Here is a 144,179-nt window from a genome sequence, read left to right as displayed (position 1 = left end):
TTTCTCAACGAAGTGAAGAAAAGTTCAAGTTCTCTTCTGCATGTTCTCAATAAAAAAGAAATTAGTCATTGATCATTTCTATTTTTCCAAATAAGATAAAAAGTTCCACTTTAGTTCAGATTTGACTCGAAGAGATGAAAAATTTAAAATACTGTTCCAAATTTTTCACTGAAGATAAAAAAAGTTCAAGTTCTCTTCGGAATTTTACCAAAGAACACAACTCAATTCTAATTTCTCCAGAGAAAATAAAAATCTTCCACTTCAGTTGTTTATTTCACAAAGACATAAAGAAATTTAAAGTTCAATTCTAAATTTTTCGGTGGAAGATAGAAAAGTAATACCATACGTGTGAATATTTTCCCGGAAGATAAAAACTTCTTGTTCAACTTAAAATTTTCTCAATGAAGTGAAGAAAAATTCAAGTTCCCTTCTGAACATTACCAAATAACACGCTTCAATTATAATTTCTCCAGAGAAAACATAAATCGTCCACTTCAGTTCTTTATTTCACAAAGACATAAAGAAATTTGAAGTTCAATTCAAATTTTTCGGTGGAAGATAGAAAAAGTAATACCATACTTGCGAATATTTTTACGGAAGATAAAAAGTTCTAGTTCAATTTAAAATTTTCTCAACGAATTCAAGGAAAGTTCAAGTTCTCTTCTGAACTTTACCAAAGAACACAATTATGAAAATTATGATTTGGGATGTGTAGTTTGCTATTTCAGGCTTTCCTGAGCTAAGGTTTCCTAGTATTTCGTTGGTGAATGTTGTCTGAAACCAATAGTTTGGGATGAGTAATTTGCTATTTTTGACCATTCTGATCTAGGTTTCTTAGTCTTTCGTTGCTGTGTGTTGACTGAACACTATGATTTGGGTTATGTATTTTGCCATTTTTGACTTTTCTGAAATTTATTTATTATCCTTTCATAGGTGTGTGTTGAATGAAACCTATGATGTGGATGAGTTGTTTGCTATTTTTTTCATTTCTGAGATAGTTTCCTTAGCCCTTCAAAGGTTTGTGTTGTCGGAAAATTAAGATTTGTGATAGATAGTTTGCTATTTGGACTTTTCAGAGCTATGATTCTTAGTCCATCATAGGCGTTTGTTGTCTGAAACTTCTAGTTTGGGATGAGTAGTTTGCTATTTCAGGCCTTTCTGAGCTAAGGTTTCTTAGTCTTTCATAGGTGAATGTTGTCTGAAACCTATGATTTGGGATATGTTAATTACGATTTAGGGCATTTCTAAGCTCGATGTCTTAGTATTTCGTTGGTTTGTGTTTTCTGAAACCTATGATTTGGTATGTGTGGATTGCTACTTTTGACTTTTCTGAGCTGGATTTCTTAGCCTTTCATAGGTGTTTGTTATCTGAAACCTATAGTTTGAAATGACTAGTTTGCTATTTTTGACTTTTATTAGCTAGGTTTATTAGCCGTTCATAGGTAATTGTTTTCTGAAACCTATACTTTGGGAATATGTAAATTACTATTTCGGGCTTTTCTGAATTGGATTTCTTAGTCTTTCAAAGGTATGTGGTGTCTGAAACCTATGATTTGGGATGTATTGTTTGCTATTTTATTACTTTTCCGAGCTGGATTTCTTAGTCGTTCATAGGTGAGTGCTGTCTGCAACTTAAGATTTGGGTTGGTTAATTTGTTATTTCCGGCTTTCATTAGCTAGGTTTCTTAGCCCTTCATAGGTGAGTGCTGTCAAAATATTATGACTTGGGATGTCTAGTTTTCTATATGGACTTTTCAGAGCTAGGATTCTTAGTCCATCATAGGTGTTTGTTGTCTAAAATCAATAATTTGGGATGAGTAGTTTGCTATTTCAGGTTTTTCGGAGCTAGATGTCTTAGCCTTTCATTGGTGTATGCTTTCAGAAAATTATGATTTGGGAATATGTAAATTACTATTTCGGACTTTTCTGAGTTGGACACTTCTAAATTTTTCCGTAGAAGATAGGAAAAGTTATACTATGATTATGATTATTTTCCATGAGGATCTAAAGTTTCGCTTTAATTCTAAATTTTCTTAAATTTAATTCCAACCTTTCTCAAAGAGATGAAAAAAATTAAAGTTCTATTCCAAATATTTTCCCGGAAGAAGAAAAGTTCAACTTTGATTCTGAATTTTTTCAATAAAAATGAAATAAGTTATTGATCAAATCTATTATTTAAAAATAATATAAAAATTTCCACTTCAGTTCAGCTTTTTTTTCTCAAAGAGATGAAGAAATTCAAAGTTCTGTTCCAAATTTTTCATTGAAGATAGGAAAAGTTATACTTTGGACGTGAATATTCGAGTTCTATTCTGAATTTTACCAAAGAACACATTTTAATTCTAATTTTCCCAATAAAAAATTTAAAGTTCAATTCTAAATTTTCGGTGGAAGATAGAAAAAGTAATACCATACGTGTGAATATTTTCCCGGAAGATAGAAAGTTCTAGTTCAATTTAAAATTTTCTCAACGAAATGAAGAAGAATTCAAGTTCTCTTCTGAATTTTACCAAAGAACACAATTCAATTCTAATTTCACAGAGAAAATAAAAATCTTCCACTTCAGTTCCTTATTTCACAAAGACATAAAGAAATTCAAAGTTCAATTCTAAATTTTTCGTTGGAAGATAGAAAAAGTAATACCATACATGTGAAATATTTTCGTGGAAGATAAGAAGTTCTATCTCAATTTGGAATTTTCTCAATGAAGTGAAGAAAAGTTCAAGTTCTCTTCTGAATTTTCTCAATAAAAAAGAAATTAGTCATTGATCATTTCTGTTTTTCCAAATAAGATAAAAAGTTCCACTTTAGTTCAGATCTGACTCAAAGAGATGAAAAATTTAAATACTGTTCAAAATTTTTCACTGAAGATAAAAAAGTTCAATTTCTCTTCGGAATTTTACCAAAGAACAAAACTCAATTCTAATTTCTCCAGAGATAACAAAAATCTTCCACTTCAGTTCTTTATTTCACAGACATAAAGAAATTTAAAGTTCAATTCTAAATGTTTTGGTGGAAGATAGAAAAGTAATACCATACGTGTGAATATTTTCCCGGAAGAGAAAAAGTTCTTGTTCAATTTAAAATTTTCTCAAAGAAGTGAAGGAAAGTTCATGTTCTCTTTTGAACATTACCAAAGAAAAAACTTCAATTTTAATTTCACCAGAGAAAACAACAATCGTTCACTTCAGCACTTTATTTCACAAAGACATAAAGAAATTTGAAGTTCAATTCAAATTTTTCGGTGGACGACAGAAAACGTAATACCATACTTATGAATATTTTCACGGAAGATAAAAAGTTCTAGTTCAATTTAAAATTTTCTCAACGAATTCAAGTAAAGTTCAAGTTCTCATCTCAACTTTACCACAGAACACAATTCAATTCTAATTCCTCAAAAGAAAACAAAAAGCTTCCAAGTCAGTTAATTATTTCACAAAGACAAAGAAATTTAAAGTTCAATTCTAAACTTTTCGGTGGGAGATAGAAAAATTATTAACATACGTGTGAATATTTTCACTGACGATAGAAATTTTTAGTTCAATTTAAAATTTTCTCAATGGAGTGAAGAAAAATTCAAGTTCTCTACTGAATTTTACCAAAGAAGACAATTCAATTCTAATTTCTACAGAGAAAGTAAAAATCTTCCACTTCAGTTCATTATTTCACAAAAGACAAAAAGAAATTTAAAGTTTATTTCTAAATTTTCGGTGGAAGATAGAAAAAGTAAAACCATACTTGTGAATATTTCCCCGGGAGATAAAAAGTTCTAGTTCAATTTAAAATTTTCTCAACGAAGTTAAGAAAAGTTCAAGTTCTCTTCTGAACTTTACCAAACAACACACTTTAATTCTAATTTCTCCAGAGAAAATAAAAATCTTCCATTTCAGTTTTAAGGTCCCCAAAGAAATAAAGAAATTTAAAGTTCTATTCTAAATTTTTAGATGGAAGATAGAAAAAGTAATACTATGACTGCGATTGTTTTCCATGAAGATCAAAAGTTTCACTTTATTTATAATTTTTCTTAAATTATGTTCTGGTTTTTCTCAAAGAGATGAAAAATTTAAAGTTCTTTTCTAATTTTTTCATAGAAGATAGAACAAATTATACATTGATTGTGAATATTCAACATGAAGATATGGGACTCCACTTTATTCTGAGTTTTCTCGAAGAAGTGCAAATTGTTCAAGTTCTCCTCTGAATTTTCTTAAAGAAGAGAAAAAGTTAACTCAATTCTGAATTTTACCAATGAAAATGAAAAAACCTTCCAGTTCAATTCTAAATTTCTCAAAGACATAAAAAAATTTAAAGTTCACTTCTAAATTTTTCTGTAGAAGATAGGAAACTATGATTGTGATTATTTTCCAGTGAAGATAAAAAGTTTCACTTTAATTCTAATTTTCTTAAGTTCACTACCGATTTTTTGCAAAGAGATGAAAATTTTTAGGTTCTGTTCCAAATTTTTCATAGAAGATAGAAAAAGTTATACATTGATTTGAATATTTGACATGAAGATAAGGAGCATCACTAAATTTTGTATATAATTTATAGCCCCCTCGGTCAGCGAACTTTAAGCTTTACGTCAGGAGTCTTAGGCTTTTAGTCGTTAGAAAAAATTATTCTGGTTCTCTTTAAGTTCCCATTTCCAGATAAACCAATGTTTTTTTTTGTGAATCAGGACTTCTAGAACGTATATAATATTGAAGTACATTTTTGAGTGGGCCAGCTCTCCCAACCTTTTTTTTTTTTTTTCGTTCTTCGGCTTGCACTTGACTCAGAAGCTTGTGTATGTTAATTTCCAACCGTTAAAAAAAACAAAAAAAAAAAATTTTTTTAGTCATTTTTCGGGTCCCATTTTTTGGAGAATCGTTTATTTCTTCCACTTCCTCTGTATTGAGATTCCCTTAGTCTGGAGGACTTCGGAAATAGTTTTTAAGACGATTGACTGCAGAATTTTTCTTTTGCCCTTTTCGGGCCTTTTTGGGTGACACGTATTCCCAGACTAAATTTTTGTTTGCATGCTGGCCAAGGTACTTAAGGTAATAAGTTTCAAGTTGATTAGCAAAAAACTTTTTTCGGTTCTTTTTTGGCTGCATTTTCAGATGAACAAATCTTTTTTTTCTGTTTGCCCTAAGATTTTAAGATACAATTTTCAGGCCAAATAAAAAAAAGAGTTCTCCTCTAGTTTTTGGATTATATTTTCGGCGGGCCCAACTGCCTTCCATCTGATACCAAAAATGTATGGTCCATTTGAGTAAAAAAAAAAACAATCAATGAAAGTTTCATCATAATTTGACTACCAAGATCAAACATGTCCGTTTTTCTCTTTAAAACCTATGTTTGAATAACAGATAAATCTCAAAATCGGATATCGTTGCTTCTCGGGGCTACATTTTTTGTTTTATCCCCGGAAACATGTTATTTGGACCTTTTGACAAGACTGAAAAAAATACAACTGAAAGTTTTGATCCGATACCATTGAATTAAAATCAACGTGGATGAAGTGAATAAAAACTTTAGAGCCATGGCTAAATAGAGTAAAGAAATGACAGATGGTCTCTGTGAGAGGCAAGGCTGGCACAAATTTTTCAGAATTGTATAAAAATGATCTGATTCACTTGTTGATAGATAGTCTATCATCCATCCTAGGACAGAACTAAGTTAGATAGGCATAGAGTAAGGATCTCAGGGGGTGATCAAGGACAATAAAGAGTAGAGGAGGTAGTGATTACTTCCAATTACTCTCGAAAAGACCACAAGATATTTTAATCGAATGAGCCCTCATTCTTCTTAAAGATTCTTCAAAAACCCCTTACAGACAAAGTGGTCGAGAAAAGCCACACTTCTTAGTAACTTATTGCAACCACATTATTGAAACATCCGTATTGTGAAACCTCCGCAGTAACTTATTGAAACCTCCCTTCCCTTCTTCTTCATTTGAAGCGGGACACAGTAACCTTTGTTTCGATTTAGTTCTGGAGACAACTTATACGAATTTAGGAAAACTGTATAAAAAATGAGAAAATTGTCAAAAAGTGAATCAACGTTTGGAGAACCCACTTTTCCTTAATTCCTTTTTGGAAATGTACGATTGATGCAAAAGATCAAGCGCAAAATTCCAATAGATAATTTCATTTTCTGCTACGTCACTTTTGTTTTCCCTATGGTGTCAAGAGCGCTAGAAATTCAATCCTGAAAAATTACCAGAAATTTCGCAAATTTAATAGAAACTTTTTGTTCTCTGTTTTTCACGACCCCATTCGGTAAACTTCGGTTTCATCATCTTTTGGATTTTCTGATTTACACATCACAAAAAAAGAGAAAAAGCGTTGCTCCACAACACAAATAAATAAAAAACGTATAAATTGAAGGTAAGATAATGGATTTGTTTAGAAAAGCAAGATTAACCTTATAATATGTATAATTTCATTCTGAGAGATTTATCAGTAAATCACATTGAGGTGTTTAACCGTTAAAACTGTGGTTGGTTTCTTATTAACCACAATATTAGCAGATTTTGTTTTCATATTCTTAAATGTAAGCCTGATTTCCGTGAGAGAATAAGCGCGACCCGGAAAGGGTCGAATGCCAAGTATGTGAAGGATAACTAGTAATATTCTTAATGAATAAGTTCTTTCACCCTGACCACGCCCTATCAACAACATTAGTTATACTTAGCTAGGCAATTGCACTAAAAATAAAAAATAAAGTTTATGCATAGGCTGTTCGTAAAAACAAATACATATATTTTACAGTATTTAGTACTAAGAATTCGACGACAAAAATGGAAAATGAAAGCAAGTTAAAAATAAATAGTGTTATTTGATTTCTTTACACAAAAAAGACCTTTTGGCATGCTGATCAATGGTCTGTGTGACAGAGGTACCGATCTCCTAATTTTCTGCCTTCGGCCAGGGGTACAATGCGTGGCTGAGGCAAATCATCCAACGCCTCCCGTGTTTTCCCCCAGATTTCTCCAGGTACCCATTTAGAACTGGGGAGCTCCTGTCCTCGGGAATTCAAGTCTAACACGCTATTCACCCGGATTAGCGTGACGGCTAAACCGTCTTGGGAGCCGTGACAGCTCCCCAGACGGCTGATTTTCGAGTTTGTTGATTTTTGTATTAAAATCAACTTGGCGGAAGGGATGAAATACTTGAGAGTCATGGCTAGTTGGAGTAAAGCCAAGACGGATAGTCTCAGTGAGAAGCGAAGCTGGCTTAACTTTTTCCCGTAAAACTGATACCCGTTTAAAACTGGGGAGATCCTGTCCTCAGGATTTCAAGTCTAACCTGGCTAGGACGTCTGATTTTCGAGTGTGTTGGTTTTTGAATTAAAATCAACTTGGTGGAAGTAATGAAATGCTTGAGAGCCATGGCTAATCATGGTTGCAGCGGTAGCTTCAACCTAGTAAAGAGCGAACCACAGCCCACAGTATCTAAAAGTTAAAAAACGTATTTTGAAAAAAAAAATGCCAAGTAGTAAAAATTGTCATATGACACTGATTCAGGGATGGTGACTATTATTTCGGTTCACCTTAAAAGTAAAAGTTTATTGCAAAAAGAAATTTATGGTGATTTCGAAAAAAAGCCTGAAACCCCTTGAAAATGGCGTCCGGTCAAAAATGAAAGTAGCCTATACCGTTGGAATCAGTATGGTCGGATACCAAATAAAGGGAAATTAGAGTCCCCTCCTTGAACAACAAAAAAAAATTGCTTTTTTGCATCAGTAGCACTGATGTGTTTCCCATTTTTTTTTTCGTTTTTTTTTTTCAGGCCTAGCGGGTTACCAGAACATCATAGAGAGATGCTTAATAGCTCATTCAAAAGCTATTTCTTATATCTACTTGATTTTTATAAAACCCATAACTGGAGGTTTATAAGAGCCCCTCACATATGCTCCCCCTCCAAACCCTCTTAGAAAGTTCAATAAATCGCCTACTCATTTTAAAAGTAAAAGATTATTTCGAAAACAAATTAACTATAACTAAAAACTTTTCAATTAAAAATCTACCAAAACTTAAGCTTGAATGATCAACAGTTTTGAATTGAACTTTCAAACTTCACTCTCTAATGAAGCTTGTGTGCTAGTTCTAGCGGCGGTAATTGAGGGGAAGGGACGTCCTTGCCCCCTCAGTTTTTTTGCTCCTACTTAGGTTTTGAGAAACACCTTTTTTTGGTCATTTCACTGGAAAAGGCACTTTTTCATCCGAAAAAAATGGGGCAAACAACCGAAAGTGCACTCTATGGGAATGTGCTATCAAGTAAAATTTACAAAAAGCGACTTGGCATAAATATAAGCTTTTAAATGAGCCCTTAAACAGTTGCCTTTGGTACAGAAGCCTTCTAGTTTCTGCTAGTCAGTAGGCGATTTATAAGGCCCTGTCTTCATTATAGCTTTTTCAGGCGAAGTTGGCCGAGTAAAAACAGCATGTTGTTCATCGAAAAACAAACGTTCCTGAAAAAATATGTATTGTTTTGTAAAGTATGGATAATGGACTTTATAAATATTATAGACTGAAAGTTTTTCATAGCTGTCAAGGTTGTCTGCACTATTTTCTAGGGGTGTCTTATCTATTTGATGATTAGAAACTATATTAAAAATTTGCAACTGAAACTAAGGAGTGACATTAAAACCTAAAACGAACAGAAATTATTCCGTATAAATAAAAAAGATCATGGCAGCGTTGTTTCTACATGAAATTTGAATAAAAAATGAGCAAAGATTAAAATAAAAAAAAACAAAGTTTTTCCGAGGGAAGTAAAGAGCGAAGTTGAAACTTAAAACGGACAAAAGTTATTACTTCACAGCCTATATAATATATATATATATATATATATATATATATATATATATATATATATATATATATATATATATATATATATATATATATATATATATATATATATATATATATATATATATATATATATATATATATATATATATATATATATATATATATATATATATATATATATATATATATATATATATATATATATATATATATATATATATATATATATATATATATATATATATATATATATATATATATATATATATATATATATAGATATATATATATATATATATATATATATATATATATATATATATATATATATATATATATATATATATATATATATATATATATATATATATATATATATATATATATATATATATATATATATATATATATATATATATATATATATATATATATATATATATATATATATATATATATATATATATATATATATATATATATATATATATATATATATATATATATATATATATATATATATATATATATATATATATATATATATATATATATATATATATATATATATATATATATATATATATATATATATATATATATATATATATATATATATATATATATATATATATATATATATATATATATATATATATATATATATATATATATATATATATATATATATATATATATATATATATATATATATATATATATATATATATATATATATATATATATATATATATATATATATATATATATATATATATAATTAGTACAAATAAACCAACTAATTATGTTTCCCTATATTTCCAGGATTATAGAAAACTAGCGCTTTACTTTGGCTTTACTGAAAACCCAAAATAATATAGGAGTTTTGGTTCAGTAAAAGCAAACCAATTAAGGACACTTTTTACAGAAGAAAAATATTATCAATCCCTTTTAAGATAAGGCAATAATCCATTTTCGGATTGTTGCTTCTTTTTTTTTTCTCGTTTAATTTGGTATCACTTCTGCAAGATGGCTCAGTTCAATGCCTGGGTCTCGCTTTGGTTCTGAAAAGGACGTGTCGTGATTAGTTTGTAGACAAGTTCGAAGTATAGCCATCTTGATAGTATTAGGACTAGACCCCGGTGCCGCGCCGATGAGGGAAGACCGGTGGCGGCGGGGCCAAAAATAGCGCGTCGCGCCGCGCCGCCGGTAAGTTGTTGGCGGCACGCCACCGGTAAGATGTCGGCGGCGCGCCATCGGTGCGATCAATGTTGACCGCAAACATTAATGTTTTCATCAGTCTTTCTCAAATCACAGCTTAAATTTACAACAGATTCAAGCCTATTCATGAGTTCAAAAATTTACAAGTCGCTGGCTGGAAACTGGTCTTCTTCGTTATTCATCAAGAGAAGTAGAAATCTGGTAGAAACAAAATGGCTGTGGCGTTTCAGAACCATTGCATAATATGAGTAGTTGAAGTATCTATTAGCTATGTATTCTGAACATAAATAATTATCAAAATTAGTAAAAAAAAATTTTCATCGAGCATTACTGCATACAAAACTTCAAATACCGTATCACAAAATTCGTTCTGGGTAAAAACTTTGAATATAACTTTGAACTTAGAAGCTTAATTTTTTCATAATACCCTTTGCCTATATTTGTTTTGTCATCTTTAAAACAGTTGAAATGGATGACTTTGATATTGATTGTTTTTTGCTCTTTTAAATTCCTAAAAAGTCCTTTTGTTTTCAAGACCGGTTTTTAATAGCAATTTAAAAAAATGAATCTTAAAGTTTTTTTTGTTTTCTTTATAGAATATATGTTATGTAGGCTAAGCTAAACTGCTGCTTTTTTATTGCTTTTGGCTGCTCTTTTGGATATTATTAATTTTTTTTGGGGGGATTCATTCCAAATTATGAACTAATAAATTCCTAATATCAGTCAAATTATAAACTGCATCTAAAAGGAGTAAATTTATCAAATTGACTAATTCATGACGGACACTTCACATGATAACATTTCAATTACAATGAAACAAAAAACACTTAATAGTTTATTATATATATATGAAAAAAATGAAAAAAATGAAAAGCTCATCCGGTTTAAATGTAATTAAATGAAATAATATGCAGACTGAAGTAGCTCCAGGAAGATGTTGGGATTTTCATCCTAGTTCGTCACTTTTAATCCAAGCAAAATGTTAAGACATTTAGTACCAGTTATTGAGTTTAAGCTTTGATTTCCAAATGCTCCCAAAAATTGCCAAATTTAAGAAAGTCGCAACAATAAGTCACATGTGATCAAAACACTCAAAGACTCCTCTTTGATCCCCACCCAGGCTCAAAGCTTCTGCTATGGTCAATTTCCTTGGAAGTCTCCAAAGAGTTTCTTTTTAAAATAGCTTTTAAGCGTAGTTAGGGGTATTTAGCCTTTTTTGCTTTTCTTCAAAGCTTTGAAAAAGTGTTATAATATTCCAAATGTTACATTTGTGCATATTTTTGGTAATAATTTGTGGGGTGGTCGATTTTTTTAAACCACTGTAGATACTTAAGAACGTTGCAACATCTAGTACCCCGAGGTCAAAAGACTGTCAACGACTGCTCCTTGAACCTCCCAAATTGAAAGCTTTTATTATGACCTGGCCTTTTAATGTAACTTGGGCATTGGACATAGGGCGCCATTGTCAGTCGAGCGCAATGTTAGGTGGGGATGTCATTATCGTTATCGTCAAACCAATTCGTTCTAGTGTGAATATGCCGGGTAGCTAAGAGTGAAAATTTTCAAAGTGAACCAGTTTTATCACTAAGAAAAAAAACGGGTTGAACGCATATGTCCCTTTCCCTTTGGACGAAAAAACCATGCAAGTGCTGTATCTAGTATAACTCACGAAAATCTTGTTAATTTTTGTCAACTTTTTAGCATCCCTGCTTTCAATAAAAAAAAAAAATCAAGGTACTATCACTTAAATATAATAACTCCCTATGCCCCCCCCTGCTGGATACTATCTTGATAGGATACCGTCTCTGCTTTAAATAAGAAAAAATAATTAACATATTGGTATCCCTGCTTTCAAAAAAAAATCGAGGTATTATCATTTAAATATGATAGCTCACTACCCCTCCCCCGGCATACCACCTTGATAGGATGCCGTCTCTGCTTTAAATTAAATAAAAATTCAAGATATTATCATTTAAATGTAATACCTCCCTACCCCCCCCCCCTGGATACCACCTTGATAGGATACCGTCTCAGCTTTCATTAGAAAAATAATTTACTTAATAATTAACTAGGTCACTATATGGTTCAAACAAACACGCAAAAAATAACGTTAAATAGCTTAGTGTTCCTTGAAAAAAAAATTGAGGGTGTGAGTATAGGGGTACAAAGACAACAACAAAAATGTCAAAATTATTCAGATATACTCAAATTACTGAAAAACTGAGTTATAGATTCGCCGCGGAATCCAGTGAGATCTAAATAATCTAATAGTAATAGAGTACACAAAAGCTAAATTAGACCAGAAGTCTCAGAGACTTTGCAAAATACCCTATACGATGGACAAGTCCTAATAGTGGGCCCTGGGTCTATTAAAATATTTCAATGGTTTCCCAGGAAATTTGATATCATTTTCTTCTGTCTCCACTTTAAAAGAAAAAATAATTACTTTTTGGTATCCCTGATTTCAATAAAAAAAGAGGCATTATCCTTTAAAAATGATAGCCCCCTATCCCCCCCTCCCTATAGGGAAAAATTTAAAACTCATTTATGAATCATATTTTTGGGGTAACTTCTGGTTCAATCTCCACTGCCCCCACTTTTTACATAGATTAGTATATATCAAAATTTTACCTCAATAGAAGGTTTTTTTGGGGGGGGGGGTATGTTTCAGAAAGAAAATTTTATTTTCTATAAGGGTTCAACAGTTGAGATTAAACATTAAGAAAACCTTATCTAAAAACAGCAAAAAAAAATCTGCAAATTTACAATTCAGCAGTAGAAACAATCTGTCGCCTGTCAATTTCAAAATCAAACTGAAGGCTGAAGCTGTATAGTAGTGAATGCGTTCTATAATTATATTCAACTTGAAAATAAAATTCTTGACTAAGAAAATGTAAGAAATAGCGATTAGGAAACTGCATTCGAAATGACTTAAACTCATTTCATAAAGACGATTTTTTTTTGTCAACATAAGAAGAACTGTGTATATTACAATATTTGCAATTGCATATTGCATCTGTCTGGTTTTTATGCAAAGATAACAAAAAGAGACGAAAATTAATGAACAAGAGAGTAATGAAGAATTATAGTATGCAAAGAAATATTTGGCAGGGAAAGTCACTGGTGATAAATCGCTAAGGGTGGCACCGTGATTGTATGATTTTCGGGGATTCGGGGAACCAAATTTTTTTCAGGGTAACGCATAGGTTTTTGTGAAAATACCCGAAAATTCGGGGACAGTGCAAGCCCTGCTTGATTTCTAATCAGGCAAATCGAAATACTAAACCACACGAGAAGAAAAAGCTCCGACTTTGCGGTTGACGCACTAAAGAATTGCTGCAAAATTAAGTTGAAGTCGACCGAACACCGCCGCCTCTGCCAGCGGCGGCGTGCCTGCGAGGCGCCGGCGACGGTACGACACTTCGGCGGCGTTCGACAGGGCCTCTCGTCGGCGGCGTTCGGTCGATCCGTCGGCGCGGCGCCGGGGTCTAATTAGGACTATAGACTAGCTTTAGAATTTGTATCATAGCTTGAAATTCACTGTTGTATAGAGAGAAAAAACCAGATTCCCAGAGCTCCCAGGAAAATAATCGGATTTCCAGAGTTCATATTATTTCTTATTTGATCTTCATTTCAAGTAATACTAAAGCATATTTCTTACAATCTAAGATTGTATATTACTCACTATTGGTATTATAGCTGCCGAGAACAAAATGCCACCTGATAAATCAATCCAATATTTCTGTATGCTGTTCAACTACTTTGGGGCTATTAAAAGAATATTTAATTTTACGCTTATGTTTTTAAGATAATTTAAATTGTACACTGAAAGTCACTGGTGTCACAACTGGTGTAAGAGTATGAAAAGTTTTATAGATTAATTTATTGTTTTCAGGCTAAACACTCACTTTTGACTCCCAAATCAATATTCCTGTTTTTTATACTTGACTTTTGTGTTTTCAGTAAAGCCCTAGTTTTCTATAATCCTAGAAACATAGGGAAACATAATTAGTTGGTTTATTTCTTCTAGTTTTATTGATATATATTAGATAGGCTGTGAAGTAATAATTTTTTCCGCTTTAAGTTTCAACTTCGCTCTTTACTTCCATCGAAAAAACTTTTTGTAAGATTAACTGGAATGAAGCCAAGACGGATAGTCTCAGTGAGAGGCAAAGCTGGCTCAACTTTTCCAGAATTGTATATAAATTATTCATTTCACTTGTTGATAGATAGTTTATCATAATTCTTCCATCCTAGAGGAGAACTAAGGTATATAGGCATAGAGTAAGGGTAATTAAAGTAGTCTTTTAGATCTGTGAGCCATTTGAAGGTAGTTGGAGACAACAATTTAAAAGTTTTCAAAGATTTATGAATGACCATGTCCACAAGACTTGCAGGCATTTGGGGAACTGAGATTGTTTTTGCATAGCTATGAAAATATCATAGCGTTCAAAGCGCGTTTACTTGTATCAAACAGTTCGTGGTAACGAACTGAAAGTAAGGAACGACCCGGCTCAATAGTATCCGAAACTCTAAAAAACGGAATTTTGATACCAATAGATACATCAAAAGAATCAAATTTTAATACTGAATTCAAATATAAAAGTTTCATCAAGTTTAATCTTACCCATCAAAAGTTACGCGAGAAAGTTACCTGAGAAAATGAGCCTTATTTTCGAAAAAAAGGGGGAAACACCCCTAAAAGTCATAGAACTTTAATGACACCATCATATTTAGCGTATCAGAGAACCCTACTATAGAAGTTTCAAGCTCCTATCTGCAAAAAATGTGGAATTTTGTATTTTCTGTCAGAAGAAAGATCACGGATGAGTGTTTATTTTTTTTTTCCCAGGGGTGATGGTATCGGCCCAATGGTCCTAGAATATTGCGAGAGGGCTCATTCGAACGGAAATTAAAAGTTCTAGTTCCCTTTTTTAGTGACAAAAAATGGAGGGCAACTAGACCCCCTCTCCACTTTTTTTCCCAATGTCACCTAATCAAAATTTTGAGATTGCTATTTTGTTCAGCATGGTTGAAAAATACAATAACTATGTCTTTGAGGATGACTTAATCCCCCACAGTCCCCGGGAGAAGGTCTGCAAGTTATGAGTTCACATATAGTATTGATTATTGGTACGTATACAGAAGTTTTCAGGGGATAATTTTTCTGGTAGTTGGGGGGGGGGGGTCGTGGGTTACGCGGGAGGATCTTTTCATGGAGAAAGTTTTTACGAGGGAAGGGACATTGCTATGAAGGGGGCACCAGATTTCCCAGCACTATTTAAAAAAACGATCAGAAATTAAATAAAAAAAACAACATTTTTTTCAACTGAAAGTAAGGAACAACATCAAAACTTAAAACGAACAGAAATTATTCCGTATATGATTAGGTTTACCCCCTAGTTATTACCTCAGTCTTTACGCTAATTTTGTTTTTTTTTACTTTCATCAGAGCTATTCATTCTAATTAATGGTCTTTGTGATTGAGAGGTCATTCTTAAAGAATTTGAACAAAATTTGATCTTTAGCTTAAAAGCGAGGTATTGACAAGGGGACGAACCACCTAATATACATAATAAAAAATATACGAATATAGAAGTTCGTTACGTAAGTTAATTCGTAAGTTACGTCAGATCAAAATTTCGAGAAAGCCATTTAGCCAAAAAAAAGTAAAACTAATATGCAAATTTCGTTTTAATTATTCATATACGGTGAGCCAAAATCAAAGCTGCATTAATTCAAAACGTTCAGAAATTAAATAAAAAACAAGATTTTTTTAACTGAAAGTACGGAGCGACATTAAAACTTGAAACGAACAGAAATTATTCGGTATATGAAAGGGGCTGTCCCCTCCTCAACGCCCCGCTCTTTACGCAAGAGATTGAATTTTTCTCACAACTCAACTTTTTAAAACAATAAAAAACTTTAGCGTAAAGAGCGGGGCGTTATGAAAACAATTCATACAAAAGAGCCAATTAGGTTTTGCGTTCATTTTATCAGTTAAAAATTTGACATAGCAACGATGGGCAAATACAACAGCGGGTTAAAAAAAAAACAGGGTTGTTTGGCATCCCCTTCTGACATGCACCTAAGGAATAATGAGACTTAATGGGAGCAACTTAATTAGAGTCCACTAGGTAAAGTACTACTTAAGGAAACCAACCTCATCCACCCTAGAATGCCAGGCTCCGTTCCTTTTGACCGTAGGATTTTCACAGTTTTGTACTTTCACAATGACGCCTCGTTAAAAAAAAAGTCAGAGCGATTGTGCTAATTCAGTCGGTACCATGCAGTGAAACGAAAAGGGTCAGAATTAGCAAAATCACTGCATATGTTGGATATATGAGGGGGTCCCGTTCAATATAAATTTTTTGGCAGTCCTTGAATTTGTGGAGAATCTGGATGTACAATTTTTTTAGGGACAATGAACGTGATATTATTCTGTCTGATGACTAGAACCCTTACCTTTATATTACACTAAAATCTTCTTTTTTTCAAAGATTTTTCCAGATTTTGTTTTATCAGAAATAAATGAATTCTACAACCTTTGAAAGGAACTCTCAGGAAGTAACTTTTTTCCTGTATAACTCAAAAGCTATGAGGGATAGATCAAAGCGAACCAATTCAGACAGGGAAATTATAGAGTGGTTAGAGGCAGATAACTGAGATGGTGACAACGAGTTAGCAGCTAATGATAGCGACGAAGAGGAAGATTTTGTGGAAGAGCAGTCAGACGTAGATTCTGATCTACCAGATAGTGACGAAGACGTAATATATATTCGAGAGTCAAGTTCATCCGATGATGAACTTGACGTTGACCAGCCACCCGCTACGCGACGACAAACAAGAAAAAACGTGCGAACACCAGAGGAATCTGACGATTCTACAGATAGCCACGATGAAAATATTGATATGCAACCTTAAGATTCAAAAATTGTCATACCGAAGAGTGCAAGACTTCGTCGAAAGTAACGTTGTCCTGATCGCTGGTCGGTGCTTGCACCTTCTAGCCAAAGAAATCCCGGAATGAACATTGTTAATGCTATAAGCGGACCAACAGACAGAGCAAAGCAAGCTGACAACGCATTGCAATTCTTTCAACCTTTTTTTCATAGACGATATGTTTGGATTAATAAAAAAAAGCATAAACGTCAAAATTCACTCAAGAATTGCCAGTTATTGTGACGTAGAAATCACGACAGGGCAAATTACTATTAGAGAACTGAAAGGAATCCTCTGTGTTCTTTCCATTAGCCCTGCTTCAAAAGACAGCCACCTGTCCACAGATGCCATGTTTGACCCATTCGCGTCTCGCTCATTCTGCAGGGTGGCATTTAGTAAAAGGGGGTTTGAGTTTCTCTTTGATTGCTTGTGTTTTTACCATAGATCTCCATGGAACAAGCGGAAGAATACTAGATCCCTTTGCATCAATCCGTGAGCTGTGGGAATTATTTGTTGAGAAATGCAAAGAAAACTTAAAGGCTGGACCATACATGACTGTTGACGAACAACTGCGGAGTTTCTGCGGCCGCTGCAGATTTCCAATATACGTCCCGAATAAGCTTTCAATATATGATCTGAAGTTGGTCATTGTTTGTGACATAGGGACAAAACAATTTTTTTATGCTCGATCTCAACTGGGAAGAGGAACTCTAACCAATGGAACCACTAGCGAGGTATTTTAGTGAAAGAGCTATGCCGACTCTTCGCAGGCAGCAACTGAAGTGTAACCCTTGATAATTTGTTTACAAGTGCTCTTCTTGCAGACAAACTTCTTCAAAACCCCTTCAAGGTGACTGCGGTAGGGATTATCCGAAAAAAATAAGAAGGAAATACCTAAAGATCATCTTGAAAAGAAAGGAAGGAACACTAGGTCGTCAATGTTTTGTTTTAACAAAGAAAAGACCTTTGTACCCCTTACTTCAAAGAAAGGGAATTTGGTCCTGCTTCTCTTGGAGATGCACCAAGGGCAGTTTATTGCTGAGTCTGGAAAACCTGAAATCCTTGTAACATACAACCAGACGAAGTACGGGCTGGACATATTTGATTAAATGTGCACCACTCTGAGCTGTTCATGAAAGACCCAAGGGTTGCCCCTTTGGATCATGTACGACATGCTGAATGTGATCTCCATAAACTCTTTCATTGTCTATTAAAGAACACAAGTCGCTTAGGTGAAAAGCCGGTCAATCGACGAGAGTTCTTGATGAATCTTTACCATGACCAGGCTACCCCATTTGAAGTACCATTTAGAATGACCACGTTTGTCAAGCCCAATCCATGAAGCTATCTGTGACATAATTTACGTGACTAACGTTTCGAACAAAGTCTTCACTCGACATCCTATACGAGTGAACTGTAGACATTGCCCTTCTCAGATTGACTGCAAAACGTCGATCGCTTACAAATTTTGCAGGAACCCTGTTTGTCGAGATGACATTGCAGGTGTCTGCGTAAAACACACGAATTGACCAGTTTGTCACTATTATATTTTTATTTTTTAATACTGAAATAGACAAAGTACTTTGATGCAAAATTCTGGTTCCTATCGCTAATGGTTACGGATATACAGGTTTCGAAAGACACACCCGGTCACTTTGACCGACCCTAGTATTCTCCATAAGCAGCCTAGTATTCTAGAGTTGAAGCCCGCTTTTTAACACGGAGGTACAGAGCTGTAACTTCTCTTTTTCTCTTTGCAACACAGCTTCAACACCATCAGAGAGAAAACTTAGATGTCCCAAAAGGTTTTCAGATTTAAGTTATAGGTCTAATTGCCACCAAATATGATACTATATTACTAATGCCGGATAAGAATAATGGGTGCTTCCCGGTATGTTTTGATTTGGGGGGAAGGAAGACTTACAACATCTTCCAAAGTGGTTGGAAAGGTCTGACAGAAAAAAATATTTTGCCAGAAATACTACAACATATTTCTTTTCCAAAAACTCCACAATTTGTAATTTTCTAGGATTTATGTCCTTAAAGAGAGCAGTATAATGCCTCACCAGCTCCTTTTTCTTAGAGCCCATACAAAGAATCAATAGAAAAAAACATTGCATGCAGCATCTATAAAACAAAAAAACGAATGTCTTTAGCCAGACGAGATCAGCTTCCAGATCAATGACGTCAATTTTATTTTTTATGATTTTAGAATAAAATATATTGGTGAAACGTATGCAGAAAAGTGATCCTTTGTGATGTTGCTGCAAAAAGCGAACAAATAAAGATGACAAGCCAGAAGAAGAATTTGTATTCTTGTTGATGATGTTTGTGAACTATGCTCCTGCATCACGTTTGCAGATGTGCTATGAGCTATTGTAATTTATTATTTTTCACGTGTCCGCATTGTTTCTGTTTTTACCTGTATTAAGACTGTATACTATTTACTGCAGTTAAATAACGTCCGTGAAACGGTCCGCTGTGTAAACGTTTATTTCTTAGCCTGCGGTTCATTTTCGGATACAGAATAGTACATGTCTTCTTACCTACTTTTCGTGATGTTAAACGTCTGAAATATATTAAACATCGAAATCGAAAATTAAAAAAAATTAAAGCTTCTTTTTATAAGTCGGAATTTCTGGTAATATTCCCCAATGCATTTTTTTTTTTGGAGAGATAAAGAAATTTTTTTAGGTTGTCAATGAGATAAATGTGAGGTTCTGTCAGTATTCAAAACTTTATACTTTCTAACAAGTTTAGCTTCGGAGATACGACATTTTTGCTACACAAAACGTAGGTAATTCAAAAATCAAAATTTTAAAATTGAAAAGACACAGAAGGATTTTATTTTATTGAAAACAATGTCAACTCCAGTTTTTAAAAGATTCAGGTCTGTTTAAACGCGTTGGAAAAAGTTCTACATTACCTAGAAAAAAATTACCTGTGGGTTATCAAAAAATTTGATTCACCCTGACAACTTTGGAAATTATTTCTAAGCGAACAAAGCAATTTCGTACATAAGGAAGTTCATATCATCTTGTATACTTTCCATAGTATTATCCATTTAAAATACAAAACTGTGTTGGCTTAGAATTTTCAGAAAATCGGAACTGGTATTCATGATCAGCTTTTTCTGAGCTATTCCCGGGAAATAAAGAAGAGATACAGAATCTTGTTCTCCAGTTTTCAGAAAGATGTTTTAACGTTCTGGAGGAGTGTGACATGAAATTATTCTGAAAAAGTTAACTTCTTCAGCTAGGATAGTTTTGGTTTGGCAACATGTACAATACGAGAAAAAAACGATTTTCTTCTGGTTAATTACTGGAAATTTTACAGACTTTCACTGGACCTTTCTGTCACTTTTCACGATTCCCAAACCAGGGAAAATTTCGATCTGGAGCTAAAGACCACTGATCAACTAATAAAAAACCTGCCAAAGTAGTAGTAATGCTCCGCAACAGAATTACACTAAATCAGTATTCATCTAGGAGATCCAAGTCGATTTCCACAAATTAGAACATAAAAAATAGAAAATAGAAAATGGAAATGAAAAAAATGGAAAACCATTAGAACTACAAGATAAAAGAATATAAGACAGAATCAAAATCAAAGTGAATCAGCCATATAAACTTTCTACCTCTACCCCCTTCCAATACCAAATAATCTGGATATTTACGCGTTCTTGTCGTAGTATTCAACATATTTTGCCTCAAAATGACCCTCAACGACAGGAATAAATTGGTATTCATTTAAATGCGTTTGACAATAATTTTAATATTTTATGCTAACATTTATTACATTGTAAATTTTGCTAATATCAACATTTAAACATTTATATCGTTAAAATGAATAGTTCAAGCCTTCCAAGCTTTAAAAACACAAGACCACTTTTAAAATATTAGTAAAACTTGAAGGTTTAAGTGAAAATCTCTCTGTGAAAATCTATACTAAAGCCCATTTTTTGATGACAAGATTTTTGGCCGCCCTTTTTTTATGCAGCCACCCACAAGAATATATCCTGGATATTACAAAGGCTGATTCGCTATTGCATATAACAATTACTACTAACATTTATTCAGATCAACTACGGCTATGGGTCAAAAACATTTTTAAGTACTTATTCCCTGTGGGTAGTCTACTTCCAGTAATCATGAGACTCAATTTACTATGTATTCTGAATGTGCTCAAGTTTTCTCATGAAAGCTAAAATTTGAACAGATGGCATTTTCGCAAATTTGTCTTTATAGCGAGTAATACATACCAAAGCCTTACTTTTCAATAGTAGATTTAGGATATTTTCAAGTTTTATGATTTTCACGTAATTAGCAGTGCCAGTTCAGGCAACAACGCGTCAAGAAATAACAAGAATCCCTAAGGAGTCTATTTTAGAACTCCGATCTTAAATTTGATAAAAAAAAGCTTTTTTTTCAACTGAAAGTAAGAAGCAACAACAAAACTTAAAACGAAAAAAGAATATATCACACTTATGAGGGGCATTGCCCCCTCCCCAATACCTGGCTCTTCACGCTAAGGTTTTTTAGTATTTTTAAAAAAGCTTAGTGTTCTAGTTAACCGACCTTTGTTTTTCTGGAGTCGTGTTTGGAGAACGGGGACAAAAAGTGAACTTTAGCGTAAAGAGCTAGGTATTGAGGAGAGGGCAATCCCCCTCACATACGTGATAATTTCTCTTTGTTTTAAGTTCTAGTGTTCCTCTTTACTTTTAGTTGTATTTTTTTTTTTTTTTTTTTCTGATAGTTTTTCTAATAATGCCCGGAAAGCCAACTCCATACTGAACCAAGGTACTTATGAAAGTCAGAAATAAGATAATTTACTGAGGAATACAATTCTTATAAAGGGGAAGTACCTTGTTGGTAGGAAGCAAATGCATTAGTATGGTGATACGTACTTATTAGGCTGATAGAAGCTGTTCGGGGAGAGGGAATTTTCTTTGGGGAAATTTTTCATGAGGTAAATTTTCTATGGAGAAAAATTTCTCAAGGGGAATTTCCTTTGGAGATGGGAGGAGGATTTCCCGGAATGATTCGCAAAACAACCATAATTTAACGTTAATGTTTTTCTACTGAAAGCAAGGAGCATCATTCGAAAAGCAAATTATCCCATATATGTGGGGATGCTCGTTCCATCGACCCTTGCCCTTTAAGCTAGAGTTTGATGTTTTGTCACAATTTTTTAAGAAGAAATGTTCAAACACAAGGGCCATGAATTTGAATAAGAAGTGTTTTAAAGATCTTTTTAGCGTAAAGAGTGAGGGTCGAGGAAGGGGCAACCGCACTCGTATACGGAATAATTTTTGTTCGTTTTAAGTTCTAGTGTTGCTTCTTAGATTCAGTTGAAAAAACTAGTTTTTTATTTATTAAAAGTAAGAACTGTGGTTGCAAGGGTGATGGGAAAAGTAGAATAACCATGGCAAAGGTTATTTCAACTTCGGAAGGATAGGAAGATGAGTCATCAATTTAAGTTTAGGATACTCGAAGCCAGAGACATGACTGTAGTTAACTAAAGCTCTGAAACATGGACAGTTCAAAATCTTGAGGAAGCTATGCTAGATATTTTCCAGCGATGCTCTTTCAGGATAGTCACAGTTGCTCCTTTAAATAACAATGTAGCCGAAAATAGGCTGTGCGAAAAATATGGCTCGAAACTACTTTGTAGGGCTATAAGCCTAAGGGAGAATGGCGATTTGACAAGAAGGGTATTTTTTAGGACAATGCACCTTTGGGAAACAATAAGCACAACTTCCTTGAGAGGGGCAGTAAAACGTCATAGGATGAAAATTTAAAGGAAGAATGAACTTCATATGGGGAAGGACTAATAAAGAGAAAAACTCTTAACAAATCGGAGTGGAGGAGGAGCGTTCACAATTGTTCTAGCCTCGGATTGCCTAGTGTTGCAATAAACTTGAAGTATTTGTGGCCGTCATAATGTAGTTTTAGTCATACAGAAGTCTGGAAGTAAAAGTTCGGGCCTAGTAGCTAGATTAAAGTCAAGGAGATTGATTTGACATAACTCCTGAACTCCTATTTATAAAGACAAATTTTAAGATAGAACAGATTCCGCATATTAATCTTTGATAATTCATTAAGCTGTTTATTTTACTTTGAAATCCCATAAAACCAACTTGCAAAATCAAGGAAGAGCGCTTTTAGAAGTCATTCTCTACGTGCCCTAGGTCTATGAAGCTTTCAGGAATAGACTTAAAAACTAATTTAGGTTTCGGGAATAAATAGTATAATAGTATAAATAGTAGAAACAGAAAATCTTCCAGGCCCTATTGTTTGCGAAATAGGATAAGTCAGGTCTAAGCTTATACTTAAACTATTTCGCAAACAATAAGGCTTGGAGGTTTTTCTACAGACAGGGTAATTATTCAAAACAAACAAGGCTCGAGTTTTGCTTGGAGAAGGCATCTCCAAGAGCGTATTTGGTTTGAATATAATCAAATTATAAATTCAAATTACAATCAAATGATATCTTTGTTGCAAATGTTTATACAAACTTACAAGCCTTACAAATGTGGAAGGAAAGGGGCCAGTAACTAAAAACTCGTTCAATATTAAAAATAATTTCTGAAACCTAACTTGGGGTATGTGTCCATCCCCAAGAGCTTATTTCGTATAGCAAAAAAGTCTTATGAGTATTGATCAAAACAACTTTTTCCACAAAATAAGTTTTTCAAAGAAAAGTAAAGAACTCTATTAAACCAAAAATGAGCAAAAATAAAAATCAAATAATCTACCAAGCGTGAAACTACCGCAAATTGGCATCGATAAATAGATGAAACCCAAAACGAACAGAAATTACAATAAATAACCGAGTCATATTCAAAACGAGCAGAAATTAACATGAGTAGGGCTCAAAACCCCTATGCCTCCCCAAGGCCATAAAGTAATTTGCACTTTACTGAAAAAATATAAATGTTTTTAAATTTATAACTTAAATAAATCAAATAATATTAACATTTTGATTAATAAATATCAGTATGTGTATATTAAATTTGACAATACACATTCGTTTGTATTTTTTTAAGTGAAGTGTAAATTATGTTCTGGCCTTGGAAAGGCATAGGGGTTTTGAGCCCTACTCATGTTAATTTCTGCTTGTTTTGAGTTTGACTCGGTTATTTATTGTAATTTCTGTTCGTTTTGGGTTTCATCTATTTATCGATGCTGATTTGTTGTAGTTTCACGCTTGGTAGATTATTTTATTTTATTTTTGCTCATTTTTGGTTTAATGGAGTTCTTTACTTTGTGGAAAAAGTTTTTTAAATTAATTTCTCTTCGTTTTATATTGACATAGTCTGTTCAGGGAAAAAGAAAATAAAAGTTTGAATCTTTTCGTTTTTTAAGAATTTATTGTTTGGCCTGCTATTTGTAATGCGGAGAAAAATTTTCAGCAATTTTTAATAATACAGGCCCGTTCAAAAACTTGGACACAAACAGTAGTGTTTAATTTAGTTTTATAACTTCTCTAGTTGACCTGAAATAGACAACTTGACACAATTCACTATAGAATATGTTAACTTTCTTTGGTAGCTTGGATACACTTCCGCTACTTTGATTTGGTTAAATTTTGAAGAGCAGAAGTAGCCCCGAAAGTTTGAACATAATACCCTCAGTTGTTCTTGGGATACTGCTGAGATGCCTTATTGAGAATTAGCATTAACACAGTACATTTTGATTTAATCTTAAGGCTACATTTAGTTTTTAAACATAATGGGAAAATGGGAGGGTGGGTGTGGGAGGGGGATTAGTTTCCCTACAAACACTTTCAACTATTAAAAAGGGCACTAGCCCATTCAATTTTCAATCGAATGAGCCATTCTCGAAGTTTCTACGACAACTACTTCGATACGAAGTGCCCTGGTCTAAAAAAAAAAAAATAATAATACTTTGTACCCACATCGCTCTTTACTATAAAAATGTCAAGCCTTCCAATCACTTTCGACAATTAAAAAGGGCACTAGCCCTTTCAATTTCTAATCGAATGAGCCCTTTTTGAGTTTCTATGTCAACATTTTCTATAAACACCTTATTTGCCCCAAGGGCATACATTACAACCCTTGCCCTGAGGGCTGTGAGGGGGGTTGTCATCCTAAAAGACCTAATTTCCAGAACTTTCAACTGCGTTGAACAAAATGGTAATATCAAAATTTTGATTGGATGTGTTTGAGGAAATGGTGGACGTGATGGGGGCGTTAGTTGCTCTCCAATCACTTTCAACTATTAAAAAAGGCACTAGCCCTTTCAGTTTCCAATGGAATGAGTCCTTTTGAAGTTTCTACGACAACACTTTCTATAAAAACCTTATATACTCCCAGGGTATAACTTACAACCCTTGCCCTGAGGGCTGGAGGGGATGGGGGGGGGGGGTCGTCGTCCTCAAAGACCTAATTTCCATAACTTTTAACTACGTTGAACAAAATGGCTATCTCAAAATTTTGATTGGATGTGTTTGGGGAAAAGGTGGGTTTGAGAGTGGGGTTGGTTGCTCTCCAATCTCTTTTGACCATTAAAGACGGCACTAGCCCTTTCAATTTGCAACTGAATGAGCCCTTTTTGAAGTTTCTACGACAGCGCTTTCTATAGAAACCTTATATGCACCGAGGGCCAAACTTACAACCCTTGCCCCGAGGGCTATGGGGGGAGTGTTATCCTCAAAGAGATAATTTTCGGACCATTCAACTACGTTGAACAAAATGGCTATCTCAAAATTTTGATTGGATGTGTTTGGGAAATGGGGGGTTTGAGAGGGGGGTTAGTTGCTCTCCAATCACTTTCCACTATTAAAGACGGCACTAGTTCTTTCAATTTCCAATCGAATGAGCCCTTTTTGAAGTTTCTACGATAATGCTTTCTATAAAAAAAAACCTTTATGCCCCCAGGGCATAAATTACAACCTGTGCCCTGAGGGCTGTGGGGGGAGTGTCATCCTCAAAAACATAATTTCCGGACATTTTAACTACTTCGAACAAAATGGCTATCTCAAAATTTTGATTGGATGTGTTTGGGGAAATGGTTGGTGTGAGAGGGGTATTAGTTATCCTCCAATCACTTGTGACTGTTAAAAAGGGTACAAGCCCTTCTAATTTTCAATCGAATGAGCCCTTTTTGAAGTTTCTACAACATCGCTATCTATAAAAACCTTATATGCCCCCAGGGCATAACTTACTACCCTTGTCCTGAGGGCTCTGAGAAGGTTATCATCCTCACATACCTACATTTGTAAAGCTTTCAACTACGTTGAAAAAAATGGCAATCTAAAAATTTTGACTGGATGTGCTAGGAGAAAAGGTCGGCTCGAGAGGAGTGGGGGTTAGTTGCCCTCCAATCACTTTCGACTATTAAAAAGGGCTCTAGCCCTTTGAATTTCCAATCAAATGAGCCCTTTTCAAGTTTCTACGACAAAGCTTTTAACAAAAACCTTATATGCCCCCAGGACATAACTTATAATCCCTGCCCTGAGGGCGGTGGGGGGGGGGGGGGGTCATCCTCAAAGACCTAATTTCCAGAACTTTCAACTAAGTTGAACAAAATGGCTATCTCGAAATTTTGATTGAATGTGTTGGGGAAAAGATGGGCGTGAGAGGGGGGTTAGTTGTCCTCCAATGATTTTCGACTACCAAAAAGGGCGCTAGCCCTTTGAATTTCCAATCAAATGAACCCTTTTTGAAGTTTCTACGACAAGGTTTTCTATAAAAACCTTATATGCCTCCAGGGCATAACTTACAAACCCATGCCCTGAGGCTTGTGGGGGGAGTGTCCTCCTCAAAAACATAATTTCTTTCTGGAAATCAACTATGCTGAACAAAATGGCCCTCTCAAAATTTGATTGGATGTGTTTGGGGAAATGGTGGGCGTGAAAGGGGTGTTAGTTGCCTTCCAATCACTTTCAAGTATTGAAAAGGGCACTAGCCAGTCCAATTTCCAATCGAATGAGCATTTTTCGAAGTTTCTACGACAACTCCTTCGATACGAAGTGCCCTAGTATGGAAAAAAAAATAAATACGATACGAAGTCCTCCAAATATGTTTGGGGGGATGGTGGGCGTGAGAGGGGGGTTAGTTGCCTTCCAATCGTTTTCAACTATTAAAAAGGGCACTAGCCCTTTGAATTTCCAATCGAATGAGCCTTTTTTGAAGCTTCTACGACAATGTTTTCCAAAAAAATCTTGTATGTCCCAAGGGTACTGCTTACAACCCTTGCCCTGAGGGCTGTGGGGGAGTGTCCTCCTCAAAAACATAATTTCGATGTGAAAATCAACTACGTTGAACAAAAGGGCTGTTTCAGAATTTTGATTGGATGTGTTTGGGGAAATGGTGGGCGTTGAAGGGGTGTTAGTTGCCTTCCAATCACTTTCGACTATTAAAAAGGGCACTAGCCTTTCCAATTTCCAATCGAATGAGCCCTTTTCGAAGTTTCTACGACATCTCCTTTGATATGAAGTGCCCTGGTATGGAAAACGAAAAAAAAATAATACATTGCGCCAACATCGTTCTTTACTTAGGCAGCGCCAGGGCCATATCCAGGATTTTTGTTCGGGGGGGGGGGTTACCCGATTTTTTCCCGTGGACTTTGTCTAACATCCTCGAGATATGTATTTTTTAGACTAATTTTCGACTCGGTCAAAAATTTCGGGGGGGGGGGGTTCAAACCGGGTACCCCCCCCCCCCCTGGATACGGCCTTGGGCAGCGCGATTGCGTTGCCTATGATATAATAAGTCATTATCGTAAAGTTATACCAGAAGACAGGAAACTTCTACCACTACTCCTGTCAACAACTCATCAAAGTAATCCGATACCGTCACAGTGTAAATTTCCGCAATTTTTTTGGCTAAATTTGAGTTTCTAAGAATTAATTTAGGTTTTATTTGTGAGGGGTTTTTGAGCTAAGAAAAGTAAATTGCATATTTTCGTACAGTTGACCTGTCTCTGATTTTTACCATTTTGCTCATCAAGGTTCATTGTATAAAAAATTCGAACTAATGAAATACTATAGTGACTAGAGTGCTTACACCACTTTCTGACCTTGAAACTCTGAAAATATGGGATCCTTTGTCCGAGAGGACGAGTGTTCGAATCCTAGTGTAGCCAATTTTTTGATTTGGGACGGGGGTCAGTGGCGTGACTCTGTAAGCTCAGCCAGAGTCGACCCAGCTTTAAATGGATACCTGGGGAAATCTGGGGAAGGTAAATAGGAAGGGAGTATGAAAGCACAGGATGGTTGGCCCCCAACCCCCCATTGCACTTCCTGGCTGAAGGGCCAGGAAATGGAGATCAGCACCGCCGGTAAGGACTGTAAAGTCCCATGTTGTATTCTTTACCTTTTTACCTTTTATGTAAATATCCCAGTTAAGGTGGTAAAATCCTTTTTTAGCAATGTCCATGGTGCCATAGTAATTATTGATAATTATAATAATAATTATAATAATTATGCACAACTAGTCTTCGCAATTACAATTTTTTCCTAAACGATGGAAAGTTCTCTTGAAGAAGTTTAAACATAATCTTGGGAAAATAACGCTACCGAAAGAATATCAAATGAGCCGACGGATATTCAGATGAAGACTCAGGGGCACGCCGTGGGGGAGGAAATTTCCAGATTTGACTTCCCCCCCCCCCCAAAAAAAAATATATGACTCTGACTTATAAATTGGCCGTAAAAATGCAGGTAAAAAGACTATTCCACCCACAAAGCTAAACCATATTTTCCCAACTCGTAAATATGTCTTAAAAACGCAATTAAAATAAGCCTGTAACAACTCCCCCCCCCCCCCCGAGAATAATTTTTTGGGGAGTTTGTGGTTTATTTCTGGTGAAATAAACCAGGACAAACAGGGCTACGACAAGCAGATTTCATTGTTGTAAGCTTGACAAAGAGCTTCTTTTCATCTTTAATGACAATGTGATAAAAAGTAACTAAAACAAAAAGAAATCCATGTTCTTCTAACGTAAGCACGGGGGATTTTTCCCAACGTACCTGTTCCTAAATTTAAAATTTTTTAATCTTTTTTCTAAAAAATATTTTCCTCGTACGATATACCCATTTTGGCAATTCTACCCACCCTAAATGCTTGGCCTACCCCAAACAAATTTAGCGTATTTGCCTTTTTTTCATTAAGAAATCTTTCATAATAGACAAGTTATTTGAAAAATACCATTTCTACGCAAGTTTAGGATTCAAGCGCGTGGGGGATTTCTTTTATACGTAGCCTACTCTTTGTTGCTCTTAAACAAGCTCAGGCTAAACTCAAGCATTTGACACCGCCAGTTTCAAAATTAACCCTTCAACTGCTTTCTATACAGACATCTGTGTACAAACGAGTTTTTTTTTGTGAGGGAGATTACTTGGAACGTAATTAGAAAAATAGAAAATATACGCTGCGGCAAATTCTCCATTTTATAACGCAAGAACCAAATACAGGGAGCGTCTTCATCAACCTCTTTATATGAATTTCCACTTTTTTTTAAAGATCAATAAAATTTGGTGAGTGGGTGTTACCGATTGAGAAGTCTTATTATTCTTAAAATTAAACTGTCTGATTTAGTCTTTTATGTATGGCAGGAGTAATATGAAATAAACAGAGCATTAAATTTGAAAAAGGAATATAGGGGAGTGACCCTGGACAGTTCTAAAGTTAAACCCGGCTTGGTTTTAAGTCTACTGGAAAGCTTTTAGCATTGACATTGGGTAGATACCCTGAAGGTCCGATAAAACAAGTGGAGTACCGCTCTTATGTGGTGATTTTCATTTAGTTTCATTTTTGAAGTAGTCGTTAAAGAAGTTCATATTAAGAATAACCGGATGCTTTTTGTATAAGGATAAAGAAACTAGTTAAAGTAAGATTTCCAGCACTTTTAGCTAATGTTGTTGACTCGCCGGTAAAGTGCAATGCTTACAGTGCAGTGCACTGCACGTGTCAAACAATAGACCCTATATAAAACAATTCTCAAAGGTATTTAAAAGTTATTGATTATTTCTTAAATACCAACCTTTTTTGGGGTTTAGGGGGGAAAAGTTACCTAGGGTAAGTTAGGTTACATATTTAATATATGCTATGCTTTATCTTTATATATGCTTTGCTTTATATATATTATGCTATGCTTTATACATATATATATATATATATATATATATATATATATATATATATATATATATATATATATATATATATATATATATATATATATATATATATATATATATATATATATATATATATATATATATAGTTAGACGCTGGCTGCAAAATATGATGAATAATCGGGAAAATTGTTGGCCATTTTTTTGCAAAAATTTATTCAACAGTCGATGAAGAATCAAACACTAAAACATTCCATTAAATTTTTGGGGCTGACAGTTATTTTCTGAGTTAAAAGCCTCTGAAGTAAAAACGTGCATGCCAATCGCTAGGCAATTCCGAACTTAAATGAAAATATTTGTAGCTGACACTAATTTTCAAAAACATAACGTTCGAAATTGTCACAACCTTTTTGCAAGCTATTTAAGTTGAATTTTCTCTCATGGAAGCGACAAGCAGTAAGAAAAAATTAGCGGGTAATGGGTTATGCTCTATAAAAACACTGGAGAAAAGGGTAATTTTTAAATCCTTATGACTCTTGAAGTTATTGTCACCTCTAAACTGACTTACTTTCATAGACTTAAGTCAGCTCATGGTTTAAGTCGCATGAGGCTGCAACCGTTGAAATCCCCACCTCTCGGTCCTGAACCAATGACCAGAAGTCCTCGATCGACCTTCTTGACTATGTGGCCCCTTTTTCAAGGGACAACCCGATCGCTGTACGCTGCATACTCTTTTTACACAGACCAGGTTTCCAGCGCCAGAAACCATATGGTCGTTTGCGTCCCATCGTTTTTGTCATGCGCTCCAGTTATGTGCAACATCACTTGTTTTCTTGTGAATTTAGTCGGTGATTGGAGTCAAATTTAGGGGGTTCGCCCCCTAGTCAATACCTTGCTCTTTAAGCTAAAGTTCGAATTTTGTTCCAATTCTTTAAAAATGACCCCTTAATCACAAATGCCGGTAATTAGAATAAATAGCTCTTATGAAAGTACTAAAAAATCTTTGGCTTAAAGAGTTAGGTATTGACTAGGGAGTGAACCCAATCATATATGTAATATTTTCTGTTCGTTTAAAGTTTTGATGTTGCTGCTGTTGCAGCTGAAAAACTTGTTTTTTTTATATTTAATTTCTGATTTCTTTTTAAATAATGCTGGGAAGTTCGGCGTCCCCTTCATAGCAAGATCCCTTCCCCCATGAAAACTTCCTTCATGGACAGATCCTCCCCCATCCCCCCCGGCCACCCCCCCCACTCCCAGAAAAAATCTCCCCTGAAAACGTCTGTATACTTCCCAATAACCAATACTATATGTTAACAGTGGGTAAAGTTCATTACTTTCAGCCCTCCCCCTGGGAAGTTCGGGGTATTAAGCCATCCTAAAAGACATACTTATAATATTTTCGAACATGCTGAACAAAAGGGCTATCTCAAAATTTTGATCGGGTGACTTTGGGAAAAAAATGAGCGTGGGAGAGGGCGTAGTTGTCCTCCATTTTTTGGTCACTTAAAAAGGGCATTAGAACTTTTAATTTACATTCCATTTAGCCCTCCCACGATATTCTAGGACCACTGGGTCGATACGATCACCCCTCTGGAAAAAAAAACAAAAACAAATAAACACGTGATCTTTCTTCTGGCAAAAAATGCAAAATTCCACATTTTTGTAGATAAGAGCTTGAAACCTCTGCAGTAGGGTACTCTGATATGCTGAATATGATGGTGTGATTTTCATTAGGGTTCTATAATTTTTAGGGGGTCTTTCCCCCTTTTTTCGAAAATCAGCCAAATTTTTTCAGGCACGTAACTTTTGATGGGTAGGACTAAACTTGATGAAACTTATATATTAGAAATCAGCATTAAAATATGATTCTTTTGATATATCTATTTGTATCAAAGTACCGTTTTCTAGAGTTTCGGTTACCATTGAGCCGGGTCGCTCCTTACTTACAGTTCGTTACCACTAACTGCTTGATTAGGTACTAAATAAAGGTAGGTATTGCTGGTAATAATTACTATTAATAATAAATCTGTTCTCTGCTGCTCTTCCGTGGAGTATCTCCTCGGTCACATTTGATCCGCATGCGCTGGAAAGTCGGGAGAAAGTCGGTCTATCATAGGCAGCGCGCCAGCGCTGCCTACGTAAAGAACGATGTGGGCACAATGTGTTTTTTTTTCTCCATACCCGGGGACGTCGCATCGAATGAGTTATCGTAGAAAGTTCGAAAAGGGCTCATTCGATTTGAAATTGAAGTGGCTAGTGCCTTTTTTATAGTCGAAAGTGATTGGAGGGCAACTACCCCCTCCCCACGCCAATCATTCCCCCAAACACATCCTATCAAAATTTTGAGATAGCCATTTTGTTCAGCGTAGTTGATTTCTAGATAGAAAATATTTTTTTGAGGAGGACACTCCCCCACAACCCTCAGGGCAAGGGTTTTAAGTTATGCCCTGGGGGCATATAAGGTTTTTATAGAAGGCGTTGTCGTAGAAACTTCAAAACAGACCCAGTCGATTGGAAATTCGAAGGGCTAGTACCCTTTTTAATAGTCGAAAGTGATTGGAGGGCAACTAGCCCCTCCCCCCCCCCCCCACGACCATCATTCCTCCAACACATCCAATAAAAATTTTGAGATATCCATTTTGTTCAGTGTAATTGATTTTAGATAGAAAATATGTTTTTGAGGAGGACTCTCCCCCACAACCCTCAGGGCAAGGGTTTTCAGTTATGCCCTGGGGGCATATAATGGTTCTTATTATCAGGCGTTGTCATAGAAAATTCAAAACAGGATTTTTCGATATGAAATTCAAAGGACTAGTGCCCTCTATTATAGCTTAGATCGATTGGAGGGCAACCAGCCCCCCCCACGCCCGTCATTCCGCAAATATCAGTGATTCAAAATTTTGGGATGGTAATTTTTTTTTCACTGTAGTTATTTATCAGATGCAAAATATGTTTTGTGGAGGACAATCCCCCATTGCCCTCGGGGCAAGGGTTTTAAGTTATGCCCTGGGGGCATATAAGGTTTTTAAAGAAGCCGTTGTCATAGAAACTTCAAAAAAACTCATTCTATTGTAAATTCAAAGGGCTAGTGCCCTTTTTAATAGTCCAAAGTGATTGGAGGGCAACTAGCCCCTCCTACCCCCATAATTCGCCCAAACACACCCAATAAAAGATTTGAGATAGCTATTTTGTTCAGCGTAGTTGATTTCCAGATAGAAAATATATTTCTGAGGAGTTCACTCCCCCACAACCCTCAGGGCAAGGATTATAATTTATGCCCTGGGGCAATATTAATTTTTTTATTGAAATCTTTGTCGTAGAAACTTGAAAAAGGGCTCATTCAATTTGAAATTCAAAGGACTAGTACCCTTTTTAATAGTCAAAAGTGATTTGAGAGCCACTAACCCCCCTCTCACGCCCACCTTGTCCCCAAACATGCAATCTAAATTTTTAGATAGCCATTTTATTCAACGTAGTTGAAAGTTTTTGAAATTAGGTCTTTAAGGACGACAACCCCTACCCCCACAGCCTTCAGGGCAATGGCTGTAAGTTATGTCCTGGGGTCATAGAAAGTTTTTAATGAAAGGCAACTAGCCCCCCCCCCCTACGCCCTCATTCCCCCAAACACATCCAATCCAAATTTTGAGATAGTCATTTTGTTCAGCGTAGTTGATTTTCAGATAGAAAATATGTTTTTGAGGAGGAACTCCCCCACAACCCTCATGGCAAGGGTTTTAAGTTATGCCCTGGGGGCCTATAAGGTTTTTATAGAAGGCGTTGTTGTAGAAACTTCAAAAAAGGCTCATTCGATTGGAAATTCAAAGGGCTAGTTCCCTTTTTTATAGTCGAAAGTGATTGGAGGGCAACTAGCCCCCCCAAGCCCATCATTTCCCCAAACTCATCCAATCAAAATTTTGAGATAGTCATTTTGTTCAGCGTAGTTGATTTCCAGATAGAAAATATGTTTTTGAGGAGGACACTCCCCCAGAGCCCTCAGGGCAAGGGTTTTAAGTTAAGCCCTGGGGTTATATAAGGTTTTTAAAGAAGGCTTTGTCATAGAAACTTCAAAAAAAGCTCATTCTATTGGAAATTCAAAGGGCTAGTGCCCATTTTAATAGTCGAAAGTGATCGGAGGGCAACTAGCCCCCCCCCCCCTACCCCCATAATTCGCCCAAACACACCCAATAAAAAATTTGAGATAGCCATGTTGTTCAGCGTAGTTGATTTCCAAATAGAAAATATATTTCTGAGGAGTTCACTCCCCCACAACCCTCAGGGCAAGGATTTTAATTTACGCCCTGGGGACATATAAAATTTTTTATTGAAATCTTTGTCGTAGAAACTTGAAAAAAGGCTCATTTGATTTGAAATTCTAAGGGCTAGTATCCTTTTTAATAGTCGAAAGTGATTTGAGAGCCACTAACCCCCCTCTCACGCCCACCTTGTCCCAAAACACATCCAATCAAAATTTTTAGATAGCCATTTCATTCAACGTAGTTGAAAGGTTTTGAAATTAGCTCTTTAAGGATGACAACCCCTACCCCCACAGCCTTCAGGGCTATGGTTGTAAGTTATGTCCTGGGGACATAGACAGTTTTTAATGAAAGGCAACTAGCCCCCCCCCTACGCCCTCATTCCCCCGAACAAATCCAATCAAAATTTTGAGATAGTCATTTTGTTCAGCGTAGTTGATTTTCAGGTAGAAAATACGTTTTTGAGGAGGAACTCCCCCACAACCCTCATGGCAAGGGTTTTAAGTTATGCCCTGGGGGCTTATAAGGTTTTCATAGAAGGCGTTGTCGTAGAAACTTCTAAAGGGACTTATTTGATTGAAAATTCAAAGGGCTAGTGCCCTTTTTAATAGTCGAAAGTGATTGGAGGGCAACTAGCCCCCCCCCCCCACAACGCCCATGACCCCCCCAAACACATCCAATCCAAAATTTGATAGTCATTTTGTTCAACGTAGTTGATTTCCAGATAGAAAATATATTTTTAAGGAGGACACTCCCCCCCAACCCTCAGGGCAAGGGTTTTAAGTTATGCCCTGGGGGTAGATAAGGTTTTTATAGAAGGTGTTGTAGTAGAAACTTCAAAACAGACTCATTCGATTGGAAATTCAAAGGGCTAGTGCCCTCTTTAATAGTCGAAAAGGATTGGATGGCACATAGCCCCCCTCCCCCCGCGCCCATCATTCCCCCAGACACATCCAATCAAAATTTTGAGATAGCCATTTTTTTTCAGCGTAGGCTAGTTGATTTCCAGATAGAAAATATTTTTTGAGGAGGACACTCCCCCAAAACCCTCAGGGAAAGGGTTTTAAGTTATGGCCTGGGGGCAGTAAAGTGCAACTTTTGTTCTGGCCTTGGGAAGGCATAGGGGTTTTTCGCCCAACTCATATTTATTTCTGCTCTTTTTGAGTTTGACTCGGTTATTTATTGTAATTTCTATTCGTTTTGGGTTTAATTTATTTATCGATGCTGATTTGCGGTTGTTTCATGCTTGGTAGGTTACTTGATTTTATTTTTGCACATTTTTGGTTTAATGGAGGTCTTTACTTTTCTTTCATAAATTTATTTTGTGGAAAAAGTTTTTTTTAATGGATTTCTGTTAGGTTTATATTGACATATTATTTTCAGGGAAAAAGAAAATAATACTTTAAATCTTTTCGTTTTTTAAGACTGTAGTTTGGCCTGCTATTTGTATGAGATGCCTTATTGGGTATTAGCATTATCAGAGTGCATTTTGATTTAATCTTATGGCAAAATTTTTTTTTTAAAAATAATGGGCGATGGGGAGGGGGGGGGTGGGAGGGTGGGAGTGAAGGGGGATTAGTTGCCCTCCAATCACTTTTGACTATTAAAAAGGGCATCAGCCCTTTATATTTTCAATCGAATGAGCCCCTTTCGAAGTTCCCAAAACAAACAACTCTTTCGATACGAAGTGCCCTAGTCTAAACAACAACAACAACAAAAAATATCACTAATCAATTTCTACTATTAAAAAGGGTAATCACCCTTTGAATTTCAAATCGAATGAGCCCTTTTTCAAATTTCTACGACAAAGATTTCAATAAAAACGTTATATGCCCCCAGGGCATAATTTATCACATTACCCTGAGGGCTGTGGGGGAGTGTCCACCTCAAAAACATATTTTATATCTGGAAATCAACTACGCTGAACAAAATGGCTATTTCAAAATTTTGATTGGATGTGTTTGGGGGAGTGATGGGCGTGGGAGGCCGGGGGGGCTAGATACCCTCCAATCACTTTCGACTATTAAAGAGGGCAGTAGCCCTTTGAATTTCCAATCGAATAAGCCTGTTTTGAAGTTTCTACTACAACGTCTTCTATAAAAACCTTATATGCCCCCAGGGCATAACTTAAAACCCTTGCCCTGTGGGTTGTGGGGGAGTGTTCTCTTCAAAAACATATTTTCTATCTGGAAATCAACTAGCCTACGCTGAACAAAATGGCTATCTCAAAATTTTGATTAGATGCGTTTGGAGGAATTATGGGCATGGGGGGGCTAGGTGTCCTCCAATCACTTTAGACTATTAAAATGGGCACTAGCCCTTTGAATTTCCAATCGAATGAGCCTAGTTTTGAAGTTTTTACGACAACGCCTTCTATAAAAACCTTATATGCCCCCGGGGCATAACTTAAAATTCTTGCCCTGAGGGTTGGGGGGAGTGTCCTCCTCGAAAACATATTTTCTATCTGGAAATCAACCACGCTGAGCAAAATGGCTATCTAAAAATTTTGATTGGATGTGTTTGGGGGAATAATGGGCGTGTGGGGGGGGGCTAGGTGCCCTCCAATCACTTTCGAAAAGGGTAATAGCGCTTCGAATTTCCAATCGCATGAGCCTGTTTTGAAGCTTCTACGACAACGCCTTCTATCAAAAGCTTATATGCCCCCAGGGCATAGCTTAAAACCCTTGCCCTGAGGGTTGTGGGGGAGTGTCATCCTCAAAAACACATTTTCTATCTGGAAATCAACTACGCTGAGATAGCCATACAAAATGCCTATCTCGAAATTTTGATTGGATGTCTTTGGGGGAATAATGGGCGTGGGGGCTAGATGCCCTACAATCACTTTCGACGATTAAAAAGGGCCCTAGAACTCTCGATTTCCAATCGAATGAGCCCCTTTTGAAGTCTCTACGATGACCCCTTCCATATGAAGTGCACTGCTCTAAAATAAAAGAATAATATATGGTACATTGTGCCAACTTTATTCTTATCTGCCCTCAGGGCATAACTTAAAACCCTTGCCCCGAAGATTTTGGGGGAGTGTCCTCCTCAAAAAGATATTTTTCATTTGAAAATCTACTACGCTGAACAAAATGGCTATCTCAAAATTTTGATTGGATGTTTTTGGGGGAATGATGGGCGTGGGACGGGGCTAGTTGCCCTCCAATCATTTTAGACTATTAAAAAGGGCACTAGCCACCCCAATTTCCAATAGAATGAGCCCTTTTCAAAGTTTCTACGACAACTCCTTCGATACGAAGTGCCTGTCGATTAAAGCAGAAAAAAAACATATTGTGACCACATCGTTCTTTACTTAGGCAGCGCTGGCTCGCTGCCTATGATAACATAAAAGCTTGCGTTCACATGCTTAACAGCACAAAATGTGGAGAGGTGGGGACATCGCAGTGCCACCAGTAAATTTTATGAGGGGGGGGGGTCAAGTGCTACGAGGAGCTTTGTTTTTACTTGAGACTTAAATGTAAATACTTTTTATTTTCCTATGCAAATACATCGTCCAATGTCTTCTTATTTCCCGGGGGCCGTTATCCCCCTTGTCAGTGACAAAGGAAAACATCCCTATAAAGAGTTTGTTTGAAGAACTTACCTTGAAAACCTCCGAAATGATTACAATAGAGTTAATTTTTAAGGTTCTGACCCCACTGCTCCTAAAAAATATCTGAAGGGGTGTCTTTTTGTCAGGGATGATTATCATTCTCTAAATATTGTTATGCAATATTAAAGTTACATGCTATAAACGAGGGTTAAAAGAGAGACAAGTAGCTTCTTTCTCATTCAAAATAGTCTTGGATCAAACTGCTTGTAGTATATCGTACTGTAATTAAAAAGCAACCCTTGTCAATAGAAACCAAAACTCTAAAAAGCAAAGTTTTTGATAGCATTATGTGCAACAAAAAGCCTATTATTCGTATCGATTCTAAATATGCAAAATTTATTGATTTTAAATTTGCTTATCTTTGCACATGAAAAACTTGCATAATTATGTAAAAAAGAGTTAAAATCCCTCCAAAAGGGGTTGTGATCTCAAAAGAAATTATGAGGATCTCCGTGTCTGAGAGCCCAGGTGGGAGGTGTAGCCCTCCTTCCATTTAGGGTAAACCTGTGTATTCTGCTAAAACCGAAAAGAAATTAGGTAAAAAACATGTTTTTTAAAATAAAATTATTGAGCCACATTAAAAATTAACACAAAGAGAAATTATTTAGTATTAGAAGGGCGTTACCCCCTCCTCACCCCCATTCTTTACGCTACAACTTGAATTTTTGTCCCGATTTTTTAACAAGGACTTCTTAAACACAAGGGTTGTTGAATTGGAATAAGAAGCATTTTTAAAGCATTATAATACTTAAGCGTAATAAACAGGATGCTTAGGAGGGAGATTTCCCCCTCATACACAGAATAATTTCTGTTTGTTCCAGTTTTCTTATGTCGCTCTTTACTTTCATTTGAACAACACTTGTTTTTCATTTTTATTTAATATTAAGTGAAAGCCCTTTCTTCATGAGTGGGTTGGTAGACTTTCATGGAGAAAGGATGATCTTAGGATTGATTAAATAAAAAACTGAATTTTTTTTAACTGAAAGTAAGGAGCGACATTAAAACTTAAAACGAACAGAAATTATTCCGTATATGAAAGGGGCTGTCCCCTCCTCAACGCCTCTCTCTTTACGCTAAAGTTTTTTATTGTTTAAAAAAAAGTTGTGAGACAGAGTCAAACTGTAGCGTAAAGAGCGAGGCGTTGAGGTGGGGACAGCCCCTTTCATATACGGAATAATTTCTGTTCGTTTTAAGTTTTAATGTCGCTCCTTACTTTCAGTTTAAAAAACTTGTTTTTTTTATTTAATTTCTGATTGTTTTTTAGTTAATGCAGCTTTTATTTACAGAAAAATTTTACTTTTCTTTTGCTAAATGGATGTCTTTACAAAATAACTTACGTAACTAACTTCTATATTCGTATATTTTTCTTCTGGCAAAAATACAAAGTTGCAGATTTTTGCAGATATGAGCTTGAAACCTATGTAAGAGGGTTTTCTGATACGCTGAATCTGACGGTGTGATTTTCATTAAAATTCTTTCACTTGTAGGGGATGTTTCCCCCTCTTTAAAAATCGAGTAAATTTTCTCAGGCTCGTAGCCTTTGATGAGTAATACTAAACTTAATAAAATTTATATATTTAGAATCAGCATTATAAACACATTCTTTTGATACATTTATTGACATCAAAATTCCGTTTTTAAAAGTTTCGATTACTATTGAGCCGTATCGCTTGTTTTTTTATTATTTTTTTTTATTACGTATATGTTATTACGTATATAAGGGGGTTGTCCCCGTAGTCAATAACACGCAAATTAAGGTAAAAATAAAAAAAAAAATTGATTCACAAACCCTGAATCACAAAGGCTGTTTATTTAGAATAGATAGCTCTTTTGAAAGCACTAAAAAAAACTGTAGCGTAAAGAGCGAGGTATTGACTTGGGGGAGAAGCCTCTTACATACGTTATAATTTCTGTTCGTTTTAAGTTCTAATGTTCCTTCTTACTTTCAGTTGAAAAAACTTGTTTTTTTTTTATTTAATTTCTGATCGTTTTTTAAATAATGCTTGGAAATCCGGCTCCCCCTTCATAGAAATTTCCCTTACCCCAAAGAAACATCCTCCACGGAAATATTCTCCGGAGTTACCCCCTCCTCTAGCCCCCCCCCTCCATAAAAAAATCCTTCCTGAAAATGTCTGTATACTTCCCAATAACCAATAAATAATGCTGGCAAGTCCGGCGCCCCCTTCATGGCAATTTCCCTTCCCCCATGAAAACTTCCTTCATGAACAGATCCTCCAACATAGCCCCCGACCCACCCTTCCCTCCCACTACCAGAAAAAAAAACCTCCTGAAAACTTCTGTATACTTCCCAATAACCGATACTAAATGTTAACATTGGGTAAAGTTCATAACTTTTAGCCCTCCCCCTGGGGACTTCGGGGGATTAAGTCATCCTAAAAGACATATTTATCATATTTTCGACCATGCTGAACAAAATGGCTATCTCAAAAATTTTGATCGGGTGACTTTGGGAAAAAAATAAGCGTTGGAGGGGGCCTAGTTGCCCTCCATTTTTTTTGGTCACTTAAAAAGGGAACTAGAACTTTTAATTTCCGTTCCTATGAGTTCACCCATATTATTTTACGACCACTGGGTCAATGCGATGATCACTGGGGAAAAAAAACAAACAAAAAAACAAATAAACACGCATCTGTGATCTTTCTTCTGGCAAAAAATACAAAACTCCACATTTTTGTTTATAAGAGCTTTAAACCTGTACAGTACGGTTCTCAGATACGCTGAATATGATGGTGTGTTTTTCATTAAGGTTCTATAACTTTTAGAGCGTCTTTCCCCCTTTTTTTGAAAATCAGCCAAATTTTCTCAGGCGCGTAACTTTTGATGGGTATGAGTAAACTTGATGAAAGTTATATATTTGAAATCAGCATTGAAATTTGATTTTTTTAATGTATCTATTGGTATCAAAAACCCGTTTTCTAGAGTTTCGGTTACCATTGAGCCGGGTCACTCCTTACTTACAGTTTGTTACCACGAACTGTTTGATTGGGCTCGAAGCTCAATGGGGATTGATTGGCGGGTTAGAAGTATCGTATGCCCATTTTTCAAGGTTTTTTTTTTAAATTCATTAATTTTTGAGTCTTTTATCCTTTTCTAAAGATTGTATTGAAACAATTATTCTTTTCGAAGTTTCATAACCTGCAGCCCTTCCCCCGGAGACTGTGGGGGATTAAGACGTCCTCAAAGACATAGCTATTAGATTTTTTGACTATGCTGAACAAAATAGCTATCTCAAAATTTTAATTGGGTGACTTTGAGAAAAAATGAGTGTGGAAGGGGGCCTAGTTGCCTTCCATTTTTTTTGGTCGCTTAAAAAGAGCACTAGAACTTTTGATTGCTCCGCTCGAATGAGCCCTCTCGCAACATTCTAGGACGACGGGGTCGATACGATCACCCCTGGGAAAAAAAACAAAAACAAAAACAAATAAACACGCATCCGTGATCTTTTTTCTGGCAACAAAAAAACAAACAAAATTCCACATTTTTACAGATACGAGCTTGAAACCTCTACAGTAGGGTTATCTGATACCCTGAACCTGATGTCGTTAAGATTCTATGACTTTTAGGGGGTGGGTTCCCCTTTTTTCGAAAATAAGGCAAGTTTTCTCAGGTTCATAACTTTTGATGGGTAAGACTAAACTTAATAAAACTTATATATTTAAAATCAGCATTAAAATGCAATTCTTTTGATGTATCTATTGGTATCAAAATTCTGTTTTTAAAGTTTCGGTTACATGTTGAGCCGGGTCGCTCCTTATTTACTGTTCGTTACCACGAACTATTTGATAATCTACCTAGCCCTTTTTGTGTTTTTTTTTCGTTTCATTGCTAACTGGAAAGCCGCACATACTTAATCCAGGAAGAAAGTATAAGCTTCCTTCATACATTTAACTATAATAAACTTGTTTTGCTGGGGAACAGCAGAGGGGTTTTTCCAAAATAACAGTTCTTTTTATTTCTCTTTTTTCATTTGTAATTTTATTTTGTATTAGATCTACGTGAAAAGGTGGCGAAAAATTAATGTAGAACCCTGCATTGGATATTTTGAATTTTACTATTGAAACAAGCATTAGTCCCTGCAGTATTTTATCTAAAAAAAAGAAGAGAATATGCAGGATATCACGGTTGAGATATACAATTTCTATATTACATTTCTGTTTTAAAATTTGTTCAATGCTTGTACGATGTACATATGAAACAGTTTAAAAACTTCATTTTTAAATTGCTATTACAAAAACATAATAAAGCCCTAGATCCTCTCCAAAATCCCATTGAAGGGGAAAGGAGTTTGTAAAGGATGTCCAGACCATTTTGTTGTTTCTGGGGTCAATCAACCAAACTTAAACATGAAAAAGACAGGTGTATTAAAACTGTGTCTTTATTTGGGGTTTTCATTGCCCGGTTGCATAATCGGTCAGATCCACCTTTTGCTTTTTGTTTTGACATCTTTCTCGTGTTGTCAAAAATCCCAACGATTCAAAAATTTCATGTTTCTTTTTATGATGTTCAATAAAAACTGCCACTATAAAAGCTTTTACCAAGTTTTGATACTCTGAAATGAATATATCAGACTAAATTTACATTTAATATTTATTTACACAAAAGGATTTTTCTAGAATTCTTAAACACCTTTCCCATGGAGCGGTAAATTTTTTTTGATGTGGCCCAGCCTTTTGGTCAGTGGTAGCCATTCTGCCGATTTGTGGCACTTCTAGTACAGTAACAATAGCTTGCTGGCCTTTAAAGGCTGAACTCTGAAACAGGTTGGTGGGATTAGTGTCATTCGAACAAAAAAGTAAACCATCGTGCTAGGATCATGGTCTCACACAAACGCAATAGCTAGAAGGATCACTAGTTTTACTCTTTTACAACTAGGAAGTAACGCAATATTTATATGAACAAAAAAGTAACTTGACCAGCTGTTGTTATTCGTACGCAAATTCAAATAAATTCATCATATCAGTTTGCCAAGACATATTGTTAAAAGAAACAACTTTTTAGCATCGTGTCAAGTAAAAACAGTTTCTCTAATTGTGTTTTTTTTAAAGAAAGGTAGTTATAACAGTAATTCTCTTTTACGTGTTATGAACACAGCAGGGGTGGTTTTAGGGGGGGAGGTGAGGTTGTTGCGCCGGGCTCAGAAATTTTAGGGGCCCAAAACTTTAAATAAATAATCTAGTGGTTATAACCATTTTGAAATTTTTGAAATTTTATTTCTATTAAAATAAAGTAGAGGAGCAGTCGGCAACAAGTATAAGCAAATTAAATCCATAATTTTCATTTTTCCATATGTTTATCAACTTTTTACAACTTTTTAGCATCGTGTTAAGTTAAAACAGTTTCTCTAACTGTGTTATTATAAAGAAAGGATTTTTGCATGTGCATTAGCAACTAATAATAACATTAATTCTCTTTTACGTGTTATGAACATAGCAGAGGCGGTTTTAGGGGGGCCGTTGCGCCGGGCTCAGAAATTTTAGGGGCCCAAAATTCGAAATAAATAATCTAGCGGTTATAACCATTTTGTAATTTTTGAAATTTTATTTCTATTAAAAAAAGTAGAGGCGCAGTTGGCAACAAGTATAAGCAAATTAAATCCATAATTTTCATTTCCCCATACCTCCATCACCATTCCTTGAAAATATAAACAATTTGACTGAATTTAAATTAATTGTAATGTTTGTTTTATATTTTGTGTTCAAACTATAAGAATAAAGGAACATTTTGTTAATAAATGAAAATTTTGCTAAAATTTGGCCTGAAATTTTCGGGAGACAAATGGTGGTATGAGGATTTTGCCTGAGCGCAAGAGGGACCAGAACCACCACTGGAACATAGTGATTGTTATAGTGTTGATAATAATACCTAACTATAATGAAGTTAGTAATTTTACCTGGTCCCTATTAATTAGAAAGTTATTTGGTACATATACACTTACGGAAAAACCACAGTGCAAAACATTTACGTAAACTGAAATCCAAAAGTCAGTATTTTGATTTGGGCAATCTAAATATCCCTTGAGGTCCTATCATTTACCGTCTACCTGAAAGTAGCCTACACACTTTCAGCTAATCTACTTGCAAAGTCAGTGGGCAAAGAATTTGACAAAATGTTAAGTGTTGCCAAAAGTAAAATTATAGGGCTAGCAAGCAACGACGGTCACCATCTCTTCCTTAAACTAGCGTTGTTGTGTGGCAGCTGAACTTAATAAACCCGATCTCTGACTTTTTGAGACTCTGCAAGACATAGCTTGGACGGTTCGTCTAATATAATCATTGTTTTATTTATTTTTAAAACATCTAAGTTATGCCATCGACAAAAATTATTCTAAACATAAAAGTTTAGGCTTATCATGCATCTATTGCCTTTCTCTGGTTACTTGAAGTTTTTTCTGCTTTTGTCTTTTTTTTTGTCGCTTTTGCGCTATTATTGTATATTTTAAGTTTGATTGATAAGTGAGAATAATTACAGAGGCTATATGACCATTTCCACTCAATCTATAATTGCTGTTGTTTTTGAGATTTATTTAGGTTTTGAACTAAATCACTATTTCTATTTGGCCTTCTGAATTTATTTTTACTGTAGATCTGGTTTTAAGTGAATGCTATTCTACTCTTTGCAAAAATTTAAATTTGCTCGAATGGTAATTCCTGTATTTATAGCTTCCATGGTAATTTCTGTATCATGAAACATCACTATGCCAAGGTAATGTACGGCAATTTCTTGCATGACAATTGTTAAGAGATTACTTTGTTAAGACTTAAAACTTTATTGTTAAGACTTTACTGGGTTGCAGTGTTACCAATTTGAACACTTTTCGTGTGAAATGCACTCTTTTTTATCTTAGAAGGGATGCGGAAGAGTGAAAATCACTATTATTTGGTTTCAGCTTAAATTCGCTTTAAACGTCAGTAGTTGGCAACTTCGTCAGAAGCACATTTAACCCAAGGAACAGGGTTGTCAACTTGCACACTTTTCGCCTGAATTGCACTCTTATTTGCCTCAGAGTGGATACAGAAAAGGGGATGCGTGCAGATTTTTGACTTGTATTCTTTTTGAGCAAAAACTACTCTTTCTTGGCCTTGATTTGCACTCATTTTAGGCGTCGGCAGTTGGTAACCCTGCTAGGTTGTCGTTATCATACAAACAGGATCAGAGGATTAGTCCAAGAGGGGCTTGATATTTAAATGAATTCATGATAGATCTCATGTATACTAATAGATTCAATTTAGTTTTTCTTTTAGTTTAAAGTTCCCATAGTCCTGACTATAGGCTGCAGACTCCTGTTATTATTCTACAATATTCATTTTCATTAGTCACTGGTTCTAAAATAGCTCTAAATATCAGTTCTACAGAAACTTAAAATAATTTGAACAGCGATTTTTTTTTTTTTTTTATGATTTTTTAATGACTAATGATTTTTTTTTATCATATCCTGCTCCAGTTTCTAGAAATCTGTTTTTTTATGTCAGTGTATTTTATAAAATACTCTTTTGTTTTTACTAGTCTAGTATGCAATGCATTAACTTCAAAATTTATTGATTTTAAACTTAAACATGTAGAATTTGCTGAACAAAACTTTTAGTTCTAGCTCTGTATTCAGTTTTCAGAAACACATAGATGGTGCCACGAGTTTTTTCCCAGGAGGGGGAGTTGGAAACGACAACTTCAGAACTATTTTTGGCAATTTTTGTTTATTTTAAGTTTGGCTTCATTGTTCATTGTGATCATTGCTTGTTTTAAACTGCATGTCGGACTTGTTAGTAATTTCTACTCATTTTGATTTTGAATTCTCATAGAACTTAATTAGTACTAATGCATTAAACGTACTCTTTTACATACTGTATATGGAATGTCAAATTGGAGATGCTACAGATACTGGGACAGATACCCGGTCATAAAACAGTTGTTAGAGTGGAATTGAGTGAAACGGGTGATCTAATATGAATGTTAAAATTACAATTTGGGATTTGTCATTTATGTAATTCTTATAATTTTTGTTCAAAAACCATTATAACCGGGTATCTGTCTCTGGTTAGGTTAGGTTACGTATTTAATATATGGTATGCTTTACCCCCCACCGTCCTAGTGTGCAAATACGATATATAGCCCAAATTTGTTTCTAAACTATTATATATTCATCCTATTTTATTTCATTAGCATTAACCAAAATTGACTTCTTTAGCAGTATATAAAAGAGTACGTTTAATACACCATTACCACTTAACTTTTGATCGTATTCGATTTTTGTTTTTACAAAATCGATTTCGAAGTCGATTTTTGGTTTTACAAAACTGTTTTTAATTTAATGCTAGAAACTAGACCTAAATGTTGTTTAACAGTTCCGCAGAATGAAGGAAGCCAGAATTATTCACTAATCACTGAAGTTGATCAGTGTGTCCTTTAATATTATGTTTCACGACGCCCAGTGGGTGCTAAGAGTCAAGGTTGTCACACGAGCATTACTTTGAGAATGATTTTTGGCCCTAAAAAAAGAGTGATTCAGATAAACATGGAGTGATTTTTTTTTCTTTTACTCGTCAATCTCTTACAAAATGTAAACTGGAATGGAATGGGAAGCTTTTATGGTGAATTTTCTATCTGGGTGTTAAAATTATGATAATTCTATTCATGTCTTTATTAAACCTGATATCAAAAATGTCTATCAAACTTAGATGGTGATTCAAAGAAGGTCAAAGTCACCTTTCGTTAAAATAAGGTGGTAAATATAGTTTTACTTCATACCTCTCTTAAAACTTCCTCACGAAATATGTGGAACTTCTTTATATAGATAATAACACAAGAGGTGTTTTATCACCGTTACTCCGGAGAAGACAAAGATAAAAAAAAATTATTTATGACTTATTATGCTTTAATTACGATATATTTTTTTATGCAACACATGACTACTATATGGAATTCCTTTTGGGTCAAAATAGGGTAAAAAGGAGCTGATAATGCACAAAATTTCACCAAAATTTTCAAAATTTCACCAAAATTTTCAAAATTTCACCAAAATTTTCAAAATTTCACCAAAATTTTCAAAATTTCACCAAATTTCACCTATAAAACATAGGTGAGATTTTGAGTTTTGCAATCCATATTTTTGTTTTGTGGGCCTAGGATTCCACTATTTAGAGCCGAGAATGGTGATTTTGGAGTCAAAATTTTCATTTAAAACAAAACCAAAAAAAAAACTTGACTAACTTTTCTTGCAATCTCAGGTGTCTTATCTGCATTCTTGGTGACATTGCTTGCACGGGCGTAGGGAGGGGGAGGCAGGGGGGAAGCTGCCACCCCTAGACCTTCACTTTACTTGCAGAAGCAAAATCAATATTTCAATCCATGTGATATTTTTGACCTAAAAAATGCCTACATTCAGGCTAATAACTCCATAAGCCACATTGCCTTTACATTTATATATAAAGGCGATTATAGAAATACATAAATAATGGGAAGGGGGCAGCTGCCCCTTCCCCTAGGCAAGAAGCTACGTACGCCCATGCTGACATAACTTCATCTCCCCCTCCATCACACTATCGATTGCCCCCCCCCCTAGCCAATGTGATGCCTACGCCCATGATTGCTTGGGAATGACGGTGAAAATTCCTACATTTTCTGCTCTATTTTTGTAACTCTGGGAGTGAATTTCTTTATACGCAAATGATTCTTTTTATTTTCTTTTTCTAATGCGGATTTCATCTACTTTTTTGGATTCTGATACCAACATGGGTTCAGGATTTTAGGTTGCGACACCATTTCGGTATTTTTGAATAACCGGTGTTAGAGTTGTCAGCCTCAGCTCCAAAAATTAGAATTTCGGATACGCGACAAATTTGGGCGTCAGCAATCTCGGTTACATTTTACGTTTTTTGGTGGTACCATAAGCATTTTCGGCTCAACTTTGTTCAGTTTGGCAATGCTAAAATGTAATTCTCCTTGATTTTTAGATTGGGTAACTAAAAACCATTAAAAAGGGGTTTTTTGACCTGGAACAAGTAATTGGTTATTTAATAAATTGTATTTTCCACCACCTTGTCACTTATTTTGGTCAGCATTTATGTTTTGCAGCCCAAAATCGCTGAAAACAGTACTTTTCTGCGGAAAAATCTCTTGCGCTTCTGAGAAAAAGGTACTAATTTTTTTCGCCGTTTGATGTTTCCTTTTTCTACTGCTGGTTGAATATGATCACTCCTGGGAAAAACAAAAGCAGTGGTACAAAAAATGTGCAAAAATGTGATTTCTCTTGTTGTTCAATGGAAGGGGGACTGTAATCCTTGAATAGAAGGGATGCTCTTTCGAATAGATGCTCTTTCGAAGTTTTCTCTCGGAAGCATAAATTATTTGTCAGCTGAATAAAAATTAGTTTCTTCAAAATAGAGCTACATAGAATCCTTATGTTACCGCAAATGTCCGAAACTGGTGAATGTCGACATTCACCAGTGAATGTTCAAAATATCTTTTTTTCTCCTTGCATTTAGTCAGCGTTGCCCGTCAACTTTTTCAGTTTTATGCAAGGTTAGATGGTGACAGGTCAGGTTAGGGTGGGTAAGGCTAGTTTAAATTAGGTTGGGTTAGATTATTAACCCATTTTTGTGATTTGTAACCTAATTTAGCCTAACCTAACCTAACTTCAACTTTTACCATCACAGCTTGCATAGGAGTGAAAAAGCTGATTTGTAAAGGTAATTTAATCCAAGCAGAGAAAAAAGAATTTCGGACATTCACCGGTGAATGTTGACATTAACCAGATTTCGGATATTCACAGTAACATGCATATCACTAGACAGTTTCTTTAAAAAACCCCTTTCTTAGACTTCGGCTTCTCTAAGCTCTTTATTAGGTTGTAGCTACGGCTACAACCAGAAGGAGTCATTTTTACTGTCTTTAAACAAAAGTAAGTTTACTCATTTTTATAAAATAACATTTTAACACAGCATTTTTTTTTTATTATCAGCAATCCAACAAAGAACATTTTTACTGAAGATTTGTTTTGCTGAAGATTATTGTATTACATGACGAAGCAAAATAAATTCTACCCCCTACTTCAGCATAAACATGTTTCCATTTCCAGATTCAAAGTGCATTAATTGTTTTAATATCAATCAGGAAACGGTATCATATCGTTGAGAGGGGGGAAATTTATTAGTCAGGGATGCTATTCATACCTTCGTTCATACCTTCGTTCAATCAAAAGGAGAGCCAATCAGAAAGACAAACACATACTACTGAGGGAAAACTTTGGGCCAAGTTGCAGGGCAGCAACGCTATCGAGCGTACAGATATTGCGCTATGATGTCGTATACGAAACTCGGGACCTGGGCAATTTTGTTTCATCTTTTGTTATTATTTGTCCGAAATTGGTGACCTCTGTGAACGCAATGACATCTGCTTGAATGTTGGTAGAAAGAGACTTGCCACATCAATGTTAGACGCTTGACATTCACTGTCAAGGCACTAATAGAGTTCAAAGTTTCATAATTTGGAGAACCCAAATTTCCAAATTATTCCAAATAATTCCAAATTTTGGAATTTTGAGCCGGCTAGCAACACAACCAAAAAAGCTTGTTGTCTAAAATTCCCTGAAGGAAGTGTCCATGAAAGGAGCTATGTACCTGTAAAATTTCAATTAGGTCTGGGTGCTTCAATGCAAAAGGCTATGGTTCTAAACGGAATTAAGCAAAAACTTGTGCTTCGACTCGTGTATTATAATGCGTATATTCGGTCAAGAGCAGTTAAAGGCCCATTCACAAAGAGATTTTAATAATATCAAAATAGAGCTCATTACGGTTCTGGTACTAGCTGATACTAGTGGTCAGATTTCACCAATCGCAACGGGTTGTTTAAACACTGAAATCAATTGATACCATAATTATAGTATGTGCGTATTTGTCTTCATCTAAGATCTCATATAGTCCATGTTTCTCTTTTCCTACAAAAAAATTCTTAAGCTCCGATGAGCTTATGAGCTCCTCCTTGTATTTCGCTTCTTTTTTATTTCAGTTTTCCATTTCTTATTCATCTTCTTCTTCTTGTTTGGATTGTTATAAAGACGCGTTCGCATAATCTGATCACCGGAATCAAATACTGGGCCTTGGAGCGGGTTGCTGAAGCCAAGTTTAATCCTTGGGTTCAATATTACCAAGCATAGACCAATCCCACTACGCCATAATTGGACTTTATTATTTATATTTAAGGTCCAGGCTATCTGGTTGAGGTCCGGGTTTTAGCCGATTAGAAAATTTTGTGAAAGATTCTAATTGATTGGGCCTCAACAAAGTTCAAATCGATTGAACTTCACTTTTGGCCCGATCCAGCCCTGAAATTATTTCTATTATGAGAGGATTTGGCTTCTACTGATGCCCGAAGTTAGCGCTGCTAAATCTTGGCAATAGCAAAATATGAATATGAATGGGCCTTAAATCTTTTGGGTTTCTCGCTCTTACAAGAGAGCATTTAGGATTTTCCTAGCATGTTTGTTAGGAGGTGCCTTTTCTTATGCTGCCGATATCAGCTTATTGCAAGAAAGTAGTACGGGTCTATCTTCTAAAATTTACGGAAAGTTTGGGCCTCCAGCCGTATTGACGAATACGACAGTTCCTTCGGGAAAGCTGCACGCAATTCTCACCTGGGGTGAAAAGAGAATGTTTTAATTTGTCCTTGAGCCAGAACCGCCTGGGAAGTGAAGTGGAGTCTCAGATTCTATAATAGTAGAAATAAAATCCTGAATTTTTTCTGCTAACCTTTGCAAAATAACATTTGCACAGCTCTTCGAACCATAAATCGGCTTCCGAGTGGAAATTTCCTCTCATGCTGGCAATCAAGCAGGCATCCGTCTCAAGTTAAACTGTAATTTAAAAGTACTTAAGATTCACAACGATTCCCTGGCCTTGTTGACAAAATATTTTCTTGGGCCAATTAATAGAAAACTTAAAAATAAAAAAAAACGACCCTTTTCCCGGTGTCAAATGGTGCTGCCATCTACTTTCATCAGTCATTTTTATAGGTAATTCCTGTTCCGTTTGTTATTTACTATTTTACATTTAGTATTGAGACAGAGGAATGGTATCACACATGCCTCCCAATTTAATAGTTCTTTTGTCTTGCTCCTTGTTTAAGCCTGAATCATGCAAGGATTTTCATCTGTCTGAATGCAGGATCAGGGGCGTAGCTCTAGCGTTTTTATTGGGGGGGGGGGTAAGAGGGGTCTACATCCGGAGATTCAAGGGGCATGGCTATACAATAATTTTTTCCCTCCAAATTATTGGGTAGGGACAACTACCCCTCCCCTTGCCCCGCCCCAAATGATGCCACTGTGTAGGATCGAACTTCTGTCATAGCCTCTCTAAAAGTTTCTGCACACAACCATGATAATCTAAGAACTTTCTTTTTTAATGATTTGACACCTTCCAGGTGACTAATGACTTTTGGAGCTATTGTGTTCTTGTGACTTTGTGACTTTGAGCTTTGAGCTTTTGTGATTTTTGTGTTTTTATAAGGATGACAACTATGAAATTACGTATAAAGCTCCAAAAAGGATATATTAACTAGTGAACCACTTTAAAAATACTATAACGCACAAAATACTGTTTTGAGTCGGTCTCGAAGTTGAAAACTTTCTAAATTGTTTCTTTCGGATTTATAAGCCAAAATACAAGCCTACTTGCATTCTAAATCTTTTTGTTCTCAATAATAATTCATGTTTGCCAAACTAAGTTATCTTCGCTGAATTATTCTAATATTTTTAAAATTTTCGAATTAATAATTTTATTGTTTTAGTATGAAAAATGATCATCAAAAATTGGCTGACCGTGAAATACCTTCCAACTTCAAAATCGCATAGCCTACTCAACTGGCATGGTTGAATAATTATTGATGAGCTGCAACTTGCAATTAGTGCTTAAAGAATAAAAGTAAACAGTTTGGCAATTTATACAGGATTTAGCTGTAATAAATTGATAAAGTATGAAAAATTGATAAAATGTGCACCCACAGAAAAATTTTTTTTATGAAAGTGGTGTAATAAAGTCTTTGTTTGTCATATAAATGTCAAAAATAGAAACATTAATCAAATTTGAAAAAAAACACTATTATATTTTAGCTTAAATTCAATAAACCCTTAAAAACTGGAAGTTGCGATGAAAATAGTACCGGAACAACTAGCTCCAACGGTTTCACAGGCCTATACAGGTTGAAGTCTGTCACAATTTTTTTTTTTTTTTTTTTATATAGGGTTGAACTATAATAAATTGCTTAAATGTGAAAATCCAATAAAATATGCACCCAAAAGGAGAAAACTTTAATGTAAATGGTACAATACAGTATTATGTTTTGCATAAACATTAAAAGTAGAAATGTGCATGTAATATAAAATATTTTAGTGTGTTTTAGCCTAGATTCTACAAATCCGTTAAAAACAGATAAATCTTAAGGGAGTTAAAGCGAATGTGGGGAAAAGTGTACTGAAGCAATGAGCTTTGATTATTTTACTGCCCTGTACAAGTTGAATTCTGACTAACTCAATGGTTTGGTAATTTCTGCAGTATTTAACTGTAATAAATAACACACGCAGGACAAATTGATAAATGTACACCCACAAAGAGAAACCTGAGAAAAATATTGAGAAAAAATAACTGAGAAATGTAAACTGAGAAAAATAGTGATGGTTATAAAAGCTAAAATAGTAATACTAATGTAGAATACATCCGTTTTATTTAATATTTAAACTTAAATTAATAAGCCATAAAAACAAGGCAAATTATTTGAAAATAACAGCAAATTATATGGAATACATAAAACTATACCGATACAACTGTTCTTTTTTAAATAATTTTTGTAGAATCAGCTATACAAAAAAAAAGATTCATTACTGAAGAAGAAAAAAAATCGTTATACGAAGTAAAAGTAAGCATCGTAGTGTTAAATAACAGAGTTACAATTACAACTCATCCTAAAGTTTATCATAAGGGAAGCAATGATCCGTTAAAGTACCTTTTTATTAAATTTTTTTTTGTTTTATAGAAACTAAGAAAACATCCAATGAACAAGAAATAATATATTGATTTTGCAGAAAGTATTCAACTCACAAAGAAGAAACTTCAATAGTATTACATTTATGTCTGATTAATTTTTAATAACGGTGATGATAAATACCTTAAGAAAAACGCCTGGAATTTTTTTCGTAAGAAAAGTTAGTTTAGTCCTAAAAATTCTATTAAACAGATGGCTTGCTGTTTTTTTTCGAAAATTTAGAAAACATCCAAATAACACGAAATGAAATTTTTATCTTGCAGAAAGTTGAACATACAAATATAAGATTTCAACTATAAAACACTTATTTTTAGTCGTTGTAGATATTTTTTTCGTACAAAAGTAGGCACTAAAAAAGGATTTACTACTGAACGAAAAGATTATCGTACAAAGTGCTGTTAACAATAAATTAATTAAAAAAACTTTCCGAAAAATACGTTTTTCAAAGAAAAGTAAAGGCCATTTTAAACTTAAGCTCAGGAGATACAAATACCTGTTAAAATTCAAACTCAAAACGACCAGAAATTACTATTAAAGAATAAATGAAATGAAACCCAAAGCGAACAGAAATTAAATAAACAATCATAGCAAAAAACATACAACAAGTAATACTATAAATGAATAAATAGATCTTAAAGCGAGTAATGCTTAGATTGAATATGAAAATCAACCTTAAAACGAAAAAAATATTTTGCCATTAGATTATAAATGAAACTTAAAACGAACAGAAATTAAATAAACAATCAATGCGAACAAACATACAATATATATTAATGCAAATGAATAAATAAAACTTCTAAGACGACTCCTTCCATATGAAGTGCCTCTGGGAAAAAAAAAATAATAAAACATTGGAGCCGTATGGCCTTTACTATAGACAACGCTACAGCGTTGCCTCTGATATCCTTGTTTTAACTCACAAAGTTTTAGATATGACCAATTTCTGTAAGTAATTATTCAAGTCACAAAAATAAAACCTCAAATATAACACCTTTTTTTTTATCGTTTCTTAGTTATTCTTTTTTTTTCTATAAAATAGCAATAAAAAAAGGAGATTAACTCGATGTCAAAACAAGATAAGCTAAGCCCTGACTTGACAAGAAAATGAGCTCAGTCAATGCTGCAAAACACAATGACGTGTTTCAATCCAGCGTCTGTTGCTGTTACTCGGCTTCCTGCGAATAATGGATAAACTCATATTCCTGGAGAAAGTGCATACTTCTACGTTTAAACTAAAATAAGTTTTATTTATAAATTATTGTTTATTTATAAGAAAATCAAATTAGATGAAGAAAAAATCCAGCTTTTGAAAAAAGTTTTTTCAGTGGTAAATTCTTTTTTTCAAAGCTATTTATTATGCGATAAAATTATTAAAAAAATATTAGACATAAATTGCATAATCGAAGTTCCATTTTTATGAGTTAGATACTTCCTACAAAATCCAAACTAGGAAGAGTCACATAGCAGAAATAATCCAAAGAAGAGTACTTTGAAACTCCTTGAAGAAGAGTTTCAATCCTTTTATATAGTAAAATACAATTACCGAAACCTAGCGGCCTATCATAATCGTTGCTGGTGTCGTATTTTTTTTTATGAAAAGAGGGCAAAAATGGAATAGAATTAATTGAAGTAGTTTATTTCAGGATGAGAATTGTCTTATATTTTCTGGGCGTGGCACTTTTTTGCTGTATTCAAGCATTTGGTCAGTCTGGCTGTGCTTTGATTATACCAGGAATTGGAAAAAGCTCTAATTTGGATCGATTCCATGGTTCTGAGTAAGTCTTTTGTGCTTTTTTGTCTATCTGCTTGTTCAATGAGTGTTTCAAAAGCAACAGTGTTGTGCTACCTAAGTAAACAGTCATGTAGCTTCTATGTATTTTTTATTTGTATTTTTTTTTGCCGGTCACTTTATACGACGAGATTATAGAGGCTTGGGAGGAAGCTCGTTCAGTGGGAAAGTCAAAAGTGTTTGGCTGAGTTTGATTGGATCCCCATCTTTAGACGGCGCCTGACCAAGAGCTAGAAAAGAGCCAACAAATCTTTTCCTTGGCCACCTCACATGGAAAGGGTGGCTTTGGAAGGAGGCTTTTTTTATTAAAAAATCCGTTGTTCTAGTGCACTTTCTAAGGGCTGAAAATGATTAGAAAACAACCACTCTGCCTGTGCTCTTTTCAACTACGTGGATCCCGTATAACCGCCAAGAAGTCGGATTTAAATTTCAAAAAGTATCTTGTTAGAAATGTCCAAAGTTCTAACAATTGTGCATCCGGGTCAACATCACACTCACAGGTCGAGGGGTAATGACCTTAAATCATGGGAGTTACCTATTTCGAAATGAAAAGTGTATCATTAAAATCGCAAGGTCGACAACATACACAGCAGAATTACAACTCCCAAACTGAATAACAAGAACAATCACTTTTTGCATGGAAATTACTGGATGTGTTTATTATTCTTCTACTTTTTTCTCTGCCACTAGTGGGCCGCTGGAATATCATGGAGAGCCGTTTAAGGACTCTTTTTGAAAGCCAATTTTGAATCTAGGTCTTTTTATGAATTCAGCTTAAGAACATCATTAAGTGCCATATCACCTTCAAGAGATAGCACTTTGTTTGGAATTTCTAGAGTGTCAAGGCTGGAAAGCATCAAAATAGTACCATCATAATGTTCATAGTGGAAAGATAAATTGAAACTAAGTCGAATCATTTTTTATGCAATCCTGAAAAAGGCTTATGCCAGCTTTGCCTCTCACTCAGACTGCCTGTCTTGACTCTGTCTGCAATGGCCAACGGCTTGATTTTAATTCAAAAATCACCGGATTAATTAATTCAAAAAGTCTTAGAGTTTTTCTTAGTTGGAATTAGTAAAGAACGAACCATAAGAAACTAGGCAGCGAAGTCACTGAAATATAACATCATACCACAGAGAAGCTACTTTTAAAGAGTTACGTGTGTTATAGCGTTTGTTATGCGAAGATACAGTTTCTGTCAAAAATTGTGTTTTACTTTTAATATATGGTGAAAAGGTGATTGTCCTTGTTGCTGAAGATGGATGAAATTAATGATCTTAAAAGTGTTTTTTTGCTATTGTAATTCTTATGGTGCAGTTTTCATTTCGATCATATACCTTTTATGGGGTTTAAGGCTATTTTCCGGATTTCCTATAAATTTGTTTTTGCAACGAATTTTTTCCATTAAGATTAATCAGAATAAATTACCATTACAGTAACAGGTTCAAATAGCAATATTTCGTCACTTAACATTTTTTAAACATGTTTATAAATTTTTGATTAATATAGGCTAAGGTTCGTTCTTTACTAGGTTGCCTCTTAAAGGGGCAGCCATGATTTCATGTCCTATTTTAGCAAAACCGGATACTGACTTCTATAGTTTATTTGAATAAGTTGAACAAAGATCTTCTCTTGATAGGTTTATTTTGTGTATTTAAAAAATTAAAAAAAGCGTAGACATTAATTCAAAAACAGTTTTTCCGAAGAAAGGGAAGGGCGAAAATAAAATTAAAAATTAGCAAAAACTACTAATTTGCAGTTTATGCAACATTTTGGAAAAACTCTTTCGAGCAAACAGTCTCGTGATTTTTTGCTTACTTCTAGAATTCTGAAAAAAAAGATGTACTGAAATTTAAGCTTGCTTGATTTCTTTAAAGAATTATACTAAGTTTATTATAAAATTTATTTATTTCATCGCTGGTAAAATACTATGAAGAGCTTTTCTAAATTAGACTTTTATTTTCTGCAGGCTACTTAAGGATTTTTGTTTTTGCTTCTAATCCTTTATTGTTGTTTCAGTTTTGTGTTTTCACTAAATTGCTAGTTTTTCATAATTCCCCAAATAAAGGGAATCCCTAACAACCGGTTTATTTGAAACAGTTTTTCAAAAATAGGTGGCATAAACTACGAAGCAATGTTTTGTGTCCGTTTTAAGTTTCAACTTCAATCTCTGCTTTCATCAGAAAGAATTAATTTCGTATAACGTGCTCCAGATCTCCCTAACCCCTACAAATCAGACAAAAGTATGAAAACATCCGTGACCGGATGCTTCGACCGCATAAAATAATGAACATAGTAGGAACAGTTCGTGGCACCAAACTGTAAGTAACGAGTGACTCGGCGCAATAGTCACCAAGACTCGTTACGATAATCGGCTGTTTATGTTGATTTCAAATATGTAAAATTCAGCATAATTGAAAGGTCCAATAACTATGCTTTTGGGGATGAAATGACTCCCCCCCCCCGAGCCCCTGGGAAAGGGTTTTAAGTTATGAAATTTTCCCAGTGTTTTCATATAGGCTTATGATTTGGTATTGGGGAGCATACAAATATTTTTTTTTGGGGGGGAGGGGATTTTCCACCGAAAATTTCACAGGGGGAATTTTGCAGAATTTCTAAGCGAAATTGTTTTTATTGGTCTTACTTTCTCTTTGGCAAATCAACTTTACATGTGGAAATGTTCCATTGAAAATTTGCAGTAGGTTCTAGTGTTTAAAAGGTTCTTTAGAAGGTTCTAAAGAACTTTAAAAGGTTCTAGTGTTTTTGCGGATTGGGCGCTTTCTGTAAAACCAATATTTGTCGTCTTTCTCAGTGTCGTCCAGAATAATAGAACATAAAAAGTTAGTAAAACACATATATGCACATGGGGAGTATGGAAAAGGGATGTAATCTGTATCTATCTGCTAAATTGGGCTGTACTCTCTAAGAGAAGCTAGAAAATATTTGTAACAAAAGCAGTTGTTGGGTGTTCAACCCTCCTCTCTGGAAAAATCGTTTGCCAACTCTCTATCTAAACCATAGAGTTAAATTACTATGGAAAAGGGAAGTTCCCTCTTCTGGATATCGTTTTGCTCACTCAAAACTAATTTTGAAGTTGAAAATTATTTTTTTTTGGGAAGAATAGGAAGATAAGACTGTGAACGAAGATTAGAATATTGGAAGCTACAATAGGCTGTAGCTTCCAATGTATTTCAAAGAGTAGGCTGTACAAAAGTTTTCGTTCAATCCTACTTTCTAAGGCTATAATGAGAGAAAGGTAGAGATGGCTAGGGTACGTTCTGAGGATGAAGGATGCCAGTGGTAAAATATGGTTCTGAAGCAGGGACGCTCCGAAAAACTGAGGAAGATTTACTAGATGCTTATGATTTGGTATTGGGGAGCATACAAAGATTTTTTTTGGGGGGGGGGGATTTTCCACCGGAAATTTCACAGGGGGAATTTTGCAGAATTTCTAAGTGAAATTGTTTTTATTGGTCTTACTTTCTCTTTGGCAAATCAACTTTACATGTGGAAATGTTCCATTGAAAATTTGCAGTAGGGTTGGAACTGTCTGGGGGCTTTTCGCAGGAGAATGATTTCATGGAGGGGGGGGGTGAAATTTCTGGCGAAAACTTTTTCATAGAAATGATTTCCAGGATGATTTGAAAAACGGTCAGAAACTAAATAAAACCAAGTCTTTTTTTCAAATGAAAGTAGGGAGGGTTTTTCAAGCGAATTTTCAGCGAGGACAGAATTATCACGGAAAAATTTTAAGACGGGCAAAAATTAAATTTAAAACAACTTTTTTTTCAACTGAAAGAAATAAACAACATTAAAACTAAAACAAATAGAAATTATTCCTTAGATAAATTTTTGTGAAGGGGATTTTTCATTGAGAGGAGGTAGAATTCCCGGCATTAGTTTAAAAAATGGTCAGAAATTAAATTAAAAAATCAGTTGTTTTAACTATAGATAAAGAACAACATTAAAAATTAAAACAAACAGGAATTATTCCATGGAAGCATTTTTGTGAGGGAGATTGTGTGAGGGGGTGTTGATTTCCCGGCATTAGTTAAAAAAAACAGTCAGAAATTAAATTTTAAAAATAAATTTTTTCAACTGAAAGCAAGGAACAACATTAAAACAAAGCGAACAGAAATTATTCCGTATATGAGGAGGATGTCCCTTCCTCAAAACCTCGCTGTTTACGCTAAAGTTCATCTTTTTGTCTCAATTATTTAAGAACGACTCATGAACAACAAGGGCTGTTTAATTGGAATAAGAATCATTTTGAAATACTAAAAAACTTTAGCGTAAAATGTGAGGTATTGAGGAAGGGACACCCCCCCCCCTCATATGCAAAATAATTTCTGCTCGTTTTAAGTTTTAATGTTGCTCGTTATTTTCAGTTGAGCTAATCTTTTTTTTATTATTTAATATATTTTAGTTCAAGCGCTATTAGTGTATGCAATGCCCAGTATTAACGCATTCTAGATAATGTCATTTCTCACTAGCCGTATCTTTGAGCTCACTCAACCGTTACGGAACAAAACAAATAAATAATAAATTACATTAAATAATAAATAGATAATAAAACAAAGATAATCAAATAAATGTTCAATCGAACTTGAATTTGCAAAGAAAAATGCAAATGTCAATTCATTCGTGCCTAGAGAAAATTTTTTCTGACATAACTTTCACTATTTTCATTCGTCAGCTGAAAAAAACATGCAATGACATATGGTCGACGGGAAAATTTATCGAAATTTCTTGTTTTGCAAAATTTGCAAAGCTGTTAATTACTTATTAGATTGTTGGGCATAAGTGAATACCACAAATCATTCTTACTGTATTCTCTCATTGTTTTGTTTCCTTGTCACCAGGATAAAGTTAACTAAATTATAAAATCTATTTATATGAATTGAAGTTGAAAAAAAGTAATAAAAGAACTCTTTTTGATTACTTTAACTGCAAATAAGCGAAAACTAGCGTTTTATGTCATCTGATTGAAATTGACCTGACTTTTTGACTTGACTTGATTTTATTCATCAAAAACCCTATACATAAATTTATACTAAGGAGACAGAGTGGTAACTCGTCACGTCTCCCTTAATAATAAAGAAAATGAAAAAAGAAATTACACTTCAATTGCTCTCCCGAAGCACAGAGGAAAAGAAAGAAAGAAAGGAAGAGGATAAGAAAAGAAACGAAAAAAATACATAGATTAAAAACTGTTTAAGAGGCGCAGTTAGTACATTGAATTTGAATTTTGAATGCTTCAGTAAGAGAAACAATGAAAACATGTTATGATATTGACTGATTTAGCAATTAAGAATTTTGTTTAAGCAATGTATCGAGGTTGCACCATAGTAAATACTTTAGAATAAGATTTTAAAATTCGTTTAAAATAAAAACCCATTACAAATATTTTTTGTCAAGTTGTTGCTAAAATTTTCGTACACATTCTTCTAAAAAGATGACTTTAAAAGGTTCTAGTGTTTTTGCGGATTGGGCGCTTTCTGTAAAACCAATATTTGTCGGCTTTCTCAGTGTCGTCCAGAATAATAGAACATAAAAAGTTAGTAGAACACATATATGCACATGGGGAGTATGGAAAAGGGATATGCTAAATTGGGCTGTACTATCTAAGAGAAGCTAGAAAATATTTGTAACAAAAGCACTTGTTGGGTGTCCAACCCTCCTCTCTGAAAAAATCGTTTGCCAACTCTCTATCTAAACCATAGGGTTAAATTAATATGGAAAAGGGAAGTTCCCTCTTCTGGATATCGTTTTGCTCACTCGAAACTAATTTTGAAGTTTAAATTTTTTTTTTTTTTTTTTGAAGAATAGGAAGATAAGACTGTGAACGAAGATTAGAATATTGGAAGCTACAGTAGGCTGTAGCTTCCAATGTATTTCAAAGATTAGGCTGTACAAAAGTTTTCGTTCAATCCTACTTTCTAAGGCTATAATGAGAGAAAGGTAGAGATGGCTAGGGCACGTTCTGAGGATGAAGGATGACAGTGGTAAAATATGGTTCTGAAGCAGGGACGCTCCGAAAAACTGAGGAAGATTTACTAGATGTTTTCCAGAGAAATTGCCTACGGATTGTTTTGGGTACCCGACTAACTGAGCCTATTTCAAACAGTAGGGTGTACGAAAATTTTGTCTCTATCCCAGTTTCTAGGGCAATAATGAGAGAAAGGTAGAGATGGCATTCGGCACGTTCTGAGGATGATGGATGACAGATTGCTTTTATCAAAAGGAAACTTCCAGATCTGTCAAATTATTTAATGACGATTGTTTTGAGTTGTTTCTTTTAATGTTTTCCATATTTGGTATACTAGCATACTTTTAGGGATTGTCCTTTCCTGGACTTTAAAAAGAAAAATCTACTCCGTTCAAAAAAAAAGAAGAAAGAAAATTCAGGCGTTCTAATGATGTAAGTTTCAATAAATCTTAATATCTTTATCTCCAGCACAAAACAAGAAAAGTTAAATGATTTTTCTAAGATTTCCGGAGAAATATGTGTCGGCTTTTAGTTTTCTGTCATTTATGAAAGCTTACAAGCTAAGGCAAGACCGTCCAATCAATTCTGAACAGTTTGGCTGCACAAAATAAAAAAGTTAAAGTTTATAATGGACGATATCCTTAACTAAGTAAATTTATAATTATGTATCCGGAGAGCAGTTGGTATTGTCTTGTAAGCTATATCCCAAATGCATTGAATTTGCACGTAAGACTTTGATAAGGTAAGTATAATGAATCAAGTAGCTACTAGTTTGTTTGTTTTTGTTGTTTTTTTTCTGTTAAGAGAGATTCTGTTTTTCGTAGATATATTTTTATAACCGAAACTGATAATTTTACTTCCAGTCATATCGCAATTCCCGGAGAAACATGTGTTACATATGATTCTGTTAATGCTGCTTTCCAAATAGCAAGATCAAAATTTGGCTTACCTGCCCCAAAGGGAAAAACTTTGACGGATCAAGACATAGACAATCTAGGAAATGTTATAGTAGAAACTACGAGGATTATTGCTCATCAGTAAGTATATAATTTTAGTTGTTGTTTAAATATTTTGACATCAAACAAAATGTACAGATTGGTTTCAGAACTGACTGGGACAATACTAAAGGAAGGCTGGAAGTGTGGGTGATGGGCAAGAACTATCCCAAAAACAAACGCGTAGCTATCAGGTTTAACCTCACAAAACAAATAATGTATACAACAACGAATAAAAGGTGTGGCCAAGACTGAAATCCAAGTCAAGCCTCAGGTCTGCAAGGTCCATTTCTACAGCTCCTAAAAGTTAAATTAAACACTTGTCTCGTTTTAAGGAGGTAAATGACCCCCTCATCTGTACCATAAACCTCTTCTCTCTGTCCTAGGGAAGAATTCTGAATGACTTTCTTCAAGTCGATATCAGTTTTTTAAATAAATTTCAGCATTCTCTCTCTAAGGCTAAACCAAAAACTATGGGAAACTGAACAATAATTTTTAAACGAAATGTCGACGTTTAATACGAGCTGAATAGAAATTAAAACTTTTATTGTCACTGGTACTGCAGTCCTATCCTGAAAAACTTTAATTTCCAAAAAAGGAAACACAACATTAATTCAGTAAAATATGTGTTTCAAATCAACTCAAGTTTCTCTGACTCCAACCTGAAATTCACTGAAAGCAGTGGGATATACTTAGGGAGATTTTTATTTATTTTCAAATAGTTAAGGTTGGGAAAGTGTAAAAAAAATAGGTCAGCGCATATACTAGAGCCAAAGACTCTTTTGTCAAAAGAGACTTTTTACATATAACTGGCCAAAATTAATGTAAAATAAAAAAGAGAAGAAAAAATTCTACTATTATTTTTGTTCATGTCTTTTTTAAAGAACTTTGTAATTGCGGTGTAATCACACCGCACAACTGGCTTTCAAACAGTTCGTGGTAACGAACTGTAAGTAAGGAGTGACCCGGCTCAATGGTAACTGAAACTCTAGAAAACGGGATTTTGATATCAATAGATGCACCAAAAGAATCAGATTTTAATGCTGATTTCAAATATATAAGCTTCATCAAGTTTTGTTTAAACCATCAAAAGTTACGCGCCTGAGAAAATCTGGCTGATTTTCGAAAAAAGGGGAAACACCCCCTAAAAGTTATAGAACCTTAATGAAAATCACACCATCATATTCAGTGTATCAGAAAACCCTACTGTAGAGGTTTCAAGCTCCTATCTACAAAAATGTGGAATTTTGCATTTTTTCCCAGAAGAAAGATCACGGATGCGTGTTTATTTGTTGTTGTTTTTTTCCCAGGGGTGATCGTACCGACCCAGTAGTCCTAGAATATTGGGGGAGAGTTCATTGGAACGGAAATTAAAAGTTCTAGTGCTGTTTTTTTAATTGACCAAAAAAATGGAGGGCAACTAGGCCCCCTCACACGCTCTTTTTTCCCAAAGTCACCCGATAAAAATTTGAGATTTGAGCCATTTTGTTCAGCATGGTCGGAAATATGATAACTATGTCTTTTAGGATGACTTAATCCCCTGATGTTCCCGGGGGGGTGGGCTGAAAGTTATGAACTTTACCCAATGTTAACATATAGTATTGGTTCTTGGGAAGTATACAGACGTTTTCAGGGGGGATTTTTTCTGGTACTGGGGGGGGGGGGGGTTAGGGGGTTATGTGGGAGTATCTTTCCATGAAGGAAGTTTTCATGGGGGAAGAGACATTGCTATGAAGGGGACGCGGGATTTCCCAGCATTATTTCAAAAAAAGATCAGAAATTAAATATAAAAAAAAACAAATTTTTCAACTGAAAGTACGCAGCAACAATCAAAACTTAAAACGAACAGAAAATATTACGTATATGATTGGGTTCACCCCCTACTCAATACCTCGCTTTTTAAGCCAAAGATTTTTAGTACTTTCATAAGAGCTATTTATTCTAATTAACGGCCTTTGGGATTAAGCGGTCATTTTTAAAGAATTGAAACAAAATTCGAACTTTAGCTTAAAGAGCAAGGTATTGACTAGGTGGCAAACCCCTTATTATACGTATTAAAAATATATGAATATAGAAGTTCGTTACGTAAGTTAATTCGTAAGTTACGTATATTTATTACTACTAAAAACGTTCGTAAATAAAATTAAACAAGTTTCGAGAAAGCCATTTAACCAAATAAAAGTAAAATTAATATGCAAGTTTTGTCTTAATTATTCATGTACGGTGAGCCAAAATCAAAACCTGCATTAATTCAAAAACGTTCAAAAATTAAATAAAAAAACAAGTCTTTGTCACTGAAAGTAAGGGTCGACGTTAAAACTTAAAACAAACAGAAATTATTCCATATATGAAAGGGGCTGTCCCCTCCTCAAAGCCTTGCTCTGTACGCTAAAGTTTGACTTTCTCACAACTTTATTTTTTTAACAATAAAAAACTTTAGCGTAAAGAGTGAGGCGTTGAGGAGGGGACAGCCCCTTTCATATATGGAATAATTTCTGTTAGTTTTAGGTTTTAACGTCGATCCTTACTTTCAGTGAAAAAAAATTGTTTTTTTATTTAATTATCCCAGAGACGAGCCTAATTTTCCTAGATCATCGGTTTCCTACACGCCTTGAATTTTTTTTTATTACTGTGATAATTGTGCATCTTAGACAAATGGGACACGCAATGCAGTAGTTGCCTGGTTCTTTCGAATGGGTTACTTTTCCCAAGAACCGTTTTGGTTCCCTGACATCTTGATTTGATTTCCAAGATCTGGTTAATTCGCTTTCTATTGGTTCAAACGTTTGGCATTTCCTTAAGTGAAGAAGACGCGAAAAAACGCCTTTGGACCCATCAAGTATCAAACTTAGCCTTAATTATATGTTACTTTAAAAAAAAAAGGAATGGACAAATGTACCTCTTGCTACTAGATACTGTTGTTTTTGTGTCTGTGAGGATAGTCAGATGTTTATTTGCTGAATAAGTTATTTCACATTTTTCTTTTCGCTCTTAACTTTGTCCATCTCCTTCTATCCTTCTCTCTCTCTACATGTCACTCTCTCACACTTTCCACTCTTCTGCTGTTTTCAAACAGTTCGCGGTAACGAACTGTGAGTAAGGAGCGACTCGGCTCAATAGTAACTAAAACGGAATTGTAATATCAATCGACACATCAAAAAAATCAACTCATTATGCTGATTCCCAATATATAAAACTAATCAAGTTTAGTGTCGCCCATTAAAAGTTATAAGCCTGAGAAAATTTGCCTGATTTTTGAAATTGGGGGAAATAACCACTAAAATTCAAGGAACCTTAATGAAAATCACACCGTCAGATTCAGCGTACCAGAGAACCGTACTGTAGAAGTTTCAAGCTTCTTAGTACAAAAATGTGGAATTTTGCTATTTTTGCCAGAACAAATATCACGGATGCGTGTTTATTTTTATTTTTATTTTTTTTTTCTCCCCAAGGGGTGATCATATCAAAATAATGGTCCTTGAAGTTCGGGAGAGTGTGCATTCGAATGGAAATTAAAAGTTACAGCGCCCTTTTTAAGTGACCAAAAAGAATGGAGGGCAACTGGCACCCCTCCCATGCCCCTTTTCCCCCAAAATTTATCTGATCAAAATTTTGAGATAACCCTTTTGTTCAGTATAGCTGAAAGGTCAAATAATTTTGTCTTTAGGGGTGAAATGACCCCCACAGTCCGTGGAGAGAGGTCTGTAAGTTATGAAATGTGCCCATTGGTTACGCATAGTATTTGTTATTGGGAGGTAGACAGACATTTTTCGGGGGGGGGGGATTTTGTGCTCAGGGTGGATTTCCATAGGGAGAATCATCTTTGGAGAGAGAAATTTCCGGGGATGAATTTTCCAGGGGGAATTTTACACTGGGGGATTTGACAGAATTCCTGTATGACATTCTTTTAGTTCTCTTCCATTCTCGTTGCCAACTCAATTCTGCATGTGGAGATATTCTGGGGAATTATCCGGTGGCTATTGTCCTCATGTTTTGATTTCCATGAAAAAATACTACGGAAGCGGGCATTTCCAGAGGGATTGAGAAACCGATTAGAAATTAAAGCCTTCCCCAAATGAAAACATGTTAAGAAGAATTTATCAGGCTGAATCGCCCGCAAGAAATCCTACAGGGGGGGGGATTTTCAGCAAGGATGAATCAAATTTCCAAGGAGAAGTTTCCTGTGAGGGGGGATGAATATATTTCATAGAGGGTGAGCCAAATGTACCGGCATTATTTGAAAAAAGATCAGAATTTAATTCTTTTTTAACTGAAAGTAAGGAGCAACATTAAAACTAAAAACAAACAGAAATTATTCCGTATATGAAGGGTTATCCCCTCCTTAATAGCCTATCTTGCTCTTTACACTAAAGTTAGACTGTTTGTCTCATTTTGTAAGAACGGCTTCTGAAACACAGGGACCGTTTAATTAGAATAGGAAGCTTTTTTTTAAGTACTTACAGATTATTGAGGAGGGTAAAACCCTTCATATATGGAATAATTTCTGTTCGTTTTGAGTTTTAATGTTGCTCCTTACTTTTAGTTAAAAAAAAAACGTGTTTTTTATTTAATACTGAAACTAAAACGAGAAGAAAACTATATTCTAATGATTCGTTTTACCAGTTCTTTTTGTTAACCGTTATACAATTGCTGGTGTCAAACAGTTGGTGGTAATGAACTGTAAGTAAAGAGAGACTCGGTCCAATAGTAACCAAAACTCTAAAAAACAGAATTTTGATAACAATAGATACATCAAAAGAATTGACTTTTTATGCCAGTTCCATATCTATAAGGCTCATTAAGTTTAATGTTACCCATCAAAAGCTACGAGCCTAAGAAAATGTGCCTGATTTTCCAAAAAGGAGAGAAACACTCCCAAAAATCAATTGAACTTAGCAAAAATCACACCACCAGATTCGGCATATCAGAGAACCCTATTGTAGACGTTCCACACTCAAATCGACAAAAAAAGTTGGATTTCGTTTTTTTTTGTTTTTTTTTGTTTTTTTTTTTTTTTTTTTTTGCTAGAAGAAAGATTACGGATGCATTTTTATTTGTTGTTGTTTGTTTTTTTCAGAATACATCCAATCAAAATTTTAAGATATCCATTTAATTCAGCATAGTCTTGAAAGGTCAAATGACTATGCTTTTGGTGATGATGTAACCCTCAATAGAGCCTAGGGAAAGGGCTGTAAGTTACGCAATTTACCCATGTTGTTCACATATATCATTTGTTATTGGGAAATATACCGAAAATTTCCGGTGTAATTTTCTGCGGGGAGGGGGGATTTTCCACGGGGAAAGTTTTCTTGGTTGAGGAAAGTTTCCGGGGGAATTTTTTCGGAGAAATGTTATAAGGGGGAGGAAAGGGGATTTTTTGGCATGATTTGAAAAACAGTAAGAAATTAAATAAAAAAGCAAGTAATTTCAACTGAAAGCAAGGAGCAAAATTGAAACTTAATACGAACAGAGATTTGTCTGTATATGAGTGGGTCTGTCCCTTCTTCAACCCTCGCTCTTTATACTAAAGCTTGGCTTTTTGTCTTGATTCCATAGCAAAGACTATTCAAAAACAAGAGCTTTGATTTTAAATGGCAAGTATCTTTAAAGAGCTTTTAGACTTAATTGTAAAGCACAAGGGTTCAGGAAAGGGCAGTCCCCTCATAAACAGAATAATTTATGTTCGTTTTAAGTTTTAATGGCGCTCCTTTCTTTAAGTCGAGAAAAAGCCTTATTTTTTACATTTAATTTTTATCTTTAAAACAACACTGCTAATCTAGATGACGCTTTCAAAAAAAGTTTATTGTTTTAGTTTTCATGCACCGTGAGTTATTCATCTACTAATAAACATTGCATAAACCGCTCTAGCACTTTTCATTTCTGTCCAAAATGTTATTGCATCGACATTGGTTTCCTAGGTTAACAGCATTTCGGTAGGCCTACTTATATTAATTTCTTAGCCGTGTTTTCCGCATAATTATGGGCTTACAATTCGTTATCATTGCACATAAATAATAGTCTAAAAATCGCACCATGAACCAGATATGATTCAAAAAGTATTGTGTAGATTACTGACAAGTGATTTCAATGTAAGACAGAACGTTTTGTGGAGTAGCCAGTGCCCAGAAGATTTTAAAAATGATCGTTCAATTTTTAATATGAATTTGAAGATCCCGTAACAGAATTTGTGCAGTGAGGGCCCGGGGGTGATTTTTTTACGGTACTTGTTAGTTAATCAAAACACACTCAAGTTGTTTGATATGAATGTAAGATCTGGAAAACCGGTTTCATAGCCGCAAAGGCAAGTGACGGGTCACAAAATGCATTGGATTTATATAAATTCGGCTATATATTTGCACATTAGCGGAGGAAGGGGGGGGGGGGGGTAAAGTATAACGGATCTGCATGCAAAACGCGTTAGCTACCATTATTCTGCATATTGTGAAGTAAGAATTGTTTTCTAACTTCACGCTGTCCAAATACTTTACCCCCACTCCCCTCATGTGCAAATATATAGCCCAACTTATATAAGTCCAATGCATTCTGTTACCCTTTACTTGTTTTTGTGGCTAAGAAACAGGTTTTCTCAAATCTTACATTCAGATCAAGAGCTTGAGTGTGTTCTGAATAATTAACCAGTACCCTCTTCACATATTGCCCTGCTCATTTTTTTTCTTGCAGGTATGGATTACCTAGGGATGCTGTATATAATGGCTTACCATTAATAGACACAAAGAAAACGGTTATAAACAAGTTTTGTCCTGCGTATCTGAAAAACCCCAAATGTGAAGTCAAAAGGTACAGAGAATACAACGGAATGTGCAACAATCTAGAAAATCCGCATTGGGGTGCCGCTCTAACCGCCAACAGAAGAGTTCTGCCTGCAGCGTATGCCGATGGTAAGTCATTTCTTGAAATCTAGCCAAGCACCTAGTCACGAAAAAATCGGTTATTTTTGACTTTCCTCTTTGAATTTGATTCTAAGTATATAAACAGAAGCTTAAAGTCTTTTTTAGATTAAATAAAAAAAAAAATTTTTAACTGAAAGTAAGGAGCGACATTAAAACTTAAAACGAACAGAAATTATTCCGTATATGAAAGGGGCTTTCCCCTCCTCAACGCTTCTCTCTTTACGCAAAAGTTTTTTATTGTTTTAAGAAATAAAATTGTGAGACAGAGTAAAACTTTAGCGTAAAGAGCGAGGCGTTGAGGAGGGGAAAGCCCCTTTCATATACGGAATAATTTCTGTTCGTTTTAAGTTTTAATGTCGTTCCTTACTTTCAGTTTAAAAAAAAAATTTTTAATTTAATTTCTGATCGTTTTTTCGTTACTGCAGCTTTTATTTTGGCTCACCGTCATTGAATAAGTAAACAAAATTTGCATAAAAATTTTATTTTTCTTTTGCTAAATGGATGTCTCTAAATTTGGTTATGACGTAATTTACAAATTAACTTACGTAACTAACTTCTATATTTGTATATTTTTCTTCTGGCAAAAAATACAAAGTTGCAGATTTTTGCAGATATGAGCTTGAAACCTATGTAATTACGGGTTTTCTGATACGCTGAATCTGACGGTGTGATTTTCATTAAAATTCTTTCACTTATAGGGGATGTTTCCCCCCCTCTTTAAAAAATCGGGTAAATTTTCTCAGGCTTGTAGCCTTTGATGAGTAATACTAAACTTAATAAAATTTATATATTTAGAATCAGCATTGTAAGCCCATTCTTCTGTTACATTTATTGACATCAAAATTCCGTTTTTAAAAGTTTCGATTACTATTGAGCCGTATTGCTTATTTTTTTTTTATTATTGTTTTTTTATTACGTATATGTTATTACGTATATGAGGGGTTCTCCCCTTAGTCAATACCACGCTCTTTACGTTAAAAGTTTAAAAAAAATTTAATTCACAAACCCCCGAATCACAAAGGCCGTTTAATTAGAATAGATAGCTCTTTTGAAAGCACTAAAAACAACTGTAGCGTAAAGAGCGAGATGTTGATTTGGGGGAGAACCCCCTCATATACGTTATAATTTCTGTTCGTTTTAAGTTCTAATGTTGCTTCTTACTTTCAGTTGAAAAAACTTGTTTTTTTTTAAATTTAATTTATGATCGTTTTTTAAATAATGCTTGGAAATCAGGTGCCCCCTTAATAGAAATGTCCCTTACCCCAAAGAAACGTCCTCCAAGGAAATATTCTCCCGAGTAACCCCCTCCTACAACCCCCCCCCTCCAGCAGAAAATCCTTCCTGAAAATGTCTGTATACTTCCCAATAACCAATAAATAATGCTGGCAAGTCCGGCGCCCCCTTCATGGCAATTTCCATTCCCCCATGAAAACTTCGTTCATGGACAGATCCTCCAACATAACCCCCGAGCCACCCCTTCCCCACTACCAGAAAAAAACCTCCTGAAAACTTCTGTATACTTCCCAATTACCAATACTATATGTTAATATTGGGTAAAATTCATAACTTGTAGCCCTCCCCCCGGGCACTTCGGGGGATGAAGTCATCCTAAAAGACATAGTTATCATATTTTCGACCATGCTGAACAAAATGGCCATCTCCAAATTTTGATCGGGTGACTTTGGGAAAAAAATGAGCGTGGGAGGGGGCCAAGTTGGCCTCTATTTTTTTTCATTTAAAAAGGGCACTAGAACATTTAATTTCTGTTCGACTGAGCCCTCCCACGATTTTCTAGGGACACTGGGTCTATACGATCACCCCTGAAAAAAAAAAACAAAAAAAACAAATAAAAACCCAACCGTGATCTTTAGTCGGGCAATAAATGAAAAATTCCATATTTTGGCAGATAGGAGCTTGAAACCTCTACAGTAGGGTTCTCTGATATGCTGAATATGATGGTGTGATTTTCATTAAGGTTCTATAGCTTTTAGGGGGTCTTTTCCCCTTTTTTTGAAAATCAACCAAATTTTCTCAGGCGTGTAACTTTTGATGTGTAGCACTTAACTTGATGAAAGTTATATATTTGAAATCAGCATTGAAATCTAATTCTTTTGATGTATCTATTGGTATTAAAAACCCATTTTCTAGAGTTTCGGTTACCATTGAGCCGGGTCGCTCCTTACTTACAGTTCGTTACCACGAACTGTTTGATCTACCAAAACATTGTGAATTTACAATGTGTTTAAATAAAACTTTGTGGTAACAGATCGGTATTACGAACTGAAAGCAAGGAGAGACTTGTGTTTATAGTAACTGATACTCTAAAGAAAAAATATTTTCGATAACAACACATATATCAGTAGAATTAGATTTTATAGACTCTGAATGTGTAATAAAGTTAAATAGATTAACTTTATTGATCGAAAGTTAAGAGCCTGAGAAAAGTCGTTTAATGTTCGAGAATATTTTCCCCAAGTGCGATCATATAAAGCCATTGGTCCTATAATATCAACATTAGGTTCATGCGAACTGAATTTTAAAGTTTTAGCACTAAAAGGGGAAAGTTAAGAGGAGACGTCCCTGTAAAAACAAATTTTTTCGAAGAACATGCCCTTCAAAACTGTAAAAAGAATAACCATAAAATTTATTCTTGAATTTCAGACCCCTCCCCGTCCGGAGGTATCAATTTGGAGAAGAATGGGAGAGGGGGCAATTACTATTTAGGTTTTTCACCCTTTCCTCTAGGTTTTGTAAATGCCTATTTGGGGGATTTTCATTGAAAAATACTTTCGTTTAGTAACTTCATTAAAAAACCGCCATAACTGTTTAGGCTAATTTTTTAAAAATAAAATTTATCACCAAGACCCTACATTTCATGAATTTGTGTCCCTATCCCCTCTTAAGAAATACATGAAGTGGCACACTTTAACTATGACGTGTGCCCCCCTTCTGTGATTTTCTGGCCTGAAAAAATGATCTAAATAGGTCACGAGTTTGAGAAAGTTCGTTAAGAGCCTTAATTTCGGGAAAAGAAAATCATTAAGTGACGTAGTTCTTTTGAACAAATATCTGAAGAGCATATTACATCATTCCCCTCTTTCAGAGGTGATCGTTTCGTTTTTTGTATCTATGACGCATCCACCATCACAAATGGAACATAAAATACCAAGTACAATAAGTCAATTTACAAAAGGCGTTTTAAGCAGCTTAGTAAAGCCTAGAGAACAAACGAATAACCTAGACCATCAAATGTGACAAAACCAATACGACCAGCTAAGGTAAAGGGTATCGAAAAATTTCTGAAATAATGATAAACGAAAATGAAGAACACAGAAATATACGGTTAGAATACTTGCGACAAAGACAAAGAGTCAAAATTGAAAGTGACGAACAAAGAAATATCCGGTTAGAAGATAAGCGACAGTGAGAATTAAAACGAATCAAAAACAAAAGTAAAGAACAAAGAAATATGGTGTCACAAGACATAGGAAAACGAGGAGCAGAACAAATTAAAAGTGAAAGTGAAGAAACAAGAAATACGTGGTTAGCAGATATGCCACAGTAAGAACAAAGAAATATGTGGTTAGATGATAAGTGGTAGTGAGAATTACAAGCAACAGAACGTGTCAAAAATATTTTGGAAAATTGGCATCTTGAGATTTTTTTTCACCTGTAAAAATGATCTACATAGATCAAGACTTTGAGAAAACTCGTTTAGAGCTATTTTTTGAAAAAAAATCATGTGAGTGAAGTCATATTTATGAGCACATTTCAAGAGAATAAATTACGTCATTTCACGCCCAGTAGAGATCAAATCGCTTTTATATCTATGACGCATGCAATATTACAATAGAAATATAACTAAGCATGAAACAAAAAGTGTAATGAGGCTATTTAAAAAAGGTGTTTTAAGCAGTTTAGTAATGCCTAAATCTAGACCATCAAATGTGACAAAACCAATCCGAGCAGCTAAGATAAAGGTTATTGAAAAAACATCTGAAGTAATGATAAACGAAAATGAAGAACAAAGAAACGTACACTTAGAATACAGGCGTCAACAACAATTACAGCGAATCAAAAACAAAAGTGCAGAACAAAGAAATACCGTGTTAGAAGGTAAGCGGCAGCAAGAATTAAAACGAGACAAAGATAAAAGTGAAGAAAGAAGAAATATATGGTTACAAGACATGCGTTAACGAGGAGCAGGACAAATTAAAAATGAAATTGGAGAGCAAAGAAATGTGCGGTTAAAAGATATACCACAGCGAGAACAAAGAGATATGCGGTTAGTAGATAAGCGGCAGAGAGAATTACAAGCGACATCGAGAATCAGAACGTGTCAAAAATGAAAGTGACAAGTCACTGGGATCCTTCAACGTTATATATATATTCCATTTGGAGCCCTCCATTTTCCCGAGGAAAGAATAGGAAACAAAGGTGATTCATTTGGAGGTTGCTGCTGACAACGATAATAAATATATACAAGCCTGCAGCGTGTCGAGTGCCGAGACCCCTCCTCAAAACCGGATTCATAGTTTTTTTATTACAACTGGCATACCGATATTTCTGGCCACAAAAATGATCCGAATAGGTCACATCTTTAAAGAAGAATTCGTATTTTTCCTAGGGTGGTTGTATCGAGTCAGTGGTGACGCTTTGACGTCAAGAAGAGGCTGACATCGTCGGCGGTTAGAAAACATGCGACAATGATAATCAATATATACAAGCCCGCCGCGCAGCCATGCCGGCCCCGCCTTGAAATTGGCTACATAGTTGTTGTTTTTGTCAAAACTGACATATTGACATTTCTGGCCACAAACGATCTAAATAGGTCACAACTTTAAAGAAGAACTTGTATTTTTCCAATATTTTTCCCAGGGCGGTGGTATCGAACCTATGGCTACGCTGTGACATCAAGAAGAGGCTGTGGTTAGAAGAAAAGTGACAATGAAAATCAATATATACAAACCTGCCGCGTAGATATGCCACAGCGAGAACAAAGAATTATGCGAAAAGAAGATAAGTGGTAGCGAGAATTACAAGCGACAGCGAGAAAGTGATAATGCCGCCTTCTGCCATGTTGTGCTACAAAACAAGGATTTGCCTGATCAGGGTCCAATTAATTGCGAGAAAAAACTCTGAAATCAGTAAACGGAGTATATTTATAGAAAAGCTACTTTTATAGCCTCTCCATTTCAAAAGCTCTGCTACAGCGTGGTGCCGAAACCTGCTCTTAAAAGTATTCACAACAATTTTTTTTTTGATGAAACTAAAAATACTTAGAAATTAAAAACATTAAAGTAGTTGAATTCTAGAGCAAAGTACGGAGATAAATTACCGTATGTATGAGAAGGGCCGCAACCCCTCTTGCATTAAGACTAGTGTCCGTTCTTTTTTGTTCAATGTCAATCTTTACCTTTCTGAAGAAAATTAATTCTTTATTATATAATGTTTGTCTACTTTTGATGAAATTTTCAAAACAATATGAAATATAACGAGGCTGCCACCCCTCCTCCCATCCGTCCCTACTTTATCTGCTGTAGTGCAACTTCTGGATACCCATTCATTAAAAATTAAAACACCTCTAAGGACCATTAACTTCATCGGAGGGAAGGAAGGATTTAGTCTTAATAGATCCTCTCAAATGAAGGAATGTTAAACTGAAGTCGTAATTTTAAAATTTGTGAATCTATTTGAGATTAATGTATAATGTTGCTCAATATTCAAAATAACAAGTCAACCTTGCCCCTGAAAATAAAGAAGAAAGGTTTAGCAATTGCAAACCATTAAAGGATCGTGACTTTGCCATATACCATTTTACCTTAGTGTAGGTTCTGATTGAATCCAAAAACATAGTTGTGTCACTTTTTTATACCCTGGATAATTAGGAAATTTTTTATCTTATCGTCCGCATTTATTTTCCAAATGAGATATCATAATTGGTCAATTTTTGCAATTAAGAATGCTTAACGCTACTTTTTCGTCTTATTTTGTTTGTGTTTCTGCTTTTTTTTTAGTTATCGAACCATTAAGCTTGAATAAAGACCCGAAAAAAGACCTGAAATAAAAACCTTGAAAAAAGACCTGAAGCTTGAATAAAAATAATTAGGTTTGGTATGTATACAGGAATCGATTTAGGAAGAGGAGGACAACATTTTCAAAGCTAAAAGAAACATGCCATCACATAAAAGTTGAGTGAAATTATGGCGAGACTGTTTCCAGTGCCTGAATTAATCACTGGACAAACCTGCATCTTTTCGAAAAAAATATACTCATAAACAAGGACTAATGTAACTGACTGCATACGCGATAATTAATTTTTGGGGAAATAAAGCAAAAACCTAAAACAACTGAATTGTAGAAAATACAGATAGTTAGGGAGAAATTGTAAATTCCAGTATTTTAGTGAATAAGGAAGGGGAGGTGTATGCGTATACCCCTTCCCCTTCTTTGTATACACCCGCAGTATAAAATGTACTTGTCTTTTTAATTTTTCCTAGATATTTTAGAATGTTTTGTTTAAAATACTGGGTCTGTTTACAACAAAATATTCTTCATTCTTTTAGGCATAAGCGCTCCGAGAGAGGGGGTTGCTGGTCCACTTCCATCTCCTCGGTTAGTTTCAGCTGCCGTTCATAGGGACCTAGGCTACCACGACCATGCTGTAACTGTATTTCTTACTGCTTGGGGCCAAGCAATCGATCACGATTTGACATTGACTGCTGATAGTAAAGGTAATGCATCCAATCGTTTATTTGTCCGTTTCATGCACAGTTTATATAATTATCCAGTATGATCTTTCCCTATCTCACCCATTATAAAAACCCGGACTAAGGTGCAAGTGCTCCAGAGAACGTTTTTGCAGATAGAAACATAAGCGGCGTCAGGTCTTTTCACGGGTAGACAAGTCAGACGCGAAACAATCGGAAACAAGTGGAAACCTGCTATTACGAATTATGCACTTTGTAACCCTCTTGGACGCGAAACTTGGACGCGAATCGGAAACAGGTAACCCGCTAATGCAGAAAGAAGTGGGAGGAGCTTTTTGTTTTTACCGAGAATGAAGACAAGAAATGATCTGCGATAAACTTACTGGATAATTCTATAAACTGTGGTTTCATGCAAAGTATAATCACCTACGGAACAAGTACTGACAAAACCTATCCTCTCCACACAAAAAAGTGACCCTTTGTCCGCGTCTCCGGAGACGATTCCATACCTTTGCGAACCTGGCAACTAATTACCGTAGTTACACAATTCAATACAACTTAGGAAAATAGATTGGCTTATTGGCTCGGAGCGATTAAGTAGTACAGCATTTTGCGTTAGAGGCGCTGAGGTACGCGGGGTCACTTTTGGAGAGTTTTGTCAGTACTTATTCCGTAGGTGATTATACTTTGGTTTTATGCAATGTATCTGATGTAAAATGATGGAAACAAAGGAATTAATACAATTGGCGTCCCAAACTAACGTCGCGCCAGCCATCTCTTTTACTAAATATGTGTTTGAAGTAGACCCCGGCGCCGCGCCGGTGGATCCACCAAACACCGCCGACGAGAGGCCTAGGCAAACGCCGCCGAAGTGTCGTAACGCCGCCGGCGCGCCGCAGTCACGCCGCCGCTGGCAGAGGTGGCGGCGTTCGGTCGACTTTAAATTATTTTTACGGCAATTCTTTATTGCGTCAACCGCAAAGTCGGAGCTTTTCCTTCTCGTGTGGTTTAGTATTTCGATTTTTCTGATTAGAAATCAAGCAGAGCTTGCACTATCCCTGAATTTTCGGGTATTTCCCCGAAAATCTATGCGTCACCCCGAAAAAAAATTTGGTTCCCCGAATCCCCGAAAATCACGCAATCATGGTGCCACCCCTAGTGATTTATCACCAGTGACTTTCCCTGCCAAATATTACTTTGTATACCATAATTCTTCACTGCTCTATTGTTCATTAATTTTCGTCTCTTTTGTTACTTTGCATAAAAACCAGACAGATGAAATTTGTTACCTATTGCAAATATTGCAATATACACAGTTCTTCATATGTTGACAAAAAAAAGTATCGTCTTTATGAAATGAGTTTAAATCATTTCGAATGCAGTTTCCCAATCGCTATTTCTTACATCATTCTTAGTCAAGAATTTCATTTTCAAGTTGAAAAGAATTATAGAACGCATTCACTACTATACAGATTCAGCCTTCTGTTGGATTTTGAAATTGACAGCCGACAGATTGTTTCAACAGCTGAACTGTAAGTTTGCAGATTTTTTTTTTTTTTTGCTTTTTCTATAAAAGATTTTCCTGGTGTTTAATAACAGATTTTTGAACAACATATATAAAATACAATATTCTATATGTAAAATTTTTACGCCCCCCCCCCCCAAAAAAAAACACCCTGCGGGTTAGACAAAAATTATCTAAATACTAAGCAATGTAAAGGGTTTGGGAATTAAAGATTGAACCCGAAGTGACCCCAAAAATATGATTTATTAAAAAAATTGTAAGTTATTGTCTATAGGGGAGGGAGATAGGGGGCTGTTATTTATAAATGATAAAACCTCATTTTTTTTATTGCAAGCAGGGATGCCAAAAAGATAATTATTTTTTTTTCGTTTAAAATGGAGAAAGAAGAAAATGATATCAAATTCCCTGGGAAACCATTGAAATATTTTAATAGACCCAGGGCCCCCCATTAGGACTTGTTCATTGTCTTGGGTATTTTGCGATTTCTCATAGGCTACTGGCCTTATTTGGCTTTTGTGTGTGCTCCCTTTTAATTCGATTCTTTGGATCTTATGGAATGCCATGGCGAATCTATCACCCAGTTTTCCAATAATTTGAGGTATATCTGAATAATTTCGACGCTTTTTTTGTTGTCTTTGTACCCCTTTACTCATACCCTCAATTTTTTTTAAAGGAACACTAAGCTGTTTAACGTTATTTTACGTGTTTGTTTGAACCATATAGTGACCTTGTTAATTATTCAGTAAATTATTTTTCTAATGAAAGCTGAGACGGTATCCTATCAAGGTGGTATCCAGGGGGGGGGGTAGGGAGGTATAATATTTAAATGATAATAGCTCGAAATTTTACTTATTGAAAGCAGGGATCCCAAAAAGTTCATTTTTTTTTTATTTAAAGCAGAGACGGCATCCTATCAAGGTGGTATGCAGAGGGGGGGGGGGTATTGAGCTATCATATTTAAATGATAATACCTCGATTTTTTTTTAAAGCAGGAGTGCCAATAAGTTAATTATTTTTTTTATTTAAAGCAGAGACGGTATCCTATCAAGATGGTATCCAGAAGGGGGGCATAGGGAGTTATTATATTTAAGTGATAGTACCTTGATTTTTTTATTGAAAGCAGGGATGCCAAAAAGTTGAAAAGTTGACAAAATTAACAAGATTTTCGTGAGTTATACTTGATACCGCACTTGCATGGTTTTATCGTCCAAAGGGAAAGGGACATATGCGTCCAATCCGGTTTTTTTCCTATTGATGAAACGGGTTTACTTTGAAAACATTCATTCATATGTACCAGGTAGATTCACACTAAATTGGTGTGACGAAAGCGATATCGACATCCCCACCTAACGTTGCGCTCGAGTAACAATGGCGCCCTTGGTCCAGTGCCCAACTTACATTAAAAGGCCAGGTCATATTAAAAGTTTTCAATTTGGGAGGTTCAAGGAGGAGTCTTTGACAGTCTTATGACCTCAGGGTAGTAGATTTTGCAACGTTCTTACGTATCTACAGTGGTTTAGAAAATTCGATCACCCCACAAATGATTACCAAAAATATGCACAAATGTAACATTTGGAATATTATAACACTTTTTTCAAAGCTTTGAAGAAAAGCAAAAAAGTCTAAATACCCCTAACTACGCTTGAAAGCTATTTTAAAAAGAAACTCTTTGGAGATTTCCTTGGAAATGACCATAGCAGAAGCTTTGAGCCTGGGTGGGAATCAAAGAGGAGTCTAAGCATTTTGACCACAGGTGACTTATTGTTGCGACTTTCTTAAATTTGGTAATTCTTGTGAGCATTTGGAAATCAAAGCTTAAACTCAATAACTGATACTAAGTGTCCTAACATTTTGCTTGGATTAAAAGTGACGAACTAGGATGAACATTTCAAAATCTTCCTTGAGCTACTTCAGTCTGCATATTATTTAATTTAATTACACTTAAAACGGATGAGCTTTTCATTTTTTACCTAAGAAAATAGCTTGCACTTCATTTTTCTTCATAGCGAATAAACTATTAAGTGTTTTTTGTGTCATTGTAATTGAAGTGTTCTCATGTGAAGCGTTCATCATGTATTTTTCAATTTGATAAATTTACTCCTTTTAGATACAGTTTATAATTTGACTGATATTAGGTATTTATCAGTTTATAATTTGGAATGAATCCCCAAAAGAAAACATGAATAATATTCAAAAGAGCAGCCAAAAGCGATAAAAAAGTAGCAGTTCAGCCTTAGCCTACATGACATATATTCTATAAAGAAGCCAAAAAAACTTTAAAATGCATTTTTTAAATTGTAATTAAAAACCAGTTTTTAATACAAGAAGGCTTCTTAGGAATCGAAAAGAGCAAAAAAAAAACAAAACAACCAATATCAAAGTCGCCCATTTCAACTGTTTTAAATGTGACAAAACAGATATAGGCAAAGGGCATTATGAAATAATTAAGCTTCTAAGTTCAAAGTTATATTCAAAGTTTTTACCCAGATAACTGACGACTTTTGTGATACGGTATTTGAAGTTTTATATGCAGTAATGCTCGATGAAAAATACTACTAATTTTGATAATTATTTATGTTTAGAACACATAGCTAATAGATACTTCAACTACTCATATTATGCAAGGGTTCTGAAATGCCACAGCCATTCCGTTTCTACCAGATTTCTACTTCTCTTGATGAATAACAAAGAAGACCAGTTTCCAGCCAGCGATTTGTGAATTTTTGATCTCATGAATAGGCTCGAATCTGTTGTAAATTGAAGCTGTGATTTGAGAAAGACTGATGAAAACATTAATGTTTGCGGTCAACATTGATCGCGCCGGTGGCGCGCCACCGACATCTTACCGGCGGCGCGCCGCCGGCGGCGCGGCGCGGCGTGCTGTTTTTTGCCCCGCCGCCGCCGGTCTTCCCTCATCAGCGCAGCGCCGGGGTCTAGTTTGAAGTATAAATTTGTTCATTTTTTTAGCCAAATTTCTAAAAAAATTTTTCGTCTCCAAGGGTTTTCAAATGTAATTTTCTTTTAAACTGTTTTAAAAACACAAGTTTTTTATTGATATACATTGCTTTTTAATTGGTGCAAAATGACAAGTTCTGACCGCTAACTCTAAATAAATTCAGAATGGAAGATGGAATTCCAATTGTTTCATCTTGGCATCGTCAGTTTAATTTGAGGAATATAAGCGCCAGTATTGCCATCTGATTATAGAACTTCTTTTTTCTATCGGTTTATATTGCTTGCACATGTTGATAGTCTTCCATACCCACCTTGTCAAGTTTTGTATTCTTTTTTGTTTGTGTATACTTCTTTCTTTTTGGGTGGCAAAAACACTATTTTCATTGTATGCCCAACTTTACGAGCTCAGCTTCCCTCTGGGTTTACTATTTTGTGGGTTAAGGTTACCTTGTCTTTACCTTGTCTGTGAAAATATCTTGGCTATGACGAGGCATTATAAGTTTTCGTACGGGGTTTTCGTAACGTTATGGTTTTTTTGGTAACATTAAAAAAAAGGACCCATCTTGTAGTGCACTTAATGTTTAAATGGTTGCCAGAAATAGCTTTTGAAAGTCAAAAGTAGATTCAAGGGGTGAGACGTTGATCCTCCCCTCGGCTTTGGTTCAGTCTAATTTTATGCATTCCATCATTTAAATTTATACATAAGTCTTGAAATTAAAGAAAATTTCAATACTATCCTGCCAATTTGCCCAGTTAAAAAAAGAAAAAAGGAGAACAGTTTTCAAAATTTTAGTCTACGAATTTGTAGAGCAAAAAAAAAACTTCAAAATATTAACCACCAAATGTGTCACAGAAATGAATTATTTAAGATTTTAGGCAGCGCCCACCTTACCAAACTTGTTCAAATACCTGTTAAGAGCTGACCTAATACAAAAGAAAGCGAAAAAAACACGTGGAATTTTACACACGAGATATTACAACGAGTTCTCTGGTTTATGATCAAAGTGTTGAAGAAGTATGAAAGTTCATGCTTGAATATTCCCCTTAAAAAGGTGCTGCGTCATGACTGACCTTTCAGGCTTATAAGCTCTCACTTTTATTTTCAAATAACGATTTGTTTTAGTCAATCAAACAATTTTGTTTCTCTGAAGGATGAACATGACAATTTTAAAACTATCTAACTTTATCTAAATCGTCATTAGATCAGCTCTATCAGCGAGGCTATATAACTAGAAACTATTGTCTTGCTATATGTTTAAAGGGGAAAGATCATCGGGAAAGCATATTTTGTAGAAAGAGGAAACTGCTGTGCTGTGCACCTGTTACAATTAATTCAATTGTTGTAATCTATTTTAGTTTCAGCTATTATGATTTGGAACACTTTCTCATATAGTTATAGTTTAAAGCTTTGAATTTGTTTCTTTTTCCTAAAAACTTCTTGAAATCAAGAGATTTTAAAAGGGTATCACAAATTTCCAAATTCAGTAGCCTACAGGAAATATGAGACTTAAATTTTCTATTGGAAAACGAAAGCTTCGATGAATATAAGAGGTGAATAACTATTAAGAATACATAGATTTTTACAAAACATGGCATAGAGTATGGAACATGTGGAATACCTAAATATTTATCGTAATTTCCTCACGCACATGGTACTTTTGATAATGGAAAAATGGTGACTTAACTCCACAAGCAGGTCCTGCTTGACTTAAGATCACTTCCGATTCGTCGACTTATCTCGTGATCCGTGACATGTGGATTTAATATAAGCATCATGTGGTATAGAGATTGATGCTATCAGAACAATATTTTATTCTCCTATTAAAAAAATAGCTTTTAGGAATTGAATTGATAGCTTCAGTATTTGAATTAGTTTTATCTTCTAAAGTCACAAGGATGGGTGAAAAAAATACTTTTTTCTTATATATATCACCTTTACACAATAGAACTCAATGGCCTAGGTTTAACCCAATAAATGGAATCTCTTTTCACTTGTCGTTTAATTCAATGCCTTGAGGTGGTACTGGTTCGAACTAAATTCGCACTTATCTGAAGTTTAGGAAAAGTCAAATTTGTGCTTGTAAAGAAGAGAGTGAATGACAATGCTAGAAGGTAAAGTGTTTTGAATCCTATTTTAGCCATGAAAAGAGGCCAATTTAACGTCTGGATACAAGAGATTCATTTAACAGTTCACTCAGTAAAAAAGAGAGTTCAAATATGTTTTATAAAAAAAAAGGTGTATAAGATTGTTTTGACATGGTGAAATCAAGGTGAGTAATATATAAAATTCCGAATGTTACGCTTTGGGCTGCTTTAGAGTCTTGCGACATTTTGATATTTTTATAAGTGCTTATTTTCTGCAGACGTCTTTTGTTTAATTTGTTAACTTTATATAGACATTATAAAGCCAGTAAACCATTCTGAGGTAAATACTTTTGCTGACCAATTTTAGGCCACACTGAATTAACTCGTTTCAAACCTATTTCTTAATTAGTCACGAGGGTTGGTTTTCTAAATATACGAAAAAACTTAAACTTTTTACATGCTCACCAATGGTCAGTGTAGCGCCTCCCGATTCTCTGCACTCGGCCGCGAGTGCAATGTGTGGTTGGAGGCGACCATTCTAAACATATAGGAGACACAATATAGGTCACACAATATGCTTAATAGGCCTATTCCATAAAACTGTTTTGAGTGGGCTCTGTATTGTTACACTTCTATTAAAAAATGTCTACATCACTTTCAGTCTTGTTAACTAAATTTCAGCAGAAAACCAACATTTTATGCAGGTATTCCTGCAATGAATACTAAAATATATATTATTCTATACATTTTTATAGAAATTGGTTAAAGAACTAAGAAAAGCATGCAATTAATGCATTATATTGCGAATATGTACTTTTATGAAAAACAATAAATCAGACATAAACTTAACCAGTTTCAAGCGCAATTTGCTCTTCCTTTTAAACATTTTGTGAAAATACTTATATCCATTTTAGACCGAGCTACCGATGAAGATCCGGTGTGTTGTGATATTCCACCAGAAAAAAGTCACCCGTCTTGTTTGCCGATCGAAATTCCTCCCAATGACAAGTTTTATTCGCTGTTTAGGAAAAGGTGCCACGAGTTTGCCAGATCTGCTGCCTCTTTGAAATATGAATGCAAACTAGGTAAGCCATTACTAAAAGTAAGTAAGATTATTTTGGCTGCAATGGAAACTTAATTTTGAGCTACTCATTTGCTAAAAGCTAAAAAATAACTATTTAACTAAAGCCTAAAGATCTTTAGAAAAAGGAAAAATATGAAATTCCCGCAAAATCTCTTTCCACAAAAATATGAAATTCCCGCAAAATTCCCGGAAATTCCCGCAAAATCTCCCGCTTAAGAGTAACAGCAAGACATAAAATTAGGAGACATAAAATGTTTAATGTTTTTCAACAGTAAAATGTTCAATGCCAAGTAGCTTATTGGCATTGAACGTTCTACTAAATAAATGTGTACTGAAAAGTGTCCATGGAAGTTGAGCAAAGTTCCCCAAAGTTAAGTCTTGAAAGCAGCGTGTATGTTTTCTTTGTCATGACTGAGGGGTACGCTATTTTTTTTTTCTTTTTCATGTTATTTTACCTAAGAGCCTCAATGTAAACGATTCTCATTTCAGAACCTAAACTTCATTTTGAGAATAGGCTGTCATAAATGGTGTATATTAATCAGACTAATACTAATTCCACATAGAAAAACGATAAACAATGCCCCTTTCATTATGAGCATAATAGTTGTGTCGCGAATTCGTTACGCACGAAATGACTCTGAATGAAACCCGCTTTATTGGAGTTTATTTAGTAAAAACTATTAAATAAGATTCAATCAAGGAGAAAAAAAGAAACGAAAACTGCAACATAGTCTATTAAGTTGATTGTTTTTCAGTTCTATATGGCTTTAGTTCTATACCTGGACCTATCCGTCTCATGAGAAGTTTTGTTGAATTTTTGCTTGCAGAAATCAGAAGATGGCTTAAAAAGGATATCTTCCTCTGACTGATTACTCCAAAAGGCTGTGCAGTCCCCAAAAAAGCCATATCTTGCGTATTCGGTGCAACGCATTTCCTCTTGCATTATCAAGAAGAGTTGGATGTCACCATATGCTTTTTTATTTTGGAGTCTTGGAGGTAGTTTGAGGGAGTAATTTGCCACCATTTTTTACGCTTTTGTAAGTCGTGGAAGGGCAAATAAGGCTCCCCAGGATGGAATTGGAAGTTTTTCTTATTAAAGAGAAATTAAAACCTAAAAAATGAAATAAAATAACATTAGAAAAAAAGGCTGTGATAATTAATGAAAATACTAAATTTATTTTTGAAAGGTAACGCGTCTTATATAGTTTTGAAATAAGCTTCCCGTTGATTTTCAACTTATATTTAACAGTAAACTCTGTTTCAGGACCATTTTTTTGTGTATTTGAACATAGCAATGTTAGACACATAGGCTATAGCGTTGTTTATAGTGAGCTTGTACTTTATTTTGTATTTTTGATGGGAATATTAACGTTGCTCACAGTTCTTTCAATGAGAGCAAAAAAAACAACAAGAGTTTAATGTTATTTTATAGATTATAGTTTATTCAAGCTTCGATGAGTATTACATGATTGTTTATATATGTGCCCAGGATTAGTCCCCCATACTTCAAAGCTTCATTGATCGTGGGATTCCGTTTCAGGTCCAAGAACGCAACTCAACATGGTAACTCATCCTCTAGATGCCAACTTCGTCTATGGATCTAACAAAGAGGCATCAGACACTCTTAGGGCTTTTAGAAGGGGAATGATGAAATCCTTTCCAGCTTTTAAAGAGCTTGGATTGAGGGAACTGCTTCCACTAAGAATGGAAAATCCTGATGACGGATGTCTACGACCTAGTCCAGATATCTTCTGCTTCTCTGCTGGTAAGAATACTCTTACCGTTGTCAGACTTAAGCAAGATAAGAAACATCCAACAAATTAGGATGCTTCTTCACTTGAGTTTTTAGCAACAATAAGCTTTAGCCGTGGCTACAATTGTAGCAAAGCTAAATATATATTTTCTGTTGGTATATCTTCTGCTTAGGTTAGAAATAGAACATTCGTATAAACTTCTTAATCTAAAACTTCCTAGATTCAAGGATCTCTGTGATTCATTCCATTGGACTTTACTCATTATGAGGAAGAAAACAACTGTAAAGTACTATGAATGGGCTTAAAGATGCCTGAATAATTTAATTTCAAAAAAATAAACTTAGCTTCCTTTGTCCATTTTTGCTAGAATAATCATTTCATCATTCATCATTTCATCATCAATATCATCATTTCTTCTTTACCACAATAAATATCTCTATGAATATTTAAGGTCATAAGCCATTCAGACAAGTCTCTGTGATGGATTTATTGTTATTATTATTATTATTTTTTATCTAATCTTCTTAGAGTAGAAAAACACATTCAGTCATGCTTGTAGAAACTGGCAACTTAATGAAAATCTTCAATAGTGTATGGACATTGGGGAATAAGCTCCCACCAAAAGCAATTAGGGCGTATTCTGAATTTTGTGTAAAGTTGTATTTTTGGGCCGGGTTCTATAATGCTTGAATTTCATCTATTTCTAATCTGCAATATACTATACAGCAATATACAATATACAACTACCAAAGCTTCAATTCTGCTTTTAAACACTCCATAACGATTTTGAGCTAATTGCTTTCATAACGCTGAAAGTCTTATTAGGCTTTTCAATCTTCTGAAGGAGGGAGTTTACCGGCAGGCTATAGGCTTTCAGGACCGCTGAGTGTATATTTATGTTTGAAAACTATATTGGATTGTTTTAGGTAGGTATTATGTAAGAGTTTAAATAAAAATAATAATAACAACAATAGGTTTGGTTAAGATATAAGCCAAAAAAATCTTTGGAAACTAAAAGTATTTTAACAATAAAAGTAATTGTCCTCAGTCTGGTGAGAGCACTGTTTCAGTTTATACACGATCGTGTTTGATATAGTCACCGAAGGTGCAGTGCTGAAATATTTCTGGTATAATTATAATTATCTCTTTACTGAAAAGAATGCTCAGTGTCTTCAAATATGGGTTCAATTTATTTTTTTTTCTCTTGGCCATAAAGTCTACATTGAATCTATGAAAAACCTGCCTCTTGTTTCTTTACCGAAGGTTTATTTTTCTACTCCTACCAATGACAAGATTTGTTTTAGTATTTTCTTTCTATTCATGAGCCTGGTAATTCATACAACTCAGCTTACAGTAATTTTCTGAGGGGGCTGAGGTAAGTGTATATCAATGAAAAACACGCAGTGAAAATGCAGACGACTTATACGACTACTTTTTACATTTAACATATTAGAAACTCAGAATATTCTCCATTTTTATGGATTTTGAGGAGCCATACTTGGACTTCCTCCGTGTTGTGCCTACTTTTATTTTATTTGAGATCTCTAATGGATAATAAATGCTTAATCTAGGCTATCAACCTGCATCCGCTTCGAAGCAGCAGCTTTTATATAGATTTGCCTCTGAAACGGAGTTTAACCATATTCATCATTTGGATGGAACAAGTTGGAAGAAAAAAAGACGTGTTTATTTAATATAAGAACAAACAACATGATTTAAAATCCATTGTCTTTGGAAAAGACAAAACTTTTGGCCTCTTTTTTCTTACCATTTTGGCTCATTGTGGCCTCATTTTCAAAACTCTCAAAACTTTCCTAGCAGGAAAGGGCAATAGGCTTCTGAAATTCTTTGAGGCGCCATGACCTTCTGTTCTATCAATTTTTTTTTAATACTATGCATTAATTAGAAAAGAAATATCACCCCTGGAAAAAAAGATAGTCATGCTCCATCACCAGCTTTCTGAAAAAAATAATTCGTGTTTTTTCATATAGGAACTTGAGACCTCTGAATTCTTTAAATGCTGAATTGTAATTTCCGTATAAATAGCTTCTCTTTTCCGGGTGCACTTTCCCCATTCTACTACAATTGTGCAAATTTTCTTCTGCAATTAACTTTTAAAAGCATATTTAAAATTTCAAATATGGAATACTTAGAAGTAAAAAAATAAATTCTATTGATACATGCTTTAAAATCAAGATTTTGTTTTAAAGTTTCAGTTTCAATAAATAAGGGTCACTCTATACGCACAGCTTGTTACAACGAACATTTTAATCTAGAGCTTACTTAACTTCGAAGAAAGCTTACATCCTCTCAACACTTACCGTTTAGTTTCAAGTTATATTTTTGTACAGGGCTACTTTGAGGATAAAAATTATCGATGAAAAATTTTACCCATTGAAATATTTTCCAGAAGGGGGGGGGGGTCGAAAAATATTAAAAATCAGTTTTCAATGTTGTACTCCCTCCGTTTCCTCGTAACCCTTCTGCCCAATATATGTGAATCCGTCACAGGCTTACACAGAAAACTACTACAATCCAGAGGGGACGAGGAAGAATTTAAAACGCAAAAAATTATATGAAGTATCAAAAATCAGCAAGTTCTGAAATAAATCATGAAAATATTTAGATTCCGGGAAGGAAACTAAAATCTTCAGGTCGGGAAAATCCGAATCATCCCGTTACACGTTCATGGTTTGAGTTGATAGATTTCTTAAGTTATCTTTTCTATATAGGTGATGGTCGCGTTAATCAGCAACCAATGTTAACTACCATTCATCTTCTTCTTCTAAGAGAGCATAATAGAATTGCAGCTGAGCTTGGTCGACTTAATCAGCACTGGGATGATGAAAGGCTTTTTCAGGTTAGATATATTACTTTATTTTCATTTTATTGTTTGTTACGGAGTTGGGGGAAGAGTTAAAGAAAAGGCCTTAGGTGCAGATAGTGTGGTAAATGAGTTTTTGAAATATGGTGGCTTTGAAGTGAGAGAGAAATAACTAAAGATTATGAAAATTGATATTTGACAAAAAAGGAAGTGCGTAGTGATTTTTGAAGAAATATAATCGAGCCCCTTTATCAGAAAGCTGATATGAGTTAGAATCGTAGTTATAGAGGGATTAGCTAGGTCTGTGTAAGAAGCAAATTAATTAGCATGAATATGCTTTTTAGGCTAAAAGATACTGTAGATGAAGTTTTAAGATAAAATAGTCCTGTTATATGAAGGAGAGAGGGTGCATTTTTACTCTTGGATGAATAATTGAGAAGTGCCAGAGTCATCAGGACCTTATAGTCCTTGTTTTTTTTAGATTATGAACAACCGTTTGATTCAGCCGTTTAAAGAGCCTTAGCGAAGTTCCTGTCCTTGTATGGTATATCGGATAAATAAATTAAAGTGTTTAGTGCTGTGTACTTGAACAACATTGCTGCGGTGAAGGTAGGAAATGAGGTTAGGAGCTGGTTTCGTATTGAATAAGAATTAAACAAGGTTGTGTTCTATCCCAATTTACATGGATCATTTTGATGGACTGTGGCCTGAGGAACTCGGCAAGTGCTATGAGAGCGTGGGATCAAATGGGAAGGTAGTTTCTCCTTGGCTTAAATCACGCTGATGGTTTAAGCGTCCTAGATGAAAGCGTTAGCAAAATGAATGATTTTTTGTTGGTTTTAAGAGTTTAGGTTGCAAGATTAGGTTTGAAAACTAATTTTAAGAAGAGTAAGCTGCATCAAATAGGAATAAATGAAGATGAAGAGGCTCTGAAACAGTATGTATGGCTCTGAAACATGGCCAAGCATGGCTCTGAAACATGGGTGCTTTTGAAGATGGAGTAGGATTTGATAGATATTTCCAAGATGAACTGTCTACGAAATGTTTTAGATACCCGTGTGACTTACTGTATTTCCAACAGTCAACTGTGTGAAAAATATGTTTCAATCCCGTTTTCTAGGGCTATAATGAGGGAAATGTTGAGATGGCAAGGATATGTTCTGTGGGTGAAGGATGACAGATTGCCAAAGATCGTCCTAGTTGGTCATCTATCTAGGGCCAAGCGAAAAGCAGGTCCGAAAAAAGTGGAAGGAGGTCGTAAGAAAGGATTGAAAGAAAATTGGAACTTCTTGGGACGGCATAAAAAGGGAAGCTTTGAACATATTGCGATGGAGGAGGTACGGGCGCTACTATGTTGACCTCAAGCAGCTTGGTGCTGAAGTGGGTTGTTAATCGTAGTAATAGTAGTAATTACCAAAGCTTTAAGCTCATTATTAGTTAAAAGTTTGCGTAAAGGCTGAGGGGAGGAAGCTCGTCACATATGTAGGATCATAAATAGGACATTCCTGAGCATTAGGAATTTTGATGTCACTCTTTACTTTTACTTCAGAAAACTTGTTTAGCTAATCCACATTCAAAAGAGAACTTTTTTGTCGATCCTTGGGCACTTTTTTGCGGGTCTGGCTCCTATATTTATTCTAGTTACATATGATGAGTGATAGTCAAACTAGTAAAATTACCTTTCCCCACTAAGTTTCTTTGATCAAAGCTCGAACAAGATAGTTTATAGTACATTGTTTATTTTTTCGTTCTCGCTTTGGCAAGAGTCGCTAAATTTTATTGTCGAGGAACTTTGGAAGTAAATACATAACTGTCACACAAATCCGGTTAGACCAGCAACTGAACTTTGCTAATTTTAAACTTGAAATTCTTTAGGGGAACACCCTGTTACCTTGGCCATGGAAATACAATTAAAGCATGCACTCAACTTTCTTTTGCAAGGGAAGCAACTTTAATAATAATGGGGAGCTTTATTAGGATTTAGTTTCATACCTCTAATTAAAAAAAAAGTGTCAAAGCAGGTCTGTTGAAAGCGACATCAGAAAAGGTAAACGTTTTAAACAATGGTTTGGAGTTGTTTGATTGGCTATACATATACTTTTTTCTGTTAGGTTCGAGTTGCTAATATCGTCTAAGCACTTACAAAATTTTGCAACTTCATAACATCAACGATTTTTTTCAGTTGGATTTTTATGCTTTAGAGAGCAGCTAGTACTGATATAACTAAATTAATTTTCAGGAAACAAGACATATAATTGCGGCTATTGTACAGCACATTACATACAGTGAATTCCTGCCTATGGTCCTGGGAAGAGAAGTGATGACCCGTTACAATTTGATTCTAGAAAAAGATGTAAGACTTTCTTTATGCTGTTCTTCCCTATTTAGTTAAAGGGATCCGATACATTAAAGAATCACCCTATCTCGTCCATTATAAAATTTTTTAGTTTATATGGCCAAACTATTTAAAATGGATTGAGCGGTCTTGCCATCAGGGGTAGGCCTGACCTCTTTTGTCTCTGGTCATGCCATCAGTAGCAGGTCTGGCCTCTTTTGTGCCTGGGTAAAAATGTTGATTAGCCCCCCCCCTTGTCTCCCAAAAATTTTCAGGCCAAATTTTAACAAAATTTTCATTTATTAAAAACTATTTTATTTATATAAATCTAACTTCTCTTACTTCATATGGAAAAAGATATGGGAAAAATGAAAATTTTGGGTTCAGTCTTGATAAACTTACTGCCAACTGCGCCCTGTACTTTGTTTTCTATAAATAAAAACTAAAAAAAAAACTAAAAATCAACTTAAACGCTAGACTATTCAATTAAAAAATAAATTTTTCACTTTTTGTGTGCCTGGGATATGTCTCCCTTCTGCCCCACTCCCTAGAACCGCCTCTGCTTGCCTTAGCATGTAGATATTAGGTCATAATAATCGATACAGAAAACTAAAAGCCGACACCTACTCTCTCAGAAATCTTAGAAAAGCCATTCAACTTCTTCTGTATTGTGCAGGACACAGAGTTTTAATTAAACTTACATCATTAGAAAGAATGATTTTTTTTCCGATTAAACAGAGCAAAATTTTCTTCTTAAATATCAGGAAAGGGCAGTCCCTAAAAATGTTCTTTCATACCTATTAAGAATAATGCTATAAATCAGCTTAAAGGAAATATTACTTCAGCAATTTGGTAGCTTTGAGAGTTCCTTGTGCTTGTGGTACTACCTGCTTTGATTGAAAACCTTGCCGACAGAGATGAAGTAAAATTTCATTCTCTTTTCAACCAAATTTCATATTTAAACCACCTATTCTCAATAACATTTGAAGGCGTCTTCTGATTGAATTCGCTAATGGGATCTTCGTCTTTGAGATGGCCAGCCGACGCTGAGGCTATCAAAATAATTTTAAGGTATCGAATCCTCCTAAAGTACTTCGAAAATGCTCTGAATTATCTTTTCAAGTCGGTTCAAAAGCAATGTGAGATACAGATTTGTGATAAGCTACGTCTAACCTCGCTTATAGCTTGGCTAATAGGAATGAGTAGTTCTTGAGAATTTGTAGAATGTAATTTACTAAGTTTTCAAATGAGATAACTTGAATTTTCTTTTCAATAAAGGAGGGGGTGATACCCCGTAGAAGGGGGTTGATCCTGATGAAAATCGGACCGCCCTATTCAACATATGCACAAACATTTTTACAGAGGTTTCACGCTCCTATGCGTAAAAATATTAAATTTTGATTTTTCCCCCAGAAAGTGGTAAGGGGTGAGTGTTTATTCGTTTGTTTCTTTGTTTTTCTTAGTCATTTTATCCAAGAGGTGATTATGTTGATATAGTGACTGTAGAATATCGAGAGATCGTCCATTTGGCGAAAAATAAAAGTTCTAGTGCCTCTTCAAGTAATGAAAGAGATTGTGCTGTAGGAATTAAATAAAAAAATTTTTAAACTGAAAGTAAGGAGTGACATTAAGACATAAAACGAACAGAAATTATTCCGCATGTGAAAGCGGCTGTCCCCTCCTCAACGATTCACTCTTTACGCTAAAGTTTGACTCTTTGTCAAAACTTTAAGGTTTTAACTTTGGCCTTGTCAAAGCTTTAAGGCCAAGAGCAGTTGACATGGGAGCTCTCATTAAATTTATATCATACAGAATATGTTTTTAAAAACAGAAAAGAAATGTTATAAAAACATATGTTTATGGTAATTACAATATAGAAATTAAAAAAATACTGTTTCACCCTAAAATGGGACCCGCTGAGCCTGAAAACGCGGATCTATTTTCTTCAAGAGGTGTCTGAAACTTACAAAGCATGTAGATTCGACCAAAAGCATATCCCATTGGTAAACTAAGTGAAGACAGTTTTTGAAAGAAAAGTTCTGATTCAGTTCCGCTTTTAATTCAATTCATGATTCAATTCTGTATGCCTTGTAAGCCGATCGGCTTATAAGGCATACAGACAAAGATAACAAGACCTTAATAAAGACACAAGCTACAGCTACGCATCACAAAGATGTTTGGTTGTATTTTGTCTTGGGGCAGACCTTACTTTTTTGACACAACTCTTTTCTTAGGGATACGCAAAACACCGCTATGACCCAAGTCTTGAGCCATCCCAATTGGATGCTTTCGGTGCAGCTGCTTTTCGTCTTCATACATTGTTGCCTTCTACTGTTGAAAGATGGAACAAAAATCATAAATACCACCGTAAGTTTGTTTCTTGTTTAAATTTCACTGCATGTCTGTCTGTGGACTTCAACTTTTTACTGTAAATTATATAGCAGTTAAAATTTAACTTACCATATACACTTTATTCAATTGAAGTAACACTCAGTAGGGGTTCTTTAATAAAAAATTTATCATTATAGCAAATAAGCTATATAACTGGTTATTGAAGTATGAGACAAAGGCATGCAATATAGCTACTGAAAACTAAATTCAGAATGCGTTTTGATGGGCAAACCCGAACTAAACCCCTGTTAGAATTCTGTTAAAACTTGATTTACATTGCTGATGTGGAGTGATTTAGTAATACTTGATGGGCTTCCCTGACAAAAGCATTGCGGATGCAACGCTTTGCTTTTGTTTCTTTTGTTGAAAAACCATGATTCTTTGGCTATCAACCCCTGGAAGCTATAAAATTATGGGGCTCAAAAATTCTTTTTTCAAACACCCCCGAAAAAAACAACAACAAAAAACAACAATGATGACACGTTTTTTAAAGGCGTTTTCGAAATACGTTGCTTTAAAACCAACTTTATTCTCTACTTCCTGACACCCAGTCAATGTTATTAGTTTCAAGATGTACCATGTGTAAAAGCTTAATATTTTATTCCTCTGCCCCAAAACATAAAGCACGATCTATGTTTTTATTTTTAAAATTGCAGTGCTTTCAAGCTATTGCTATGTCACTTTGCCTCAAAGTACAATAACTTTTAACTGCTTCACAAGTGTTTGACTGTGGAAATTCTTTATTTTGTCTGTCTCATCGACTGATTAACCCATACTCACTCGAACACTAATTGCCAAACTACGTTATCGCGTTGCAGTATTATTTATAGTTGTTGCATAAGCACTTGTATGAAGAAAAATTACCTACCCAAAAATGTACTGTAAAAGAGTTAATCAATTAGCTCAAGTATGAAGTCTCTCGTTCTTGAAGAGGAGTGCGTTTTGCGATTCTTGTTTACAAGTCACTCCTTGGTATATAGACAAACCCTCAAACAATGAAAATTTAAATTTCAAAATCTGACGTTCAACGGCCTAAAATTCCTTTCTTACTGTCTTCTGCACTGTAGGTACCCTCCTACAGAATTTGAGTGAATTTGGACACTTTTCTGTGCAAAGTAGGGCTAAAGACTGATGGACGCCTGTGAAAACCAATCTACTATGTCTCCTTCAACCAAAATTACTAGCTTCATTTGTTTCAAGCATATTTGTGGCTGAAGAAGGGAAAAAGGCATTTGAAAAGAATTATACCATTGGCCTTGGGTACTTGCTCTCTGAATGTCAACCAAACGAATAAAGAAAGACAAAGCTTACCTACCTCTCTTCTGAAAATTTGACGATAAGGGCTGGACTTGGATGGTCCATTTCATACCTCCAATCATGCAGACAAACAAAAGACTTGCGCTGAGGAGAGGAGATGTTTAAAAGGCAAGGTCCCATTTAATTCCTGAAATGATAGAGCCTGGAAATTATTGCACGTTATTGACTCAAAGTAGGTACAGCGTTCCGAACTTTCCACTTAAAAGCTGAGGGAAGAGGGATAGAGGGGTTTAGGGGGCAACTGTCCCGCTTTGGTTCTAAATCATATAGACTAAAAGTTTGTACATCACTCCTTTAAAAGAAATTGCAACATGCCTACCAGTAGCGGATCCAGGATTTTAGGAAGGGGGAGTGGCTAGTCATTGCGAAAAAATTCCCATTCTAAATTAAGCCTAGTGTATCTTACTGATATTGAAAGTTGCATACCGGTGCTTCTATCCGTCATTTAGCTGTAAGTTCTATAAAGCTATCCACATAACTACATTTATAGAAACACTATCAATATTATATAACAAATTCTCGCTTCCCATTTCCACTATTAGCAAATCTCTCAGTAACCCTTGCTACACTTATGACAATATGACGGTGAAAATGAAGAAAGGCATATATATATATTAGGCATATATATCATTAGGCATTTAGTAGCAGATTGGTTATTCCAACATCCCTCCTCTCCCATTGGCAACTTTTCAGCGTGAAGGTTGGCATGTTGCAGCTTGTTAGAGTCGGGATTACACAAGGACCACCATGTCCGTGCTATTATCAATGTTAGTTAAATCTAGGTATATTTCATCTTTTCCAGCGGAATCACGAAAGTATTTTCGATTCGCATGATTGGAGGACCAACGTGAGAAAATCCCATCCATTTTTTTTTAGCATAAAGATGAGAATGGTACGCTTTGACTAAACGGAAAATTTTAATGGTTTGGATCTGTATGATTTGAGGCACATAGTTGGCATAAGGTCCTTCCAATACCATACTCTCTTTCACCCCAGCTCTTTACCAGGACTATAGGCAATGCCTACAGTTCTGGGCATTGCCCTGGATAGCGGATCCAGGGAGGGATTGCCCCTCCCTTGGCTCGGACAAAAAGTTCTATCATTACATTTTCTGTGACTTGATTGCGATATCAACACTTGGATCAACGCATGTTTGAAAAGGAATTGACGGCTCTTGGTCTCTCTGCCTTAAGTCTTTGGGGAATTGTCTAGAGTGTTTGGTGTCACCCAAACTTACAAGGCATTTGGTAGCTTGTCATCTCGTAAATCGTTGAAGCTTCAAGAAGTGTACGTGCTAAAACCTGTTTCTTATTCAATAAGAAACAAATGCAAAAATCTTGCAAATCTAAGCAAAAATCGTGAAATGACTCCAATAACACATACGCCTTAGGGTTAGTCGCGATTCTAGAAGGGTTTAAAAAGTATACAATTTTTGGATAATACTAACCATTTATGATGTCGAAGCGAGAGCAGCTCTATTCAGATCACAAGGAGCAGGGTAGGGACGAAAAGAGATTTCTCAATCGTACTCGCTTGGAAGAATTTCATTGGTTAGTACTTTTAAATAAGACGAGGGGCTTTTTCTGTAAGTACTGTGTTTTGTTTAACAATCAAGGGATTGGAGGCTCTAATAAATTGCAAAATTTGGTAAAGAAGCCCCTCGTGACTTTTGCTAAGCTAACTGGAAAAGACGGTGACTTTGTGTATCATGAATATAATCAGCATCACCGCGATTACGTTGACGCAGGCAAACGTTCCCGTCTAAAATATGATAGCCTTGAAACCAACATTTTAAGAATTGTAAACGAATAACGTAGCCAACAAGTACAGGAAAACAGAGCGAGATTGAAGCCATTTGTAGAATCAACTGTTTTTTTGGGTTGACAGAACATTTCTCTTCGTGGCCATAGAGATGGTGGAGAATTATTGCCTGAAAAGGACCCATTAACAAAAGAAGGGAACTTTCGAGAACTTTTAAGGTACCGTTTAAATAGTGGCGACATCACACTTTAAAACAACATTTGGAAAGCCCAGGTGCAAATGCTACTTATATAAGCAAAACAACACAGAATGAATTAATTGAATGTTGTGCCAAAGAGATTCTTAAAGAAATTCTTGCACGAGTTCATTCTGCCAAGTTCTACAGTGTGGTTGTTGATGAAACAACGGATGTGACACACAAGTCGCAATTGAGTATTGCCCTTTGCTACAATTATAATTGCACAAGATGTGAAGATTTCGTTGATTTTTTAGACCTACACGAAACATTTTACTCGAACAGCATTGGAAACTTTGAACGGACCATTAAAGGGGAAGCGCTTGGAAATATTGTGTTGGATTTTCTTCGATCTCTTGGGCTAGACTTGGAAAATTGTGTGGGCATAGGCACTGGTGGATGTACTATGATGGTTTCAGAATATTGTGATGCTGTAAAATAAGTTCAAAAATTAGCAAAGAATGCCCTGACTTACCCATGTTTCAACCATGCTCTGAATCTTTCCATGTCAGAAACTTCTTCAGTCCAGAGTGTTAGAAACTCCATCGGAGTAATAAAAGAAATATTTGCTTGTTTTGGTACTTCTCAAAGGCACAATTATGTTTTAACTAGAGTAATAAAAGCACAGCTAACTTGCATGTGTGAAACACGCTGGATCGAAAGGCACGTTTCCTTAATACAGTTTGTGGTAGTGCTCCCTAAGATAGCGGAAGCTCTTGAGATCATCAGCGGATGGGCAGAATGCACAACTGGAGCAAGAGCAAAATCCTTATTGACTGCTGTCACATCCTCATGATAGTAACCATTTACTCTGTTAGTAACAAATGTGGACTGATTGTACCGCTCAGTCGGCTATTTCAGAAGGAGAGCTTCGACCTCGCGTCCGCAGCAAGCCATGTTAAGGACCTTCTTACCCAGCTGCAAGTCAAGCGTCGGAAGAGTGAAAACAAGTTTAAAAACACATTTGATGAGGTAACTAAAGCGGCAGACGAGCTAGGGTTAGAAATTACAGCCCCAAGGATAGAGAAAAGGCAAACGAATCGGATTAATGTACCATTCAGTTCAGACGAGGAATATTATAGACGGTCAGTTTTTATTACCCTGTTGGACACAATCTTTTCGGACTTAGAAAGCCGTTTTTCCATTGAAACACAGGACACTTTTAAGTTCAGTATTTTATTGCCAATAAATAGTACTGAAACGAACAAACAACAATTCGCTAATACGATTCATGACTTGTCAGAGCGATAATGGTCAGTAATGGGTTTCCCATCCCAATCGGTCAGGAATCTGCCCTGGCCGGAAAACCACGGCTTTCGGACTTAGAAAGCCGTTCCATTGAAAATATGCCTAATGATATGGCTTGCATAGATGACAGCACCTTTGGACCTGTGAGAAAATGATCATTTTTGGATTTCTAGATTTTTCTATTTGTTATAATCTATCTATTTACTCTATCTATTTGATTTTATGTTTTAATCCATCTTCAGTTTGGAATCGTCCACTGCTTGGTTAGTCGGAAATTTCTACTCAAAAGCAGAAACAAGGCTCAAAGAAACGGAAACCTGGCACAACAGCATCAGATAGTCTTCTTTGATACACGATGCGAAACTCCCATTCAGCTCATACATTAGGGGCTCTGGCTTACAGACAAGGGAGAACCATCATTTTTGGACCCATTAAATAATTATACGTGGCTTTCTAAAATTTAATACAATATATAGCAATTCAGCTAGAGTTCAACACTTTACAAAAAGGCGTCAGAGGTTAGGTCCGTACCCCTTCCTCGAAATATCCTTAAATTTAAGTTGTCACTTAAATTTCAACACTCTTGATGTTTCTAAAAGTGCCAATCATTGCATTTTAGTTTTTCAGTGTCTCCTCCCCCCTCCCCCAAAAATAAATTGATACCAACATACAAAAAAAACTGTTGCCGAAAATTTTTTCAAGAAATGAGCGGAACTTTTTTTTTGTTCCAGCACCCTTTTTGCCAGAAAGCCCTTCATATTGTAAATAATATCCTAAGACTTCAGGATATAAGAATAAGTCCAAACCTTCTTCCAATGTAGTTTGTTGATTTCATTGACGTATTCGTTCATTTTAGCAATTACAAAGATTTTAGTTTTCATGATTTTACATAGAATGATTTCTTTTTCATTTTGTTTAGAATCAAGAAGACTCAGTGAAATCTTGCGACGACCGTTCGATATGTACAAACCTGGAGTGTGTGATGAGTACATGTTGGGCATGATGAACCAAGTAGCTCAAGCTATGGATGAATCCATGACTCAAGAAGTGAGTTTATGTTTGTTTAAATACATCATACAGAAGTTTAGGCTCCTTACGAATTATTAAATAAAAAAAATAAGTTTTATTAACTGAAAGTAAGGAGCGACATTAAAACCTAAAACGAACATAAATTTTTCCGTATATGAGAGGGACTGTCACCTCCTCAACGCCTCGTTCTTTACGCTAAAGTTTTTTATTGTTTTAAAAATAGAGTTATGAGAAAGAGTCAAACTTTAGCGTAAAGAGGGAGGCCCCTTTTTTTAGCGAGGCTCGCGTAACTTCTGATGAGTAAAACTAAGCTTGATGAAACTTATATATTTGAAATCAGCATAAAAATTTGATTCTTTTGATGTATCTATTCGTATCAAAATTCCGTTTTTTTAGAGTTTCAGTTACTATTGAGCCGGATCGCTCCTTACTTACAGTTCGTTGCCACGAACTGTTTGATAGTGAGTTTACTATGTTTTAGGAGAAAGGGCGCATTTTGGATTTGCTGTATAAGTAGTTATATTCACCAATTAAAACTGGTGTTCCTAATTTCGTCCTCTTTTTTGTTGTGTTTTTTGTTCTAGGAAACTAACTGCCAAATGTTCCTTTAAGCTTAGGTGTGTTTTCACTGTTAAACCTTAAAATTTTTTGACTGTCACAGTCCGCTACAAAATCAGTAAAAGTATCTTTAAATTTAAAAAAGCTACTTAAAGAGGGCTAACAATTAAGTCATATATACGAAACAGCAAAAAGTAGTTATATTTTTAATTGGCCCTTCCTCATATTGAAGATGCATAACGTGGTAAAATCATTTGGATTTACTGAAAACCAAATTAAAGGTTGAAAAAAATTGCCTTTGTGAAGTTTTACTAGTCGAACTATAATGACCAGAAAATTTTATTGATCAAATGTATAAAATTATATAATAAAAACTGTATGTAACACACTAAATATATTAAATTCTTCATTTCTTTTCAAATATTTAAGATGTTTTACTTCGCTCAATTGATTTGCATGCTAGATAAGTGCTAGTATTTTTTTTCAGATACAATTAAAAAGTAACTATACCAACATTGTTACTCATTTAAATATCAGTGAATGATGATATCATGATATACTATCGTATAAATTCCCCACATAAAAATTTGACAAAAAAGGCTTCATAAAAGCCAGAAATAGAGCGAAATTTTCTACATATGTGTCACGATTGTTGAATGTTGGAAAACACTCTACAATGAATAGTAACGTTTACTTTTTATAGGTAACAAATCACCTTTTCCAAGACGAAGACAAGCGATGGGGTCTTGATCTGGCTGCCATTAATATCCAACGTGGCCGAGACCACGGTATCCCTAGTTACAATGCATTCAGAGAGTATTGTGGCTTGAATCGGGCAAGATCGTGGGATGATCTTATTGGAGTTTTCACAAACGAAACTTTCAGAGCTTACACAGCCCTTTATAGGTAAATAAAAACGTGTTCTTTCAAATTTATTTAGATGTAGCACAAAGTGACACTATTGAGAAATTGAAAATATTTATTGTCAGTATTTTGGTTGCTTGTATGGAATTTGGATCTCTGCCAGTGCTGTAACGCTGTTTTTCTGATAAAAATCTATGGATTATTAACATTTTTCACCAAATTTTGGCTAATTCTATGTAGATATCACATAGTCGCAGAAAAAAATCCTTTAAAAGAGAGGGTGTAGGTTGTAATCCCCAAGGCTCTTGGGGATTAGAAAACGATTTCGATGACATAAAACTTTGGGATAGACAGATTTCTGATTGAATGTTTAGTCCATTTTGGTTTTTAAGACCCAGAGCTTTGAATATATTGGTATTAAAAATTCATACAAAAACTAATTACGTTTCCTTTTAGATCTGTATTAGCTTTGCATTTTGGACTAGGAAACAACATCGATCGTAGTTTGTTTTGACTTAAGGCATGATTTTTGGGAATCTTACTTTTTATTAAATCCGCTCTAGGTGTTTGTTATGTATCTTTGCATTTGTTATTTATTTGAATTAATTAAAAAAAACTTTCAAAAAAAGGTTTTTCAAAAAAAGTAAAGGCCATTTTAAACTTAAGCTCAGCAGATACAAATACCTTTTAAAATTGAAACTCAAAACGACGAGAAATTACTATTAAAGAATAAATGAAACCCAAAACGAAGAGAAATTAAATAAACAATAATAGCAAAAAAAACATACAACAAGTAATAATATAAATGAATAAATAGATCATAAAGCTAGCAATGCTTAGATTGAATGTGAAAATCAAGCTTAAGACGATAAAAATATTTTCCTATTGAAATACAAATGAAAAAGAACAGAAAGAACTTAAAAAGAACAGAAATTAAATAAACAATCAATGCAAACAAACATACAATATATATTAATGTAAATGAATAAATAAATCTTAAAACTAGTTGCCCTCCGATCATTTTCGACTATTAAAAAGGGCACTAGCCCTTTAATTTCCAATTGAATGAGCCTGTTTTGAAGTTGTCTATGACAATACCATATATTCCATACTTTTACGCACCATGCTTATATTTTAACCTCCTCGCTCTGTATATTTTTAGGAATTGTCCTCCTCAGATACGTAAGGCCTACCTTGGAAACTGCAATGTGGAACAAATTAGTTCTCTGAAAATGCTTATTGGATGTGTAAGCGGGAACGATCGGTGTGGGGGGGGGGCGGGGGGCTAGTTACACTCCAATCACTTTCGACTATTAAAAAGGGCACTAGCTCTTTAATTTCCAATCGAATGAGCCTGTTTTGAAGTTTCTACGACAATAACTTCTACAAAAACCTTATATAACCCCATGGCATAACTCAAGATCCTTGCTATGTGGGTTGTGGGGGATTGTCCTCATCAAAAATATGTTTTCTATTTGGAAATCAACTCTGCTGAACAAATTGGCTATCTCAAAATTTTGATTGGATGTGTTTGGGGGAATGGTGGGCGTGGGGGGGGGCTAGTTGCCCTCCAATCATTTTCGACTATTAAAAATGGCACTAGAACTCTCGATTTTCAATCGAATGATCCCCCTTTGAACTTTCTACGACGACCCCTTCCATATGAAGTGCCTCTGGAAAAAAAATAAATAATAAATAATAAAACATTGGAGCCGCATGGCATTTACTATAGGCAACGCTACAGCGTTGCCTCTGATAAAAACCACAGATAAAGTTATCTCATACATGTTAATTAATAACATAATAAAAGGCCTGGGTGGGCCTATCTTAACAAGTTAAAGGAATAAAATAGGTCTATCAATACTATCAAATACCTTTTCAAAGTCCAAAAACGCGACAAAAAGCCTACCATTTCCCCTGCAATATTTTTCAATAAGAGCCTGGAGTGTAAATACACGATCTGTAGTTGAATAATCCTTTCGGTATCCTCCTTAGGTTTCACTGACAATATTTTTCTTGTCTAACCACAGCACTAATCTACCATCTAGAACCTTTTCCAAAAATTTACTAATTGTTGGTACTAGAATAATAGGGCGATAGTTGCCATGCTTCATCCAGTCACTCTTTTTAAATAACGGCATTATAACCGACAAATTCCATGCTGTTGACCAACTACATGAAACCAGGACCGCATTATACGAAGTTAATAGAACTTGCAACAGGGGACCGATTAATTTCCTATACATTGTTGACGGAATTCCATCAATACCCGGCGAAGATCCTCCACGGTGGCTCTTGATGGATTGTTTTAACTCACTCTCTGATATTTCCTGAATTAGCTGGTAAGAATGCTCTGGGAGGGGGAATTCACTGACCAATGCATCTATCGGCTCAATATACACTTGCGGGTAGATGGGAGCCTTGCCAGCTGAGTTTCTATGATTCTCCAGGTCTTCAAAATAAGTCGGCCAATAGTTAATTTCTGGGATCATTTTGGATTGGTCACGTGGCCCACGTAAGTTCTTCCAGAATTCCTTCATACTGGCCGATCTTTAAGCTTGAAAACACTTCTCTTGCTCTTTAATTTCATATAATGCTTTCTTCCTCTTTATTAAAGCCTTGTGTTCTTTTCTAGCTAATCTAAATGTTAATAGGGCTACTTGTCGTTGCTCTGGGCCATTGGCATTTTTTACCTTATTTAGTAAGCTAAATAGGTACAACTTACTAAGTTTGCAATCATTATCAAAAGGACCTATTTTCGGCGGCATTCGTTTCAGGACTCGAGCAGCCTCTTCATGGAGAAGTTGTGACAGGCAGCCAGTAATTATTTCAGGGTCCGAAGAGAGTTCACATAAACCCTTTAACTTATCCAAAATCTCTTCCGAGCAAAACCTATCTTTCAGCGTTTTTGTTTCTTCATCAGTCCAATCTTTTCGTAACCGCCTTATAGCTTGAGCTCGGGATATACGGCTAGAATGAGGGAGAGAAGGAACATTAAACTTCCTAGAAAGTTGGAGAGAAAGTTTCATAGAAAAATGAACCGAATCCAGCACGTGGAGAACCTCAAAATCAATAACACAGGCAGCAAACTCCACACCCACCAACGTGTAATCTATAACACTGGGATTTGGCCCGGAAAAGCATGTGTACTCACCTCTACCTCTGTCCTTACCAAATTTTCCATTACAAATTGCTAAACCATTCTCCTCGCAGTATGCCAATAAATTTATCCCCCAAATATTCATTCTTTTAGACTGATCGTTACTGCTCGTTGGCATCCCAAAAACCACAGGAAGGACCTCCGCATTATCATCTGAAAAAAATTAAGGAGTTATCTCTAATACATTTGAAGTATAGGCATTAAAATCCCCTGCTACAACCAGACGGTCCCCCGGACACTTCTGTTGTATCAATCGCGTTTCTTCATTTAGTATAGTCCACGTGTCTTCAGACGAGTAAGAACTATTTTGCGGTGCTAGATATACAGAACCTACAATCAAAAAAGTACTCTCACACTTAAATCTACCCCACACTATATTCTCTGATTGGGTCGCAAGTCTCACTGCAGAAAAAAATGACGTCTTCTTGTTAGTGCTGTCTCCAAAATTTATAGTTTGAGAATTTTGAATTCCCGGGGCTTGGGGGTTGACCTACTGAGTCTGTGATCTAGGCACAGTACTAAGTTTAGCAGCAAACATTTCCAACCTGCCTGTGACTTGGTCATAATAAAATGTTTCCTCCAAAGTTTATACGAGCATGCGTTCTATAAGAACCATATATGTCCCCTGAGCAATAATTACAACGCCTGCCCCGGGCCTGGGGGAGTTGTGTCGACACAGGAGTTTTGGTTATCTGACCTTTTAACTATTTTAAACGAAATTACCATACGCAAAGGAGTTTTTGTTATATGATCTTTGAACTATTTTTAACAAAATGGCTACCTCAAATTTTTTATCCGATTTATTTGGAGGAAAAGGGCTAGGGGGGCCAGCTGCCCTCTGATCACTTTTGACTCTTAAAAAGGGCACTAGAACTTTCGATTTCCAATCGAATGAGTCCCCTTTGAAGTTTATTTGACGACCTCTTCTAAATGAATTGCCTTTGGGAAAAAATAAACGGAGTGTGGAGGGAGGCTAGGTGCCCTCCAATCACTTTTGACTTTTCAAAAGTGAATAGCAACTTTCAATTTTCAATCAAATGAGCCCTCTAGGAATTTTATACGAGCATCCCTGCCATAACCACCATATATGCCCCCAGGGCATAACTTACAACGCCTACCGCCGGGCCCTGGGGGGCTGTGTCGACACCGGAGTTTTTTGTTATCAGAACTGAACTATTTTTAACAAATGTCTATCTGAGAATTTTTATCTGATGCATTTAGGGAGTGGAGGAGGGGGGGGGGATAGTTGCCCTCCGGGCTCTTTTGACTCTTAAAAAGTGAACAATAACTTTCACTTTTCCAATCAAATGAGCCCTCTGCGAAGTTTATACGAGCATCCCTTCCATAAGAACTATATATGCCCCTAGAGTATTACTCATAACGCCTGCCTCCAGGCCCTGGGTTGTTCCGTTGACACAGGAATTTTTCTTATCCGACCTTTGAACTATTTTTAATGAAATGGCTATTATGAAGATTTTATCGGATGGGCTTGGGAAAAAAAGGGTGTGTGGGGTGGGGGCTAGTTGCCCTCGGGTATCTTTTAACTCTTAAAAATTGAACTAGAACTTTCAATTTCCAATCAAATGATCCCTCTCTGAAGTTTATACGAGCATCCCTTTCATAAGAACGATATACGCCCCCAGGACAACACTTACAACGCCTATCCCCCGGGCTCGGGGGGGAGGTTTTGTTATCTAATTTTTTAACAATTTCCAAAACACTGGCTATCTCAAAATTTGTAGCCGAAGGGTTCTGGGAAAAAAGAGCGAGGGGGGGCTAGTTTAACTCTCTTGACTCATAAAAAGTGAACTACAACTTTCAATTTCTAACGAAAGGAACCCTCCATGAAGTTTATACGAGCAGCCCTTTCATAAGAACGATGTATGCCATTAGAGCACAACTTAGAACGCCTTCCCCTTGGCCCTGGGGGGTTTATTGACACCGAATTTTTTCTTATCCGACCTTTGAACTATTTTTAACAAAATGTCTGTCTCAAAATTTTCATCACATGGGTTTAGAAAAAGAAGGCGTGGGTGGTGGGGGGCTAGCTGCCCTTGGATCTCTTTTGACTATTAAAAAGTGAACTAGAACTGTCAAGTTTCAATCAACTGATCTCTCTCTGTAGTTTATACAAGCATCCCTTTCATAAGAACAATAAATACCCCAATGCATAAATTACGACGCCTGCCCCCGAAGCCTTGGAAGTGGTGCCGAAACCTGAATTTTTTTATCTGACTTTTGAGAAATTTTTAATTTAATGGCTATCTCGTAAAAAATAGTAAATAATACACTGTGCCAACATCGTTATTATATGCCCCCCGGGCATATCTTAAAATCCTTGCCCTGAGGGTTGTGGGGGAGTGTCCTCCTCAAAAACATATTTCCTATCTGGAAATCAACTACGCTGAACAAAATGGCTATCTCAAAATTTTGATTGTAGGTATTTGGGGGAACAATGGTCGTGGGGGGGGGGCTATTCGCCCTCCAATCATTTTCAACTATTAAAAAGGGCACTAGAACTCTTGATTCACAGTCGAATGAGCCCCCTTCGCAGTTTATGCGATGATCCCTTCCATATGAGGTACCTCTGGAAAAAAATGATAATCATACAACATTGGAGCAGTATGGCCTTTACTATAGGCAACGCTATAGCGTTGCCTCTGAAACTGAAATTGTTTGGTCTGATTTTTATATTACTTTTTTCAAGGGTGGATCCACATTTTTTTGGGGGGGGGCCCAAAAGCGGTTGAGCCGATAAACGTGCGTTAGGAGCAAGTTTAGTTATACGCAAACTTGCGTTAATTAAGTAAATTACACGACTCTAGACTACGTTAGGGGGGGCGCTTCACCCCTCGCCCCTCTCCTGGATCCGCCACTGTTTTGGCTTCAAGTATTTTTAATGTTGACTTATAGCTTGAAAGAAAGTGATGTATGTTTCTTCCCCTTGGAGTTCCTCATAATTATCAGTTTGAAAATATTACTCCAACTTGATTTGATTTTAACTTGATTTGATTACTTAATTGATTTACATTTAATATCAGAATCAACAATTACACATATCTTAATTTCAAACCATTTTCAAATAATAAAACCAAAAGTTATAATAACGTTAAGCACAAGCTAGAGGAAGCAATCGAGAAGAGAAAAAATGCATCGTATATTAAAAAATAAAAATAAATGATATGAGCCTAAAGCAGAACCAGAAAAAGGGTACAGTGGTGAGGTACTTTAAGAGACGCTAACGGAATTAAAATTTATTCAATAAGAAAGAATCGTTTTGAGCCTAGTTTATTCCTAGTTCTAGTTTATTTTAAACTAGAACTAGGAATGAGCTTGGAAATGGGAGGCAAGTAAAAAAAGACAAAAAAACAATACTTGGCATCTTTCTTAGCCTATTTAATATTTCTAAATCCGTTGAATCAAACCCTTTCAAACTAAATTTAGTTCTTTGGAGCCGTTCGACACCCTTTAATGAGGCGGCTAAATGAAGAAGTTGCTACCACATTTTGGTACCCAAGAATTTTAAATGTGTCTAAAATTGGGTTTACAGGCTGCTAATGGTGGTATCCTATAAAAATAAATAAAATGAAACGGATGGATACATAGCCCCCTCGTTTTTGTTGATCATTGTTGGTACCATTACTTTCTATAGATTAGAACACTATTTAATCTGGAGCCAGGAGCGCAGATGTTAAGAAGCTGAAGACAATCTGCCTTGGAGACTTCGATTTCACCCTACCCCCCCCCCATAGAAATTGAAACCCTATAAAACATCCAGAACTTTTAAAAATAAGGAGAAAGACAAAGGTGAGCTTTCCCAGACATTCCCCCCTCCCCATGGAACCATATAAAAATAATGCAAATGAGACATTTTATTTGTAGCTTATACGTAATTCAAATGTGCATATTATTATGGTCGATTACAACATGTGCAATAACAAAATTAATTATTCATGCTGATTCTAAATCTGCAATGTTTTAAAGTTACTCAAGAAAGGTTATTCACTTTCAAATTTATAATAATTTCAGAAACAGCGAACAAAATCCTCCCGAAAGAGGTGCAATCTTGATTGAAATTAATGTACAAAACCCAAAAAGCCATTTGAAAATTTTTCAAGCACCCTATTAAAAAACGAACCACGGTGTCATCACCTTTACTCAATCTGCTCTTTAAAGTAATTTTTCTGTTTCCATTTCTGCTTCTGGGTAGCCCTGGTTTATTGAATTTAAGTCCTAAAATTAGCAGGCTGATACCCTGATTTTAGATCCCAGTATGTTTTAAAATTTTGGGTTTTTACTAAGTTGCCCTTCTGGGGCAACTGCAATTAAGAAAGATGTGTTCAGAAAGCGACTGCCCTAAAAATTTTAATTAACTAAGCTACGCCGATATAAATAGGACCCATAGAGTAATTCAGCCGATTAAACCAAACACTTCCTTCTTGACATTTCATGTTCTGCTTTTTCAGCCTATGTCTGCTTATTCAGATTGATCCAAGCCAAATAGCCACAGGCCTATAGCCGAAAGGAGTGTATATTTGTAAGGCTTGGCTTTCATTTTATCTGAAAGCCAAGCACTGTTGAATAAAATAAAGAGTTGGCAAAGGAAAATAGGAAAAACTGTATCTACTTCGCCTTCCAAAAAACGAAGTGTAATCAGACTTACAGTTCAAATTTAAATTTTGCGGTGCAGTCTTTGAAACTAGTGATTCTGGTTAAATTTTTTTGGGAGTCCTGGTCCAAAATAGTGAAATAGATGTGGTACACGAATTAAATTGTGAACCCCGTTGTCAATATTATTATTTCCAGCCATCCTGATGATTTGGATCTTTGGTCAGCTGGCATATCGGAAAAAGCTCGACCAGGAAGTTTAGTTGGTCCCGTATTTTCTTGCATTATTGCCAAGAATTTCTATAATTTGAAGTTTGGTGATAGATTCTGGTACGAAAATCAAGGATATCCAAGTGCATTTACTCCAGGTAATTATTTTTTCCCCTAAGACGATTTAATCTAAATAATTATTGACGAATTATATTCATCTTAAAATTTTATATTCAACCGCCCTAACAAATATCAAAAGCTGTCCATAGACAAGCTTCAAGAAGCCATCTAGCATGTGCTTCTCAACCAATCCTTGCACACGCAATACAGACCCATTTTTTACCACTCTAACTTCCATGGCTTGTAGTATCGTAATCTTTTTTTGAATGCTTATTTTCTTATTATTCTGCTAGAATTATTTCAACTTTGAAAAAACGCCCTTCGCCGTGGCTATTTTTTTTTGTACATCCACAGTCCATCCACTATCCTTACTAATAGTGCTGCCAAGGTATGTAAGTCAACGGGTGAATTTCTCGTAATCTACATTCACCTCTTTTATCCCTGATTTTAGTGACTCTACTTTCTCAATACTAACTTTCAAGCTTTACTTAGACTGAGAACTCTAAGAATCTCAACAATAATTCAATTCGCTACGATTCCATCTAGAAAACACAATTTGTAATTTAAGTTATAAAGGGCATACCTTCTCATTAAAACCATATTTTCAACAAGAATTCGTAAAAATATTCCTCCGAAAACGAATAAAACACAACCCAGATTAATTCACGATCACAGACCAGACCTATTACCAACTTATCTTCCAATCTTAACCTCAGCAGTGTCGTTGTTCTGCATAATCGTAATCGTTTTAACATACTGATCTGGTATGCAATATTTGAACGACACCTTCACTAAAGCTTTTCATTCAGTTGAATAAATTGCCTTTTCATTATCAATAAAACTCAGGACTATATTTGCTTGATAGTTCAGACACTTATCAGTTATTAACCTCAGGGCTAACATCTGGTCAACGCATCCTATTCCTGCTCTTATTTCACGCTGTTATTCCTTTGAAACCTTATCTGCAGCATCTTCGTGTTTCGTATTCCTCATGCTAAACCATTTAAATATTAAATGCATCAATTTATTGCATCTATAATCATGAATTTAATTTTACCATACCAATAAAATATTACCATAAAATATTACTAATAAAATATACCAATAAAATATTGTAATACCAATAAACCAATAAAATATTACCATACCAATAAAATAACTATTTGGCCGTCTAGCTGTACTTTCCAGATACTCAGTAATTTTTATCCATGACTTCTATTTCACATCTTACTGATACTTGCTTTAATTCATTCTGTATTTTCTTAACCTCCTTCTTTTTTTTGAAAAAACGTATCACTCAAAAATTCTTCTACAGACGTATATATACCAAGCTTAAAGGTTTCTTGCCAATATTTCTAGCTGCTTCTCTATTACCCACCCCTTTGATGTCATTCTTCAATTTATGAGCTCAGAATGCAAACTTTAACATAAAAATCAGTTTGCAAGCTTCATCAAGCCTCACGAAAGAACATTTATGTATAACGTTTAACTGAAAAAAGGAAATATACAGATGACACGAATTTAATAATTTTAGAAACTCCATTGTTAGCATGATTTTTTGACGTCAAATTAAAACTGTATGTGAAGAATATGCATTTTTATAAGCCCCTTTGAATTCCTCAACTGGCTAGCAGTCCAAATTTAAAACTTAATCCTTGCAAAATACAGAGTTTATCTCCCTATTTATGGTAATTGCTCCCTCCGTATTGATTGGTTACGTCTCAAGAATAATTAATTATTTTCTTTTGACTAGCTGTTGTTCTAAAGACACAACCATTAGCCATGCAACTATTAAACTTTCAGCAACGGTGAAAATTGCGCCATCTCTGTTTGGAGCATCTCTTATATGAGATCATGCTAGGTTCCACCCCAAACAGTTCGGACACTATCAAAATTTTCCTTAATGTATATGTTCACTGTGCGATATTTTGTTTCTTATTTTCCTGCAGTCACTGGGTTAGATTTTTAAAATGAGACCACAATTTTTCTGTCATTTCATAGCTGAGATTCAGCTTTGTACGACAAGCCGAGATTCAGCTTGTTTTGGGCCTCAAAGGCAAACATAGCCAAAGCTAACCTACCGTAACTTTTTAAAGTTGCTTCAAAGTGTCTTTATTTCGTTCCTTGTATTAGTTTATCCCCCTAGCTAGAGCATGCCCTCGAACTTTCAAGCTGATTAGAGAGGAAAAATTGTTGATCTACATAATCTTTCTCGCCCACAAAGTAATTTACATTGCATTTTTAGATTTAATGGTAGAAAAACATGTAAATAGGAATTTTTTTTCTATATTTTTAAGTAGGTTTAAATCGTTCTATAATAAATAGTCCAATTAATATGTTAATTCTGGCTCGGTTAACGGATAGAGACTAATTCATCCAGTGATATAAATATATTCTCTTTTAATGTAAGCTATAGCTGTAGGCCTGTCACAAAAGGTCGTACAGGGGACAAAAATAATACGGTCAAAAACAGTATGTAAGGTGCCAAGAACCTATATTAAGCCAAGTTACATTTAATATTATTGTGTATGCACCATATGTGTATTCAATAAGTTTGCATGATGGGGTCTGATTGAATTCACATTGCAGCCGGATCCAAAAATATGTAACTGGGCACATTCGACTATCGTTAGGAAAGTCTTCGTTATGTGCTTTAACGATAAATTACGAAATAAGTCTGGATTCCGAACGACAATGACGCACCTTATATGCTTTTATTATTAATATTGATTAGTTGCCATTTTAGTAGAAATGGGCGGCGAACAACTTTTTCTTTTCAATTCGATTAAGATTGGTTATTGGTATAAAGAAGAGAAAAACAAAATAGCACACTGGATATAATAATAACACAAAATATATATAAATACTGACCAATCAGCCAGTTTTTAAATATTTATGGTTTATTAATATTTATGTTATAGTTAAAAAGGTGAAATTATTAAAGAGATTTTTACAAGCATGTCAGGCACTTATCTCCAAGATCAAACATTTTAGGTGCCAAAACCGGAGAAAAACTGCAATTTCCGATGAAATAATTGAAAAACACAAGCAACACGAAAGGAACTGCAAGACCCCTAGCACGAGGGAATACTATCCCTAAGCTCTACTTTTCATGCCTACGTGACTAAATTTTATGTGACATAAATTGCTGATTCTTGTTAGTTTACTAGTCAGTAGCTTTTACCTTATTATTAAATGCCATGGTTTTGACTAGTCCATCTTGTCATTTATTTAAATATGTAAAAGTAATCTAGAATAAATTTGAATTTTCAGTACACTCTTATGTGCGTATAGTCGTATTATTTAGGAAACTTGGCTTATTATTGGATATTTGAAAATGAGTCTTTTCCAAAGCAGGCTACTTCCTGAATTTGAACATACAAAAAGAGGGTAAAACATTTTTTTTTCATAAACATGGTTTGAGTTGACTTTAAAAATACATAACCATCCCTGTTAGATGAAGTTTATTCTGCTTTCTCATTTAGATATGGCTTTCTGTATTTGTTTTCTTTCTGAATAGATCAAATACGAGAGATTAGGAAGGCTAGACTGTCAACGCTAGTTTGCGACAACAGTGACACTGCAGATACAGTTCAAGTTTATGCCATGGTATTACCGGATCATGACATGTAAGTAACAAATTAATATATATCCTTCAGCTTCTGGTATTCAAATTCAGCACTAGTGTTAGTGAAGGATATGTTATTAAACTTATTAGTATTATTTACAACTTTTTTTTTAGAAAGGTGGTCATTCACACATGTTTATTCATTTTATTTTCGTAGTGCACAATTTTTTCCAAAGGTCTATCGCATTGAACAAGCGATTCAAGAATATTGAGAGAAGACGTGTTCGAACGAAGATTGGAAGTTAAAATTGAGCAATCGAATCAAAATACTGAGATAACTGATCGCCTTAGATTAATTCAAAAACATTGTTTTCAGCTTGCCAGTTTTAGAGTCCATAATGAATACAATAGCACATTTGTTTTAGTATACACACAGTCCATACAAAATAAAAAGTATTTACAAGCTATTGCTTATAAACTACACGAAACTGAGTTTCTTCATTTGAGGCCTCATAGAAATATGTACAGTGGTGAATAGTTTTGTGCCAATTACAAAAGCAGTTGGCTATTATTTTTTTCTATGAGAGGAAGAGGGGGGGGGGGTATGCCTGAAGCCTAGACAAATGCATTTTCTGGCCGAAAACCTTTCAAAGACCTTCAGATTATATGGAAGAAGAGGGGATGATTTCCTCCCTAATTAGACAGTTCGTTGTAACGAACTGTGAGGAAGGAGTAATTGTAACCAAAACTCTAAAAAACTGAACTTTGGTATCAATAGATACATCAAAAGAATTGGCTTATTATACTGATTCCAACTTTATAAGATTAAAAAAGTTAATGTTACGCATCAAAAGTTAAGAGCATGAAAATATGTACCTGATTTTGGGAAAGGGGGGGGGGGACAACCCTTAAAAGTCAAGGAATCTTACAAAAAAATCACACCATCAGATTCAGCGTATCATATATTCCTGCTTTAGAGGTTATAAGTTCCCATCTGCAAAAATGTGGAATTTTGCGTTTTTTTTTCCAGAAGAAAGATCACGGATGCGTGCTTATTTTAATTTTTTTTTTCTCCCGAGGGTGATCGTATCGAACCAATGGTCCTATAATATCGAGAGAGGGCTCATTTGAGTGAAAATTAAAAGTTCTAGTGCCCTTTTTAAGTAGCCAAAAAGATCGTAGGGCAGCCAGCCCTTCTCCCACGCCCTTTTCCCCCAAAATTTGTCCTATCAAAATTTTGAGATACATAGTAATTTTGTATAGTATATTCAAAAGGTCCAAGAATATGCCTTTATTTGTTATTAAATAAAAAAAAACAAGTTTTTTTAACTGAAAGTAAGGAACGACGTTAAAACTTAAAACGAACAGAAATTATTCCGTATATGAAGGGGGCTGTCCCCTCCTCAACGCCTCACTCTTTACGCTAAGGTTTTTCATTGTTTAAAAAAAATAGAGTCGTGAGAAAGTCAAACTTTAGCGTAAAGAGCGAGGCGTTGAGGAGGGGACAGCCCCTTTCATATACGGAATAATTTCTGTTCGTTTTAAGTTTTAACGTCGTTCCTTACTTTAAGTTAAAAAAAACTTGTTTTTTTTTATTTAATTTTTGAACGTTTTTGAATTAATTCAGTTTTTGATTTTGGCTCACCGTACATGAATAATTAAAAAAAAAATTGCATATTAATTGTACTTTTACTTGGTTAAATGGCTTTCTCGAAACTTGTTTAATTTTATTTACGAACGTTTTTATTAGTAATAAATATACGTAACTTACGAATTAATTTAAGTAACGAACTTCTATATTCATAAATTTTTAACACGTATATTAGGGGCTTCGCCCCTTAGTCAATACCTTGCTCTTTAAGCTAAAGTTCGAAATTTTTTCCAATTCTTTAAAAATTACCCCTTAATCACAATCAGTTGATCAGTTGAAAAACTTGTTGTTTTTTTATTTAATTTCTGATCTTTTTCTTTAATAATGCTGGGAAATCCGGCGCCCCCTTCATAGCAATGTCCCTTACCCCATGAAAACTTCCTTCATCGGAAGACCCTCACAAATAGTCCCCGACCCTCCCCTCCCCCCACCTACCAGAAAAAATCCCCCCTGAAAACGTCTGTATACTTCCCAATAACCAATACTATATGTTAACATTGGGTAAAGCTCGTAACTTTCAGCCATCCCCCCGGGGACTTTGGGGTTTAAGTCATCCTAAAAGGCATTTTTATCATATTTTCAACCATGCTGAACGTTATGGCTATCTAAAAATTTTGACCGGGTGACTTTGGGAAAAAAATGAGCGTGGGAGGGGGCCTAGTTGCCCTCCATTTTTTTTGGTCACTTAAAAAGGGCACTAGAACTTTTAATTTCCGTTCCGATGAGCCCTCCCACGATATTCTAGGACCATTGGGTCGATACGATCACCCCTGAAAAAAAAAAACACGCATCCGTGATTTTTCTTCTGGCAAAAAATGGAAAATTCCACATTTTTGTAGATATGAGCTTGAAACCTCTGCAGTAGGGTTTTCTGATACGCTGAATATGATGGTGTGATTTTCATTAAGGTTCTATAAATTTTAGGGGGTCTTTCCCCCTTTTTTCGAAAATCGTCCAAATTTTCTCAGGCGCGTAGCTTTTGATGGGTAAGACTAAACTTGATGAAACATATATTTGAAATTAGCAATTTAATTTGATTCTTTTAATGTATCTGTTGGTATCAAAATTCAGTTTTTTAGAGTTTCGGTTACCATTGAGCCGGGTCGCTCCTTACAGTTCGTTACTACGAACTGTTTGATTGGGATGTATTCAGACTTTTATTTTGACGGGGGGGGGGGACTTTATGTCAGGGTGGGTTCTGTCGGGGGTAATTTTCCATGGGGAGGGAGGGATGTTTCCTTGAGTTAGCTTTCCCGGGGAAATTTTAAAGTCGGAAAATTTGACAGAATTCCTAGGCGAAATCATTTTTATTTATATTACTTTATGTTTGCCTATTCAATTTTGCATGTGGAGATGTTCATGGCGAATTGTTCGGGGGAAATGTTCAGCGGGGTTGGAATTGTCTGGATGATTATTCTGTTGGGGGGAGGGGGGTATGAGAGAAATTCTCCATGGGGGAATTTTCCGCGGGACAAATTCTCAATAGGACAATTTTCCGCGGGAGCAACTTCCCAATGGAAGAGGGATGCAGATTTCCCGGAAGATTTTTCGTGGAAGAGGGGATTTCCGGCATGATTTGAAAGACGATTAGAAATTCTAAATGAAAGTCTTTCAAATGAAAGTCCTATGCCAAGGAGAATTTTTCAGACGAAATGATCCGCAAGAAATTTTACGGGGGAGGGTGGATTTTTAACGAGAATGGAATTGTCCAGAGGAAATTTTCCGGGGTGGTGGTATTTTGTGGGGTGGGGGGGCCTTCCATGGAGGATTTTCCCGTAAGGAGAGTGAATTTTAAATGGGGGAAACCAGATTTATGGGTATTATTTGAAAACCACTCAGAAATTCAATAAAAAAACCAAGCTTTTTCAACGGAAAGTAAGGAGCAACATTATAACTTAAAACAAACAGAAATAAGTCCGTATATGAGGGTGTTACTTTGCTCCTCAATACCTCGCTCTTTACGCTAAAATTTGATTGATTGTCCCAATTTTTTAAGAACGACTCCTGAAACACAAGGGCAGTTTAATTAGAATAAAAGGCTTTTCTAAAAGTACTAACCAAATTTAGCGTCAAGAGTTAGATATTGAGGAGGATGGATAATCCCCTCATATCCAAAATAATTTCTGTTTGTTTTAAATTTTAATGTTGCTCCCATACTTGCAGTTGAAAAAACATGTGTTTTTATTTACTCTCCTACAATATACACTAAAGACTGAGCTCATAAAATGATTTTGCGAGGTGACAGCTTTCCTCTTATTGCCCAGTTATCTTAGGTGTAACCTGAACAATTTCTTTCATGTGCTTACTTCTACAGAAGGTGGTGTATAAAGGGGGTATCCTCTATAAAAAAAAGAGCTTTTTAAAAGCTTCCCCTTGAGAATCCCGGAGATTGCAACCCAAAAAATCTTTCTATTTTTCTCGGAGCCTACCCTCCCCCCTCCCAGCTTAGAAATATTTTAAGTGGTGTAATTATTCAGGGAAAGTCATCACTCAGGGATGGTCGAACCATTATTGTATGGATATTAAACTTAAATTGAAAAACAAACTTTGCCTAATGGAAGGGAGGGGGATAACGTTCCAATTACATTCAAAATGTTCGAAAACGCGGAAGCGACTATTTACAAAAATACAAAAAAACAGCGATTTCGATCTTCAAGGGTTGGAATGCTATCAAGATTCTAACAACTATTAAAAGGCATTTATATAGCCTCCCAGTATTAGAGGATATACTGGCACACGGTATAACACTCGCTCCTAAACTTAAGCCCAAGTTTTTAAACTTTCAACGTAAATAGAAGGGGGTTGAGGGTGGGACGCCCTTATATAACAGATAATTTATGTTCATTTTAAGTTTCAATGCAGCTACCCTAGTGAAAAGATTTTAAGTTCCTATCTATAAATGTATGGAATTGTGCATTTTGTTTTCGAGAAAGAAGATCATGAATGTGTGTTGATTTGTTTTTTTCCCATTGGATATTGTACTGAACCAATAGTTTTTAGAAAATCGGGGGAAGGTTCATTTGAACGAAAATTCAAATTTCTAGTGCTCTTTTTAAGTAGCCAAAAAGATTTTTGGAACAGCAAAGTGGTGTTTTCTGCCATTTCGTTGCACAAAACTGAGTGTAACAAAATTCAAAGATAGCCAATTAATTGAGAATATCGAAAATCGGTGCATTGAGTTTTCCAGCTTCAGAGGGAACAATGGCGCACCGTGGCGTATTCAGTCATAAAGGGTCACGAAGTCACACGAAAAGGTTAATATAGTTATTTTAAAGCTTCCTTATTTTGATTCACTTGATGTTTGATTATGTTTGATGTTTGATTATGGTTGAGTTACTTGATGCATAATGATGCATGGGCGTAGGCAGCAAATTGTCTAGGGGGGGGCAGTCGATAGTGTGATGGAGGGGGAGATGAAGTTATGTCGGCATAGGCGTGCGTAGCTTCTTGCCTAGGGAAGGGGCAGCCACTTCTGTGATGAAGGGCGGGGGGGGGGGAGCTGAAGCTATATTGGCAGTTCACAAAACCTTACATTGCCAGCAAGTTCTATCATACTTATGAAATCCTTATTAATAAGTAATCACCAAAAATTATAAATCATCAATATGTTTCAGCATTGATCTTCTTGGATTACAGCTAAATCTGTCCAAGACATTATGGATGATTGCTTCTTGTTTGAATTGAATAAATTTCTGTTTATTTCCAGTTTTTTCAACCGTCTACCTTTTATCAACTGCTTTTCCAACCATCTGCTTTTTCAGCCATATCTAATGTAAATTTGAAGGTCTTTGGGGGGGGCAACTGCCCCCCACCTCCCTACGCCCATATAATGATGTATATTACGCAGCAGCCATTATCGAGGCGGGTTTCTGAGTCATTGCTTAGGTGTGGAGAGGGTGTGCTTAGTGCCTCAAACTGCATTTTATGCCACAATTTTCTAACTTTTCACGAGCCTTCAGATAGCTATTGAAGTGGGCCTGAGGGATGAGGAGGGGAGGAAATAATCTTATAATTTATTTGGACTAAGCCTGAGTATGGATGCTCTTGGGGTGACAGCTTCCTTCCTATTGCTAAAAAAATTTTTGTTTAGCATAAAAGTTTATATTCATGTTTACCTACACAAAAAATGCTGGTTAAATCAACTATCGCAAAACTATATAAAGAGTTTCCCTCCTTAAGAGATGATTTTGACGCACGGTCGCCCGTTCGTTTTTTAGAAGTCACGTAGTCCGTATTAAACAAACGCTCAATATAAATATTTACTTTAATGTTTCATTTAGCTAAGTTGATTCACTTGATGTTTGATAAAATTATCTACAGTGATGTATAATTGCGACTCATGATATTAGATACCAGAACTCTAAAAAGGAGTTTTGACATCAATATGTGCATTAGAAGATCGAATTATTATGTTGATTCTAAATGCATAAAATTCAATAAGTTTGAAGTTACCCAACAAAAGTTATGAGTCTGTAAAAATTTGCGCTTACTTACGAAAAAAGGAGGAAACCCCCAGAAAGTTCATTTTCTTATGAAAATCCCACCATTGTCTTCAGTATGTCAAAAAACTGTATTGTTGAAGTCTCAAGCCCTATCTGCAAAATGTGAAATGTTGTATTTTTTCTAGAGAAGGTTGATCACATATTTTCGTGTTTATTTGTTGTTGTTTTTTTACTCAGGGGTGATTGTCTGGAAGGAATGGTCGTAGAATTTCCGGAGAAGGATCTGTAGAAAGGACATTAAAAGTTTTGTAACTTTTTGAAGCAGAAAATTTTTTTTGCCACAGCAAAGTGGCATTTTCAGTCATTTGGTGGTGTGAAATGACAATTTTGGTCCAAAGGGTTCTAAAAAGCCTTTGAGTGAAAATTTGGCCTAATTGATTGGCCGAAATACTCATCGATTTAGAATTAAAAAAAAAAATTACTGATTGAGTTTTCCAATTTTAGACACAGTTATGCCGCGCAGTGATGAATTCTTTCCTTAAGATGCACACAGTCCATACAGAATAAGCAGTTATTATAGAACTTTATTTTAAAGCTTCACGTAACAAAGTTGATTCATTTGAGGTTTGATAAGAACATACTCAGTGACGTATAATGGCACATTTTAAAGGAGGGCTGGTAGAGCTTTGTGCACGTGAAGGGAGTCTGCTTAGAGCCTTAAAACGCGGCATTTTATGCTTGAGTTTCCCAACTTTCCGTGATCCTTTTGATAAATACAGAAGTAAATTTGGGGGGGGGGATAGGGTATTGATAAATGTTTAGTCCCTCTTGATTCTTAGGATTATTTTTAACTATACCTATAATATTGGTGCTGGGGGGGAGTGATAGTACCCTTTTTATTGTAGAATAAATTTTTCTGTATAACATATTAGATTACATTCATATACCTATCGACACGAAGCTGGAGAGAGGGGGGAGGGGGGATCATCACATACCTAGCAATTCTACAGATAAATGGCGGAGACAAAATTTAAAAAATTGTGGAGGCGAACTTTTAAGCAGTAACTGATTTTTACCAAATATACCTTCCGTTATCGTACGAATCTCCTGTCACTGGCTCGAGCTATGCACTAAATCATCCTTTTCATCTTTACAAAGTGGGCAGGTATACCTGTCCTCTTTACTTTTTTCTTTTCCAAAACTTATGAATCTTGCTCTAATGGGAAGACAATTAGTCTTGAGATGCATCCAATAAGTGAGATGCCTAGCTGGTAAATTCAGCTTAAGGTAGAACTCTGCCCAAAGACTACCTTATTTAATGAAGATGAAATTTAATATTTCTGGATTCTTTACCACTAAGTCCATTACAGAATCATTTGATTTTCTAGAACAGTCACAATTTTATTTTCTCAAGTTACATGTATAGCAATTGGCCCTCTACTTTCTTTTCAAACAAAAGATAACCCGTTTATCCAAAATATCTTTTACTTTAAATAGCCCCTATCTTTTTTCCCCTGCGAAAGTAATTCTTCATAAGCTGCCTTAAGTACCTATCACTCAGTAACTGAACCACAAGCCTGTACTTTTTTAGAGGTCATAGCTCTAGATCACCATTCAAAAACTGAGAATGAGTCATACTGATTATTAATATGCATTATATATTAATTTTTGAGATGTTTATTAAAATCTATTAGAACATAAAAGGTGCCCCCTTCATGGAAATGTCCCTTCCCCCAAGGAAACATTCCCCATGGAAAGATCCTCCCCCTTAACCCCCTCCTCTGATCCCCCCCACCATAAAAAAAATCCCTCCTGAAATCGTCTGTATACTTCCCATTAACCAATACTATATGTAAACAATGGGCAAAGTTCATAAATTGTAGCCCTTCCCCTGGGAACTGTGGGGCATTAAGTTATTCTCAAAGACATATTTATTAAATTTTCGACTATGCTGAACAAAATGGCTATCTCAAAATTTTGATTGGGTGACTTCGGGTGAAAAATGAGCGTGGGAGGGGGCCAAGTTGCCCTCCAATTTTCGGTCACTTGAAAAGAACAATAGAACTTTTAATTTACGTTTTAATAAGCCCTCTCACGATATTCTAGGACTACTGGATCGATACGATCACCCCTTAAAAAGAAAAAGAAAAAACAAACAAGCATCCATGATCTTTCTTCAGGCAAAAAATACAAAATTCCACATTTTGCAGATAGGAGCTTGAAACTTCTATAGTAAGGTTCTCTGATGCGCTGAATCTGATGTTGTGATTTTCATTAAAGTTCTATGACTTTTAGGGGTTGGTTCCCCCTTTTTTTGAAAATAAGGCAAATCTTCTCAGTAACTTCTGATGATTGTAATTAAACTTCATGAAACTTATATATTTGAAATCAGAATAAAAATCTGATTCTCTTGATGTATCTTTTGATGTGTCTCCGCTTTTTAGAGTTTCGGCTACTATTGAGCCGGGTCGCTCCTTACTTATAGTTCTTTACCACGAACTGTTTGATAACTATTAAAACACAAAGGCCGTTTTATTGGAATAGGAAGTTTTTTTTAATACACCATACAACTTTAGCGCGAAGAACAAGAGGTTGAGGAATGGGAAGCCCCACTCACAAATGAAATAATTTCTGTTTGTTGAATTTTATGTCACTCTTTGTCAGCTTTTTGAATTTTAAGTAAGATTTGAAAAATTGCATTTTATTCTATAGTATGTCATTCAAACAGCAGGGCAACGACCTTTTTCTTTTTTCTTATAACTGAGAAAGAGTCTACTACTTTTTTTCCTGGTGTTGAATGGAAGCTGATCCTCTCTGAGGCATAAGGTTAAATTCCCAATACCTAGGTTACTTATTTTTCCTCTACTTATAAGCTTTGAACTTCACACTTATTTGGTTTTACAACTTAGGCCGTAATATCCTCCACCTTATGAAGCTAAGATTTGGAACGAAACAAAACATAATAAGCGAGAGAGTAACTAATGAAATTTTTCGTTATAGAAATCCTCGAGTTGCCTGTAAAAGTGGTGTTCTTCAAAGGATGGACTTGTCTGCCTGGATAGAAAATCCAAGAAGCCCTCCACCTTCCATATATCCAGTAGGTTCTCCTTACTAAGTGGGTTCTTAGATTGGATAAATTGAATGAATAGTAATTTAGCCTTAGTGTATATGTTTGATTTGTCGATCAATCTTTATATTTTACTTTATTTAGGAGTTTTATCATTCTCTAGATTCACTGCAAGGAAACTTTACATTTGCTCAAAGACACAAATTTTAGAGCACAACTTATATCTGTTTTTAGTAGAACTTCCAAATTTATTCCATAGACACACACTTATGTATGCGCTATATATATTTTTATAAGAGATAGTTATTTTTGTACAAGTTTACATGTATATTTTTATACGAGATGGATATTTTTATGTGATTTTATTTCTTGCACTTAAAGGAGTTTTCGGAAATGCTATGTATTTCCGCTTTCTTTTTCAATTTTGTATTCTAAGTAGCAATATTTTTTTTTTTCTTTCGTCAAAAGAACCTTTTTCTTTGACCATCTATATTTTCAGTTTCGATGCTCTTTCTTTGAACGTCTGTATTTTAAGTTTTGATGGTCGGGACGTCCAACAACCAAAACTAGATTGACATCGAAAATAAAATTTTAAATTCTAAGAACAATTTCATTCTGACAATTTCAAATACTCACTTGTGTCTTTTTTTCAGAGTACGAATGCATTGGACATACAAAACGACGGACATGACAACTTTGACCTCGACTTAAAGCCATTCAAAGACATGGGACTCCCCGGATTTGATTTTCCAAAATTCCCAAACATTCCTAGTACTGCTGTTGGAGCAAACTTGAAACCGCATATAGATCCTCCTAATGCACATAGCACGGACTTTGTACCTTCAAATGACTTTGTGCCTGTAGAGAAACCTATTCATCACGATCGTCCTCACTTTGTTGAGTCACCCCCATTTAGACATCCTCCGAAAAATTGTTGCCCCGGTTCCTTCAATCCAGTAGATAGGCCTTTACGACGTAGACATGACCTGAAAATATCCAGGCCTTGGTCTGTAGAAAACCGAAGGTCTGATAAACCTTTAAGGAAACAAAAACATCCTTCTAGGACTCAAAACACCTTTCGTAACATAATTGAAAAACTGGAGAAAAAAATCTAATTTGTAGATACAGCCTTTTTGAGCAATATTTATAACTTATATATTATTGTATATAATAATCATTAACAAATGAAAAGCAAAATTACAATCGTTATTGCTCAAAAAGTACATGCTCCGCTTTGCTCCGAGAGTACAATCCACATTAAATGGAAGAAATCTAAGTTAAAAAGTTGAATGTTAGGCAAAATAGCTAATACTACTATAAATGATAGGGATCTCCTATTATAGTCCTCCAATTCAATTTTTTTTTTTTTTTTTAACATTATCGTCAAAGCAATATAACTAATTTAGTTATTCTTCAATTGATTGTTGGATAAATCTATCTACCTATCCTTCTAAGTAACGTTCAATGTTCCAGAAGGATGGTATAGTCTAGAATAGATCATGAACTAAATTTTAAATGATTAAATGCGATATCAGGGCTATCTTTCAAGTTTTCAACCATGAAAAGCTTCACAAAAACACCTTATTTTAAAATTCTTATAATTGGTGAAATTAAATTTTCAAAGTAGCATTAACAAGAACATTGAATTAAAACCCTTTAAATACTCTATTGAATCAATGTTTAGTGTTAAGAAAACCGTAAAAATCATCATTTTTCGGGAAGCTGAGTTATTACACCATCTTATTAAAATTCTCTCCTCAAATCAATTAATTTAACTTCCCTAGGTCAGTGTTTAAAATAGTGGAATGTATTCCTTTTATTGAACTAAATTTCTAATTTTGTTTCATGTTAATGACGGCTTGTGTCTAATCTATTTCAATAAGTTGTTTTTCAATTGCGTAATTATTGACCAAACTAGCATTTTTGTTTGAAGAATTTCGCATTTGGCTTGTGAGGGTGTTTGTTATCGGAATGCTAGAAAATAAATACTACACGACGAAAAACACGGAAAATTCGTGACTACCACACTACGTGAGGCTAGTTGTTAATAAGAAGCAATATCACCCTAGAAATAACACAAGTATCGTTTCAACGAGACTCTTCTATGACTATGTGACTAACTTAATCTCAGTGCTTATTCTTGGACATTACCTCCTTTACGTTACTTCTATTGACCATATTTAATTTAGAGATTTTGTTTTTTTGGACAAATTTGCCTTACACTAGCATTACAACGTTTTTGAAGTGTATATTTAAACTGTTTTAAGGACACTTAACTAAGCTAAGTTGAAAGTGCCTTACCACTTTGTTTTCTTTGATGGTATTTCTAGGGGCTCAGTTAACAGGAACTTCTGTTCAATTTTTTTTCTCGTTTGAAAGTGGACACACAAAGTAAATGTCTGTTTTTTCCTTTTTCTTTTTTTTTCATTTAGAATTCAATTTTTTAATAAGTTAATTAATATGTCCAATATACTTTAATGGAAATGTGCAATTTGCTAATTATTATTTTTGAAAAAAATCTTTGCTGTTTGAGTGTTCTAATTCAGCAAAGGACAGAAATTATTCAAATAGGACTCAACAATTTATATAGCAATAACATATGAACATATAATTGAATGTTATCATTCCATGTTTTTGTCTGTGTGAGAGTCCATATTTCTGTGGCCCCATTAGTTTGTGGAACTTTTTGACTAAAAAGTCATGACTTTTTTTTAAATCCTGATGGCTCAAGGATTAACAGTCTATCTACTCAAAGACTTACTGCAATTCCCATCCTTCAAATGATCCGGAAAGCGTCAAGATAGAAGACATGCATCAATCTACGGAATCATCAATTCCTGATGACTCTATGAGTGAAACTTGGAATCTTATAATGCTCTTGGCTCTAATGTAACGATGCAATTATGCTACAGCAGAGTTTTAAAAAATGTATAAAACAACTAAGATAAAGGAAACTCTGGAGGAAGTTTTCAGAAAAGTAACAAAAATCCGAAGATATTCACATTACCAAAGTATTAAAATGATTGTCTATAGGTCAGACGAATAGTGTAAGTGGATGCAAACTGTTGACTTTTGACCTTATAAATAAGATTTTTTTTTTAAATAGAAGAATTGGTAGAAATTTCGCTAATTTGAAGTTCTATCTTCCTAAAAAAAGTAAAAATTATTATTTAAAAACTCCTAACTTTTGCGCAGCTCTGTTTTTTCAGAATAGTGAAAGGTCCACTTTCTGGTTTATAAAGTTTGGTAGGGGATCCTTTAAGGTCTGTTTTTAGAAAAATATTGGAAATTGAAAGCTATAGTATACGGCACATCCCCTCCTCATTGATTTCAAGGAATTTGACCATAGGTATGAGCTCCAAAATTGAAATTAAACAGTTATTCCTATTTAAGGCAAAAAGAGACATACGAAAAATTGACGAAAATTGAGCTCCAATTTGGGCGTCTAAAACCAAAACCCGTTTCTAACAATGCCTTATGTTCATAGCAAATGACTTCTGATTTTAGACATCTGACTTTACAATCAGCTTTTACGAGTCACATAACTCTTCTGTATAATGGTATTTTATGTGTGCAATAAAGGGTTTCTAGTAGCTGATGTACAAACTGCATATGTGGATAAGTTATTGATGGAAATAAATAATTTTTGAAAATATTCTCTATATGAGTAGGGATACAGGTTATTTCTTAACATAAAGAAAATGTGTTCAAATTTGATAACAAAAATAATCAAAATTGATCAAAAACCCAATCAAGGACTTGATAGCAACGTACCAAATGAGAAATGATTGTGTTGTAATAACAAAAAATAGAATAAGGCTATTTTTAATCAAATCAATATTCTGATATATTACATTTATCTTCAACGAGGGTTTCCGTAAGCCCTATCATAAATGTCCCACAAATAATTGATTACGATTTGACTATCTTTTTAAGTGTCCCGTACAACGTTCGTATTCCTACCAATAGCGTTTTATATAGCAACTAGGGGTTGGGTTGCAGGAACAAGCAGAACATGGAAATACCGATCTTAATTCACATATTATTTTAGAGTATGCTGTCCCTGGATTAAAAATTATACATGTTCTACAATAGTAGTAAGTACCTATGGAATTCTATCGCGCCCCTAGGAATCTCCATGTTATTCTATCGCGCCTCTACACCTTTTCAAAGAGATTCAGAACTCCCTCTCATGGCATTATACTTCTGGTCCATCTTATTCTAGTTGGGTTATTGACTTACCAAGACCAACCAGACAGGATTCTGGTGGGTATAGTTTTCTTTTGTTGTTAGAGTCTTTGATTTTGGTTTAAATGTGGCAGGGTGTGCCATGAAAGTTTAGGGGTGTATAGTCATTATTTATTTGCAAAATAATGTTCGGTGGGTCAAGTATTTTGCTTTGGTTATAGTATGGTTTGGTGGTTATACTCTGGTTTGGTGGGTATAGTCTGGTTTGGTTTTTCAAAGAGAGTGATTATTACACTTTACTTTTTTTTTTTTTTTTTTTTTTAATCGAAAACTAGAGATTGTCAAATTGCGTATTTAGGAAATGTTTTGATTGACATTTTTGCAACAAGGGATAAGGAATTCGCAAATTGGACACTACGAACGATATTAATTAATGTTTTGAATAATAGGAGTGTGAATGACTCTAATTAATGATTAGATTGTATGACGGTGGAGAAAAAAAAAGTAATAAACTTATTAGTAGCTAAGGTAACCCCAAAGGGGTTTGTAACTCAGTTAATTTGTTGTAAATTTAAAATAAAGTCAGTCTATGAAATTGGATAACGACAATAAAATGACACTGTGATTTGACATAGCTTTACCTCTCCAATTTGGTCTGTATAATACACAAGTAATGTTTAAACAGTATTATCAATTTAAAATAGGGTCTAACGTTTTAGTATACTAAAAAGTTGATACTAAGAGAGATGTAGATGGTAAGAAAAGAATTTTAATAATGAAATTCAGAACAAACCTTAGAAATCCTTGCAAATCAAGTATTAAGGTGTATGTGAGTACGAACCATCAAGTATCATAAGCACCAACGACTCTAACCAGCAGAGACATCAACTCCCCAAAGGTCCCTTATCCCCAAACTCGAAGGATGCCCCCTCCCTCCAACTTTTTGGCCCCCCCGTTTTCTTTCTTTTTTTTAACATGATATATTTTTTCAACTTTTTTTTACATGTGTTCGAATCAGATGAAACAAACTTAAATTACTATTCTAGTTTTTAAAAACCAGTATTGACTATAACTTAATATATTCAAATATTTTTTTATAACTTGATTGGTGAGAACTATTTTCGTAAAATCTAAGCTAATAAGGGTTTTTGACCGTAAACTCTAGTTTTTTTTAAGAAAATTATGGAAAATACAATTCTCTGGTTCAAATGTGAAACTTAAGTCCAGTTATGGATCGAGAAATAAACTATTTCTGTAAAATCTGAGCTAACAAGGGTTTTTGGCCGTAAACTATAGTTTTATTTTATAAGAAAATTATTCGAAATATAAGCCTCGTGTTCAAATTTGACACTTGTACATTATCGGTTCGGAAAATGAAATCAAGTTCGTAATATCTTAGCTGATAAGGGTTTTTGACAGTAAACTACAGCTTTCTTTTAAGAAAATCATGGAAAATACAATAATCTGGTTCAGGTTTGAAACTTAATTCTATTTTCAGACAGACGTAATGATAAGGATTGATGATTTTATTTCAATATTTTTTTCATAAAAACAAGTTATTTTTTCTTAAACATCGAAACTATTAAACTTTTTTTAATTTTTTTTTGTACGTATCTTAAAATGACAAAATATTCTTACGGCTCTAACAATTGTACTCTATGATTGGTCAGAGACACGATATGGCTTTCCCACTGGTATTCTATGTCCGGTTATCGACACTACCTAGTCTATTGCATGTATTAAATCAGTATTTTTTACGCAGTGGAACGATAAACACATAAGTCATATCTTAAAAAAAAGTGAAGACGTAGCATTCTAATAAAGTGCGTTCACATAATAAGATTATTGTAGCATTGAATACCGGAAAAGGAGAAATATTTAAACTATGAAACAAGCACAAGTGGTAGCACTATTGAAAATGTATGCATGCATTGTCATGACAGTAAGGAATTAAATTTCTTTGAACTACCGAAAAAATTCAACTCTTATGTTGGTGGTTATGCGAGATTGAGATCTCCAGAGATGATTGTACTCAAAGAGAATGCCAACATAAAAATAATCGTTGATGATAGAGGACAACTCCTTGCTACTGTTGCAGGTAACACATTACCTACTGATATATCCTATCGTCTGCTTTCGAATATTAGCATTCAATGGATGATCAAAAAAAGAAATGCCTAATTATTTGCTAACACTACAAACCGTATCATTTCCACGTGCTAGATCTATTACCTGCGTAAAAATAATGTTGTACTAGATAATGATTTTGTCAGAAAAATCCAAGGGACATTGGTAAAGAAATTACTAAGGAATATAAAGATGAATCAATGAAAAACAAAGTACCAGCAAACGTTACTACCATTGATCAAACAGTCAATGAACCAAATAATACCAAAGACGAAAAGCATATTCAGCTTGTTGATGAGACATTAGTAAAAATTGTGTATGACTCAAAATGGAATAATGATTATTCTACTGATTAGGAACTAAGAGAAGACAATAGCTACAATATCAAGAGAGACCATGGTGAACTATTTTATGGAACAGACTCAAAATCTCCAAAGTTAATTATTGATATTAATAATGTATCATAATATATTTTTGTGTTAATATTCTACATAACATTATTTCATTAAAAATATTACATTGTTATGTGTTCATTATTTTTAGAGTAAGCTAAGCTAGCATATCAAACGTTTAGAATCTCTATTAAAACATTGGAGATGTAAGAAAAGGAATTTGCAAACATCTATTGTCAGACACATGGGATAACATTGACAAAATCTAGGTATTAGAATGAATAAATTCATTATCAACACCTTTTATCGGATATGTCGGATAAAATTGATAAATATAAGTGTCAGAGTGAATAATTTTTTTTATCAACATCCTTTGTCAGATACATCAAATAAAATTGACAAAATCTAAATTTCAGAATGAATAAATGCTTTAACAACACCCTTTATCGGATATGTTGGATAAAATTGACATAATCTAAGTATCAGAGTGACTAAATTCTATATCAACATCCTTTTCTCAGATACATAGGATAAAATTGACAAATTCTAAGTGTTAGAGGGAATGAATTTTTTTATCAACATCCTTGGGCAGATACATCGGATAAAATTGACAAAATCTAAATTTCAGAATGAATAAATTCATTATCAACATTCTTTGTCGGATATGTCGGATAAAATTGACAAAATCTAAGCATCAGAGTGAATATTTTTTTTAACAACTTCCTTTGCCAGATACATCGAATAAAATTGATAAAAATATAAGTGCCAGAGTGAATACTTTTTTTTACTATCAACATCCTTTGTCAGATACATCAAATAAAATTGACAAAATCTAAATTTCAGAATAAATAAATGCTTTAACAACATCCTTTATCGGATATGTCGGTAAAATTGACAGAATCTAAGTGTCAGAGTGAATAAATTTTTTTTATCAACATCCTATAATCAGATGCATGGGATAAAATTGACTAAATCTGAATTTCAGAATGAATAAATTCATTATCAACATCCTTTGTCAGACATGTCGGAAAAAACTGACAAAATCTAAATTTCAGAATGAATAAATTCTATAACAATATCCTTTATCTGATATGTTGGATAAAATTGACAAAATCTAAGTATCAGAGTGACTAAATTCTATATCAACATCCTTTTCTCAGACAAATAGGATAAAATTGACAAATTCTAAGTGTCAGTGTGAATACATTTTTTTTATCAACATCCTTTGTCAGATACATCAAATAAAATTGACAAAATCTAAATTTCAGAGTAAATAAATTCATTATTAACATCCTTTATCGTATATGTCGGATAAAATTGACAAATATAAGTGTCAGAGTGAACAATTCTTGTCTATCAACATCCTTTGTTAGGTACATAAAATAAAATTGACAAAATCTAAATTTCAGAATGAATAAATGCTTTAACAACATCTTTTATCGGATACGTCGGATAAAATTGACATAATCTAAGTATCAGAGTGACTAAATTCTATATCAACATCTTTTTCTCAGATACATAGGATAAAATTGACAAATTCTAAGTTTTAGAGTGAATAAATGTTTTTATCAACATCCTTTGCAGATACATCAGATAAAATTGACAAAATTTAAATTTCAGAATAAATAAATTCATTATCAACATCCTTTGTCGGAAATTTCGGATAAAACTGATAAAATATAAGTATAAGAGTGAATAATTTTTTTTTAACAACTTACTTTGCCAGATAAATCAAACAAAAATGACGAAATCTAAATTTCAGAATGAATAAATGCTTTAAAAACACCCTTTATCGGATATGTCAGATAAAATTGACATAATTTAAATTTCAGAATAAATAAATGCTTTAACAACATTCTTTATCGGATATGTCGGAAACAACTGACAATATCTAACTGTCAGAGGGAATAATTTTTTTTATCAACATCCTTCGGCAGATATGTCGAAAAAAAATTACAAAATATGATTTTCCGAATGAATAAATTCATTATCCACACCCTTTTTCGGATATGCCGGAAAAAATAGACGAAATATAAATTTCAGAATTAATAAATCCTATAACCATATCCTTTGCCAGATGCATCGAATAAAAGTTATAAAATATAAGTGCCAGAGTAAATAATTTTTTTTTACCTATCAAAATCATTTGTAAAATTCATCATATAAAATTGACAAAATCTAAATTTCAATATAAATTAATAATTTAACAACATCCTTCGTCGGAAATGTCAGATAAAATTGACAAAATCTAAGTGACGGAGTGAATTAATTTTTTTTATCAATATCCTTTTCTCGGATACTTATCGGATATGTTGGATAAAATTGACAAAATCTAAGTATCAAAGTGACTAAATTCTATATCAACATCCTTTTCTCAGATACATAGGATAAAATTGACAAATTCAAGTGTTAGAGTTAATAATTTTTTTTAATCAACATCCTTTGGCAGATACATCGGATAAAATTGACAAAATATAAATTTCAGAATGGATAAATTAATTATCAACATCCTTTGTCGGATATGTCGGATAAAATTGACAAAATCTAAGTATCAGAGGGAATATTTTTTTTAACAACATCCTTTGCCAGATACATCGAATAAAACTGACAAAATATAAGTGCCAGAGTGGATAATTTTTTTATCAACATCCTTTGTGAGATACATCAAATAAAATTGAAAAAATCTAAATTTCAGAATAAATAAATGCTTTAACAACATCCTTTATCGGATATGTCAGATAAAATTGACAAAATCTAAGTATCAGATCGACTAAATTCTATATCAACAACCTTTTCTTGGATACATAGGATAAAATTGACAAAATCTAAGTATAAGAGTGACTAAATTCTATATCAACATCCTTTTCTCGGATACATTGGATAAAATTGACGAAATCTGAATTTCAGAATGAATCAATTCATATCAAAATCCTTTGTCGGATATGTTGGATAAAATTGACAATATCTAATTTTTAGAATGAATAAATGCTATAACAATATCCTTTATCGGGTATGTCGGATAAAATTGACAAAATCTAAGTATCAGAGTGACTAAATTCTATATCAAAATCCTTTTCTCGGATACATAGGGTAAAATTGACAAATTCTAAGTGTTAGAGTGAATAAATTTTTTTTTCAACATCCTTTGCCAGATACATTGGATAAAACTGACAAAATCTAAGTATCAGAGTGAATAAATTCATTATCAACATCCTTTGTCGGATATGTCGGATAAAATTGACAAAATCTTATTTTCAGAATGAATAAATGCTATAATAATATCCTTTATCGGATATGTCGGATAAAATTGACAAAATCTAAGTATCAGAGTGACTAAATTCTATATCAACATCCTTTTCTCGGATACATAGGATAAAATTGACAAATTCTAAGTGTTAGAGTAAATACATTTTTTTATCAACATCCTTTGTCAGATACTTCGGATAAAATTGACAAAATCTAAGTATCAGAGTGAATAAATTCATTATGAACATCCTTTGTCGAATAGGTCGGATAAAATTGACAATATCTAAGCATCAGAGGGAATAATTTTTTTTATCAACATCCATTGCCAGATACATCGAAAAAAATTGACAGAATGTAAGTGTCGAAGTGAACAATTTTTTTTTATCAACATCCTTTGTCGGATGCATCGAATAAAAATTGACAAAATTTAAATATCAGAATGAATGAATGCTTCAACAACATCCTTTATCGGATTTGTCGGTTAAAATTGACAAAATCTAAGTATCAGAGTGAATAAATTCTATACCAAAATCCTTTTCTCGGATACATAGGATAAAATTTACATAATCTAAGTGTCAGAGTGAATAAATTTTTTTTTATCAACATCATTTTCTCGTATACACATGATAAAATTGACAAAATCTAAATTTCAGAATGAATAAATTCAATATCATCATCCTTTGTCGGATATGTCGGATAAAATAGACAAAATCTAAATTTCAGAATGAATAAATGCTATAAAAATATCCTATATCGGATATATTGGATAAAATAGACAAAATCTAAGTATCAGAGTGACTAAATTCTATGTCAGCATCCTTTTCTGGGATACATAGGATAAAATTGACAAATTCTAATTGTTAGAGTGAATAAATGTTTTTATCAACATCCTTTGCCAGATACATAGGATAAAATTGACAAAATCTAAGTATCAGAGTGAATAAATTCATTATCAACATCCTTTGTCGAATATGTCGGATATAATTGACAAAATATAAGCATAAGAGTGAATAATTTTTTTTTATAAACATCATATGCCAGATATATCGAAACAAATTTACAGAACCTAAGTGTCAGAGTGAATAATTTTTTTTATCAACATCCTTTGTCAGATGTATCGAATAAAAATTGAAAAAATTTAAATATAAGAATGAATAAATGCTTTAACAACATCTTTCATCGGATTCGTTGGTTAAAATTGACAAAATCTAAGTATCAGAGTGATTAAATTCTACATCAACATCCTTTTCTCGGATACATAGATTAAAATTAACAAAATCTAAGTGTTAGAGTGAATATTTTTTTTTATCAACATCCTTTGCCAGTTACATCGGATAAAATTGACAAAAGTTAAGTGTCAGAATGAATAAATTCATTATCAACATCCGACAACTGATGTTGATAATGCATTTAAAGGATGTTGATAAAGCATTTATTCACTCTGATACTTAAATTTTGTCGATTTTATACCATGTATCCAATAAAATGATATTGATATGGAATTTAATCACTCTGATACTTATATTTTGTCAATTTTATCCGACATATCTGACAAAGGATGTTGATTATGAATTTATTCATTGTGACACTTAACTTTTGTAAATTTTATCCGATGTAACTGGTAAAGGATGTTGATAAAAAAAATATTCACTCTAACACATAGATTTTGTTAATTTAAATCTATGTATCCGAGAAAAGGATGTTGATGTAGAATTTAATCACTCTGATACTTAGATTTTGTCAATTTTAACCAATGAATCCGACGAAGGATGTTGTTAAAGCATTTATTCATTCTGATATTTAAATTTTGTCAATTTTTATTCGATGCATCTGACAAAGGATGTTGCTAAAAAAAATTTATTCACTCTGACACTTGGATTCTGTCAATTTTTGTCGATGTATCTGGCAAAGGCTGTTGATAAAAAAAATTATTCCCTCTGATGCTAAGATTTTGTCAATTTTATCTGACCTATTCGACAAAGGATGTTGATAATGAATTTATTAACTCTGACACTTATATTTTGTCAATTTTGTTCGATGTATCTGGCAAAGGATGCTGATAAAAAAAAATTATTCACTCTAAAGCTCAGATTTTGCCAATTTTATCCTATTTATCAGAGAAAAGGAAGTTGATATAGAATTTCATCACTCTGATACTTAGATTTTGTCAATTTTATCCGACATATCCGATAAAGGATATTGTTATAGCATTTATTCATTCTGAAATTTAGATTTTGTCTATTTTATCCGATATATCCGACAAAGGATGTTGATAATGAATTTATTCATTCTGAAATTCAGATTTTGTGAATTTTTTCCTGTGTATCCGAGAAAAGGATGTTGATAAAAAAAATTATTCACTCTGACACTTAGATTCTGTCAATTTTATCCTATGTGTCTGAGAAAAGGATGTTGATATAGAATTTAGTCACTCTGATAGTTAGATTTTGTCAATTTTAACCGACAAATCTGATGAAGGATGTTGTTAAAGCATTTATTCATTCTGATATTTAAATTTTGTCAATTTTTATTCGATGTATCTGGCAAAATATGTTGATAAAAAAAATTTATTCACTCTGATACTTAGATTTTGTCAATTTTATTCATTTCATCTGTAAGAGGATGTTGATAAAAAAATTATTCACTCTGATACTTAGATTTTGTCAATTTTATCCGACGTATCCGACAAAGGATGTTGATAATGAATTTATTCACTCTGATACTTAGATTTTGTCAATTTTATGCGATGTATCTGGCAAAAGATGTCGATGAAAAAATTTTATTCATTCTAACACTTAGAATTTGTCAATTTTATTCGATTTATCCGAGAAAAGGATGTTGATAAAAAAATTTGTTCACTTTGACGCTTATAATATGTCATTTATTACTAACATATCCTAAAAGAGATGTTGTTATAGAAATTATTTATTCTGAAAATTAGATTTTGTCAATTTATCCGACAAATTCGACAGAGGATGTTAATAAAGTGTTTAATCACTCTGATACTTAGATTGAGTAAGTATTATCAGATTTATCTGGCAAAGGATGTTGAAAAAAAAATTTATTCACTCTAACACTTAGAATTTGTCAATTTTATCCTATGTATCCGAGAAAAGAATTTTGATATAGAATTTAGTCACTCTGATACTTAGATTTTGTCAATTTTATCCGACATATCCGACAAAGGATATTGATATAGAATTTACTCATTCTGAAATTTAGATTTTGTCAATTTTATCCGACATACCAGACAAAGGATGTTGATAATGAATTTATTGATTCTTGAAGTTAGATTTTGTCAATTTTTTCTTATTTCTCCGCGAAAAGGATGTTGATAAAAAAAATTTATTTCCTATAACACTTAGATTATGTCAATTTTATCCTAGGTATCCAAGAAAAGGTTGTTGATATAGAATTTACTCACTCTGATACTTAGATTTTGTCAATTTTATCTGACATATCCGACAAAGGATGTTGACAATGAATTTATTCATTCTGAAATTTATATTTTGTCAATTTTATCCAATGTATCTTCCAAAGGATGTTGATAAAAAAAATTATTCACTCTAACACTTAGAATTTGTCAATTTTATCCTATGTATCCGAGAAAAGGATGTTGATACAGAATTTAGTCACTTTGATACTTATATTTTGTCAATTTTATCCAACATATCCGATAAGTATCCGAGAAAAGGATGTTGATAAAAAAAAATTATTCACTCTGTCACTTAGATTTTGTCAATTTTATCTGACATCCGATAAAGGATGTTGTTAAAGCATTTATTTATATTGAAATTTAGATTTTGTCAATTTTATTTGATGTATCTGACAAAGGATGTTTATAATAAAAAAAATTATTCACTCTTGCACTTATATTTTATCAATTTTATTCGATGTATCTGGCAAAGGATATTATTATAGCATTTATTCTTTCTGAAATTTAGATTTTGTCAATTTTATCTGACATATCCGACAAAGGATGTTGATAATGAATTTATTCATTCTGAAATTTAGATTTTGTCAATTTTATCCGATGTATCTGCCAAAGGATGTTGATAAAAAAAAATTATTCAATCTAACACTTAGAATTTGTCAATTTTATCCTATGTATATGAGAAAAGGATGTTGATATAGAATTTAGTCACTCTGATACTTAGATTATGTCAATTTTATCCGACATATCCGATAAAGGATGTTGTTAAAGCATTTATTCATTCTGAAATTTAGATTTTGTCAATTTTATTTGATGTATCTGACAAAGGATGTTGATAAAAAAATAGATTTTCTCTATAATTTATACTTTTTCAATTTTATCTAATATATCCAATAAATGATGTTGAAAATAAATTTATTCTCTCTGACATCTAGAGTTTTCCAATATTTTCCCATTTGCCTTGAATGAGCTCAAAGCAAATTCCTTTTTTTACATCTCCAAAGAGATTCTAAACGTTTGATATGCTAGCTTAGCTTACTCTAAAAACAATGAACACATAACAATGTAATATTTTTAATGAAATACTGTTATGTAGAATATTAATACAAAAATATATTATGATACATTATTAATATCAATGATTAACTTTGGACATTTTGAATCTGTTCCTTAAAATAGTTCACCATGTTCTCCCTTGATATTGTAGCTATTGTCTTCTCTTAGTTCCTAATCAGTAGAATAATCATTATTCCATTTTAAGTCATACACAGTTTTTACTAGTGTCTCAACAACAGGCTCAATATGCTTTTCGTCTTTGGTATTATTTGGTTCATTGACTGTTTGATCAATGGTATTAACGTTTGATGGTGCTTTGTATTTCATAGATTAATCTTTATATTCCATAGTGATATTTTCTGAAAATGACCTTTTTATTTTTATGGCAATTTCACTCTCTCCTATCACATTATTTTTACACAGGTAACAGTTTCGGCACGTAGACAAGATATGGTTTACGATATTAGTAGAAGAGTAGGCCTATCTTTTATAGACCTTCCGTTAAATGCTAATACCCGAAAGCTGATGATTGGATTTATCAGTAGGTAATGTGTTACCTGCAACAGTAGCAAGGAGTTGTCCTCTATCATCAACGATTATTTTTATGTTGGCATTCTCTTTAAGTACAATCATCTCTGGAGATCTCAATCTCGCATAACCACCAAAATAAGAGTTGCATTTTTTCGGTATTCCAAAGAAATTTAATTCCTTACTGTCATGACAATGCATGCATACATTTCCAATAGTGCTACCACTTGTACTTGTTTCGTAGTTCAAATACTTCTCCTTGTCGGCATTCAATGCTACAATAACCTTGTTATGTGAACACAGTTTATTAAAATGCTCCATATTCACTTTTTTTTTAAGATATGACTTATGTGTTTATCGTTCCACTGCGTAAAAAATACTGATTTAATACATGCAATAGACTAGGAAGTGTCGATAACCGGACATAGAATACCAGTGGGAAAGCCATATCATATCTCTGACCAATCATAGAGTACAATTTTTAGAGCCGTAAGCATATTTTGTCATTTTAAGATACGTACAAAAAAAAAAAAAAAAGTTGAATAATTTATAATTTTTAAAAAAAATATTTTTTTTTTATGGAAAAAATATTTAATTATAACCATCAGTCCTCATCATTATGAGTATCCAAAACTGGACTTAAGTTTCACATTTGAACTAGAGAATTTTATTTTCCATAAATTTCTTACAAAAAAATAGAGTTTACTGTCAAAAACCCTTTTTAGCTCAGATTTTACGTAAATAGTTATATTTTTCGATCCAAAAATAGACTCAAGTTTCAAATTTGAACCAGAGAATTGTATTTTCCATAATTTTCTTACAAAAAAACACTAGAGTTTACGGCCAAAAACCCTTATTAGCTCAGATTTTACAGAAATAGTTTATTTTTTGATCCATAACTGGACTTAAGTTTCACATTTGAAGCAGAGAATTTTATTTTCCATAATTTTCTTTAAGAAACTAGAGTTTACGGTCAAAAACCCTTATTAGCTCAGATTTTACGGAAATAGTTCTCACCAATCAAGTTATCAAAAAATATTTGAATATATTAAGTTATAGGCAATACTGGTTTAGAAAAACTAGAATAGTAATTTAAGTTTGTTTCATCTGATTCGAAGACATGTAGAACAAAAGTTGAAAAAAATATATCATGTTAAAAAAAAAGAAAAAAAAAGGGGGGGGCAGAAAGTTGAAGGGAGGGGGCATCCTTCGAGTTTGGGGATAAGGGACCTTTGGGGAGTTGATGTCTCTGCTGGTTAGAGTCGTTGGTGCTTTTTATCCATGATTGTTTGTAAAAACAAAAACCAAAAAAAATTATTTTCAAGGATTTATAATGTTTGTTATTAATTTAAATATTAAAAATATTTTATTAACATCTACATCTCTCTTAGTATAAACTTTTTAGTATGCTAAAACGTTAGACCCTATTTTAAGTTGACAATACTGTTCAAACATCACTTGTGTATTATACAGACCACATCGGAGAGGTAAAGCTAGGTCAACTCACAATATCATTCTATCGTCGTTAGCCATTTTCATAGACTGATGTTGTTTCAAATTTATAACAAATTACCTGAGCTAACAACCCCTTCGGGGTTACCTTAACTGCTAATCAGTTTAATCCTTTTTTTTCTCCACCTTCATACAATACAATCACTAATTAGAGTCATTCACACTACTATTATTCAAAACATTAATTAATATCGTTTGTAGTGTCCAATTTGGGAATTCCTTATCCCTTGTTGCAAAAATGTCAATCAAAACAATTCCTAAATACGCAATTGGACAATCTCTAGTTTTCGATTAAAAAAAAAAAAAAAAAAAAAAAAGTAAAGTGTAATAATCACTCTCTTTGAAAAACCGAACCAGACTAGACCCACCAAACCTGACTATACCCACCAAACCAGAATATACCTACCAAAAACGACTATACCCACCAATCCATTCTAGAACCACCAAACCATATTATAACCAACCAAACACGACTAACCACCCATAACACCAATATCCCACCCATACAAGACTTAGACCACAACACAAGAGCAGCCCTACCAAACAAAACAAAACCCACCAGAAATCTGTCTGGTTGGTCTTGGTAAGTCAATTACCCAAATAGCACAAGATGGACCAGAAGTATAATGCCATGTGAGGGAGTTCTGAATCTCTTTGAAAAGGTGTAGAGGCGCGATAGAATAACATGGAGATTCCTAGGGGCGCGATAGAATTCCATAGGTACTTACTACTTACAATCTAAAAGCTTATGCTATAAGACTGTAAACTATAGTGGTTTCATGTTCTTCAAAACATTGGCATAATTATTAACTGAATCACCTGAGAAAGGCTGTTTTTAAATAGTATTCATTTTTGGATGGTGTTCAAAAAGAGTGAAACTGTTAAGAACTTTTTTGTTGTTTAAATGGAATAGGAGTCCATGAGGAAAGTATTCTAGACTACTAATAAATACCCAATCAAATGAATCCAAAGGCGCAGGAGATCGAAGGACCCAGCCTTAACAAAAGCCATTAAGTAGAGGGTTTAAATAAAAGTTCAAATAGGGATACAATCCTTTTTATAGACAGTGTTTCACAAACAGTGATAGAAATTCACAAAAAATACCAGATATTTCGGTTATATATGCAGTGACCGTCATCAGTAGTAAATCTTACTTACAGTTTTACTACAGATGATGGTCACTGCATATGTGACCGAAATGTCTGGTATTTTTTGTGAATTTCTATCACTGTTTGTGAAACACTGTCTATTAAAAGGATTTTATCCCTATTTGAACTTTTATTTATCGTCACGGAAAAGTAGTGTGGTCTCCGAAATTATCTAAGAATAGGTTTTTTTTTCTATCATTCCAGAAATAAAAATGAAAACATGATTGTTTTCAAGGGGTGTAGTAACAAAGGCGTGTTTCCATTATCCAATCTGTTTCTTACAGATACTGGCAACAACTTGTTTGTAAATTCGAGGAATTCCAAATTATGACCTTTTACATTCTTTTTAAATATTCTTAACAACCATAAAATGTAATAAACGAAGTTTATAAGCAGCTGATAAGGTTTTCAAACATACGTGGCATAAAAAGCAAATCTGCATAACATAAGAGCGGTCGAATAATATTTTGAAAGTGAAGAGACGTGGAAATTTTATTTTCAGGTTTTTGCTTGAACTTCACCCAGAAATCTAAGATTTTGTTCCACCTATAGAAAAAAAAGTCCTTCCTTTGATTTAGGTCTATAAACTTGTTTCTGTGGACAAGCAGAATTGTGCTACTAAAAGTGGTTGATGAAGTTCGCCATTTATTTAACATTATTTATTTAAGTTTGCCATTTATTTACCATTTTAGTTTAGTTGGTTGATTTTGAAAATAAGATGATATAATAGGTAAAAATCAGACTTATACGAGCTAATATGATAATATGTTGCATATTATTTCTGATTTTTAAAATGTGGTTGTTGTTTCTATGTGCTTCTTGAGCCTTAAATGTATTTTATGTTACATTTCAAAATTTCAAATCAACTCAAAACTTTCCATCATTGTAAAACTAATAAATCTTTATCATTATCTAGCTTCCATGCATTAAAGAAAATTATTGCAAAAAATCGACAAAGATAAAAATAAATGTAAATGACACATTTCTGTCACTAACAACTTTCTGTTTTGTTGGTGAATCATATAAACAGATTCTGTTTGTTTGTGAAAACAGGTCTGTAGGTCAAAATTGCTGAGATCAACTTTCTGAACCTAAATTAAAATTCAATCCCTTCTGTTGGCATTTCTATAGAATTAAATTTGGCTTTTGAACCTCAGAGAAATAGAAATATCAGTTATACATCCTAATAATCTTTGATCAATCTTGTTATAGAACCCTAAGCCTTTTCTTGCCCATATCACTTCTTAGAATGATAGCCCTCATTTAGGACTTTAAGAAAAGCTTTCGGTCGGACATAATTTTATTTTAAAAGCTTTTAAGTATGAATAACATAATACTGATCAAGCTGCGAAGGCAATGCGGTTCCTAATTATATAAGTGAATGAAAGCAGTCAGCATTAAAAAGAGTAAGCAAGCTTTCTATTTCAACACAAGGGGTAAATAAGAAAGTTCTAACACCGAAGAATATAAGAGGACACATTTTTAAGCAATTCTGTTAGTGCTACTGAGAAGTCTGAAGGATAAAGGTAAATTTTCTTTTTTCATAGTCAATACAATTGACTTGGTAAGGAACGACGTATCTCCCAAGTGTCACTCATCAATATCGTTGTTATTTATTAGCTTATTGTGTAAATTTGATGTCCGCAGAAACTTGAGAGAGGGCTGATTCAGTCGTAAATTAAAATTTCTAGTGGCCTTATTTAAGGTCAAGTCTGATTGAATGGCAATCTGATGACAAATCGCCTGCATTCCCGGTTACCCATTGCATATGACATCAAATTAATATTTCAAGATCCAAAGATTGAAAGATCAATGCTCAGGGCTGGTGTGACAGTCTTAGTCCAAAGGCCAAGTATTCCAAATTATAGATATAATCCTTGCAAAACAGAGACTTCATATGCACAACCAATACAGATGTGTATGATGCACCTTGCTCGAATGAGATATACAGAAATATTCTCAATCTGAATGCTTGAAAAGAGCCCCATATCCGAGTTCCTTTGTTCTAAATTTTACGTGCCCATTTTTGGCTCTTCTTCGTCCTAAGTTCAAAAGCCCCACCTTCGCCCCTCTTCAAAAATAGCATTCTTTAGCCCTTGGTGTTCAAAAATTTGTACACTCTGCCTCTGACCCCTTTGTCTAATAGTGCTTACGCTTCGTCTCTGGTACTCTTTGTCAAAAAGTGTAGGTATAATTTGCCTCTGACCTCATTTGGTCGAAGCTGCGTAAGCTCCATACCTAATCTTTTCTGGTCAGTAGCGCTTGCATTCTATCTCCGATCCTCTATGTTAAAGAACACGCGTAATCTGCCCTTACCCCCTTCTGTCAACAGTGGGTACAATCTTCCCCCCACCATAGGTTAGGAGCACCTAATCTCTGTATTCGAACACTTCTGTTAAATCTTTACAGGCTCCGTCTTCAGCGCCCTTGTTCTACTGTACGTGAGCTCCGTCTCCGACGCCTTTGGTGAATTAAATAAAAAAACAAGTTTTTTGCGGAATATTTTCTGTTCGTTTTAAGTTTTAATTTCGCTCCTTACTTTCAGCTAAAAAAAACTTGTTTTCTTATTTAATTTTTGAGGGTTTTTGAATTAATGCAGTTTTGATTTTGGCTCACCGCACGTGAATAATTAAAACGAAATTTGCATGTTAATATTACTTTGTTTTGGCTAAATGGCTTTCTCGAAATTTTCCTCCGACGTAACTTACAAATTAACTTACGTAACGAACTTCTATATTCGTATATTTTTATTACGTATATTAGGGGGTTGCCCCCTAGTCAATACCACGCTCTTTACGCTTAAGTTTAAATTTTGTTCCAGTTTTTTAAGAATGACCCCTTAATCACAAAGGCCGCTAATTACAATCAATAGCTCATATGAAAGCACAAAAAAAAAACTTTAGCGTAAAGAGTGAGATAATGACTAGGAGGCGAACCCGATCATATACGTAATAATTTTGATGTTGCTCCTTACTTTCAGTTGAAAAAATTGTTTTTTTTATTATTTAATTTCTGATCTTTTTTTAAATAATGCTGGGAAATCCGGCACCCCCTTCATAGCAATGTCCCTTCCCCAATTAAAACTTTCTCCACGGAAACATCCTCCCAAACAACCCCCGACCCCCCCCCCCCAACTACCATAAAAAATTCCCCCTGAAAACTTCTGTATACTTCTCAATAGCCAATACTATATGTAAGCATTGGGCAAAATTCATAACTTGCAGCCCTTCCCCCGGAGACTGTGGGGGATTAAGTCATCCTAAAAGACATATTTATTATATTTTTCGACCATGCTGAACAAAATGGCTATCTCAAAATTTTGATTGGGTGACTTTGGGAAAAAATGAGCGTGGAAGGGGGCCTAGTTGCCCTCCAATTTTTTTTGCAACTTAAAAAGGGCACTAGAACTTTTAATTTTCGTTCGAATGAGCCCTCCCGCGATATACTAGGACCACTGGTTCGATACGATCACCCCTGGTAAAAAGAAAAAAACAAACAAACAAATAAACACGCATCCGTGATCTTTCTTCTGGAAATTAAATAAAAAAAACAAGTTTTTTAAACTGAAAGTAAGGAACAACGTTAAAACTTAAAACGAACAGAACTTATTCCGTATATGAAAGGGGCTGTCCCCTCCTCAGCGCCTCGCTCTTTACCCTAAAGTTTGACTTTCTCACAACTGTATTTTTTTAAACAATAAAAAACTTTAGCGTAAAGAGCGAGGCGCTGAGGAGGGGACAGCCCCTTTCATATACGGAATAATTTCTGTTCGTTTTAAGTTTTAACGTCGTTCCTTACTTTCAGTTTAAAAAACTTGTTTTTTTTTTATTTAATTTCTGATCGTTTTTATATATTTTTCATATATTTTTAATACGCATATTAGGGGGTTTGCCCCCTATTCAATACCTTGCTCTTTGAGCTAAAGTTCGAATTTTGTTCCAATTCTTTAAAAATGACCCCTTATTCACAAAGGCCGTTAATTAGAATAAATAGCTCTTATGAAAATACTAAAAAAATTTTGGCTTAAAGAGCGAGGTATTGACTAGGGGGTGAACCCAATCATATAGCTAATATTTTCTGTTCGTTTTAAGTTTTGATGTTGCTCCTTACTTTCAGTTGAAAAACTTGTTTTTTTATATTTAATTTCTGATTTTTTTTTTAAATAATGCTGGGGAGTCCGGCGCCCCCTTCATAGAAATGTCCCTTCCCCCATGAAAACTTCCTTCATGGAAAGAACTTTCCAGATAACCCCCGACGCAGCCCCCCCCCACTACCAGAAAAAATGCCCCCTGAAATGTATACTTCCCAATAACCAATGCTATATGTTAACATTGGGTAAAGTTCATAACTTTCAGCCCTCCCCCCGGGGACTTCGGGGGACCAAGTCATTCTAAAAGACATAGTTATCACGTTTCCGACCATACTAAACAAAATGGCTATTTCAAGATTTTGATCGGGTGACTTTGGGAAAAAAATGAGCGTGGGAGGGGACCTAGTTGCCCTCCATTCTTTTTTGTCACTGAAAAAGGGCACTAGAACTTTTCATTTCCGATCCAATGAGTCCTCCTACGGTATTCTAGGACCACTAGGTCAATACGATTACCCCTGGGAAAAAGAAAAAACAACAACAAATAAACACGCATCCGTGATCTTTCTTCTGGCAAAAATGGAGAATTCCACATTTTTGTAGATAGGAGCTTAAAACCTCTACAGTTGGGTTCTCTGATACGCTGAATAGGATGGTGGGATTTTTATTAAGGTTCTATAACTTTTAGGGGGTCTTTTCCCCTTTTTTCGAAAATAAGTCAAATTTTCTCAGGCGTGTAACTTTTGATGGGTAAGATTAAACTTGATGAAACGAACTGTTTCAAAATTACAAAATTCCAAATTTTTGCAGATAGGAACTTGAAACTTCTATAGTAGGGTCCTCTGATACGCTGAATATGGTGGTGTGATTTTCATTAAAGTTCTATGACGTTGAGGGGTTGTTTCCCCCTTTTTTCAAAAATAAGGCAAATTTTCTCAGGCGCTTAACTTTTGATGGGTAAGACTAAACTTGATGAATATTATATATTTGAAATCACAATTAAAATCTGATTATTTTGATGTATCTATTGGTATCAAAATTGCGTTTTTTAGACTTTCGGTTACCATTGAGCTTGGTCGCTCCTTACTTACCGTTCGTTACCACTGTGGTTACCACGAACTGTTTGAAAAATACAAAATTCCAAATTTTTGCAGATAGGAACTTGAAACTTCTATAGTAGGGTCCTCTGATACGCTGAATATGGTGGTGTGATTTTCATTAAAGTTCTATGACGTTGAGGGGTTGTTTCCCCCTTTTTTCAAAAATAAGACAATTTTTCTCAGGCTCTTAAATTTTGGTGGGCAAGACTAAACTTGATGACACTTGTATATTTGAAATCAGCATAGAAATTTGATTCTTTTGATGTATCTATTGGTATAAAAATTCCGTTTTTTAGAGTTTCGGTTACTATTGAACCGAGTCGCTCCTTGCTTATAGTTCGATACCACAAACTGTTTGAAAGGTAGAACAAGTTATGTCAATGGTCCGTCTCTTTGGAACTCTTTCGTCAGCAGTGCTTGTGCTACATATCTAAATTCCATATAAATTAGTCTCTTGCACTTTCTTAACTTTTTGATTAAATATATCAGTTTAAAAATGTGAAATGGACTTTTAAATTCAAGACAAGTCACCTATATCTTTTAAGTGGTGTAAATGTCACACCTTATGAAAATTTTAGTCATGCATAATTTTCAATCTTTATGATCAGAGGGCCGACCCGTGCTCTTTCCTAACACCCTACCTTCCTAACTTGACAAATATAGAAGCAGTGTATTACTGTTGACTCTTGATCATTCAGGGATGATTCTGGGAATGTTCCCAAATCATTAAATGCCCATATTACAACAAATTCGGTATTTAAGGATTTCTGGGCTTATGGATTATAAACTAGAAGCTAATTCTATAATATGCTAATTGATGTCCGCACAACAAAAGTCAAATACATATTTGGCAAACAAAGGATTTGATATACCTATTTAAAAAACTATTCATTAAGTGATTTTTAATTTGTGGGACTGGGAGCATAAAATACCCTAAGACCCCCCCTCTCCCCGGAACTTTAGGCATAGCCATGCTGCAAGCTACCTTTTCAGATTCATGATCATTTATGAAATATTTAGAGAAGGGTTAAAAACGATAAAAATCGACATTATTAAACATCATTGATATTAACTATTTGAAATATTAATAATTAAGAAAAATGTATATAAGCCACACATATCGAAAGGATATTTTATTTCCACCAAAGTTGATATTCAACGGCCTCTGTGCTTGTTGATTACAAAGATATGGC

The 144,179-nt window shown here is 34.6% G+C and overlaps 1 protein-coding gene across 5 annotated transcripts; it reads left to right on the top strand.

Annotated features, from left to right (window-relative positions):
- Positions 1 to 29,706: 29,706 nt before the first annotated feature.
- On the top strand, positions 29,707 to 123,818 carry LOC148943529 (salivary peroxidase/catechol oxidase-like). 5 transcript variants are annotated; one of them, XM_089101938.1, is made up of 16 exons: positions 29,707 to 29,823; positions 54,618 to 54,759; positions 61,626 to 61,799; positions 68,439 to 68,656; positions 75,235 to 75,402; positions 82,858 to 83,028; positions 84,568 to 84,792; positions 87,514 to 87,641; positions 89,845 to 89,958; positions 92,175 to 92,307; positions 97,812 to 97,939; positions 99,183 to 99,385; positions 107,310 to 107,479; positions 110,962 to 111,070; positions 120,103 to 120,199; positions 120,823 to 123,818. In XM_089101938.1, exons 2-16 carry the CDS (start codon positions 54,629 to 54,631, stop codon positions 121,282 to 121,284), a joined length of 2,631 nt encoding a protein of 876 aa, XP_088958064.1. In that variant the 5' UTR covers positions 29,707 to 29,823; positions 54,618 to 54,628; the 3' UTR covers positions 121,285 to 123,818. The 5 variants fall into 5 exon arrangements, with proteins under 5 accessions (XP_088958064.1, XP_088958063.1, XP_088958066.1 ...); XM_089101937.1 differs by having other exon boundaries at positions 29,712 to 29,823; positions 54,628 to 54,759; XM_089101940.1 differs by lacking the exon at positions 29,707 to 29,823 and adding an exon at positions 29,832 to 29,939 and having other exon boundaries at positions 54,628 to 54,759.
- The last annotated feature ends 20,361 nt before the right edge of the window (positions 123,819 to 144,179 follow it).

This window comes from Artemia sp. Qi Xiang Cuo, chromosome 15, assembly GCF_049724085.1.
Source record: "Artemia sp. Qi Xiang Cuo chromosome 15, ASM4972408v1, whole genome shotgun sequence".
NCBI classification, from domain to species: Eukaryota; Metazoa; Arthropoda; class Branchiopoda; order Anostraca; family Artemiidae; genus Artemia; species Artemia sp. Qi Xiang Cuo.
The sequence above is the reverse complement of the archived record's forward strand: the minus strand, read 5'-3'. Positions and strand labels throughout refer to the sequence as shown.

Coding starts and splice junctions, on each gene's coding strand:
- LOC148943529 (XM_089101938.1), top strand. CDS start 54,629: ATGAGAATTGTCTTATATTTTCTGGGCGTGGCACTTTTTTGCTGTATT. Junction 68,657..75,234: donor GCCTGCAGCGTATGCCGATG/GTAAGTCATTTC, acceptor TCATTCTTTTAG/GCATAAGCGCTCCGAGAGAG. Junction 120,200..120,822: donor CTCCACCTTCCATATATCCA/GTAGGTTCTCCT, acceptor TCTTTTTTTCAG/AGTACGAATGCATTGGACAT.